This window comes from Mytilus galloprovincialis, chromosome 9 (genome assembly GCF_965363235.1).
Source record: "Mytilus galloprovincialis chromosome 9, xbMytGall1.hap1.1, whole genome shotgun sequence".
NCBI classification, from domain to species: domain Eukaryota; kingdom Metazoa; phylum Mollusca; class Bivalvia; order Mytilida; family Mytilidae; genus Mytilus; species Mytilus galloprovincialis.
In genome coordinates this window covers 57,342,856-57,487,034 of record NC_134846.1, presented here as the reverse complement: position 1 = coordinate 57,487,034, position 144,179 = coordinate 57,342,856, and the positions used below count along the sequence as shown (strand labels likewise).

General features: G+C 31.8%; 6 protein-coding genes across 12 annotated transcripts in view; 3 read left to right on the top strand and 3 right to left on the bottom strand.

Moving 5' to 3' along the window:
* Positions 1-14,267, bottom strand: part of LOC143045403 (solute carrier family 25 member 16-like) — a 14,672-nt gene extending 405 nt beyond the window's left edge. Inside the window, exons 1-9 of one of the 2 annotated variants that reach the window (XM_076217872.1) lie at positions 14,162-14,267; positions 11,048-11,182; positions 9,949-10,041; positions 9,487-9,620; positions 8,099-8,162; positions 7,539-7,724; positions 5,350-5,512; positions 4,829-4,900; positions 1-4,196 (exon numbers count right to left, since the gene is read on the bottom strand). The exon at positions 1-4,196 is cut by the window's left edge and continues 405 nt beyond it. In XM_076217872.1, the coding sequence (XP_076073987.1) occupies positions 4,025-4,196; positions 4,829-4,900; positions 5,350-5,512; positions 7,539-7,724; positions 8,099-8,162; positions 9,487-9,620; positions 9,949-10,041; positions 11,048-11,153 (990 nt within the window). In that variant the 5' untranslated portion in view covers positions 11,154-11,182; positions 14,162-14,267 and the 3' untranslated portion in view covers positions 1-4,024. Of the gene's footprint in view, positions 4,197-4,828; positions 4,901-5,349; positions 5,513-7,538; positions 7,725-8,098; positions 8,163-9,486; positions 9,621-9,948; positions 10,042-11,047; positions 11,183-14,024 lie in introns of both variants that reach the window. The other variant, XM_076217871.1, reaches the window with a different exon arrangement.
* Positions 14,268-14,532: 265 nt separating this feature from the next.
* Positions 14,533-22,751, top strand: LOC143045404 (uncharacterized). The gene is made up of 4 exons (XM_076217873.1): positions 14,533-14,692; positions 18,436-18,830; positions 20,585-20,644; positions 22,451-22,751. Exons 1-4 carry the CDS (start codon positions 14,578-14,580, stop codon positions 22,622-22,624), a joined length of 744 nt encoding a protein of 247 aa, XP_076073988.1. The 5' UTR covers positions 14,533-14,577; the 3' UTR covers positions 22,625-22,751.
* A 4,975-nt stretch (positions 22,752-27,726) lies between these two features.
* On the bottom strand, positions 27,727-49,317 carry LOC143045402 (transcription factor A, mitochondrial-like). The gene is made up of 10 exons (XM_076217870.1): positions 49,197-49,317; positions 47,002-47,150; positions 45,930-46,003; positions 45,478-45,639; positions 41,163-41,261; positions 39,386-39,442; positions 36,139-36,258; positions 32,740-32,811; positions 32,326-32,364; positions 27,727-30,749 (listed from the first exon to the last, which is right to left on the bottom strand). The coding sequence occupies exons 1-10, from the start codon at positions 49,286-49,288 to the stop codon at positions 30,597-30,599; spliced, it is 1,017 nt and encodes a 338-aa protein (XP_076073985.1). The 5' UTR covers positions 49,289-49,317; the 3' UTR covers positions 27,727-30,596.
* A 5,125-nt stretch (positions 49,318-54,442) lies between these two features.
* Positions 54,443-78,393, top strand: LOC143045401 (carboxypeptidase D-like). The gene is made up of 9 exons (XM_076217868.1): positions 54,443-54,817; positions 61,590-61,795; positions 67,143-67,301; positions 68,660-68,823; positions 69,309-69,442; positions 73,451-73,590; positions 74,140-74,272; positions 75,739-75,938; positions 77,598-78,393. The coding sequence occupies exons 1-9, from the start codon at positions 54,571-54,573 to the stop codon at positions 77,685-77,687; spliced, it is 1,473 nt and encodes a 490-aa protein (XP_076073983.1). The 5' UTR covers positions 54,443-54,570; the 3' UTR covers positions 77,688-78,393.
* Positions 78,394-82,611: 4,218 nt separating this feature from the next.
* Positions 82,612-101,740, bottom strand: LOC143045400 (mitotic spindle assembly checkpoint protein MAD1-like). Of its 3 annotated transcripts, none has more exons than XM_076217865.1 (17): positions 101,685-101,740; positions 96,964-97,134; positions 96,153-96,310; positions 94,529-94,711; positions 93,900-94,024; positions 93,341-93,422; positions 91,850-91,980; positions 91,122-91,236; positions 90,486-90,535; positions 89,596-89,682; positions 88,510-88,654; positions 87,569-87,763; positions 86,785-86,846; positions 85,287-85,377; positions 84,667-84,889; positions 84,066-84,256; positions 82,612-83,064 (listed from the first exon to the last, which is right to left on the bottom strand). In XM_076217865.1, the coding sequence occupies exons 1-17, from the start codon at positions 101,701-101,703 to the stop codon at positions 82,909-82,911; spliced, it is 2,184 nt and encodes a 727-aa protein (XP_076073980.1). In that variant the 5' UTR covers positions 101,704-101,740; the 3' UTR covers positions 82,612-82,908. The 3 variants fall into 3 exon arrangements, with proteins under 3 accessions (XP_076073980.1, XP_076073982.1, XP_076073981.1); XM_076217867.1 differs by lacking the exon at positions 101,685-101,740 and adding an exon at positions 101,534-101,552; XM_076217866.1 differs by lacking the exon at positions 101,685-101,740 and adding an exon at positions 101,421-101,549.
* A 7,077-nt stretch (positions 101,741-108,817) lies between these two features.
* On the top strand, positions 108,818-135,851 carry LOC143045399 (uncharacterized). 4 transcript variants are annotated; one of them, XM_076217862.1, is made up of 8 exons: positions 108,818-109,018; positions 109,106-109,208; positions 116,098-116,195; positions 123,936-127,751; positions 129,242-129,335; positions 130,509-130,558; positions 132,972-133,025; positions 133,434-135,851. In XM_076217862.1, the coding sequence occupies exons 1-7, from the start codon at positions 108,926-108,928 to the stop codon at positions 133,014-133,016; spliced, it is 4,299 nt and encodes a 1,432-aa protein (XP_076073977.1). In that variant the 5' UTR covers positions 108,818-108,925; the 3' UTR covers positions 133,017-133,025; positions 133,434-135,851. The 4 variants fall into 4 exon arrangements, with proteins under 4 accessions (XP_076073977.1, XP_076073976.1, XP_076073979.1 ...); XM_076217861.1 differs by having other exon boundaries at positions 132,972-133,029; positions 133,441-135,851; XM_076217864.1 differs by lacking the exons at positions 108,818-109,018; positions 109,106-109,208; positions 116,098-116,195 and adding an exon at positions 116,212-116,298 and having other exon boundaries at positions 132,972-133,029; positions 133,441-135,851.
* Positions 135,852-144,179: the final 8,328 nt, after the last annotated feature.

Here is a 144,179-nt window from a genome sequence, read left to right as displayed (position 1 = left end):
ATTCCATATTGTGCCAGTCAGGTTAACATTCTGTTTTTATAAATCATGCTGTTATCCACTATGAATTTAATTAACTCTCAGTGTATAATTAACAGAAAGTTTGAACATAATCAGTAGATATACATAATCAAAAGCATCAAAATAAATCTATTTCAATTAGTTTTCAAATAATTATTTTAATGAAGTTTTCCTATTAGTATTCTGAGAACATTTTACACACAAAATAAATTAATGCCCACTAAAACAAATACCTTGATTTATATCAATAGTCACCTCTCATTTTTTTAAGTGCAAAGCACAATTCAGAATCTTGTGATATAGTACAAAAACATTAAACATAAGATGTCAACAGATTTGAAATGTTCAAAAAGATTACAGGTAAATTAGAAATGCTTTCATGCATGGTAAATTTAAACAAATTCCATAAAGAAAGTGCCTTCACACTTTCCCTACTAACTTAAAAATGCTAAATCAATCAAAACAGCCATTCATAATTCACAAAATAATCTGTAACTACTTATAAATAAATCATAACTAAAATATCAGATATTAAAAAGAGTGACAAAAATTCAGAAAATTTATCATTTTCATAAAATTTTCTATGTCAAAGGGATGTAACTACTGGTAGGTTGGGATATCCACTATTTGTTTATATCTATCTGTCATGGTAATCACAAGTAAAAATATCCCTATTTATAAATGTTTGGCTGTTACCATGTTAGGAATTTTCATGATTTTTTGCTCCTTTTCTTTACAAGAACTCAATACGGTAAGTAAATTTCTCATTTGACCAAAGTTACACTAATACAGCCTCTCTAGCAAATTTAAAACTACCATGTTATAAACATGATCTGAAACAACAAGTCTAAATCCTTATTTACAATAGTCTCTGTGACCATGTCACAAGTCCTTTAATAAAATTACATTGTAAAGAACGGACATTCAATCATACTTATTGATTTCTCAGATCTGACCTCATAATTCTTATAGCTTATACTATAAACATTAAATTAATTAGACAGTTCAATGATAAAAACAAAAGTTAGACTAGTTTAGTCATTGTCACTCAATACTTCTCTTTGATATCACAGACACATGTTTGCACCTATCTCAACTTATTATTATCTAATAACTATCCAATAAATAAATTCATGATATATTGGCATCAATGAAATAATAAATAAAAAGAATAAATAAGAATATCAAGTCTAAAAAAAATAATACATTGTGTTGAAAAAAAACGTAGAAGAAATGGATATGTTTTATATCCTTGAGATAGTTATCCAATAAAAAAAAACATGAAATCTAGATGTCAACTAATTCTATACCTATGGTTGACCTCTTTTTCTAGAAAAATTGTTTAATAATTTATAAGTGACTACAAAAATCTGCCATCAACATAAAACATAAGGGATAAAAACATGAGATATGTGCAACATCACCCATGAGGTTTGATGCTGTAATTCTAGTTTATCATTTGTCATGAGTAAGTTTTTTGAACATTATCATTTAGAATTAGACTATTTACCAGATTTGTAATCACATAAGCAACACGACGGGTGCCACATGTGGAGCAGGATCTGCTTACCCTTCCGAGCACCTGAGATCACCCCTAGTTTTTGGTGGGGTTCGTGTTGTTTATTCTTTAGTTTTCTATGTTGTGTCATGTGTACTATTGTTTTTCTGTTTGTCTTTTTCATTTTTAGCCATGGCGTTGTCAGTTTGTTTTGGATTTATGAGTTTGACTGTCCGTTTGGTACCTTTTGTCCCTCTTTTAGTGTCATTGATGACATATCAGTATGAAGTAAAAAAAAAATGTCAATACATATAACGTCTTATCAGTAGTATCATGATCATCATCATGATCACTGCCACTAATGTTTTACAAATACTTGTATAAATACAAACATGACTAAATTACTTCCCTTGATTCACTTAGCTTATACACAAAGCTTTATTTAAAGTCTTTAAAAGCTTGTGCTTTATATTTGACTTATGTCAAATCAAATCAATTTTTTTTTTATATAAATTCAATTTTATTTTACACTAGTATTATCAAGAATTTGTATTCTTACTATACAAATCTTTGGTATTATTAATATCATATGACCACATTAGTCACATGGTTAGAATGAAATATCATTATAAAGTGTAAGGTTAAAAAGTACATCAAAAGTATTTTAAATTAATTCATGAAATTAAAGCAATTAAAATCTACAATAAAATGTATGCACACATCATGAGATATCATAGACACTAAAAAATCAAAATAAGTTTTGAGACATTTTCATTAAGATTTTATGTGACTATAAATGTTTATATCAAACATATTATTTTGAAGTTTGAAGTTCAATATTTTTTTTCATTTTTTTGACAATTTAGGGGATAAATAAAAAGGGCTCTTGTCTTATCCTGTAACATTTTAAAATATGAAATGATATAAACAAAAACATAATGAAAGTATTGTGATCAATGAATTTGAGATTCCAAATACATAATACCTTAAAATCTGTGAAAATACATGTATGCTTTAAATCAAAAGTAAAAATGGTAGGCGTATTAAAGAAACAGGCACTTTTTGCTGGAAAAATCTGGAGTAAAAAATCCCACACACAGGAAAACTGTAAAGAGCAGATTATGTATAATACATGACACAAGTGAATGATAGATAATCTTTAGCATTACACCTTATAAATATCTGATGATATGCCAATTGTTAAAGCTCAAATCAATGTGCAGTGCAGTTGCAGAAAGCTTGTCATGGAAAAATTACAATTTAGTGAAAATGGTAATCGGTGTGGAGATGGTTTAAGGGCAGTTTATTTCAACTGTTTACATACTGACTAGTGTTCAATATGCCATTTGTTACAAATGGCATTGTAATTGAAAGTACATCTTTCCTAGTTCTACTGTCACATTATAGTGTTCACTAAATCTCAGTTAAAACCATAATTTTATATACATTTTTGAAATTTTACATCGTAACAAACTAGCATTTACTTTTAAATTGATGTGACCATAATTTCAATGAAAACTACCTCAAACCAAAACTTAAAACACGAAACAGGTCACATTCAAAGAAGGACAGACTAAGGGTTGGACAACCACATGGATAAGAAAACACAATTTTCTCTTCTATTACATGCAGGGATTCAATGTAAAACTGTCACAATCACTCCCAAACCAGGTGCCAAGTAAGTTCTTTATGTAAACAAGTATAAGTTTACAGCTAATAACTCACCAATAATCATTGTGATGCATATTTGCAAAGATATATTTTACAAAATATTGTGACAGGTGGAGGAAGGAATGAGACAGATGAAAACCATTTAAGTCAGATTCTTTGAATCAAGGATGTAATAATGCTATTCCTTAAAAAAATCAAATGAATTAAAAAACATCTCCTTATATATAAACAAACCACATAACAGACTATTCATTAGACTTTTCAAGTCATAATTACTTAAGCAGGATTCAGGTAAACTTTTGACATTTTAATACAAGGAATATTACTAATCTGAAAGATTGATCAGTGAATGAATATATTTTACATCTGGATATCTTCGTTCCAAATGATATGTTTCATAAAATACAATAATGTAAAATAAAGAATTAATAAATAAAATAAATAAATGATGTTGAGAGTTAGCTACCCTGGCAATAAAACACAATTAATCAGCTGTTCTAAGTGAGATTTTCATAAAAACATTTTATACATATGCTAAATGTTTAAATCTTAAAAGCTGAACTAATTTGATGACAGTTATTACAATAATGATCAAATTTACTAAGTTATTTTCTTAAAAACAACTGTCATTTGAGAATATTTGGATACATAATCTGCATTCAATTTTTGTATGAAAAGAAGTTAGGCAATCTAAAACACATAATATTCATTAATAAAAATATAAGTTGGATTCACTTCATTTTTCAAAGCAATGTAACAAGAACAGAAACAAAACTGTAGATCCCTGATCAAAATTTATGCAAAACTTGAATCTAATAAGCTAAAGCTTAGCCATCATTATCTGGTGATACAGGTATCCATTCCCATCCATTGTTTTAACTGTTCATAAACTGTGAAAACTGTGGCTTGCATAGGTATAATCCTGATATAGTTGATAGACATTCCTCTATATAGTCCTTTACTGATTCCGTGTTCTTTGTACACAATGAAAAAGATTCTGTACCAACGACTGAAAACATAAACATTTACAAGTTTAATGTATGTTGTTTTGCATATTTTAACCAAAAATAATGTTAAATTAACAAACAAAGTGCAAAATTTCAATGATCCTCATATAAAAAAATAAATTTTCTAAAACTCCAAGGGGTCTTGGTGGCCATGTGGTCGAAAATAGTTACTACTGTTATCACTAGTCAGTCAACACTGAGGTTGTGAGTTCAAACCCCACTTGTGCTGGTGCACCCTACTCCAAACTTAATTGACTAGAATTTTCAGTTTTCCTATCGAAGGTCAGTAGTTTTCTCTGGGCACTTCGGCTTCCTCCAACAATCAAAACTGGCTGCCACAAAATAGCCCAAAAGCAGTGCTTAAAAGTGGTGTTAAAACACCAAAAATCAAATCATATAAAAAGAAGAAGTGGTGTAAATGTCAATTGTAATAATATCAAAACATTTCTTACATATCATAGTTATTGGTTAATTTTCACATTTCCATACACATCTCTATCATTTGGCTTAGCTCTTCAGAGTACCATAATATCTCAGTTTTCTGACATCACAAAGAAATGACCAGATGATACTTAGTTTGAACTTGAATTATCAACATGTTAAAAAGTTTAGTTAATTTGATAATAATGCTTACACATTATATTTATGAGATTCTGGTAACATTTCTGACAGCTGTATTTTCCTCTTTACAACATCAAATGGATAGCTGAAAACAAAACAGTAATTTTTACTGGCAACTAATTATCTGAAAGTACTTACTGAACAGCCTTTCAAAGAGAGTTGGATGATTCTTATTTCAACTTTTTTATACTTTATTCTGGGTCTTAAAAACTTTTAACAATTATGTTGTCATTTTTCACAACCTTTATGATGACAAATTCTCTAATAACTTGTCTATGCATGCATATTTCTTTTATGTAATTTTTGTGATGTGTATGAATCTGTATTTGAATCTATACATGAAACTTTCTATAAAATTATTTCATTTAAAAATAAAATGTGAAATTTAAGGCTTAATAAACTCAATATTTACAATTGATTTCTGACAAATTATTGTATTATCTAACACTCATGTTTTACCCCTGAATTATATTTATATAATGTCTACCCATTACAGTCTCTCTACTTAATTACAATATAAGCAAGTTAACTTACGATACAGTCTGACCAATCAGACCAGCTAATCCTCCACAAAGACTTTTCCCAGGAATAGTAAGTACTATCCCACCAGTATCCTGAGGACAAGGTTTACCAAATAAGTCGGGGAAATAGTCAACACACATTCCCTTTAATGTCTCAAAACTGAAAAATGTTGTACCTGAAATGTAGTTTTAAAATACTCTATATATCCAATCATTTCATTTGTGTTCATTTTGTACTGCAAAAGTCTTACAAATAAACATGATTCATGTGTATATGATGAAAAATTTAGATTAAGATATATAACTGAAGTAAAAATATTTGTCCATAGCACATCATGCCTTTACATATACTATCACATTTACATGTTCAGTAAGGCCAGACTTTTTATTTTATCTGTTTAACGAGAAAATTTGTAAAAAATAAGGGTCGAGGGGGCGAAATAAAAAAAAAAAATAAAAGTGCAAAATTGGTCCAGTCGACACTAAAAATAAAAATAAAACCATTTATAAGTGACTTTTTTTTTTTTTTTTTTCTTAGAATTTATCAAAATACAAGAACAATGAAATGAGAACAGACCAGTATATTAACCCAGAGAAATATGAATACATATAGTTTATATATGTCTCTGGTTAACCCTTCTATTAATATAAACATAAAAACTATGTTTTGATTCTGTATTTCCACTAATATAGATCCATGGCACCACTCAAATATATCAACCTCGCTGCATATACACTATATATGTATATACCAGTCACCCAGTCAGGAACCTCTTAGTGTATGCAGAGACATATATATATACACATGTGTATATATGTCTCTGGTGTAATAGTCCCAGAGTTATTAAGCAACTTTAACCTATAAATTGAAACAATGCTTATACATGGTTATATATACATTAATCAAGAAGATCTATTTAAAAGTATGTTAATGCGTGTGGAATGCGTAATTTTCCCTTTTGGGATCAATTTTTGTCTGTCAGCAGTGTCATTCATGCGTCTGTAGTCATTATCGCAAGAATCCGGATTTCGGTCATAGCGGGTCCGTTTCCGATGAAATCCCGATTCCGATCCGTAGTTCTACAAATTTAAATGTCGGACGAAGAAAAATTTACAAAAATAAACGATGTTTGATACGCTATTTGGAAAGGAATATGACGTTTCTAATGCAATACATGGATGACAAGTTTACTTTAGGCTAATTTCATCAAGTTCTGATGAAGTAATAACTGATTTTGCCGAAAGTTAGAATGATTTGATGTACGCTCTCGTGTAACAAGTATGAAAAGCATGCCACCAGCTTAAAAATCTTTTAGAAGAAAATATATCGTTTATGCCTTGAATTTCTTTACTTTTAAATGAAAATTGCTGTTTCATTGACTTGGTAAAAATTAAATATTACCGATAACGAAATTGACTGAAAGCGAGTATCGTGAACAACCAAGGACGTATAACTAACAATATACGTCCTTGTTAACAACACATTTTATTTTTTTCTGAGGATTTCGTAACAGTCGGCGGGAAAAATAATAATAAAAGTAAGAAGCACTACTTTTATTTTTATTCTACAATCGGGAAAGGTGGAGTCGGCGGATCTCGTTAAACAGATAATAAAAAAAGTCTGGCCTAAACTGCAAAAATCTTAAGTTTACATCCTTAAGAATTTTTGTACTGATATTAAGTTCATATGGCGAAATTCATGGTAAACATACTAAACCCAAAACCAATGTGTATATGGTTTAGGACTGGAACAGATGAACATTTTAAATACTAACTTAAATATTTCTTGAAATTCATAATTTGGGGGGAAAGTATATCTAAAATGACATTTGGTTTATATAACCTGAAATTAGTCTGATATAGGAATGATAGGACCTGCTAATAAGCATTTCTTTATGTTTGGTGCAAATAGTAAATATGGATGTGGCTAAAACAAGTACCTACTAGTACATTTGTATCAGAAAGTTTCAGAAAAAGTCAAGTCAAGTGATGCTATAGCTGATTTTCAATATTGGCCATGAACTCTTCAAAAGAAAGTTACATCTTTTGTCTTTTCCTTTGAATTGTTACAATTTTTTTTTTAAAGTATTTTAAATTGCTCCCTTGTAGTTATAAACAGAAGCTGCATAAAATATATTGAGGACACTGTTTCCATTAATTGATGAATACTATAAATAATAGTTAGAATGAAAAACTACAAACCTGCATAGGGTATCATTCCCAATAGAGTAGGTGTCATGCCTCTATAGAGACCCATTATACCGTCCTGTTTTATAATACAACCGGCAGTCTCAGTCAGTCCAATACACAGATGATCACCAGTTACTTGGAAAGCTATTCTGGCCCTGATTATATCTAGAGGGTAAGTTATCGACACAGCTGATATTCCTGAAAACATATTCAATGCATGTATTACTGGTAATTTAAAAATTATTGCATTCATTTATTATTGCAATACATGTATTTGAAGATTTGAAAAAATTGTGAAATTACTGCAATTTTAGAAAAAATCTGCATACAGATATATGTTCCAGATATCACAATCATGACAATGTGAGTTTGTATTATTGCTATACCCACCAAGTTGCAATATTTGCATTAAAATAATCTCGCAATCATTTCTGAATTTATATTATTAAATAAATTTGAAGTGATTTGTTACACTGTATTTAAGAAATGTTAATCCGAAAAGAAATGCTCACTTATATTCATTAATGCATTTTCTTTTGGTTGTTTATGTATCATTTTACATGTTGACATACCTGCCATAGATCCTGCTAAGAACTTCCCTATTTGTGGATAATTTTGTAAATAAGTTTTTACTATCTGCAAAAAATAAAATCTTTACTGCAAAAAAATAAGACTAAATACAACCAAAAACATATACCAGTATGCAATTCAAAATAAAGTTTACTTCAATTCTTTTTTAAAATAAAAGGTAAAATTTCAGCCATTTTTTGTCAAAAAAGGTCTTCTTTTTCTCAGGAAGCCTTCTTACATGAAATCCTGGATCTGGGAGTGCATACTGTATTTTTTCAGATAGTTTCTCATCAACATTGTTTTATTTACTAATCAAATATTTAGCTTAATGTATTAACGGTGAAATGTCTATCTTTTTTATTTTTGTAAACTTTTGGCAACTTAAAGTGGTACCTAATACTACATGGAGATAACTCTGTAAAAATCAGGTGAACGTTTTGATCACTTTCTGCTGTTAAGAGAATATTAAGCTTCTCCATGATAAAAATTAGTGTTTGTCAAACTGCTATATATATATATCCAATGATTTTTGTCTGACAAAGTGTGTGGTTCAAGTTTAAATTATTTATATTTTTGTCAAAGGGTCAAAGTAAATGTTTCAAATTTTTATGAAAATTAAATGAGCCAAATGCATTTTAGTCAAGGTGTAAGGTACCACCTTAAGACATCTGAACAGGTGCTCATTATAATGTCAATTTTATTTTGTGTATATTTTTCAAAAGACCATCTCTCCAGTATTTCATCTCTTTTTACAGAAAGACATGAACTAGTCTTCTACTTCAACAAGAGTTTCAAGATGGTGTAAACAAAAATCAAGTAAAATAAATGTTAAATGTGTTAATGGGACACAGAACAAATAACATATTTACACTTGCATTTCACAAATTAACAATGCTGTTCAGAAGTATAGACTCTATCACCATAAAGAATTAATTTTCTAAAGTGTGAGAGTTTTGTCCCTTGTCATCAAAATGTATGAATATAGTTTGTATTTCAATGGTATCTTCAAAATTCTCAAAATAAAGAATGGTTATCAAATCTGTCAAAAAAAGTCATACTTTAAAATTAGTGTAATTACTAGGCAAAGTATAAATAAAGTTGGAGGAAAACTTTTGGAGTTACAAATGAGTCATGACACAAAGTATCTCTACAGCATTCAATGACAAAACGACTAAGCTTCAAACATGGGAAATCCCAGAAAAAAATCAGTCTATTATTAGAGATACACATCTTCAATCTTAGTGCAATCATTTTGCTAAGTTAAATCATGTTGAAGGAAAACCAACGGAGTTAAGCATGACACAAACTAGATACCTTCTACTTGTTTAAAATGGATAGACACAGTTAAGAGTGGAACAGTTACTAAATGTGGTTATACAGGATATAATACCTCTTTAGATTTCTCATAAGCCATGAACTGTACACCGGCATATGGAAACACTCTGATCATATGGATACCATTTCCTTTGTATAGACCAGAAATATTTTCCTTTAATTTTACTTTCAACAATGTTGACCAAACACCTACAAAAAATCAAAAACATTGTAAAAATATCCAGCTTACTGAACTTATAGTGGAAACCCAAAACATTTATTTTGGGATTTTTTTGTCTCAACATGTTCACTGCATACAGAAAAGCTGACGGCAAATTAGAGCATGGGATGACAAGAATTCAACAGCAATACATTTCTGCAGATTTGGATAAGATAAAGTATTTTCTTTTAAAAGTGAGTCTATGTTCATGTGTTACATTAAAGTAAAACTAAGCCCTTTGAGTATATAAAAATGTTGGTGTTTCTTTTAAATATGAAATTTCACAAATCAAAAATTGCACTTGAGACCTATAATTACCTAAATCTTTATAGTGATGGTTGTGAGCTTGAAGTAAGATTTTGATTCTGTCCAAAGGAGCAACTAAAGACTTGGCACAGCAACCTGCAACACCTGAAAGATAACAGATATACAATTAATACTTCTTTGTTGTTTCTAAATAATTCTAAATTGAGATTGGAAAGAAAAAATAAAATAAGGAATTTATAAAAATAAAAAAAATAAAACTTCTTTTATCATGTGTTTATCAAAATGTATTTATTTTCAGAACAAAAATTACCATTATTTTCAGTACAGATTTGAACAAGAATGTGTCCCAGGTACACGGATGCCCCACTTGCACTATCATTTTTCATGTTCAATGGACTGTAAAATTGGGTTAAAATCTAATTTAGCATTTAAAATAGAAAGATCATACCATAGGGAACATGTGTAGTAAGTTTCAAGTTGATTGGACTTCAACTTCATCAGAAACTACCTTGACCACAAACTTTAATCTGAAACTGGCACTTTCATATTTTAAGTTCAGTGGATCGTGAAATTGGGGTCAGAGGTCTAATTTGGCTCTTAAATTAGAAAGATCATATCATAAGGAACATCTGTACTAAGTTTCAAGTTGGTTGGACTTCAGCTTCATCAAAAACTACCTTAACCAAAAACTTTAACCTGAAGCGGGACGAACGGACGAACCGATGCACAGACGAACAAATGGATGGACAGATGGACAGACCAGAAAACATAACGCCCCTCTACTATCGTAGGTGGGACAGGCATAAAAATAAATTATTACAAAAGAAATAGAACCTTTTTCCAGAATCAGTTAGTGTTTACATAGCTTTTTAAATCTAGGAAATGGAAACAGTCTCATTGAACTAATACAATAGCTGTTATCTGTGGGGTTCATTTAAGAAGAACTTTATCGTTGAATAAAAAAACGATCATTCATTGATTAATTTTATTTGTGTATTAAAAAAAAATGGTATCAAAACTACTTTTTGGTCCCAAATATTCCAAAATGACCAACTGTTATAAATCGATTTATCATAATACTTTATTTAATCACATGACTGATAAAACTGCTAAAAAAACTGCACAAATCGAAAAACTTAGACTTTCATACCTCCAGCTATGAAATTCTTTCCTTTTTCCTTCATTTCTCTCCTACTATCTGTCTTCATAGCTGTTGTTTGTAGATCGGGTAATGCTGCTTGTGCTGTTTTGGTCATCTGGATCTGTCCGCCAAATCATGTCAGATCTATAAATAGTAACACAGTTTAAACAAATTTTTTCACAAAAAGAAGCAGCATTATAGATAACTCGGATAGAGATACACATAACAAGGACACATAACAATTTAGATATATACCACAGTTATATTTAAAACAAAACTTTGTAAGCACACAATAAATCATATTTATTGACTTTTAAAAAAGTATTAAAGAAGGATTTTAAAATTGACACAATTTAGCATTGGAATATTTGTCAGAGGTTCTCATAAAATCTATCCTTATGGTTCAGTGACTGTTGAAAAAAAGATCACGCTGAAATATCTTGTGTGCTTTACATATCATGATTGAATTTATGTTTTAAGTCTGTAAAATGTTGAATTTATGTTTTAAGTCTGTAAAATGTTGAATTTATGTTTTAAGTCTGTAAAATGTTGAATTTATGTTTTAAGTCTGTTATATGAAGGTTTAACTACAAGTTTAACATAAAACATTCCAACTTTATCATTGATCCATGTAAATAAGGTCAACATCAGATGAACCCACCAAGACAGACATGCCTGATGTTCAGTAGTTGGTGTTTGCTGATGTGGTTTATAAGTGTTTCTCATTTCTTCGTTTTAACCAGATTTTTGTGACAAAAATGTCGGTTATATTGATTTGGGGATGTAGGGCGGGCTGGCGGCAACCAAATGTTGTCCGTGCATTTACTCATGAACCGTTCTACCAAAGCTTTTAAAATTTTAATATGTTGTTACTGACAACAAAATGAAGGTCAAGTCCAATAATGACGATTTTGAATCTTACCGTTCAGGAGTTATGGATCTTGAAAGATTGAAAAATGGCGTTTCCAGTTGTGTCCGTGCATTTACGCATGAACTGTTCAACCAAAGCTTCCCAAATTTTAATATGTTGTTACTGATGAAAAAATTGTGGTCAAATTCAATAATGACGATTTTGACTTTTACCGTTCAGGAGTTATGGTTCTTGAAAGATTGAAAAATGGTGTTTCCAGTTGTGTCCGTGCATTTACTCATGTACCATGCATTTAACCTAAGCTTTTCAAATTATAATATGTTGGTACTGATGGCAAAATGGAGGTCAAATTTGATATTAACGATTTTCACTTTCACCGTTCATCAGTTATGGTTTTTGTGATATTGCCAGGACACAAATAAATGTTAATAAATCCGGTTTGCTGTCGTTGTGACAGCCTCTTGTTTTTTCATAAATTAGACTGTTGGTTTTCCCGTTTGAATGATTTTACATTAGTAATTTTTGAGGGCCTTTTTATAGCATGATTGGGTGTGAGCCAAGGCTCTGTGTTAAAGATGGTACTTTGAACTATAATGGTTTACTTTGTATAACCTATGCCATTACACTGCTAAATCCTAAACTGGTCATTTATACTGTTAGTTTGTAGAACTAGCTGGTTTCTTCCTTAAGCATTTAAGAGGTCAAACTAATGTTATACAGATTCTAAGTTCTATATATACATGTTTATCATGTATATGGATTTAAAATTCAGTAACAATTACATAGGTTCATGGGAAATGCATGTAACAACCTGTCTACCCAGAGGTGGATTTAGGGGGGGGCCCCCCTTTTGAGTACATTTTTTTTTGCTTATTTAGGTAATCACTGAAGCGTGATGAGATCGGGCCCCCTCTTAGGCAGCCCATGGGCCCCACTTATGAAAATTTCTGGATCTGCCACTGCTACCATCTATTAAACAATTACTGTAACTAACTGTCCTTAACTACATGGTCAACTGATATATAATGTACATTTTGTAATTTCATTATTCAATAATTCATAGCATCTATACTCAATATCTTTACTTTACATAATAATAAATATTTATCTATTGTGTGACCTAATAATCAAAACTAATCATATACGTTGTTGTAAGTACAAAATCCCTTTGTATCTAACAAACTTAATTCTATAATTTAACCCTTAGGGGGACTATATACAAATGTAATAAATCACTTAAATTGTAATAAAATATTTTTATGAATCTGTTTAAATTTTTGTCAATCACGGATGTACAAAAACATCATTTAATCATCAGTATTGAAGCCTTGTTAACCTAAAAGAAGCAGAAGTATGCATAAATACAGTAGAGAGCTTCAAGCTTGCCCTCCAACACTATCAATAGACGTCTCTCTCTCCAGTTGAATAAAACACAGAATTGGTATCTTCAATGTACAGATACAGATCCCAATTCAGCAAATGGACAATCATACTTCGGCTAAGATGATCTCACCTTAATACTAATAGGGTGACTGTAGATCTTCAACATCCCTATCACAGTTCTGGAAATTTCCGAATTTGGTAATGTTAACGAATTTGGTAACAGTTACCAAATTCATTAACTGAACCATTAACGAATTCTGTAACATCAGTGTTTATTTGATTTTGGCATTTAAAAATAAAAAATGGCATGCTAGGAACAATTTCAGATGGAACTATAGAAAAATTTCTAGAATTCTGCCTGGTAAAATTAAAATCTATCTACAGGTTGTCAGATGTAAACCGAGTTCAAATGTTCCAAAACCCTTTATCTTTTCATTATATGTTTTTAAATATCAAACCTAAATGAATTCTGAAGTTACCCAATTCGTTAATGGTTAAGTTAATGAATTCGGTAACTGTTACCGTATTTGTTAACGTAACAGAATTCGGAGATTTCTAGAACTAATCACAAATATATCTAATGGATGCCAGGCCTTAAAACTTTTCCAACTGAACAGATTAGTCAGTCTTCAGAGTAGTTTTGAAGGTCTAAACATAGTCATGTTTTTCCATTTGTTATGAACCTTTAAACAGTTAAATAGCATGAATAGTAAAATAAAAATGCCAACATACCCAAGGCCTTAGGGTGAATGACAGATTGTTTAGGTCTTGTCGAGTTTTTGTGTATATATCTAAATGTATACAGGCATGTAAATATTCATCAACATTCTTGGTTTGGCGTTTGAGAGAAAAAAAAGTGTTGAATTTACCATTCAATAATATTTTTGTCATTCGAAATCGAAAGTAACATCTGGAAGGACAATGTTTTGTTTCGAAGAAAATAAGATAACTTAATGTTATCTTTATTTTATCTCATTTTATAATGCAAGAACTAGATAATCAAACGACTGATCTATGAATATGTCTTAAACTCGATATTAAACTTTTTTTTTTAATTCACGAGTGAATAAATCCGAAAACAATCCTTTTTTTTCTTGGGTGGAGAGAAAATAAGTACAAAATATCCGTTCAAAAACAATTTTTAAACAGAAAATATCATCTTTTATCGTAAGCTAAAATAGCGCTAATAAGTTTGAAAAAAAAAACATATTAATTTTTTAATCTAATTCCACGAAGGAAAAGAAACCAACCAATATTTAAAACTTATATTCTTTTTCATTGATCTATGTTTCTCAAAATGGCTGATTCAGAGGCAAGACGTGAAGCCCGGAGACGAAAAATCTTAGAAAATGCCGACAAACGAATGAAAAGGCTCACAAATCAATATGAATCAGAAAAGGGTCAGTACATAATTCTACATATTGATTAACCACAGAGATTTTGTATAGATTTTGATGGAAACTAGATGTTTTGGCCTCAATCTAACAGATATTTGGTCGGTTCGGGTTTGGTTGTTTCGGACAAATGATTTCTAGTCATATCGGCACCCAGTATAGTCAAATCGGCATCCAGTATAGTCAGATCGGCACCCAAATCAAATTAGCACCTAGTTAAATCGGCACCTAATGCAAACAGATTGATTGAAAACCACTGTCTAGCATATTAATCTATTGTAATAAAAATTCACAAAATAATACACGATGGTCTTGAAGTATAGATGTTGCGTACTGACGTTGTTTATCATCTTAATAACGTGTTATATTATTCTTTTATTTGTCTTTATTAATATAACTTTTACTGTTAAGTCTGTTTTTTTAGATATCCTTTTGACGTAACTCTGTGCTGATGTATCCCATCATACTTTGAACGACAAAATTATTTCATGATGTGACTCTATACCTATGTATCTTGTCATACCTTGAATGACAAAATTATTTTATTTATTAATATTTTACTGTTAACCCACTGTTTTTGTGATATACATTTGACGTGCCTTTGTACTTATGTATCCCGTCATACTTTGAACCGCACTATTATTTTATTTATTATTATTACTTTAACTGTTAAGCCAGTTTTTGTTATATCTATTTTGCGTGACTGTATTTATGCATCCCGTCATACTTTGAACGACAAAATTATTTCATGTCTACCTGTGCGAATTTCAAACGCGCAATTTTCACCAGTACTCAAAACCCTCCTTCCTTGATGGGTGCATTTTACATAGACAAATAAAATCGTATAATATAATCAAAATGAGGATGTTAATTTGATGTATGCCTTTTTGTGCTTCTTCGTTACATTTGTTGTTTTTATAGTGATTAAGATGATAACACAATGTTGACTGCTGTACCCCTATTTTTGACATTTTTACCTATTGTGTCTGTTTGTTTTGTTCACGCATCGGTTACAATATAATGGAATTTGATGCGACTGTCATACAAGTGAGAGGTTTAGCTAGCTATAAAACCAGGTTCAATCCACCATTTTCTACATTTGAAAATGCCTGTACCAAGTCAGGAATATAACAGTTCTTGTCCATTCATTTTTGATGCGTTTTGTTATTTGATTTTGCCATGTGATTATGGACTTTCCGAATTGATTTTCCTCTGAGTTCAGTATTTTTGTGATTTTACTTTTTTCATAATATCTAATAAAATTTGTAGATTTAGCTAACAAGGTCCTTATATTTGTATAAAATAACATTTGTTTATAGTGGAAAGTTGTTTTAACGTTAAATAAGCTACACTAAAAATTGCTTGCTAGTCCCTCTCTGTGATTACCGAGGGTGGTAAAGGGGGGGTGCTTGCACGAAAAAAACGTGAAATAAGACATAATTTCACGTTGAACGTGAAATAATTTCTGTAATGAACGTTGCACGAAAAATAAATACTTTTATTTGAACCTTTTGTGACTGAGTCACTGTCTTCTTGTATATATTAACTCTTTGTTTTACTTGATATTCCCGATTTAGTATACACATTTATGATATAATTGGTTTACGGTTTTTAAAAAAGTATTTTTTGACGATCCCTGCCAAGTGTTTGAATTTTATTTGAAAAATACCGAGCACGCAAAATAAGACTTTGAAAATCACGATGCACGTAAAATTAAATAAGCAGAACACGTTGAACGAGGCACCCGTCTTGCACGACTGAACGTCAAATAAAAAAGTAAAAACACGTTGAACGTGAAATAAAAAACGGCGATCACGTTGCACGAAAATAACCCTTTACCACCCTCATTACCTTTAGAGAACTTTGGTTCATTTTCCAATCAATCTATCATGAAGGGAAGATAATTAATACGGATTGCAATCATAGTCTTTTTCAAAAATGATGAACGGTTCTTTATATTGGTATGTAATCATTTTAAATGTTTCAAATTTATGAAATTATATTCGTACATCAATGTTTTTGATACACCAATAACAAAAACTGAAATATATTGAATTGATACATTTTGTAACTATTCAAATTAATATCAGAAACCTAAACTTAATTATAAAATAATGAACCTGTTAAAGGGAGACAATACTCACATAACTTTTTCGAATTGGCACATAATACAACGGAATGTCACTCTTGCATACAAATGGCACATCAATATATTAATTAACTGTGCAATTGCGCTCCACCTTCAATGATGATTCTAAATTATAAATATAACCAAAAGTTGTTAATCTATAGATAGTAAAGACTAATGAAATCTAACCCACTGTTAAAATATTTCTTTGCATTTTTTTAAAACTTAAAGCTCAGTAAAATGCTTGAGCCACTTGACTTTCATAGCTCATAATTAACGTTTTTACACAATATTTAAATAAGGTAGCTAAAGATTATTCGCTTCTCAAAGTGTAAGACGCAATAAAAATCGTATGCTTGCACCATCTTACCCAAAAACAGATTTAATTAAGTTATGAACATTTCGACATTTCTTCGTTAAAACCGGTTTTAAACAAATCACAAGTACCTGTTAAGATCCGACTAAATACCCATATCCCGATATCGTCAGGTTAATTTGCTACACTGTCACTCTAACATTGTCTTATATAATTATAATCAATTTAACTATTGTCAGTTTATTGTCGTAATTTTGTATGCCATAACCATTTAATGTAATGTGTTTGTGTGAATAAATAATTATTGTCTACTGTCTATTGTCTATAAACTGATAAATGAACTTTGAAGTGGCCAGCTGAAGGACGCCTCCGGGTGCGGGAATTTCTCGCTACATTGAAGACCTGTTGGTGACCCTCTGCTGTTGTTTTTTATTTGGTCGGGTTGTTGTCTCTTTGACACATTCCCCATTTCCATTCTCAATTTTATTTGAAGCTTTGAATCCATAAATTAAGGCAGTATGGGATCAAATACAGAACCAACTGATGGATTCTCAATTTTTTGAGTTTTTGACAACATTCAGTAGTGCTTGAGCTTACTCAGGATTTATTGAAGTTGAATCAGGTGTATCACAGTGGTCAGTCCTACATGCAGGTCCCCCTTTTTCCTCTGCTACATCAATGATATGCAAGAGGGAGTTGGATCTAATCAAGAATTGTGCAGATGACACTATCATTTACCTTACTGCATGAACTATAACAACAGATGCAGACTGGGAACATTGATGGCTCTTGAAGTTCAATGCAAACAAATGCAATTTCATGACAATAAGCAAAAAAAATAATCCCACCATGAGAGATTACCTCCTACACATCCATGTACTGAATGAGTCTCAACTGCAAAAAATACCTAGGAGTTACCCAAGTGTATATATATATATATATATATATATAACATTTGTCAAAAGCAAGAAAAAAAGAAACTTAAACATCAACAACAGACAGCGGAAAAAATATGTCAACTTGCTAGTCATTTAAAAAAGACCAGCGCTAGAATAGGTAAATGCAGTATGGGACCCAATGTTAACCAGCAACAATGTGATAACCTTGGTTATTTTAAGTACTAATATATTTTCAAATCTTATCTCAAAGTTGTGTATTTTTTTCTCAAACTTTGTATTTTTTTCTCAAACAAGAAGTATTCTAGACTATTTGAAAGTGGGACCAATTAGGTGTATACCTTTTATATGGAGTGTCAGATGATTAATGTGTTTATTTCGTAATTAATTTAGCTTTTTCTTTTCACAGAAGTTGCTGAAAATAAAACAGATGAAGACAAATTGACTAATACCAGTGGTAATGCTATAAAAGAAGAAAACCTTAAAGCCAAAACTACTGCACCAGAATTGAACCTTAAAGCTACAGAACCAGAAGTGCAGACCAGATCAGATACTTCAGTTCAACAGCAAAATATACAGCCTGAACTCAGACAGAGAGGGACTGTCAAAATACAGAGAAACATCGATAGTCAGAATAGACAAACACAAGACAGCCAGAAACCAGTTATAAAATCTGAAAAATCTGAATCAGATATTAATTTGTCCTTAAAGCAGACTGAAGGGTTGAAGATTGCTAGTTTGATTCTGTTGGCTATAGTATGCAGGCTGGTTTTAAAATGTGGTTTTGGACTGTTTTATTTCCAGGTAAAAAAAACTACAATATTAGTACATTAGAGATATAGTATGTAGAATTATAGTTTGATATATAAATGCATGTATGGCATTCATTACCACTGAACTAGTATATATATTTGTTTAGGGGCCAGCTGAAGGACGCCTCCGGGTGCGGGAATTTCTCGCTGCATTGAAGACCTGCTGTTGTCTTCTCTATGGTCGGGTTGTTGTCTCTTTGACACATTCCCCATTTCCATTCTCAATTTTATGTTAATCAGATCTTTACAGGACTGATGAAGTTGATAAGTTTTTATAAGGTTTGCCAAGTTACAAGTTCAATAGATATAGGAAGATGTGGTATGAGTGCCAATGAGACAACTCTCCATCCAAATAACAATTTATAAAAGTAAATCATTATGTCTAGGTACGGCCTTCAACATGGAGCCTTGGGTCACACCAAACAGCAAGCTATAAAGGGCCCCAAAAATTACTAATGTAAAACCATTCAAACGGGAAAACCAACATTCTAATCTATATAAAAAAATCAAGCATTACAATTGATGTTAATTATATATAAGTACTAACATCATAATGTCAAAACATGAAGTTATTTAGAGCTGTGCCTTGAGTGCATGATACACCAGTCACTTTTGCAATGAAGAAAGTTCCATACTCGGAGTATGGAACTTTCTCATGGAACTTTCTTCATTGCAAAAGTAACTCCACAATGTCATATCAGAAATTAAAAAAAAAAGATTAAGGGAAATTCTAATATGATGTACAAAATGTACTTCAATCGCTTTATGAATAGACCCATGCTCTAAATCCAATAAAAAATATTTGCACATGTGTATACATGTAATGACTACTACAGAATAATGAGTTTTATCAAATTGACATGCATTTAATATATTTGATTATTTTTAAACATTCCCAACCTCTTAACTGATGCACATATTGTTACTAATTCATTTATTATGACTGTAACGTGTTGCACTTTGAAATTGACATATTTGACCTAGGTACGACAAACATTCATGCTGGCTGTTCAAAACTCCGCCCTATGAAAAATTACATTGCCAGTCGTTTGCTTGTCTACAAACAAAAAAGGGATGTTCATGGAAGAGCCTATTCAAACGTTTTACACCTATACACATCGAACATAGAAATTACCTTAATTATCCTAATCAGAATTGAAATGATTATTTTGATTGATTTTAACCAGTCACCAAAGTTTCTTGAAATCTACTTGAGGCACTTTTCAGTTATTGCCCAAAAACTGGAAAATCCCTCTTTTCTACTTTTTCTGTTTGAATTTTACTTATTTACATTCATGGCTTTTTTATTTTCATCTTTGTGACACAAAAAAATATACATTATGTTCTCTACATGCTTATCTTGTTGTTTTTGTACAGGACAAAACAACCAGATAAGCATGTACATATTATAGGAAAATGAACAAAGAGAAAATGAAAAAAACAAGAATGCAAATAAGTCAAATTTAAACAGAAAAAGTAGAAAAGGATAAACATACATTTAACATTGACAAAGATAAACAGGAAAAACAACATGGAATTTGATAATATAAACAATCAAAGTAGGTTATAAAAGAAGACATAGATACATATTTATTTTCATTTAACAGATTTGCTGTGTGTTGCCACCAGAAAGGTTTATTCATACTATAAATTACTTTTGTTTGTTCAATAACATGTATACAAATTACCAACTGTTTGTAATTTAATGATTTGTAATTTATAATTTTGAAATTCTTTTCTTTTTAGTCTATTTTTCTACCATTTGTTGCACTTGAGGTTGGATGGATTCATTATCAATTAACAAATGTAAGTTTAATGTGTGAATGTTTTTTCATTATTCTTCCTCTGTCTGTCTACAGGGTATGTATTAGTTCATTATTAGTAGCTTTATCCATCCCATTTAAGTTTTGTGTAATGCCTATTCATGTTTCAAACACTTTTTATAAGTAAAAACTATGTAATAAAGCCTTAAAGGAATAGTATATTGCCAAGTTGCAGATTTACAAGGGGACCAGGGAACACTTGCTACCCCAGCTTCATCACATCTGATTTATTACAACTGATTGGCTGGGGTGTAAATATTGACAACTATGTCACCATGACGTAATGTGTAATGTCTATTTCCAAAGGTTTTTCATGTTTATGCAAACCACATGCATGTACATGCTGACTCGAATATGAAAAACAAATATATTTATTGGTTTTTCATCCTATATATGCCCATTTTATTGCTCCAGATTGACGTGTGTATGCAAGAAATTACCAGCATTGAAATATTAAATACTTTTAAAAATTCAGTGATGCACAATTTGTTTTAGTTGCAGTAGTTATTGTCGAGCCTGCAACTTTTGTTGCAGAAAGCTCGACATAGGGATAGTGATCCGGCGGCGGCGGCGGCTACGGCGGCGGTGTTAGCTAACTTCTTAAAAGCTTTATATTTTAGAAGGTGGAAGACCTGGATGCTTCATACTTTGTATATAGATGCCTCATGTTACGAAGTTTCCGTCAGTCACATGTCCAATGTCCTTGACCTCATTTTCATGGTTCAGTGACCACTTGAAAAAAAAGTTCAGATTTTTTGTAATGTTGAATTCTCTCTTATTATAAGTAATAGGATAACTATATTTGATATGTGCGTACCTTGCAAGGTCCTCATGTCTGTCAGACAGTTTTCACTTGACCTCGACCTCATTTCATGGATCAGTAAACAAGGTTAAGTTTTGGTGGTCAAGTCCGTATCTCAGATACTATAAGCAATAGGGCTTGTATATTCGGTGTATGGAATGATTGTAAGGTGTACATGTCTAGCGGGCAGATGTCATGTGACCTTGACCTCATTTTCATGGTTCAGTGGTTATAGTTAAATTTTTGTGTTTTGGTCTGTTTTTTTCATACTATATGCAATAGGTCTACTATATTTGTTGTATGGAATGATTGTAAGGTGTACATGTCTAGCGGGCAGATGTCATGTGACCTTGACCTCATTTTCATGGTTCAGTGGTCAAAGTTAAGTTTTTGAGTTTTGGTCTATTTATCTAATACTATATGCCATAGGTCAACTATATTTGGTGTATGGAAATATTTTATGATCTTTATGTCAGTAAGGCAGGTTTCTTTTGACCATGACCTCATTTTCACGGTTCATTGCACAGTGTTAATTTTTTGTGTTTTGGTCAATTTTTCTTAAATTATAAGTAATAGGTCAACTATATATGTTGTATAGAAGCATTGTTAGCTGTACATGTCTGCCTGGCATGGTTCATCTGACCTTGACCTCATTTTCATGGTTCATTGGTCTTTATTTAGTTATTTTGGTTAATGTTAAGTTAATGAGACAGTTGTAATAAAGCTTTATACTTAGGACTATCAACATAATATCAATGATTAATATAGAAGGCGAGACATTTCAGCGTGTGCACTCTTGTGTTTTAAAATATTCCAATTCAATCAGTTGGTTATTAGAATTATAAGAAGGCATTATGATCAGACTTCCTGTTTTAAAGGTTTTACACTTGTAATTTTTACTGCCCTTTATAGCTTGCTGTTCGGTGAGCAAAACTGTGAGTCTCATTGGCACTAGTACCACATCTTCTTATGTCTATTTTTTTTCAGTCACTGCAAATGCCAAGGAAAAAGAACAAGATGTCTACCATGTTGATGTTGTGTGGGATCAAACCAGACCTTTTAGTTGTTTATGACACCATTATGAGTTATGTTACTACATTTTCTGAAGACTTTGGACTTTTTGTTTTTTCATTTTTCATTAGTAATTTATTAGTGTCTTAAAGATATTTTCATTGTTGCATGTATGTGTTGTGTTACCATAGAAACATTTGTTAATTTATATACCGGGGTAGATCTCATATCTTTCATTGCATTTTATCAGAAATTTATTAAAGGGAAGTTAGAAAAAGGCTTTGTTTATATATTAATAGTATTTTTCAGAAATTCTTTTTAAGTCATGAATCTTGCTTGGAAAATATTTTGAAGCAAATTTTTTTCTTGTTCGGAAGGTATACAGTATAAAAATTAGAAAACGAGGTTTAATCTCAATTGTCAATCAGACAACTATCCACCAAAGACCAAATGATGTAGATGTAATCAACTATAGGTCACCATATGACCTTCAACAAGGTACAAAACCCATACAGTTGTGAGCTGTAATAGCGTCATGGTAGTGAAACAGCATTTCTCTAATTCTTTGTAAATTCATCCCTTTCTGCGCCCATTGTATAAAATAATTTAATCAACGTGTGGTTATTTGATCTCAGTTCTTCAATGGTTAAAATCCGATTATGACATCAAATTCTCTTGCTTTCGCCTGAATTTTCTATTATGACGGCATGAAAAAGGCCACCATGCCTGATGACATCACACAAAAAGAACACATCTTTTTGCAGATCATTCGAAAATAGGAATAAGTTTGCCTGCATATTGTTTGAAAATACATGTACAATATGTATCCACTCTTGACAGTTAAATTTTAACTATTTAAAATCTTATCACACTTGATGCAGCCGTAGAATCTATATTTAATTCCTGGTACTGTGACTTGACTGTTAGTGTTGCTCTCCACCAATTGCAACTTATTCAAAATTCTGACCAAATTGCAATTTGTTTTATAAAATCAAACTGTTCAACTGGTCAGAAATTTGAACTAACTGCTGTAAAAAAAAACACAGCCAAGGCATGAAAGTGCAAGGTGATAAAATAAAACATACTTACAATCCTATAAGACTTTAACTCCACTTTAATGATGTTGTGACAAAATCTGTCTATCAGTTTGTATCAGGGTTGGCAAAAACCCGGGTTTTATGAGTATTGCCCAGCCCAGTGGGAAATACTGGGAAAACCCGGGTTTTACTGGGTTTTAGTGGGTAATACTGGGCAATACTGGGTAATATAAAATACTGGTCTAAATTTTATAGAGGATTCAGTGAATAAACACATGTAATACAGTTAAGATATTTATAACTGGTTTTGTGTGTCTAGATTGGTCAAACTGTAAATATAAAGCAAAAAAATCTTTTTTTTCAAATAAATATAACTCCTATTAACATGATTAAGAATTAACAATTACATGTAAAAAAAATAAATTTAAATAATGTATATATGTACTGTCATTAATTAATAAGTAATTATTCAGATTAGAACACAGATTTGTTTATGTAACAATAATCAGCCCTTTCAATTCTTCAAAGGTTAATGGCATGACCCCTTAGGGTGTTTATTCAGCAATATCATCAATTTCAATATGAATGTTAAAATGACAATTCACTTAAAAAAAAGCAATTTTATCAAAGTTTGGATTATTGAAACAATGCTTGGTAATTAACAAGGTATCCTTCCTTAAATGTGCTAATCTTGTATTCTGCCTACATATAGAATTAATGAAAAACAAGTGAAATTGAATATTCCTTTTTCTAGAAATGACTGTCAATTATAGTTATCTGAATAAAAAGAATGTATTTAGCTGTAATACTATGAAACTACAACAAGTCTTTACTATTTTGTGTTAAAAAAAGCTTAAAAAATCATATTGCCCAGTAATGCCCACTATTACCAATTTCTGGAAGTATTGCCCAGCCCGGGAAAACCCGGACCCGGGAATTCCCGGGCGGGTAATACTTTGCCAACCCTGGTTTGTATAGATATATTATATTCATTACCATACTAAAGGTGAACTGTTGTTATTTTGATTTGTTATAAAAATGTCCAAACTAAGCTTTCATATAGTTTTTCTTTTAAAAAGTCTTCTATATTCATAAGAATCAGACATTATGTGAATTAAAACATTTCATATTCAGTAAAATATGTGTGAAATTGCAATATGTTTGTAGGAAGTTTCCATGTGGAGATTATCATTTTTTCTTTCCAAAAGTCTTTATTCAAAAGAATAATGTTTTAGCTTATCTCCCCATGGAAACTTATCAATAGCATATTGTTATTTCACACATAATTTACTGAATATATGATGTTTTATTAAAAATGATGTCTGATTACAATGAATATAGAAGACTTTTAGTGAGAAAAATTATATGAAAGCTTAGTTTTTTATAGCAATTCAAAATTACAACAGTTCACCTCTAGCATGGTAATAACTATAATATACCTATACAAACTGTTCCACTGATTGTATCACAACAACATTAAAGTGGAGTTAAAGTCTTCTAGGATTGTAAGTATGTTTTATTTTATCACCTTGCACTTTCACATTTTGACTGAACAATTTGTTCAAAATTCTGACCAGTTTAACAGTTTGGTTTAATAAAACAATTTGCAATTTGGTCAGAATTTTGAATGAGTTGCAATTGGTGGAGAGCATCACTAACAGTCAAGTCACTGGATAACAATATATAGTGGAGTATTTGGATGATAGAAATTTTGGAGCTAACTTTGATATTTTAAATCTATCTCACTTACGTCAAATCACTTTCAACCTTTCTTTTGTGGTACAAATTCATAGATATATTCACTTATTCTCAAGTTATTGTCTGGAAACCAAATGTCTTCCGATCTTGACAATGCCATAACATAAAAATTTTAGTTATATAATAATATTCAAGACATTAAAGGGGCAACATATGTAAACAAGTGAAACTGCGAGCTACTACTCACTGATGATACCCCCGCCGCAAGTGGATAATATTAATAGTGTAAAAATATGGAAGTGTTCGGTAAACAGGAAGTTGTCGAGTGATGAATCTGAAAACGCATCACACGGTATAGCTGACTTATATAAATCCTGAAACCAAATTTCAGAAATCCTTGTATTGTAGTTCCTGAGAAAAATGTGACGAAAATTTTCAACTTGGCTATCATGTGTAAAATCAGACAAGTGTTCGGTAAACAGGAAGTTGTCAAGTGATGAATCTGAAAACGCATCACACGGTATGGCTGACATATATAAATGTTGATACCAAATTACAGAAAGGGTGGATGTGTAGTTCCTGAGAAAAATGTGACGAAAGTTTCATGGGACGGACGGACTGACTGACGGACGGACGGACGGACTGACGGACGGACAGACTGACGGACGGACCGACTGACTGACGGACAGACAGAGGTAAAACAGTATACCCCCCATTTTTTAAAGCGGGGGTATAATGACACAAAGTCTGCAACCACTGACTAAGATCCTGATTTAGAACAGCTACATAAAAAGTTTTATTTTTAAGAACAAGAGTGCACACACTGAAATGTGTCGCCTTCTTTACTAATCATTGATATTATGTTGATAGTCCTAAATATAAAGCTTTATTACAACTGTCACATAAACTTAACATTTACCAAGAAAATTAAACATTGACCAATGAACCATGAAAATGAGGTCAAGGTCAGATGAACCATGCCAGGCAGACATGAACAGCTAACAATTCTTCCATAAAACAAATAAAGATGACCTATTGCTCATTGTTTAAGAAAAACAGACCAAAGCACAAAAACTTAATTTGACTGATGAACCGTGAAAATGAGGTCAAGGTCAAATAAAACTTGCGCAACTGACATTAAGATCATAAATATTTCCATGCACCAAATATAGTTGACCTATTGCACATAGTATTAGAAAAAAAAAGTTCAGAACTCAAAAACTTAAAACTTGACCACTGAACCGTGAAAATGAGATGACACCTGCCAGTTGGACGTGTACACCTTAGTCCTTCCATACACAGAATATAATAGACCTATTGCTTATAATATCTGAGATATGGACTTGACCTCCAAAACTCAACCTTGTTCACTGATCCATGAAATGAGGTCGAGGTCAAGAGAAAACTGTCTGACAGGCATGAGGACCTTGTAAGGGACGCACATACCAAATATAGTTATCCTATGACTTAAAATAAGAGAGAATTTAAGATTACAAAAAATCTTAACTTTTTTTCAAGTAGTCACTGAACCATGAAAGTGAGGTCAAGGACATTGGACATATGACGGACAGAAACTTCGTGACATGAGGCACCTATATACAAAGTATGAAGCATCTAAGTCTTCCACCTCCTAAAATATAAAGCTTTTAAGAAGTTAGCTAACGCCGCTGCCATGGGATCACTATCCCTGTCAAGCTTTCAGCAACAAAAGTCGCAGGCTCAACAAAAAGGAAAAAAGAATTGAAAGGACTGCAACAGATAACATTACGTCCTAATTTATCAAAATATTTTAATCATGACAAACTCATATAATAATAAGATTATTCAGTAGTGAAAAACAAAGGAGAAAAATCATTACAATGTATTGACAACAGCTTACCCAAGACTTCAAGAGTTTTTCCAGAAATAGTAAATACCACTATCTAATTGGCCATGGCCATAGTATTTCAAAACAAGTTCTGGTTGTATGACATGAAAATTTAAGTTTTAACATACTGTAGATTCATTTATTTTCATGATGCTGAAAACTTGCATGATCGTGGATATTTGATTTCGTGGTTTTGCTAATACTGTATACACTGAAAATATGTTATTCGTTGAATTTTTCAGTTTGCGGTTCACCTGTACCCACGAAAATTGGTATCCATCAAATAATAATGAATCCATACTCGCATAGTATGATACTTCGGTGCTGATTACCAAGAAGGTAACAACTGAGGTTGTACTTTGAACTTGGGATAAATAAATTAATCACTGCTATGCAAGTTGACAGTACCCTACTGGTTAGAACTGAGAGTTTATAGGGTGTTCTTCTGTCATCAGGTTTATAACACGTACTCGTAATTCATCTGACACTACTTATAACACACTTACATACACACAAGAAAATAAATGATGTACCAGCAACTGTCACTTGAAACTGATAAAAGTTTAAGGGACTTCCTATAGAACAAGATACAGCTTAATGTTCAAAACATGCATTGATAAAGTCAGCAGATGATTAAAAAATACAAACAATAAATCTGTAAGTGCTTTATTTGTAAAACAAGTGTACAAAATGGAACATACTTTTCAACAATAATGATAACATCTACACTTTTCTAATTGGAGTTGTTCATACAAGTTTTTGAATATCTTTTAATTGGAGCCTGTGATATACCTGCACAGTTCAAATAGTCAGTTATATATTAAGGATGTGAATATTTTTTGCATTCAAATTAAATGTATCAATCCAATTACATTAATAATACTATCCCCCTCCCAAGAACAACAGATCCATCTGTAAAAATCAGTTTGAATTTCTCAAGATTACATCATATAATAATGGTATTCTTTTCATGCATTTGAGCATAACACTTATTCAAGCAACTAAAAAGACATCTTTTCCATAGAGAAATTGTTTGTATTTCACAACAGGTAATAAAACATCTAAATGGTTAACTTAAACATCTGTAATTTCTTACTCATTTTAATCAATTCGACACTTACCACAAATCTGCCTTTTTTTTACATATTTTCCATTATAAGTTGATCGTCAAGATATTTTATGGCATAGTAACAATTCTTTTATATCTAATCTATATACCCGTATAAAAAAATGTTCTTAAAATTAAAATATTTGCCATAAAAATTATTATAAAATACTACCTGCTTATTTTCTGTAGAATTCTTAAGTAAATTACAATTTCATGTGGAATGACAGGCAGTATCATCAAAAGAATCAGAGCATTGAAGTTTTATACTGATATATTTGCAAAGTTTAAATATTTATAAACTGCATATTCATATTTCTTTTCTTTTTCACCGGTAATAACAACCTTAAATGAATGGGTCTGTAAGCATTTTTAGGACATAAATCTCTTGCTAAAATCTAGCTCTCTTATGAACACATATTTGGTTAAAGTACATACATAGGACTAGTGTAATAATAATCTTTTGGACAGCATTTCAATATCAATAAATTCTTTTTACAATTCAATATTTCACAATTTTAATATTTCTTAGTACTTATATCTTTAAACAGTCCCATCTGTAAAAGTGATGGTATGTTGGTGCCTGGATAACTTACCTACCATTATTTCTAAAACATTGTACAAATGTATAAACAAAATAAAGAAAAATTGTGGCTTTAAGAAAATCATGCAGCTTATTGTAGCAAGTCACAAAATATAATACCCTAGTTCTACCAACAGCATACATTATTTACCAATTGTTCAAACCAAGTAACTGCTTAGATTTTAACAATGTTCAGATTGAAGAAGCATTCTCAAGTCGTGAAACATGAGTATGATCCCATAGTATACGGATGCCCCAAACATGCACATTCATCTTCTGTTCAGTGGACTGTGAAATTGGGTTGAAAACTCAAATTTTTCATTAAATTTAGAAAGATCATCTTATAGGGAACATGTGCTCTAACTTTCAAGTTGATTGGACTTCAACTTCATCAAAAACTACCTTATCAAAAACTTTATCCTGAAGAGGGACAGACATACAAACTAACAGATGAGCGCGCGCACATACCGGCAGTCTACTTCAATATTCATCTTGATTACTCTACCAGATTTAACCATGTAAGGTGTTAATATACTTTACCATTGAAATTAATTTGTTATAGACTATATACCTTACATTCATTTTGCACAATTTTCAGACCAATTATGTAGTTGTAATCCTGAACTGCCACACAAATACTGTAAACCTAATAAGACCATTCACATAATCCTGTCCAGACTGTGATACTCCTCCAGTTAAAATGAAACAACAGACAAACACCATTGGAAACATGAACTTCATATCCATAACTCTAACTGAGCACTTTTGATAGTTAATTCCTCCATACAGTTAAAATACAGGTCAAAACATACAATATAACAAACACTTTGTGAAATATTATAAAACACAAATAACAGCAAATCTTTCCTGTATAAGAGGAGTTATGATACAATCAAACATATATTTCCTATATGAGAATAGGTATGATAAGATTAGTTAATTGCCTGATTAATTAGTATTAGTTAATACCCACCCTTTCAATAACAATGATGCATCCATTTCTAATTGGAAAAGAATTATAAGAACCTTCGTATTATAACATAATAATGTGAATTCAAAGATAAAGCTCTTAATTCTAGAAGAGAGCCATTTGCAAACCAGAGAATATAATCAATAATCCTAGATCCATTTAAGGGAATATATGCGAGTGCATTTTTGAAACAAACTTGACAAATCAATTTTAATTTTTATGTTCAATTTGTTTTTCTTTCAAGGGCTAAAAATATTCTATCACACCCTCTCTTATGTCAACATTCTGAGGATTAAATATATAGCATTCATTTTGTTGAGTAGAATGTTTCATGTATATAGGAACATACTATAAAATATTCTGATAGAAAAATCTTTTCACATGATATACTAAAGCACCTCAATACACACAACTGTTCAATAATAACTGCCATTGAATCAGTCAAAGCTCCCTTAAATATAAGAAGCTATGATACTACCTACCACTTTCAGTCATGTTTGTACTTGACCTTATTGGCATCATATTTCAGACTTAAATGAATGATGATTATTGTATGAACTTCCAAAGAAGGTTACTTTTACTTCCCTTAAAATAATACTGGTTGTGGCTTCAATCAGGGAAATGAAAGTCCATCTTTAATGACCACAAGTTGTTTGTTTCTACATTAACACTATAAACAGTAGCCAATTGATATCAACAACAAATTGTGGAAGCAATCAATTCTACATTCATTTTATACAGTACATGTTTCTTAAAGGTCCAGATCAACAAATACAATGATAGTTTGCACCTTTATCAACTCTCTTTTAATTCAGTCTTTGGATTCTTTGGCTTCATTTTTAGCTTTTCTGATTTTTGCTGATTATTTTTTTGTTGGTTTCTTTTTATTTGCTTTAATCAGCTCAAACACCTCCTCCACAAAGTCTGTTTTTCCTTTATCTTCAATTTTCTGGTACCATTCTTCCATTTCTTTTTCATAGCGATGTTGTTCTTTTACTGCCTTTTTATGCCATTTCTACAAGAAAAATAAATATAAAATATGTTAGTTTCTTTGAAGTTTTACATATCCTTTATACCCAGAAGGTAATAAAACATCAAAATGGCAAAAAAACAACATAGAGAACCAACTTTCCATAAATTAAGAACCATAACTCATGAAAGGTAAAAGTGAAAATTGTCACCATACCTTCATTTTGTCTTCAGTATCAGTATGAAGTGATAAATGGTGGCAAAAATTTACTCAAAAACTGTAAACCATATAGTAGTTGGAAAAAACATACAGATAACAATATATTATCAAAGATTTGGAGAATCTATAAAGTGTCTAGTATTATGCCACCAATACAGAAAATGTTCACATGTGCTCAAGTTTGTTTAGGTATCATATTGTTTCTAAAATTATATTTTTAATTAAAGAACCTTAGTGAGCACGCTCACATACCCTACGTCCCCACATTGTCATTGGAGAAATTAAATAAGTATAAGAAAAAAAAATTGTATAAGAAAAAATACTGAATAATAATTTCCTGTCAATATACACATCTACATAGTATGTCCTTATTATCTACAAAGTTTCATGAAATTCTGTTGTGTGGTTTCAGAGGAGTTGAGATGACAAACTGTTGAAGTAGTACCTTAAAGCAAATAAGTTCAAAGATGTGTAACTCCTAGAAAAAAAATTGAATCCTGATTTCCTGTCGATATGCACATCTACATAGTATGTCCTTATTATCTGAAAAGGTTTCATGAAATTCTGTTATGTAGTTTCATAGGAGTTGCGATGACAAACTGTTGCAGTAGTACATTGAAGCAAATAAGTTCAAAGGGGTGTAACTCCTAGAAATAAAATTGAATCGTAATTTCCTGTCGATATGCACAACAACATAGTATGTCCTTTTCATATAAAAAGATTTCGTGAAATTCTGTTGTGTGGTTTGAGAGGAGTTACGATTACAAACTGTTGCAGTAGTACATTAAAGTAAATAAGTTCCAAGGGGTGTAACTCCTAGAAAAAAAATTGAATCGCAATTTCCCGTCGATATGCACAACTACATAGTATGTCCTTATTATCTGAAAAGGTTTTCGTGAAATTCTGTTGTGTGGTTTCAGAGGAGTTGCGATGACAAACTGTTGCAATAGTACATTAAAGTAAATAAGTTCAAAGGGGCGTAACTCCTAGAAAAAAAATTGAATCGCAATTTCCCGTGATATGCACAACTACATAGTATGTCCTTATTATCTGAAAAGGTTTCGTGAAATTCTGTTGTGTGGTTTCAGAGGAGTTGCGATGACAAACTGTTGCAGTAGTACATTAAAGTAAATAAGTTCAAAGGGGCGTAACTCCTAGAAAAAAAATTGAATCGCAATTTCCCGTCGATATGCACAACAACATAGTATGTCCTTATTATCAGAAAAGGTTTTGTGAAATTCTGTTGTGTGGTTTGAGAGGAGTTGCGATGACAAGAAACAGGACTGACAGACGGACGGACTGACGGACTGATGGACGGACGGGTCAAAAACATTATACCCTGCGCAACTTCGTTGCGTGGGGTATAACAAGTATGGAAAGAGAAATATATCATAATTATTACCTCCTTCTCTTCATCTGATAATGTACTCCAAAGTGGTCCCTAAAAATACAAGAAACAAAACATATAATTTGATACCCCACTGGATTTACATGCAATATGGTATTTCACTAATTTCAAGTTTTAATGTTTGAAGAAGAGGAATATTGTTTCTCTAATCCTCACACGATTTATCCTTTCCTGACCTGTAGTTTGTTTGATCACAGTTCCTCGTTAGTCAAAATTCGTTCAAATTTTCTTGCTTTCTTCTGAATTTTATAATGTGATGTCATGAAAAAATTTCCATATTTATTTACTCTCAACAGTTAAATTTTAAACATTTAAAAGACTCAGCAAGCCTTGCGTTTTAAATTTGAAAATTTAACTGAGTGGACAAATAGTGTTTTAACTTGTTATTTAATTTAATAAAATATTTACCTCCTTGTGTTGGTGTCGATATATTTGATAAGCACCCATATTTTTCTTTGGAACTTCTAGTTTTTCTAATTCCTGCAATAAAAGAAGTATTCTAAATTTAAGAAACTGTTGATTTCTATGGTTTTTATAATAAACCTTAGTAATAAAATTCACACATGTCAAAAAGAGGCAATTGTTTGAGGGATCTGCTTATATATCCCTTGTCTGCTACATTGGTTGTTATACATAGATACTTGTCATGTGTCTCAGAATAAAGTTACCAAATAAACATAATGTCAAACTTAAATATAAAGGACATCGTAGGTATAATTCACATGTAAATTTTATGATCAGAGGTCTTAAGGATGTTCGCTACTCTGTTAAAAATAACAAGCTTTTTAAAAGACTATTATGAATTGATAGTATATCAATAAAGAAACTAAAAAAGTAGAAAAAATGGAGGGTCTGTGTGCTCGTTTTTGAGATATTAGCAATTGAAAATTTGGCGGGAAATAATTCTCTCTAGACTTTTCATATATTTAACATTGGTACCTTATTTGTTTCAAAAACTATGAAAAAATAACAAGGATTTCATAAGATTTTGAAATATGGCTTTATAAATAATATGTAATAAAAATATGAAAAGAAAAGTAGTGGTTAGTGGGCAAATTTTTTTAATGTTAATACATGGATAAAACCAGAGGATTCCGAAAATCTTGCAAAAATCCAAAAAGTAGAGGAGCAAACATCCTTAACCCTTTCACCGATTGCTCCCTAGACAGAAGCTACTCTGAGACGATGGCTTCCCTGGCTACTATTACTCAAGTGGGAGATCTTCATAATAAATGTCAATAAAAACTTGTTTGTAGTTATTTGTGTATTTATTTCATTCACTAACACCATGTTCACAGTTTTATTCATGTTTTAATAATTTTTTCTTCTTAAAATATTAAAATTTTCAAATTTTCGGCATTTTCTAGGTGAAATTCTCAAAATTCTGCTCTTTGACCCCAAATCGTAATTTTTTAACCCAAAACGGCAAAATTTTGAAAATTTTAGTGAGGCTGTACAAATTCCTCACACTGAACGATGTCCATTCCAAGTGTTTTGTACTTAAAACGACATTTTATGTCAAAAAAGTATACTAGTTTGGCTTCAATTCTTCCATATTCTTTCAAAAAAAATGTTCCCTCATTTCAAATTCTCGTAAATTCCGTAAATTTCCTCTGATTTTGACACGGTTTTCAACAAACGGAAGCGCCATGTTTACACTTTCATCCGGGTATCCATCAAAGAAAGATAACTCATGTTTGCACTGTTTTAAGCGGGAAACATAAAAGAGGTATTCCGATCCCGGTAAAACGGGACTCATCGCAGGGCTCACACTATTTCAGAATTATAGGGAGAAGTGACTTCTCTTTTTGAAACTGATAGGGAGAAGTGGTGAGATTTGAAAGAGAAGTGCTCATTCGCGCATTGTGCTACAATGTTTGGATATTACAATAGTATAAAGGGTCATATGTAAATAATGTTCTTTTTATATTATTCAATTCATATCTGAGTATACAATTAAACTAACATTTCAAATTAAAAGTGTTTAAGTTTTACTAAGTTTCTTGTGAGAAACTACCAACTAAATATTTAATATCTAGCACTAAAAAAAATATTTGTTTTATTTTAAAAATGTAAAGAAATTATAATATATCAATTACAATTTAATTCAAATCTATCTTGTGTATGAAATTCAGTGTTTCTCATAAAAAAATATAAAAGTTATTAAGCTGGGCCATAATATAATTAATAGTCTCAGAGTTAAGCAACTTTGAAACAATCCATAAAAAACATAGGGAATTATATACACCAATCAATTAGATGTAACCAAAAGTCTCTTAATGCGTGTGGAATACGTAATTTTCCCCTTTGGGATCAATATTCTTCTGTCAGCTGTTCCATCCGTGCGTCCGTAGTAATTATTGTAAACATACTGATTTCGGTCATAGCTGGTCCGGTTCAGATCCGTAGTTTAGAAATCGGTCAATGGCGGATGAATGCAAGAAAATTTACAAAAATAAACGATGTTTGACAAGTTATTTGGAAAGGAACATGACGTTTTTAATGCAATAAATGGATAAAACATTTACTGGAGGCAACTTTTATCACGTTTAAATGAAGTAACAAACTTATTTTGCCGCCGAAATTTAGGTTGATGTACGTTTTCAGGTAACAAGCACCAGAACTTGCGGGATGCACAAAGTGATAAAAAGTTGTATTTTTATCAAATAACTTGCTACACACTGCAAAGACAATGCTTCAACCTCTTTTCTTAAGATAATGAATCGTTTATGTCTAAATTTCTTTAATTATCAATAAAAAATTGATGTTTCATCAACTTGGTAAAAATTGAAAATGTCCGATGACAGAAGCGACTGAAAGCGAGTATCGTCAAGAACAGGGCGACTTGTTTCGCTTTTGGGGGTGGGGGAAAGCGAAGTGACGGTCGGGAAAGCGACTTCTTCGCCCAAGTCGCCTGGTAGCGTGAGCCCTGCATCGTCAGCTGTCTGAAGCGTGAATCCCGGTAAACAAGGACTCATCAGCGAAAGGGTTAAAACACTAGTTCAATGAATAAATAATATGTATTCAAGGTATGTTTTTACTGTAAACATAATGTGAAATATTTTGCTATCATTTTAAAGGCTGTGCCCAGTTAAGTTTGGCTGATCAGTTCTATGTTTTAAAACGAAACAGTGTTGCAATTTTATCTGTCCAATGGAATAAACTTCTATAAATCTGTTTTGTTTTTGTTTTTTCACATTTTAATTAATATTCTTTTAGAAATGCTGGCATGTGAATGCTCACAAAGCAATATTCCAGAAAATTTCTATTTTCTATCCATGACTTAACTCCTGCAAGAATAGTTCATTTGCAGACTATCAACCTAACACATACCCTTTTGATATAAATGTCATAGATATTGCACATAAAATGTAGACATGAGAATTCTTACTATGCCATTGTCAATATAAATTTACTTTTTAAAGGGACACAAGTCCTGCTAGTAATGATTTAGCACTGATTTTCAAAATCATTGTCTTCTCAAAACTTTATGATTCCTTATTGGACTACAAACTTAAAATTCTGATTTTCTGTTTTTAGAACCACTTTTAAGCACTGTGTTTGGCCAATTTCCTGGCACCCAGTTTTTAGTGGTAGAAGAAGCTGGAGTGCCCAGGGAAAACCATGGACAATCAATAGGAAAACTGACAATCCTAGTCAATTAAGATTAGTGTCGAGTGCACCTGCACGAGCAGGTATAAAACTCACAACCCCAAAGTGACTAGCAAGTGATTACAGTAGTTACTACTTAGACCACTTGGCCATCCAGGCTGGACTTCAATTTAAAAAAAGATTTTTGTTTTATACCTTTTGTAATAATGATACTTTAACATCTGATCCATCTCCTTGTTCCACCATGTTTTCCACCCATTCTGTCATCTTCAGGTTGTATTCTTCCTTAGCCTCAGCATATAGTACTTCAAAAGACTGAAAAAAAGAATTGAATACTGTAAATTCAGAAATTATTGCGATGTTTTTATTATTTCAAAATTGCGTCAGGGTTGTAATAGCAATGATTTAAACTTTTTTTATACAAATTAAACATGATTTTTCTCAATATCTCAAAAATTAAAATCGCATTTTTAGTCTAAAATGACAAAATCGCAATAATAAATGCACCCAATAATTTCTGAATTTACAGTAATAAGGAATTGTTGAAGTTTAAATACTTTACAAAGTGAACACTTTAAATATTGTTTGTTTCCCCTTCCCCGACCGACCCGGTATAATCGTCGCGATAAATGATAGGTAAACAAGAAAAATAAACATGGCTGGTCACAATATTTGTGTAGCAGCAAGCAGGGGTTCAAATTAGAAGTGGTCCAAGGTCCGCGATCTTCCAGTTTTGCAATCGACTTTCCACTTTGTTACTAGCTACGCCCGACGGACCTAAGGAAATAAAAAATAACTTTGCAAACCTTTTTACCAAAGTCTCCAAATAAACTATTTCAAAACTTAATTTCATCTTTATTTTTCAAGACAGCGATGTTCATTTTGTTCAACCGTTAGCTTTACACAGAAAATTGCTGACAAGTAATGTGTAAATTCGAGTAAACTTGTATCTGACTGACAAAAACAACATTGAACTAGATGCTCTGCAGGGCACAGCTTTATAGGACCGCAGAGGTTGAACCCTGAACGGTTGGGGCAAGTATGGACACAATATTCAAGCTGGATTCGGCTCTAAATTTGGATTGTGATTAAATAGTTGACGCAGCATAGGTTTCTGACACAGAATGAATGTGGTCTAATGAACTTATTTTTTTTTTGCCTTTGAGCAATTCACTATGCTGTTGAATATTAATCCTCTCAAAAAAATGTTTGAAGAAATTTTTGAAGTGCTTGTTATCACTGAATGGTAAAGATTGTTTTAATTTATCAGTTGGTAGTAAAAGTGAATATACATTGTATATTGTGTAAAACAATGATTTAAGTTGATTCAACTACTATTCTGGACAAAGAAAGATAACTCCAATTGAAGATTTCTTGCTATTGTGCAATACTGTGCAATTGAAAATTTCTTGCTATTGCACAATACTGTGCAATTGAAGATTTCTTGCTATTGCTGAATACTGTGCAATTGAAAATTTCTTGCTATTGCACAATACTTAATATAATAATTTTGGATCCTGATTTGGACCAACTTGAAAACTGGGCCCATAATCAAAAATCTAAGTACATGTTTAGATTCAGCATATCAAAGAAGCCCAAGGATTCGATTTTTGTCAAAATCAAACTAAGTTTAATTTTGGACCCTTTGGACCTTAATGTAGACTAATTTGAAAACGGGACCAAAAATTAAGAATCTACATACACAGTTAGATTCGGCATATCAAAGAACCCCAATTATTCAATTTTTGATGAAATCAAACTAAGTTCAATTTTGGACCCTTTGGGCCCCTTATTCCTAAACTGTTGGGAACAAAACTCCCAAAATCAAACCAAACCTTCCTTTAGTGGTCATAAACCTTGTGTTTAAATTTCATAGATTTCTATTTACTTAAACTAAAGTTATGGTGCGAAAACCAAGAATAATGCTTACTTGGGCCCCTTTTTGGCCCCTAATTCCTAAACTGTTATGACCTCAACTCCCAAAATCAATCCCAACCTTCCTTTGGTGGTCACAAACCTTGTGTCAAAATTTCATAGATTTCTATTTGCTTAAACTTAAGTTATTGTGCGAAAACCAAGAAAATGCTTATTTGGGCCCTTTTTGGCCCCTAATTCCTAAAATGTTGGGATCAAAACTCCCAAAATCAATCCCAACCTTCCTTTTGTGGTCATAAACCTTGTGTTAAAATTTCATAGATTTCTATTCACTATTACTAAAGTGAGAGTGCGAAAACTAAAAGTATTCGGACGATGACGACGACGCCAACGTGATAGCAATATACGACGAAAAATTAAAATTTTTGCGGTCGTATAAAAATTTAACTATAACCACTGAACCATGAAAATGAGGTCAAGGTCAGATGACACCTGCCAGTTGGACATGTACACCTTAGTTACAGTCCTTCCATACACTGAATATACTAGTATCTGAGATATGGACTTGACCACCAAAACTTAACCTTGTTCACTGATCCATGAAATGAGGTCAAGGTCAAGTGATAACTGTCTGACAGACACAAGGACCTTGCAAGGTACGCACTTATCAAATATAGTTATCCTATTACTTATAATAAGAGAGAATTCAACATTACAAAAAAGGAGTAGGTCCGGTGAGGGCCGATTTTGGCCCCAAATTTCAGTTTCATCTAACGAGATATTTAGGACACCTTTTAAACACTTAAGTGTCTATTTCAATTGATTCGATTAGTTTATGTAAAAGATTTTAACTGATTCAGTCATTAAAAACGCTCCGATTGAAGCTTAAATATGAAAAATCTATCAAATATGCCAAAAAACGTCACTTTTCAGATGGTTTTCGTCAAAAATGAAAGTGGCCGCATCCGTGTTCATCCTCAACCTTTATATATGTTATGTATTATCATTAAATACAACTTACATTTCAATATTATGAATGAACACGAATGCGGCCACTTTCATTTAAGACGGAAACCGTCTAAAATTTAACTAAAATGCTATAATTGTGAAGATTTCAGTAATTAAGCATGACTTTATGATGCTAGTACACGATATATGTACATTGTATTGTCAAAAACAGCACATATTTATGTAGCAGAAGCATTCTACTTTCCAAAAAATAGCTAAAAGATTACATTTTCACAATTTTGCAAAACTGCTTAATTTTGGGGCCAAAAAGGGGTCGTACTGAACCTACTCCTTTGAACTTTTTTTTCAAGTGGTCACTGAACCATGAAAATGAGGTCAAGGACATTGGACATGTGACTGACGGAAACTTCGTAACATGAAGCATCTATATTCAAAGTATGAAGCATCCAGGAATTCCATCTTCTAAAATATAAAGCTTTTAAGAAGTGAGCTAACGCCGCCGCCACCAGATCACTATCCCTATGTCGAGCTTTCTGCAACAAAAGTTGCAGTCTCGACAAAAAATAAATTTTGACTTCATTTTTCTTTCATATTTTACCTGCTTTTCTTGTTTAGACATTTCCCTCCACTCATGTCCCAGCATTTGCACAAATTCCTAAAAACAAAGAAGAAAAGAAGTATTGGTAATTTTTCAATGGAAAAGGGTCAAATGTCAAATATCAGACATATTTTTCAATTTCATAGAAACAACTTAAACACAACAAAAATAACCTGAAGCACAATGAGACCTGAATTACTTAAATAACTGTACAAGAAACCGTATTATATACATTGTATATATATATTTCCCTTATTAGGTCTTTCCACTTTTGTTTTTCTTCTGATTATTTTTTTGTTTTTCTTCTGTCTGAGATGCTTTTTTGTCTTACAACATATCGAATGGACTTTTGGCCAATGATGTTTTACAGTAATGGGGGTTTCAAAACTCACCCTGTGTGACCAAACACTTATTCTTATAGGAGTTATCTCCCCGCATCTCCTTTTTCTTGTTATTGTTATATCTCTAAAACCGTAAAAGATTTTAACAAATTGTTTTCACCAAATTGTTCGTCTACTCTTAAAAATGATTTAGTTACTTTTGACTGGAGTCATTGGAAGACATTTTATGGGAGTTATTTCCCTTTGAAAATTTAAGATAGGCTATATGTTGGATAAATTCATATGTTATAAGTCGTAGAGACCTACAGTCTTTTGATATAAAATCCATGGTTCATTTGAAGGAAATTGAGGTCAAGGTCAAAGTCATGTTATAAATTTTGAATTTTGCTTGTTATCGTTATTAAAAAAAACTGTTACGGTAAATGATATGATGTGTATGCCAAATAACTGTTTACAATAAGGCGCTACTTCAACCTATTTAAGACGAAGAGTTTTGGTTAACTCTTATAGGAGTTTTCTCCCCTTATGTATTTGAAATCAGTATTTCTCCACAACCATACAAGTGATTGACCTGGGGTCTTTTGATTTGAGATCACTGACCTATGACCTCAAGATTGAGGTCAAGGTCAAAGGTCAATTGGACATTCTAGATTTTGACCTTTGCTAAAAAATCTTTCTGGTTCATTAAAAAACAAATAAAGTCTTCTGCATAAACCTATTAATCCTATTTGTTTTCTTATATCAGTTTGATTTACCCCGTTTTTTAAAATTTCATTCTTATCGAGGTGGAAAGACCTTCAATTGTTCTTTGAAGAATTGGTTTTTTAATTCTAAAAGATTTATCTTTTTCCTGACTTGTTCATTTATCAACGTGTGGTTTGTTTGATCTCAGTACTTCATTGGTCAAAACTCAATTATGAAGTGGTATTTTCTGCTTTCCTTTGAATTTCCTATTGTGAAAGCATGAAAAAAATGCAACCATGCCTGATGAAGTAACATCAAAAGAACACATCTTTTTGCAGATCATTTGAAAAGGAATAAGTTTGCCTGTATATTGTTTAAATATCATTAGAGAAACAGATTCCCCAACCAAAGTTTGTGTAATATGATATTTATATACTCTTGACAGTTAAATTTTAAATATTTAAAATGCATGGCTAGCCTCACATTTTACAATTGAAAGTTCTATCTTGAGAGGATTAATATGGTATCACACTCAATGCAGTGGTAGAATTTATATATATTGAATTAGAGTCATGGTCATTTCAATTAACTATGAATGTCCCAGATAAAACATGGCTCTATGTGAATACATTATCCAAAGAATTTCTTTCAGTTAGAGTTGTTACGCCAAGTGATGAGAAAAGCTCACTTGGCCCTTCGGCCCCTTCGGGCCAGGTGAGCTAAAAATGTATCAAGATGGCATCAATACTTACTGTAGCAGACTTATCAGAATATGGATTTGGCATTTTACTATTCACAAAAATCATGTAGGATGATAAAGGTCTCTTAGGTAATCCATGCTCTGTATTCTTCTGAAATCACAAATAAATTTAAATGAAATATAAATAGCTGTACCACATGCAACTAACAGTGTTTTATAAAAAAAAAAATACAGATGACCGATAATGGAATTTTATGTAGACAACAGAAACATCAATAGATGCTGCCTTCAATTAAGAGCCTGCTTATGGCAAAAACTGTTTTGCTGTCAAGGTATACATTTTGTATAGTTTATTTAATGCAAAAATAAACAGTACACCCTATATCATCATTTAAGATTGTAATTGCAGAAATTAAGCAGGTGCTCCACATGGCACAGCTTTATACGACCACAGAGGTTGAACCCTAAACAGTTGGGCCAAGTATGGACACAACACTCAAGCTTGATACAGCTCAGAATTTGTATTGTGATCAAATTCTTGACATAATATGAGTTTCTGACACAAAACAAATGTCAAGATCTTACAAATCTATTATGTAATATTGTGCCATTAAAGATTTCTTCTTCACTTTTCAAAAATTTGGGGAGAAAATTTGAAAACTACTACCACCCCCCTTTTTTTGCAATAAGTTCAAAACCTGACATATCTTTATACATTATTTATAAGTAGTGTAAGGGAGGTAAATCAAAACATACCAAACATTGTATGTTAACTGTTTTTGAATTACCTCCCTTACACTGCTTTTAAATTGTCTTAATTGTCCATTGACCAGAAAAACCTAGTTCCCTCCTTTTTTTGCCCCTAATTCCCCTTTTTTGGTCCCTTTTTCCAAAACATATGAGCCATAACCCCCCACAGTCATTACCAAGCATCCCTTAATGGTATTGAAACTTGTGGTATAATTTCAGAGAGATTCATCCACTTAAACATTAAAACTACAAAAATGCTCATTTTGGGCCGCCTTTTTGGCCCCTAATTCCTAAACTATTGGGACCATAACCCCCAAAATCAATCCCAACCTTCCTTTAGATACATTGAACCTTTTGGTAAATTTATAGAGTTCCATTCACTAAATCTAAAGTTATTGTCTGGAAAACCTAGTTTTGCGCCACTTTTTTGCCCCCAATTTCACCTTTTTTTACACTAATTCCAAAACATTTGAGCCCTAATGCAAAAATGCTCATTTTGGGCCCCCTTTTTGGCCCCTATTTTCTTAACTATTGAGACCATAACCTCAAAAATCAATCTCAACAATCCTTTAGTGGTATTAAACCTTCTGGTGAAATTTATAGAGATCCATTCACTTAATCTAAAGTTATTATCCGGAAACTAAATGCGTCTTCGGACGACACAGACAAAACGATACCATTATATGACGCAAATTTTTGTTTGCGGGGGTATAAAAATGCTTGTTTTTGGCCCCTTTATGGCCCTTGATTCCCAAACTGTTGGCACCATAGCCCCAAAATGAATCCAAACCGTCTACTTGTGGTATTTAACATTGTGGAACAATTTCAGAGCAATTGCAATACTTATAAACAATTTATTATCTTGAAAGTAGAAAAATGCTTGTTTTGGGCCCCTAATTCCTAAACAGTTGAGACCATCATCCCCAAAATCCATCCCAACCTTCCTTTTGTGGTATTGAACCTTCTTATTTAATTTCAAAGAGATCCATTTGTGTAAACTAAAGTTATTGTCCAGAAACCAATGTGTTTTCGGATGACACAGATGACAACGACATCATACCATTATACGATCCCAAAATTTTTTGAAGGGGGTATAAAAGGCCAGATGGGAATTGAACTAAGGCAAAATGTGAATTTAGATAAAAATATTAAATAAACAAATTAAACCTCTGTGTTTTTATAGCAATTTAAACAACATGCAATTAGGGAATTGTTTCTCTTGAATTATTGTTAATTTCATTTTTAATGAAACTTAAAAATCTAAATAATATATATCCTTTACATTATGCAACACACAAAAAGTGTAATAGAACAAAACAACAAAGACTTGTTTAATTATATAATAGAATTTATAAAAAAACAAAAAACTGATCTAATAATATATTAAAGGAAAACCCCTTTTGGCCCCAAAATACAGTTAACTCTCGTTGTCTCTAACTTGGTTGACTCGAAATTTCGGATGAGACAAAGTTTGCACGTGGTCTCGAATTTTGTTCCATTTAAATGTATGTAATTCGACTCCTGATGACTCAAAATTGAATGAGTCGAAATTTCGGTTGAGTCGAACTAAATTTATGATCCCAAGGTTAACAATTGCATTAAAAATTCATTATTTATCTCGTACTAATACACATATGTCAAAACATGACCTCCTGCATTTAAATGGATCAGTCTGCACGGTTAGCCACTAGTCCGATGCCCCAGACTAGTAAAATTTCATTCAGACTAGTGAGTTTTTGCAAAACATTGTTTGGACAAATAAGAAAAATGTCTTAATATTGATCTTAGGACTAGCAGTTGAAAAAGTTTTTGGTGCAGACTGTGGATTGAAGAGTTAACCTGACAATACACGTGTAATTAAATTTCCAGTCACTGACCACTGTATTGATTTATGACATGCTATTTCCACGAGTGTTTACCTAAGATTATCTTTTATAGAATTTTTATAAATAATTAGTGATGCATTGTTAATGTTCATGAAAAAGTATTTAAATTGTTTACAAAACAATTAATTTTGATTTACACTAATGAGCTTGGGTGTGTATAAAGTAAGGATTATGACTTCCGTTGATGATCACCTAAAAACTACTCAATCGGGGTCATTAATCTTGTTGTATTTTTTTTTTAAAGAAAGAGTGAGATAAAACAAAATGAAGAGGAATCTAAATTTTCTAAAGTCTCTTGTATCCGAGAATAAACAATTTTTTCAACTATAAACGATCTGAATAATGGAACTATCGATTGGAAATTATTCTTTCGGATAAAAGCCATAGGAAAAGGTTGAAACTGAAACAATTGAATAAGTAAAAATAATGTTATTATATAATAATGAAAGACCTTGACATACAAGTACATCCGATACCAGAATATCGATCCCCTTCCCATATTCACCCGGATTTATTGTAGCTTTACCAAGCTAAGCAAGAGTTGTGTCCCTTGTTCTGTCAAACTTCCGGTTTTCGTTTGTGTCTAACTACGTGTATCTCGAAATATTTCTCTGGTACGGCTGACTTCGAGGTAACGAGAGTCGACTGTATAGCAGTTTTACAAAATTGTGAAAATGTTATCTTTTAGCTATTTATTGGAAAGTAGAATGCTTCTGCTACACAAATATGGGCTTTTTTGGCAATATAATGCACACAAATCGGGTACTACTATCATTAAGTCATGCTAAATTACTGAAATCTTCACAATTTTAGCATTTTAGTTAAATTTTCGACAGTTTCCGTCTTAAATGAAAGTGGCCACATTTGTGTTCATTCATTATATTGAAATGACAGTTGTATTTGATGATAATGCATAACATATATCAATGTTGAGGATTAACACCGATGCGGCCACTTTCATTATTGACAAAAACCATTTGAAAAGTGACGATTTTTTGCATATTTGATAGATTTTTCAGATTTAAGCTTGAATTGGAGCGTTTTTAATGACTAGAAAAAGCTTGAATTGGAGCGTTTTTAATGACTTAACCAGTTAATTTGAGGCCAAAATCAGCCATTACTGGACCTACTCCTTTGTAACGATTCTGCAGAACCTGGTGTCTCGCCTACTTTTGCTGTAAATCGCAGGCTCAACAAAAATGAGGGAAAAAAAATAATAAAAAAATTCCATCATTATAGTAATATTTATTTATTATTATGTAAATAATTCTTGCGCTTTATGTATTAGTGCTTTTCTCTCGTGCAATTCTTTATTACATGTACATTATTAGTTTGCTTATTTAAAAATACATTTCAAAAAAGATGAGCCACTCTTGAAAGACTTTTAAAAAATGATGCCCCACTCGCACTTTCATTTTCTATATTTAGTGGACAGTGAAATTGGGGTCAAAACTCTAATTTGGCATTAAAATTAGAAAGATCATATCATAGGTAACATGTGTTCTAAGTTTCAAGTTAAATGTACTTCAACTTCATCAAGTAAGATTAAATAATTATCATCAATCTGAAATAATTTTCAACTTTAGTAAGCAGTTGTAAAATATAATATATTTTATTGAACTGATAGAAATTGTAAAATAACCCTGCAGGAAATTTTTCTGCAACTTTTTTAAAATGGAGGAGAAATGAGTCTGAAGCGGTTACCCTTATCTTAATTTTAAATATGCATACCTGTTTTTCTTCTTTTTTCTCCTTCTTTTTGATTTTTTCTTCTCTTATTTGTTTCTTTGCTTCCTTGAGTAATTCCTTTTGTTCAGCAGTAAGACTATCTTTAAACTTTTTCATTTCCTCCCTATAAGCTTCTAATCTTACGTGTGCACGGTCTTGATACCCCTTCAAATATTAAAAGACAAAAGAAAATATGTTTACATAAGAAATATTTTGCTTGCCTTACAGCAAAATTGACATTTTTATCATTTAAGACTAAAATGCATTTTCATTTTTTGTAATACTGAGAAAAGGTCCTGTTTAATTCATAAAAAAATATTCAAAATGCCAATTTCCATTATTATTGTGATTATAAATTTGTTGCATTTTTCGAACAAATAAAAACATCACAATAATTTCTAACTAACAGTACTGTTTGTTCATGGGGTCAAACTTATGCATAAATTGTACTTTACCTTCCTGGTAAGATCGTCTAAAGATTCCCACATACCACTACATATCTGTACAGCTTTTGATGCTTTCTTTTTGTCTGGAAAATAGCAAAAGGTTAAAATAATAATTAATCATAGAATTAGCTGGAGTCCAACTTTGGGGGCGGGATTTTCTCACTGTGTTGAAAACCCACTGGTGGCCTTCAGCTGTGTTTTTTACTCTTTGGTCAGGTTGTTCGCTCGTTGACACATTCCCCATTTCCGTTCTCTATTTTATTTTCCAAATGCTGAATTACACAATTGCCCTTTCTAGCTGGCTTCTCAGTAATTTATTTCCAAAATCTGCTTATTTCTAGCTGGCTTCTCAGTAATTAATTTCCATAATCTGTTTATAATTCAGATGTATTTATAAAAGATAATATATAAGTTGAAAGTCTTCGACAAAATTTATATACACCATATTTTTCTAACTGTGAAAGTTGCGGAAATAAGTTTGATTAAAATACTTTAGCTCTATCAATTGTATCTTGTCTGACTGGTCCAATAGAGTTTATTTTCTGCATTTGAAACAAAATGTTATTCAATTTTTTTTTTAACTATCCATGCACACCATTAATTATAAATTGGAATAATATATCAATCATTACATATAATATGTATCTGACAATAATCATGGGCTATATATTCAACAAGTATATAATGATCTGGTTTGTTTTTCTTTCTCACTGATATAATAATGTCTGGAAACAACATACATGTAAGAAGTAACTCTGAAATTGGAGCGTCACTACCAAAATTCATAAAAATGTTTTTTGTTGTTTTTTCTAATGTAAAAATAATAATAAATGATGGTCCTATATGATATCCTAAAATGATTTGAAAATGTATTCACAATAGGATCAATATTGTTTTTGATAAAGATAATGATGGTTCCCTTCGAATTCTCATTATGGAAAATGATTATTACCAAGCTAAATCAATTGTTCTCAATTGTTTTATCCAAAAAAAAGAAAATGCTATACATGGATAAAGCTATAAATTGTGGCACTATGAGGCATAAAAATATTTTTTAACTCAAGTTACTGTAAATGCATACCTGCTTGAAGATTATTATTTTCTACTATTTCATTATAATGATTTTTATAGAATTCCAAATAAGATGTCATAGGTCTTTTAGGAGCCTTTGGCAGACTGTGAATATCAATCTTTTCTTTCTTGGTGACATAGTTTCTGTTTATATTCAACCTGTGAAAAGAAATAACATATACACATATAAATCAATATATTGCAAAGTAAAATTCACATACCTGCCAACTGTCACTATTTGTGGGGGATTTCTGTTCAGGTGAGCACTATCCGATGGAGTGCTCTGAGGTAACAGACGCAAACGCTAGAAATCAAATTGTAAAACAGAAAGTTATGCTTTAACTGTTTAGGGTCACACCGAGTGGCCACATGTAAGTCTACAACACGATGCAAAAAATGTGACAGAATGCATCATACAAGCATATGTAAAGATTAAGAGGTAATTCCTGGGACGACACCGGAGCCTACAATGCAACAGTCAGCTATAGAGATAGTTGAAACACCAAACGAGACTAGAGTAATGTATTCATCGCAACAGAGTCATAACATTCTCCTGAAAACAGCAATTTACCAGTTATATATAACAACCAAGAAGTAGAATGTAACATATTATTTGACGAGGGAGCACAGCGTTCTTTCATAACTCAGAATTTGGCTGATAAACTAAAAATTAAACCAACAGAAATAGTCAGCATTCAACTGTCTGGAGATTTATCTCAGAAAGTTTTGTAACTTAAGACACTGCAACAATACAACTACAGACCGACACAGGAGAGAAGGTGCACATTAACACACTCATTGTTCCGGAAATCGCCGTCCCAATTAAGAACAATATTTCACAGACTACAAGGAGCTTGCCACACTTAAGAGAACTGAAACTTGCACATACTGTGCAAAGTACAGAACGTTTTGAAATCGACATACTCATAGGCGCCAACCACTATTATTGGGACTTTATCGAGGACAAAGTAATATGGGGAAACAGACCCACCGCTGTTCAGTCAAAGATCGGATATCTATTATCAGGACCGATCAATAGAAACATCAACCAGCCGTCAACAGTTCTTGTAAACATCATTACAGACAAGAACACAGCTATTGAAAACGTGAAAGGCTATTCCATAGAAAGGTTGCCTTGGAAACAGGACCATCCAGATGATATTCCTTCTGGCATGACCGTTGCCAAAAGAAGACCAGGAAACCCATTGCAATGGCACGTACAAAGTAGATCGTACATCAACCAATTTCAGGAAACTCTCCAAGGAAGTAACTTGCTAGCTATCTAGACCGCCCGAACAAACATACCCTCAACTGTTGGAGTCAACAAGCCACATAGATACAGGACAGGAACTTATAACGCTTAAAAAAATTACCGCTGAGTGAAGTTACCGTGTGTGCCAGAAGAAACATCCACGAATGGACTAAGAGATAAACTTTAATTGTGTTTATTTAAGGTTAAGGAACTAGATTTATTTGAGATAGACATTAATTTTAAATTTATTTATCTATATTGTGAATCTACATTTTTAATTTTCGTTGCAGATTTCACTTTTATCGGCCCCCAGAATGTCCGAAAATAGTTGAAGTACAAACATTACGCTATGGTAATGTTGCTTTTCTCATTTTATGCATTATCCATCACGACGATTAAACGTATAGAAAACACAACGTATGATTTATTAAGATTCTACAACACAGGGATTGAACGCTCTCCCTCCTAGGGTAGCATCAGCACCGTCAGTCGAGGCCTTTAAAGCCTTGCTGACAAAGCTGAACTAAATTATAAATTGGGGGTGGTGGAGGGGGTCTGTACGCGCACCTAAGTCATGGCATAATAATCAGCTCGTTGATTGTGTCACAGGAGTTTGAAATATATGGTATATTTTTACCCCTTATTGATAGGATTTCAAACTCCTGAGATTGTGTGGACATTATCAGGCAGAAGCAGAAGAAGCAGACATTCTAAAACCAATCTAGGTGCCAAAATGAAGCTCTAATGTTCTCAAATTATCAACAAAATATCATTAGTACCACAAGAGCTACTGTTCGGCAACTGTAACCGGTATGTAAAAATATAGAGAGATATTAAAAAAAATAAAGGTGAGGGTTTCAGTTTGGCTCTCTTTAATATATTTTGCTGGAAAGGCATGTTGTGTCAGCTATTTCTATTCTACTTGCAGAAAGAACAAGCTAGGTATGTCTTACCCAATGCTATAGCTAGAGGAACATAGTTTAAATACACCACATTTTGAAAATGCAAATGTTCCAGACTTGGCACATGTTGCCAATAGCGCCATTTTTAGTAGGTCACTATGGTGTGGCTGAATACCAATATTATTTTCTGATCATTTATTAAGGTAGCTTTTTGTGTCCATCTTCTTCTATAAAATATAAAATTAGAAATCTTTTTTTGTTAAGTCGTGTATTATATTCTCTACTAAGATTTTTTTTTTTATTATAAACGTGTTGTAATTCTGGTTTCTGTGGTTTATTTACAACTTTTCGTTAAAACAAAAACAGTTTTCGGTTTTAAGATGTAGTTCAACAAAATTTACGTATTGTTGTACAAAACGAAACTTAGGGCATTTTTTGTACATAAATAAGGCCGTTAGTTTTCACGTTTGAATTGTTTTACATTGTCATTTCGGGGCCTTTTATAGCTGACTATGCGGTATGGGCTCTGCTCATTGTTGAAGGCCTTTCTTAAATGGTGGATATGTAAAAAAACTGAAAATAAAAACAACAAATGAAAAATAATCAAGCCATTCCTGTTTTGTTTGTAATTAAACATGCATGTTAAAGATGATGATATATTTTCTGAATACTTCAATTCGTCCATTGAAATATAGGAAAGATTTGGTTTAGATTATACGTTATTGATTGTACAAAATAATAATAAACCTAACGTGACGGTACCCATATTGCACCTATTTTGACACTGAGGTTTTTTATCTACTTTTTTTTATGATAAAGACAAAAATGTCCATTCTGTGTTTATTTTGTAGCCGTATCCTTCTTTATTATAAAGGTACACTAATTTGATTTTTATTCCATATGGAATCATAGGAAAATTGGTCTAAACTGACCTCCGAACCATCAATGATTCTGAAATGAGGAGTACCCAAATTGCATCCATGCTTAAATTCACATCGTCAAAAGTCTAATAACAGAGCTTTTGTTTAATTTCTTCACAGAAGGGCCAATTTCTTAAATTGCTGTAAGAAAAAAAAATTAGGTTCAAAACAAGAAATATAAATGTTGTCGTTCATTATATCGATTTTTATATATTATACTAGGGGAATATGTCTAAAAAATGAGTTTATTTTGATGTTGTTTTGTATATAACTTTTTTCAAGTTAAAAAAATAAATTTTAATAAACAAAATGGCATCACTAAATTGTATCTATAAAAGTGCTTAATAGCCACATTTCTTCTCAAGGTCGCCTTGGCTCCATCGATGGAGCGAAGAACTGTAAAAGAGAGATTATTTTAAAGAAATAAGTGTTCCAATCTCATGCAGATTTTCGCACTGACTGACTGACGGATTGACGGATTGACGGACTGATTCATTGATTGGTGAGGGGGGCAAGGGGGGTCCCAATAACAGCAAAACAGCAAATTGATTTGGCTTATAACAGATAACATGGAATTAAAATGGACAAAAACAGATAACAGTAAATGAAATATTAAAATAAGTCGGTACCTTGACAAATCCAGTATTCAGTCTTATTACGGGTATAATAAAATTAACGGTACCAATTTTCTTGCACCAGATGCGCATTTCGACAATACATGTCTCTTCAGTGATGCTCGTGGCCAAAATATTTGAAATCCAAAGCTTATATAAAAGATGAAGAGCTATAATCCAAAAGGTCCAAAAAGTATAGCCAAATCCATGAAAGGAATCAGAGCTTTGCATGAGGGAGATACATTCCTTTATTTATAATCATTTCTAATATTTTGTAACAGCAAATTTTAATAACACAAAAAATCCGTATGTTCATGCCAGTACCGAGGTATAATCCTTTGTAATGAATTCCATTTTCTATGAACATGTTTTTAAAATTATGTATCTAAAATGTGTGTACTACTCAATATATTTTTATACGCTCGTTTACAGGACGTATTATGGAATACTGTTGTCCGTCTGTCGTCAACATGTCGAATATTAACTTCAACACTCTTTAACCAATTCGCATAAAACTTTTGGAAATTGTTTATATCTATTTACGTGGGCTCCCCTTCATATTTCATAAATTTCAGATTTTAAGTTTCTGAGTAAATGGGGTTTTATTCAATAAAAATGGTGGGTTTTTTTTCAGTTTTCTGATAATATCTCAAAAATCCTTTCACAAATTTGCAAGGAATTTTGGTGAAAAGTAAAATCACAAAAATACTGAACTCAGAGGAAAATCAATTCGGAAAGTCCATAATCACATGGCAAAATCAAATAACAAAACGCATCAAAAACGAATGGACAAGAACTGTCATATTCCTGACTTGGTACAGGCATTTTCAAATGTAGAAAATGGTGGATTGAACCTGGTTTTATAGCTAGCTAAACCTCTCACTTGTATGACAGTCGCATCAAATTCCATTATATAGTCACCGATGCGTGAACAAAACAAACAGACATAATAGGTAAAAATGTCAAAAATAGGGGTACAGCAGTCAACATTGTGTTATCATCTTAATCACTATAAAAACAACAAATGTAACGAAGAAGCACAAAAAGGCATACATCAAATTAACATCCTCATTTTGATTATATTATACGATTATATTTGTCTATGTAAAATGCACCCATCAAGGAAGGAGGGTATGGGTACTGGTGTAAAATTGCGCGTTTGAAATTCGCACAGGTAGACATGAAATAATTTTGTCGTTCAAAGTATGACGGGATGCATAAATACAGTCACGCAAAATAGATATAACAAACACTGACTTAGCAGTTAAAGTAATAATAATAAATATAAAATAATAGTGTGGTTCAAAGTATGACGTGATACATAAGTACAGAGTCACGTAAAATGTATATCACAAAAAAGTTACTGTTACTATCTATTGATATGAGCTCCCTTTCAATTTTTATAAATTTTAGATTTTACGTTTCCGAGTTAAGGGGTTTTGTTAATCAAAAAGGGGGGATTTTCCAGTTTTCTGACATTAACACAAATTTTTTTTTAGCAGTTCTCATGAAACTTTGCTGAATTGTTTATAGCTATTGTTGTAAGCGCCCTTAAATTTCTATTTAGATTTTATGTTATTGGGTTTTATTCATTAAAAAAGGTGGTATTTTCCAGTTTTCGGTCAATAACTCAAAAACGTTTTCAGCAGTTCGCATGAAACTTTGGTGTATTGTTTATATATATATTGACTGAAGCTCCCTTTCAATTTTTATAAATATCTGATATAACATAAAGAAGTTATCGAATATTTCAAAAAGGGCGACGGAATACTTTTTTTCAGCATTTATTTTTATACAGTTATAGAAACTCACACATGCTTGTAATTAAAATAGTGTGTAATAACATTGAGAATGGAAATGAGGAATATGTCAAAGAGACAAAAATGATATCTAGTAAAAATTCAAGGGCTGTAATGGTATTCATCACATAGTTCTTGTGTTTCTTGCTACTAAAAAATGACCTAAAAGAGTTTGAATATATATATTCGCATTCTGACTTTTTCTAAAGGCCCATTTAATGAGGTGTGTGAATTTTTTTTAATAAGACTATGAGGCAAAGTGGTCAGTATATAGGGTAGAAAATCAAAAGCACCAATTATAAGCATGAAATTTATCAAGTACCTCGAACCAATTTTGACACTCCAAAAGTAATTTATTCCATTATTTTCAAAGGCTCAATTTGAACAATTTTTTATCAGGCTATTGATTGGACCAAGTGTACTAGTATAAAGTAGAATACATAGTTTAGTAGGTGAGCAATGGCTTGAAGACGAAATAAATCTTTGTTTGTAATGAGCTATGTGCTGCTTCGGAACCCAATACATGGTTGGAACTTTCATTGTACAATTGTTTGGTTCTGCTTTGGAAAGAATCACAGAGATGAGTCAATGTACCATATTATATAAAAGGTTAACTGGTTGTAAAGACCTAGTCCTTAATTGAGATTCTTGTCAGATATTCCTGGCCATATGTTTTCCTTTTTGTCATATTAATAATTGTTCTGATTTAATATGTTGGTACGGGAAACAAGGAACATTATCCTCATACAAAAAAATAAGATAATTCTAAATGCATGTTCCAAAAAAATGGAATTTATTACAAAGGATAATCATAAGATATACTGGAATTGTCCTGGACCTCACTTCTGTAATGGGTATATGTTAATGGAATCCTTCTCCGAATACGGGACCAAAATTACTAGTGCTAGACCCCAATGTCCAATGATCTTCAATTTCTTCCGAATATTGGCTGTCAAAAAAATGCTAACATTTCAATTTTCAATAACAGTTAACAGCAAATACATTATCACAATAACAGATAACAAAAAACTAAAAGCCCAATAACAGCTAACAATGAATAAGACAATAACAGCTAACAGCAAATATATTTTCAGAATAACAGATAACAAAGAATTAAATTGCCCCACAACAGAATAACAGTTAAACCCCTTGCCCCCCCCTTCATTGATTGGTAGATTGATTGTTTGATTGATTGATAAGCTCTGTAGAGCTTTTTGCCGACATTCATTTACAAGAACAATATCAGAACATCGGATTTTAATGAGATTGTAAGAATAACAACACAACATGTCGACATATTGGTGTCAGACCACCAATTACTTCCTCCAATTTAGAACGTATGTAAAAGTACCCCTACTCTGACACAAACTAGTGCTTTTGATGTCCTTGTTTACTTAAACTAACCAACAAATTTGCAAAAATGAAACTTTTGGTGAAAGAAAAATATATTTAAACCATTTTGAGCCAAAATTTACTGGTCTATGAGTTTGCATTAAAATTGAATATTAATGCGATCCACAGTATACTTTTTTAAGATTCCAAGAAAACCAGGGGTTATTTTTGGAGTACCTCTTTTTGAAAGTTATTGTTTTTCTTAGAAGGCTTTATAATATTAAAATGTATGTTGAAAATTGGCATGCAGAAAGCTGTACAATTCAGGATATACCTGGTTTCTATGTAGTGTACTAAATTTTATTCGTTTTGTGCGCTATAAACAAAGAAATTTGTAATTTGGTTCAAGAGGGAGTCATTATTTTACATACAAGTAAATAAGCTTTTAAATGACTATTCAAATCGTTCATACACTTTTGAGAAACTGATATAAATTAAATAATATTTATAAATGATCATATATAGTTTTTTGGATTAGATACTGTGAGTTAATTTGAAAAACGCACACAAAGTTTATCGATATGAACACAGCTCCCTTTACAAACAATTTACGTCACTACGAACGTCACTCATTCATAAACATAAGCAGGTGCGTGAGAGTAAACATAAGAATCAAGATTCACTTTGACAGATAAAAAAAAAACATCTGCTTTCAGCTTCATTTTTACATACAAGAACAGAGGAAGTTTTGTAGTCTGATATGGTAAATATTGTACATTTGTTGGTGTTTATACCAGCAATATGTTACGGCGGAACTCAAGTTTCAAAACCGTTTTCATTTTTCAAGTTTGGCAATCATGACTTTCACAGCCTTCGACGTGTACTAAAGGCAGCGCACGAAAATGCTCCAGACATAAGCAAAGAATACAGTTTAAAGAAAAAATCGGTGAACGGGCTAGACCTTGCAGTGATAGAATTTTCCAAAAACCCAGGAAAACATATACCAGGTAAGATTATATTTAATATATTAAATATAGCAATGAGGGTGGTAATGGGGATACCTTCAAGACAAATAACTGTAAAAAGAACTGCCATATGACGTTTATGTTAATTTTTGGTACATGGCAAATTATAAAATGTACACATTATTTTCTACATGTAAAAAACAATTAATATTGATGAATCATGTTAAATTGTTACCAAAAATAAAAGATAATTAATTTATTTGAGACCTCTGATGAATCACGATAAGGATATTTTGACAAATCACTGTAAAAATCTAAACCAATTTGGCGCTAATGGTTACGTAACTGAAAATGACCGTTTGACGTATGACGTTAATACTACCCTCAGTGATTTATACTAATATATGTTGTGGACATAAATTAATACTTGCTTTAACAGCAACAGTAGAAAGAACCCCATTGAGTAATTGACTGTGCACAAGAGCAGTTTTGAAGCTCTCAACGATTGGTAATTTGGTAGAAAATTTGAAACTCATTGCAAGCTGGGCACAGTATATCAATATAAATGTTCCTGTTGCAAGTAAAAATTTTAGTCACCTTGATTAAAAAGAAATGGGACAAGATTTCAGCTACAATTAATTAGTAGAACATTTCTGTGGCCAACCTTAGAACAGTACATGTATATCTAACATTAATATATACAATGTATGTTCCTGGGACAACCAAATCAATTGTTTCATCAGTATTAAGAATTTGTAAGGATTGACTCCAAAGTTTTCCAAATTTGAAATCTTTTGTTTAATTTATAGCTTCCTTATAAGCATCAACCCCCTTGTATTGAAATTAAGATGGGATTTCTAGTATCAACTCGTGTCTGGAAGGTATGTAAAGTTGATCCATATAATCATTGATAATAGAGCAGAATGTTGCTACACAGAAATGGAAAGTTGTCAATGGGAAAATTTAAATCATTTAATTGTTTTAAAGCTTAATTCTCAATTAAGCCTCATTTTCAATTTCTAGCTGTAATCTGAGACTACTGAGCTGTAAATGATAAAATCAAGATAAATTGACTTCACTGCATGGTATATCATTTATTTTAAGCTCAATTGGATAGATATCCCTGTGATCAACATACATGTAGTCTCCAAACTTTAAAGTAAAAGGATCTCATCTTAATAGGGTAACAAACATGTAGTTAAAGATAGATGCAATATATGCATTGTAGTTACGATACTGTTGTCAGGTCATTAAAGATTGCATATTTTGGCGTTAATATTGATTCACTTATAGAGTCTTTGCATCAGAACTAAACACATTTATTCATAAACCAGTTGTTGGCATAACACAGGTTATGTTCTTCTCATATATGTTATGATGGTATGATACTAAACTAACGTGAAGGATCGTACCTGATATTCATATGATGAAATCATAATCTTTCAATCAGTTTAATTGAAGTCTGGAGCTGGCATGTCAGTTAACTGCTAGTAGTCTGTTGTTATTTGTGTATTATTGTCATTTTGTTTTTCTTTGGTTACATCTTCTGACATCAGACTCAGGCTTCTCTTGAACTGAATTTTAATGTGCATATTGTTATGCGTTTACTTTTGTACATTGGCTAGAGGTATAGGGGGAGGGTTGAGATCTCATAAACATGTTAACCCCGCTGCATTTTTGCGCCTGTCCCAAGTCAGGAGCATCTGGCCTTTGTTAGTCTTGTATTATTTTTATTTTAGTTTCTTGTGTACAATTTGGAGTTTAGTATGGTGTTCATTATCACTGAACTAGTATATATTTGTTAAGGGGCCAGCTGAAGAAGGCCTCTGGGTGCGGTAATTTCTCCCTACATTGAAGACCTGTTGGTGACCTTCTGCTGTTGTCTTTTCTATGGTCAGGTTGTTGTCTCTTTGACACATTCCCCATTTCCATTTTCAATTTTGTTCTTTAAATTTTTCTTGAAATCTCCGGTATGAATTGATATAAGTAGATGACATGTTATGAGTTTCAATGAGACAACTCTCCATCCAAGTCACAATTTGTAAAAGTTAACCATTATTCATATAGATCAAAGTACGATCTTCAACAGGGAGACTTTGCTCACACTTAAGAATGAAGTCTGCTTCATAAAAATAAAGAAACAAGTTAGCAACAATAGGAATAGTTTGTTTCTGTAGGTATGTTGATTGCCTGTTGGAAATTAAAACATATCATAAAAAATATATTTTCTTTCCCTTTAGCTGAAAACCTCAATTTTCCAAAGTAAGAATCTTATATATAATTAGTTAACAAGAAAAAAAATGACCAAAAGTTACCTCTCATTTTCTACAAATTTTTGTCCCAAAATCTATATCCCTCATCAGTATTTGGTATATAAGCTGAATACAGAAAATGTAAGAGCACAGTTGAAGATGAACTACATTTTCTTTTAAAATGTCCTGTTTTAATCTTCTACAAAATATCAATGTACAATGTAGCTTGAAAAAAAATAGAAAACAATTGATAAGGTTAGTTCTATAAATTGATTAACATGATTAAGAAATGGTTAAGGTCACAGTGGCTTCCAAAATCACTTAATGTTTTGTCAATGACATTGTTTATTACAATATTACTTTGTTTAAATGTGTATACATTGTGCATGTTTTTGTTTAAATGTGTATATGTTGTGTACAAGTTATCATTTTGTACAAATTATAATTTGTACAAAAATATTGTACAAATTATAATTTGTATTTTGACTTTGTACAAATTATAATTTGTACAAATGTGCCTGTACAAATTACAATTTGTACAAAATTTGACCAAAATTCACTTATAACTTGTACAACAGTTTTAAATATGAATTTTGGTGAAAAATGCATTGATTCACACGATAGAATTGTAATTAACTGACCACACACTAAACTTAATTAACAAAATACACCGTTTTTTCACAACTACAAAAGGCAGATTGATCTTCGAAATTTTTGAGAGAAAAAAAGTAAACAAATAGGATTTTTATACAAATTTTCAGTAATACATAAACTACTTTTTCTTAAAAAAAGAAAAGAGATCATTCAATAGTACTGCTTGATTAGTTCTTATCGTTATTTTGAGGATTTTTGTTTTATTTAGAAAGTTTGCAAAAACGATTATAGTTGTAAAATTTGATATTTTGTATCGTGAAAGATCGTGTATAGCATTTTGATGATCGTGAAAAGGATCTCAAAAGATATGTTGCCACTTATTCGTTATTTCAAAAAGTCCATGAAAACAATCAAATCTTTCTTTAAACAAGTTATAGTTTATATTTGTAATTGGTACATCAAAAGATTGGATTTATATGACTTGTTCAGCTTCACTTTTGTTTGTGAAAAGATTGATGGTTCAATGCAATTGGGTTTGATGATTTTATAATACTACACCAACTTGTACACACCATATACATTGTGCATGTTTTTGTTTAAATGTGTATACATTGTACATGTTTTTGTTTAAATGTGTATACCTTGTACATGTTTTTGTTTAAATGTATATACATTGTGCATGTTTTTGTTTAAATGTGTATACATTGTACAAAAATGTGTATACCTTGTACATGTTTTTGTTTAAATGTGTATACATTGTACATGTTTTTGTTTAAATGTGTATACATTCTACATGTTTTTGTTTAAATGTGTATACATTGTACATGTTTTTGTTTAAATGTGTATACATTGTACATGTTTTTGTTTTAATGTGTATACATTGTGCATGTTTTTGATTAAATGTGTATACATTGTACATGTTTTTGTTTAAATGTGTATACATTGTACATGTTTTTGTTTTAATGTGTATACATTGTGCATGGTTTTTTTTAAATGTGTATACATTGTACATGATTTTGTTTTAATGTGTATACATTGTGCATGTTTTTGTTTAAATGTGTATACATTGTACATGTTTTTGTTTTAATGTGTATACATTGTGCATGTTTTTGTTTAAATGTGTATACATTGTACATGTTTCTGTTTAATGTACTTTAATCACTGAGATTAATCATTCTAATCATTGATTGTGCTTTATTTTGTAATTCCTTTGATTGTATAGCTCAAATTTTGGGCACCATGTCATGGTGATTGGTTAATAAAATACATGTATCTTGAATAATTTTTTATACGACCGCAAAAGGAGTAGGTCCAGTAAGACCCCTTTTTGGCCCCAAAATATAGCAGTTTTACAAAATTGTTAAAATGTAAATTTTTTTTTATTTATTGGACAGTAGAATGCTTCTGCTACATAAATATGGGCTGTTTTTGATAATACAATGCACATATATCGGGTACTAGCACCATTAAGTCATGCTAAATTACTGAAATCTTCACAATTCTAGCATTTTAGTTGAATTTTGGACGGTTTTCGTGTAAAACGAAAGTGGCCGCATTCGTGTTCATCCTTAATATTGAAATGTAAGTTGTACTTTATGATTATACATTACATATATAAAGGTTGAGGATGAACACGGATGCGGCCACTTTCATTTTTGACAAAAACCATCTGAAAAGTGACATTTTTTGGCATATTTGGTAGATTTTTCATATTTAGGCTTGAATCGGATCGTTTTTAATGACTAAATAAGTTAAAATCTTTCACATAAACTAATCGAATCAAATGAAATAGACACTTAAGTGATTAAAAAGTGGTCAAAATCTTTCGTCAGATGAACCTGAAATTTGAGGCCGAAATCGGTCCTTACCGGACCTACTCCTTTGAAAAAATTTTCGTCGTATATTGCTATCACGTTGGCGTCGTCGTCGTCGTCCGAATACTTTTAGTTTTCGCACTCTAACTTTAGTAAAAGTGAATGGAAATCTATGAAATTTTAACACAAGGTTAATGACCACAAAAGGAAGGTTGGTATTGATTTTGGGAGTTTTGGTCCTAACATTTTAGGAATTGTGGCCAAAAAGGGCCCAAATAAGCATTTTCTTGGTTTTCGCACTATAACTTTAGTTTAAGTTAATAGAAATCTATGAAATTTTGACACAAGGTTTATGACCACAAAAGAACGGTTGGGATTGATTTTGGGAGTTTTGGTTTCAACAGTTTAGGAATTAGGGGCCAAAAAAGGGCCCAAATAAGCATTATTCTTGGTTTTCGCACAATAACTTTAGTTTAAGTAAATAGAAATCAATGAAATTTAAACACAATGTTAATGACTACAAAAGGAAAGTTGGTATTGATTTTAGGAGTTTAGGTCCCAACAGTTTAGGAATTAGGGGCCAAAAAGGGACCCAAATAAGCATTTGTCTTGGTTTTCGCACCATAACGTTAGTATAAGTAAATAGAAATCTATGATATTTAAACACAAGGTTTATGACCATAAAAGGAAGGTTGATATTGATTTTGGGAGTTTTGGTCCCAACAGAATAAGGGGTCCAAAGGGTCCAAAATTAAACTTAGTTTGATTTTGACAAAAAATGAATCAGTTAGGTTCTTTGATATGCTGAATCTAAAAATGTACTTAGATTCTTGATTATTGGCCAGTTTTCAAGTTGGTCCAAATCGGGGTCCAAAATTAAACTTTGTTTGATTTCATCAAAAATTGAATAAATGGGGTTCTTTGATATACCAAATCTAACTGTGTATGTAGATTCTTCATTTTTGGGTCCTGTTTTCAAATTGGTCTACACTAAAGTCCAAAGGGTCCAAAATTAAACTTAGTCTGATTTAAGGTTCTTTGATATGCTGAATCAAAAAATGTACTTAGATTTTTTATTATGGGCCCAGTTTTCAAGTTGGTCCAAATCAGGATCTAAAATTATTATATTAAGTATTGTGCAATAGCAAGTCTTTTCAATTGCACAGTATTGCGCAATGGCAAGAAATATCTAATTGCACAATATTGTGAAATAGCAAATTTTTTTTTAATTAGAGTTATCTTTCTTTGTCCAGAATAGTAAGCAAGAAATATCTAATTGCAAAATATTGTGCAATAGCAAGATTTTTTTTTAATTGGAGTTATCTTTCTTTGTCCAGAATCAACTTAAATCTTTGTTATATACAATATACAATGTATATTCACTTTTTACTACCAACTGATAAATTAAAATAATCTTTACCATTCAGTGATAACAAGCAGTTTTTTTACATCTTAATATTTTATGATGTATTTAAATGAGTAGTTATTGTTGCAAACTCCATTAGAAATTTTAATTGAGATTAGTTTTGGAATAAGGGAAAGGGGGATGTGATTAAAAAAATTGGGTTCAATTTTTCTCATTTGAAATTTCATAAATAAAAAAGAAAATTTCTTCAAACATTTTTTTGAGAGGATTAATATTCAACAGCATAGTGAATTGCTCTAAGAGAAAACAAAAATTTTAAGTTCATTAGAACACATTCATTCTGTGTCAGAAACCTATGCTGTGTCAACTATTTAATCACAATCCAAATTTAGAGCTGAATCCAGCTTGAATTTTGTGTCCATACTTGCCCCAACCATTCAGGGTTCAACCTCTGCGGTCGTATAAAGCTACGCCCTGCGGAGCATCTGGTTGTAACATGTACATGTTTGTATGATACTGATGATATTGTAAAATTATTTTTTCATGTGCATGATGTGTATGTATTTATGTTTTTTGATAAATCAAGTAAATCAGCCAAACAAACATGAATAGGAAGGCCCCATGTACATGATGTATTTCAGGCTACTAACATGACTAATTGCACTTTTATTGACATATATATCCTACATCTCATTTTATTCATACAATTGCATTCACGAGGAGTATTACATGTACTACTCTTGGTAGAATTACTGAATACAGGGTTTAATTTTGTTGCTATTTTGCAGGGGTACCAGAGTTTAAGTATGTTGGTAATATGCATGGAAATGAAGTGGTTGGAAGAGAAGTATTACTTGCCTTGGTATCATTACTGAGTGAGAACAAAGACAATGATCCCAGAATTAGTTGGCTAATTGAACATACTCGTATACATATTATGCCTTCAATGAACCCAGATGGTTACGAGATGGCTAATGGGTTGAAAAGAGATGAGGTAAATATAAAATTATCAATATTAGAGCATATGGGAAGATTGTCAGCAAAAGGAGACTGAATTTAAGTGTTGGACATTGCAAAGCAAATTTATTTCTGACTGGCCTGCCTTTTATAGCTGACTATACACTATAGGTTATGCTCATTGTTAAAGACCATACTGTAACCAATTACCTAGGATTGCCTAAATCTATGTTATTCGAACTCTGATTATCAGATACATGGTAGTCTATGGCAATCAAACCAAATCAGTTCGAAAAGAGTTTGCTTTTCAGATTGACACTAAGCACACAATAAAATCACCTTACAAAAGACAAACAATGACATCTTTTGATACTTGTACATTGTATCAAATGTTGTGTCTGTCTCTGAACTTTTTAATGTGTTTAACAATATGCATGATACATGTACTTACTGAAATATTTGCCTATTTCTGGTGGGGCCCATAGATAGTTTGGTTTGTCTGTCTCAAGGTCAAGGTCAAATTCTCAAACTTAGATCTAATCAATATACCCTGTACTTAATTGCACAAATTTGTGTCTGGATACATATTTTAAACATGTCTGGCCTGATAGCTATTGAAAAAAGCAAATGGATAATCTTAGTCTTTATGTATGTTATACCTGGAATAAAAGATGTTATTTCATATTGATAAAACTTTAGTAGGTTTTTCTATATGAATGGGATTTTGAATAAATAAGCATATTCACCTGCGGAAAAAGGATATTCACCGCGCATAACGTCGCGTGCTTTTACCTGCACTATTTTGGTAAAAAGAAAATTGATGTACAATTGGTTTTGGTTAATAATTGCCATTACATACATTTCTCTCGGAATATGGAATAAAACAATTACTGTCTTTTGTTTCGGTAAATATGTGGTTTAATTGACTTTTGAAAAACTGATATTCACTTCGGCCGTTGGCCTCAGTGAATATCAGTTTTTCAAAAGTCAATAAAACTACACATTTACCTCATCAAAAGACAGTAATTGTATAATATTGTTTAATGTCCATGAGACAGCAACTTACCAATACAAAAGAACATTTGGGATATATTGTCTCAGTGAAATGTGTCCCATATCTTATCATTCATTATGTATAATATCATAGTATACATGTTATGTATAAAAATTCTGCTTGCCATAGTATGAACAAAAAGATGAAAATGTAGTAATAAAAATTAGGACAGTAATGAATTATATATGTCACAACACAAGTTAATAAAAATATAGTCATGTGAAATGTACAGGACATATTGTCCTCGATGCTTGACAAGGCTAAAGTCCATGATATTGCTATGTAAATGTTAAATAAGAGAAATATGATATATGTTGTCTAGCAATTCAAGAGAAAACCTTTCAGCTACATGCTATATGTTTTTGTGTAGGCATCCAGTAGCTTATTTTATTCATCACAGTCATATATAGACATTAAATTAAATGTATCTAAGACATAAGATGGTAGTAAATTTCAATTATCCTGAACCAAAAAATTACATTTTAACATTTTAATGGAGAAGAAATTTAATGGTAATTGATTTAAATCTAAAGATTATAGAGCATGTAGAGAGAGGATGTTGGTAAATCATTATGTACAGTACTGAGTAATTAATAAAATAAAATTAGTACATAATGACATGAAAGATACTCTCCTACTGTGACAGAAATGTCTTTAAATAAACATCATCAGATGAGTCTGAAACAATGGTGTTTAAACGCCTCAATCATATCTATTTGAATAGCATATTGATGTTGAAAATAAATATTTGATCAAGAGCTATTTTTGTTAAGTTGAAGCAATATTTTAAAATCAGGTTTTAATGGGAAAAACCTTTAAATTATGATACAGTTTTCATACTCCTATCCTTTTGATCTTGCCAGAAAAAAACAAGAAAACAACAACCTCAACTTAACTGTCAAGTAAATACAAATTTATTATTCATGCACTCACACACCTAAAACTAGAATAATGTCTGTCAAGTCATCTGATATTTGATATGGAAGAGAAAGCTGTGGATGGAATTTGATCATATAAAATAGAATAGAATAGAATATTTATGTTTCCCAAATTACAGGGCCGTTAAAGGGCATAAAAACAGATACAATTCAAGGATTGGCATACTTGGTAATTACAACAATTAAATCACAGTGTACATGTAAAAATATATTAAGTATATTTGCATTGGCTAGAACCAGATGTAGGCCTGAAAAGTGTTAGTTTTGACAAAAGCTAGTGAAGACTTCCTTCATGCTCTTAACATATAAACTACAGATACTCATAGAGATTAAATATTGTACTGTAAATTCAGTCATTTTTGCAAGGAAAATTTCTACAAATAGTTTTTGCAAAGTTTAAAAGCGGTTGTTTCCCATTTGGTAGCATTTTTGTATGTAACATGTCCTTTAATTGTAATGCTTTATTTAGGAGTCGTGTCCATTGTTCAACAATTGATATATACCTTATCACTATTTGTCTGCTATCACTGGATATCACAGAGGGTCCTATATAATTTTGATGTCACAAGAGAAAATGTATTGACGCCTCAAAAAAAATTGATTGTTGTATGACATCAAAATTTCAAGTGTTGCATATTCCTTAAAAGTGATAAGTAGTATACTAAGTGTACATGTACTTAGAATCATGATTTGTTGGTTTCCTTCATCTTCAGATTTCTTATGAAATACCCTTTTGGAGAATTAGTTTAGCTTTTTTTTCAGTTTCTGAAATAATAGGTGGTAAAGGGACTAAAAGAGACTGCTGACCCAAATATTTTCAGTTTGAAATCTTTCGAAGAATTTGCTCTGAACGTTTTGTGTGAACTTGATATTACCATCATATATACATGTATTAGGGACTGTTTATTATATAACTGTTTCCAGAACATTACTCTATAAATCACAAGTACAAGTGTCTTCGAGAGACATGGAAATATTTTCCACTCTTAGGTATACTATAGGACATTAACTTCCATGAATGTGTTACATTGTTTACATAGAAAATTTCCCCTTTCATTAAAGGTTACGTAAAATTAATATATCTGTATCAGACAAATATCAGCATGTTTAATTTACCAGTATGTGATCTTCTTATAATATTAAAGATTTAGGGTTATGTAGTTCTCAGAATAGTGGATTTATATTGATAATTAAAGAAACCTTTCAATTACTTGTACAATGACAGATTCTCGGATGCTAAAGTCGATGAAGTGGGTGGAAATCAATAGCCTGATCTAGTTTGTAAAGAATAATAATTATAATCATTGGGAAAATATTGAAGTCAGTCATATGTCAGAGGTCTTGTTCACACCCTACATGATCATATATGATAATGGGATAAATTCTTAATTTTTCATGTTCAAACATTTGTATTTAATTGATAAAATTAAAGGGTATTTTGAATTATACAATTTATTGTAACTTGAAAAAATATAATCAGAGAAAGAGTTTTAGTTAAAAAGTAATCCTTATGAGGTTTTTAAAAATGGGGTGACAATTGTAATACAATATATTTAATTGAAAATAAAGTTATTTTTGAAAGAGTAGTTTATATTAACTGTAATGGAGGTTTGGGGGGGGGGGGGTAACAGTTCATACAGTTAAAGATTGTCATTCTATTATTTGACATTTCCTAGACAACCTTTCATGTGAAAAGATATTTTTACATCCATTTAACTTATATTGAAACCTGTAGGTTTTATCAAGTTTCACTGTATGATTATATCCCTTTGTTTACAATATTTAAATAGATTTCAGACTTGTTAAAGGTTAAAAATAAGAATCAAAGGGTCAAATAATGGTTACACACATAAAACCATGCAGTAAGCAAATAATGAAATGTATTTTAATTTCAACCTTTGCTAAGTCTAAACATCTGAAGGGATCTTATCCCTAGTTCCAATAAATTATTTTTAATTTTGTCATATTGCATAATTTTAAGCATGCATTTATTTGAATCATTATATATTATCATGTCAACCTTAGAAGTGAGTGTAACTCCTCAAAACAATCCTTTCTTGTCTAACATCTTATAGGGATGACAATTAATTATAATTAAAAATACATTTTTTGATGCACTCAATCACAAAAGCAATGAATAGATTGTGAAAATAGGTGGGTTAGGGAAAGGGGACTATCATTTATTTTTTATCTGACTGACATTCTAACTTGTCTAAACTTTTGAAATTATTGCACAAGATTGGGTAAGAATCTCTTTTTTGTATTTACGTATACATGAACTGGAATAACTATATTGATAATTTTAAGCACTGTGATATTTATATGTAAGGAAGAAATCTCATAAAAAATCTAATTTTGGTCTGATCAAAACAATGTCTGAACTTCTGCAGACATTTAACGTTTATATTTATCAATTTATGGTTTTACATGCATTTATAACTACAATGTATAAATGAGAAGAAGAAAGATTTATGTTTTTAATGGATTTTATAAATTATCATTCTACCTAGTAAGCAGTAATTGGTCCGAGTACACAGTTATCGTCCTTTGATTTTCGTTGTCCACGAATATAGTCCTTAGTGTGGACAGTGTGTTACTTGCCAATTTTTGTTATACCCCTTCCAAATTTATTTCTCCATGTTTTATGCCTCATATAGCAAGTTGGGGGTTGAAATGACACTGTAAAAAAAATTGGATCATAAATATTAATGTAAAGTAGTGATTAGGTCTAGCTGAAAAAGGTCAAAAATTAGCACTTCGGAAGCTGTCAAAAGATTTCAAGACCCCCTTAACATAAAATTGTCCATATTTTGAGTTAGAGCTGATGAAGTTTTCTATAATTTTGATATAATTTGTCCCAAAAGTAGTACAACACACTGTAAAAATATTATTGAGAAAGCGCAGGGGGGATTTTTTTAATTTTCATTTATTGTCTAAAAGAAATGCACTACGAAATAACTGTGTACTCGGACCAATTGATCAAATGGCTGATACAATTTTTTTTACTACATGTACTTCATTTTTGCCTGAATTTTTTTTTTTAAAATCTATAAACACCTTTGATATAACTGATTGATGTTTTATGGCCTCTCCTTTGTAGAATTACTATGTATTGTTTTGAATATATATTGTATATTTCCTGAAGGGCCATGGTCCTTCTCATTTCTGTTATATTCAGGACATCCCACTAGACTAGACTAGAGGATACAGTACACAGTAACAAATTGATATGTACTCAAGAGCTGTATGCATGTTGAAGTAGTTGTAACTAGTATTTTATAGTAACTTCAATGTTTGCAACAATTTTTTGCAAAGTTTGTCCAACAATAGAAGGACAGAATATATCATTTGTTTTCTTAATATGTTATAGAATTATTTCATTTTTTTTTCAGAATGGAAATAAACATTGGTTAAAAGGTAGAGCTAATGCAAATAATGTGGATTTAAATCGTAACTTCCCAAAGCTTAATGCCATTGCTTACGAAAATGAAAGAATTGGAGGAAAGAACAATCACATGGAACCATATCAAGTAGCACTGGACACACCAGGGGTAAACATATATTTCTCTTTCATATTCGTACAACTGTAAGACAGTTAATCAAAGGTGAATGTCAAAGTTGAGTTAAAAAGATTGGCAATTTCATTGATCTATTTTAATGTATGGTAGAGACATTTACTTCTAGAACTCATGTGAATTAGTCAATTTCTTTGCCAAGTTCAGAAAATTTAGCTCTGAGTTAACCTTTTTGAAACTGCCTTATAACTTACATGTTTTAGTAATACTAGAACACACCCGTGAAATCGCGGGTCCGTGACTGAGTTAAAGAATATAACTATGCGTAAGACTTATTTCAGTGTTGGTTTTGTCATCTTATAAAGTAATGCCGATTATAAGATACACAGTGTTCTCTGCTTTCAAACTCTTTCTATGTGAACCCGTCGACCTGGAACTTGTCAATTATTGTAATATACATTATTAGGAAAACAAAAGTTCCTGGAATGAAGTATTTTTTAATTAACAGCATTGTCCTATATTAGTTATAAATAAAGTTGAATTCTTTGATTCGCTGTTTTACGTCATGCCCGCTAACAGATTGAAAACTGTTCCTTACATATACGCCTCATTTTAAGTCCAGATTGTTAGTATTCGTATTGTTATCTTAGAAAGTCTCACTGATGTTAGTATTCGTATTGTTATCTTAGAAAGTCTCACTGATGTTAGTATTCGTATTGTTATCTTAGAAAGTCTCACTGATTAAAATACTACAATACGGAACAATTTGACAATGATTGAATTAATTTAGTAGTGCCCTGTGAGTATGACCCGTGTATATAGCAAAATCCTAAATACACCGTTTGGTGGTGCACCTGTCAGATGAGGAACGTACAGATAAGATTATAGGTAACAGGTTAATATACTATTGGTATCGATATCGGAATCGACACGGAACTTGTTAATTATTGGCAATATTAACTATGTGGAAAACAAAAGGGTCTGGAGTGGTGTAATTTTAAATCTACACCATTGTCCTTTATTAGCTACATATAAAGTTGAATTCTTTGATTTGTCGTTTTTTCCCGATGACGGCTGACAAATTGGACCTCGTAATTTTAGTATTATAGATACAAAACAAATGTTTTCTTAATTTTTGTTTTAAGTAGACAATATTTTGTATATAAGAATTATAATTTTCCTTCATATTTGACATAAACTATTTAAAGGAAATAGTACAATAATGTAGGAAATTAGACCTCACTGGGTTTCAGCTTCTGTTGGTATATGTTATATGGGAAGATTTGTCAGAAATTGTATTTGCTTGACTTGCAAGGTACAGCTGTTATAAACAAATTTTAAATCATGAAGGATATATAAATATGAAAATAATGTTATACTTTACCCTTTTACAGCTGCAACCTGAAACTAAGGCTGTGATGATCTGGTTACATGAGATTCCATTTGTACTCTCATCTAACTTACATGGTGGAGATTTAGTGGCTAACTATCCTTATGATGCCACAAAAGACAAATCTGCACATCATTATACTAAAACTCCAGATGATGAAACTTTCAGGTAAAGTTCATTACTGTTGCTTTCTTCAATAATATTTAGTTCACATGTCTAGTGTGAGTTTTTAACATAAAAATTAGACCACTGTCAATATCCTACACTCAATTTTGACATATAGCCTATGACGAGTATTGGAGAATCTGACAATCGCCAATAAGGAGGATGATCATTATTTATGTATGTGCATTCCTTGTTGATAAGTATCAGATTGGTATGAATTGAGGATGCTTCAAAATTAAGACAAAATTATGTAAGTCTTTAAATTTAGCAAAAATACTACATGTACTAAAAGATGCACATGTAAAAGCAAAAGATGAAATTATATCATATAAAAAGACATATATTTCAGCACAGCAAATAACTTTTATCTATGTTGATCTTTTTACAATTTATAAAAATATTGATATTCAGATGCATATACTGTATATTTTCTTAGCCAGATTTCTTTCATTAGATTTTATCATATAACTCTGATCTGTCTCTTTCAGGTATTTAGCAGAATCCTATTCTCTATATCACACAGAGATGGCCAAGAAGAATCGTACACCATGTGATATGTCTGGTGATGATTTGTTCCCCGAGGGTATTACTAATGGAGCCAACTGGTACTCTGTTCCTGGAGGTAAAAACACTTTTTCCTTCCTTTGCAACACACTCTGGTATTTATTGGTAGAAAGTTTTCCCATGAAGAAACTGTAACATTGTAATTTTAAATGCACAAAAACAAAAACCTCAAAAAATTGTAATGCAGATAAAGCTTAAGACATACAAACTTATGTCTTATAAAAATCTGAAGGATAATCTGTATCTGTAGTGGTACGTGTAGAATCCTGTTTAGGCTTTTATACACGGTGGAGAAGAGCGCCGATGTTATGGGCGGTGTTCTTGTAGAGCGGTCTTAAATGCCTCTACAGAACCTGCATGCACAACTTTATCTGGTAGTTGGTTCCAGTAAATAGTTGTTTCCACAAAGAATGAATGTTTGTACTGTGGTTTGTTGCTAATTGGTACTTTAAGTCCTTTGGTGTTATTGATAACTTGACGTTCGATAATATTGTCAGTTTCACAGTTTGAATAAGTTTTGGCTTTTATTGTTCGTTTAGGTCTTGCTGGTATGACAAAATTGTCGGCTGGTAGAGCCGGCACCAGACCCTCAACCACCTTGTAAATCAGGATAAGACAGAGGCTGTGTCTTCTTTCCTCTAGCGTCTCCATTTCAAGTTGGCGTCTCATATTAGTTATCGACCCTGTTTCTCGACTCCTGTAGTTTTTCTTGATGAATCGTATGCCTCTGTTTTGGATACGTTCTAGTTTGTCAATATCCCCTTTCATGTATGGGTTCCAGATTGTTGCCCAATATTCCATTGTTGATCTTACTAGGGATATATATATGCTACTTTCCTACATGCTTCTGGTACGTTCCTCAAGTTCCCCCGGAGAAAGCCCAAGGTGTTGTTGGCTTTCTTGCTGATGTTATTTATGTGGAAGCTCCATTTCAGATCGTTTGAGATTTGGAGTCCTAAGTAGGGGTTCACTTGTACTTCTTGTAGGATGTGTTTATTAAGCGTGTAGAATTTGTCTGCTTTTTTGTTTATGGATAGAACATAGCACTTTTTGGCGTTGAAACGCATTCCCCATTTGTCGGCCCAGATTTCTAGTTGTTCCAAATCTGTTTGTAGCTTTTGTTGGTCTTGGCTGTTTTTAATTGTTCTGTATAATAAACAGTCGTCAGCAAATAGTCTTACTGATGATGTTACACTGTCTGGTAGGTCATCGATGTGGCACAGGAATAGGATTGGTCCTAAGACTGTGCCCTGGGGGACCCCAGAGTCAACTGTTGTTTCGCCAGATGATTCGCCTTCCACGATGGTTCTCATTGATCTTGCAGTTAGGAAGTTCTTAAGCCATTTGTGTGTATTTCCTTTAATTCCATACTGATCTAATTTATGTAGTAATTTGTTGTGTGGTACTGTGTCGAAAGCTTTTGAAAAATCTAATATGCCTACGTCGATTTGATGTCCCTTGTCATGTTCTTGTAGGAAGTCGTTGATGGTAGTTATGAGTTGGGTTTCACATGAGTATCCTGACCTGAAGCCGTGGTTTAAGTTGGTTAGGATTTTGTTTTTTTCCAGATGTTTTAGGATATGCCTGCATACGATATGTTCTAGAATTTTGCTGATGACAGATGTTAGGGATACAGGTCTGTAGTTTTCTGCCAGGTGTTTGTCTCCTTTTTTGAAGATACTAGATATGTTTGCGTCTCTCCAGTCTTTTGGTAGTTCACCTGTGTCTAGCGAGCATTGCATTATGATTTGTAGGATGGGTGCGAGTTGTTCAGCACATTCCTTGAGTATACGGTTTGGGATGTTGTCTGGTCCAGAGGCTTTATTTGGGTTGGTGTTTTTAAGTAGTTTTTCCAGTCCCTTTTGGTCGATTGTTAATGGTGTTATATTGATTTTAGCTCGTATTCTTGTTGTTGGTAGGTTAGTGTCTGATGTTATTGTGAATACGGACTTGAATTGTTCTAGTAGGAGTTCGGCTTTCCCTTTACTGTCACTGACAAGATTAGTCCCCTTTTTTAATGGTGCTATTCCTCCTGAGTCCTGGCGTTTGGATTTAATGTATTTCCAAAACGGCTTTGTGTCATTGTTGTTTAGGCCCTCAAAGATGTTTTGGTTGACATATTCATATTCTGCTTTCCTCAGTTGTTTCTTGCAATCCTTTTGAAAAGACCTATAATTTGACCATTTGTTTGTTTTTCTGGCTTGTTTGTATAGCCTCTGTTTTTTCTTTAGAATTTTCCTCTGTTTGTGTTTGATCCATGGGATGTTATTTCTTGATCTTATTTCTTTGTTCGGAATATTTGTATTCATGGTTTTTTGAAGCTGACTTTTGAAGGTGTCCCAAAGTTGATGTACCTCAGCTCCTTGATGATGTTTTTCCTTGACCTCTTCTAGGGTGTGTTTAAGGTCTGTGGTGATTTGGTCCCATTTTGCCTTCTTGTAGATGTAACATTTTCTTGGTAGGCTTTTTTGATGGTGTACTTTTGTTTCCAGGTCGGTGATTATGATGTCATGGTCTGATATACCTGGTACGTTATTGGAGGATTTAACTAGAGTTGGGTTTGTAACAAATACAAGATCTAGGAGGTTTCCTTCACGAGTTGGTATAGTGTGTATTTGTGTCAGATTATATGTTTCAGCTATTTCAACTAGTCCTTGTTGGATTTCTCTGTCTGGTCCATGGGCTGTTGCTGTGTCCCATATGATGTCGGGGCAGTTGAAATCTCCTGTTAGAATGACATTGGTGTTCCCATTAGTCCTGGCCTTCTCAAGTGACTTTTGCAGTTCGTTTAGGTGTTTTTGATCTCTGTGTGGCATGTAAAAAGATCCAACTAGCAAGTCTTTGTTGTTTTTTATTTTGATCTTTACCCATTCAATTTCTCCGTCAGTAATTAAGGATGTTTGTTCGACTGATGTAATGGATTTCTCTACAAGTACAAATACACCCCCTCCAAGGGTCCCTCTGTCATTTCTGTATACATTATAGTTAGTTGGAAATATTTCGCTTGACATTATGGCGTCTTTTGTTGGATTTGATCCTGGTTTTATTCCTTTTAACCATGATTCTGTGGTGCATATTATGTCTGGTTTCAAGTAGTGTAGTGCTGCCTCAAATTCTTGTTTTTTTATCTTTTATGCTCCTGCAGTTGATTGTCATGATGCGGAGGTTGGTTTTTTCTGGTATCTCGTAAGGATTGCTACTGAGATGTGATTTCCTTTGGTTTATGGATGATCGTGTCTTGCTGTGCGATGACATGTTTCCACTCTTTGGGCTGCTTGACTTCAGTGGGCTGAAGACTGATGATATTGAGTCCATGGTGTAATCCCATGGACTTAAAAAAAAAACTTTGTGAAATTTAGTGGTTCATAACACTGACTAAATTATACAACATAATCTCCAGTATGAAAATAAGGAGAAGTAGTTTCATAACCAATGAGACAACTATTCACCAGATTTCAAATGACTTGGAATGAAGCAATTATAGGTTATCATACAGCATTCAACAATGAGAACACCCTACTGTATGATCAGCTAAAAAGGCCTGGATATGAAAAATATGAATAAGAAAAATTAACAATCTAATTTATAACAATAGAATTTAGAGCAAACAAACCTGCTATGAATCAAAGACGACCACCATATTACCTATATGTTTGTATTGTAATGGTCTTACTCAGACAAATTTTTGTCACAATGTAAGGGGTCTCATATGCATTGGCAGGTTGATCCCATATCCCCCTAACTGTTTTTTTCAGATTCCTGTATCCCGCTTACACTATGTACGTAATCAATTCTAGTTCTTTTGTAATTTCCCGTGTCCCCCTAGACTTCATTTCCTATTTTCAAGACACAATAATTTGACTTTCATGTGTCACGCTTACAAAAAATTGGCTATCCTGCGTCACGCTTAGACCCCGTGAGACCCACTGTAAGGTCTCCATGCATATATGACAAAAACAGTTGTTGCTTTGACAGATTGAACAATTACAATTTCCTTAAGATAAACTAGCTGTTGTATAGTTCACAATTACAATCACAGTTTGACATTTTGATTTTGTTTTTTTAGGAATGCAAGATTACAATCTCCTTGAGACAAATTGTTTTGAGATAACATTAGAGTTAGGTTGTGACAAGTTCCCAGAACCTGAAAAGGAGGAAGAATACTGGCATCAGAACAAAGAAGCACTTATCAACTACATGCTTCAGGTACACATTTGTCTTTCTTTTGGTACAAGAATTTTAACATATGTTACCTGAATATTTTTTATAAACTACAATTTAATTTCAATGAGTATTTTAACAATTGAAATTTAGAGTAATAAATATAAAAACAAGGAGATATGGTATGATTGCCAATGAGACAACTATTCTCCAGATTTTAAATGATGTGGATTTAATCAATTATATTCAAACAACAAAAGCCTTTAACAATGAGAAAACCCCACGCTGTACAGTTGGATCTAAAAGGCACTGGCATGAAAAATGTGAAACAATTCAAATACAAAACCAATGGTCTAATTCATAAGAAATTAGTTTACAAAAAACAAATACTAGTATGACAAATATCCACTAAACTACATGCTCCTCTCTTGGGACAGGCACATAAAGAAATGGCAGTGTTAAACATGTTTGTGAAGCTATTTTGAAGGAGCTTTTCTATGTACAAATGTACTAATTCAGCCTTGGCAAAGTCTTTCATACTTTTTACAGTTTCTGAGTGTGTTGACCAATTTTAAATTCTTCTTTAAATTGTAGGTGCATGATGGAGTGAAAGGTATTGTTACAGATGCAGAGACAGGAGAACCAATCAGAAATGCATCAGTGAAGGTCTACAAAGTAACCAGTGGAGGTGATGATGTCAAATACATCAACCATGATATTACTACTAGTAAGTGGGATTTGAAAATAGTTCAAGTTAGTAAAAAGTACAGGTTTAGATAAAGAGAAGAAAACTAACAGCTGTGTTATTGGTACATTGGTACTGCATGCATATTTTAAATTATGATGACAATGGAAAAAAAAATATACCATAAAATTGAGAATGGAAATGGGGAATGTGTCAAAGAGACAACAACCCGACCAAATAAAAAACAACAGCAGAGGGTCACCAACAGGTCTTCAATGTAGCGAGAAATTCCCGCACCCGGAGGCGTCCTTCAGCTGGCCCCTAAACAAATATATACTAGTCCAGTGATAATGAACGCCATACTAATTTCCAAATTGTACACAAGAAACTAAAATTAAAATAATACAAGACTAACAAAGGCCAGAGGCTCCTGACTTGGGACAGGCGCAAAACTGCGGCGGGGTTAAACATGTTTGTGAGATCTCAACCCTCCCCCTATACCTCTAACCAATGTAGAAAAGTAAACGCATAACAATACGCACATTAAAATTCAGTTCAAGAGAAATCCGAGTCTGATGTCAGAAGATGTAACCAAAGAAAATAAACAAAATGACAATAATACATAAATAACAACAGACTACTAGCAGTTAACTGACATGCCAGCTCCAGACTTCAATTAAACTGACTGAAAGATTATGATTTCATCATATGAACATCAGGCACAATCCTTCCCGTTAGGGGTTTAGTATCATACCATCATAACATATATGAGAAGAACATTACCCGTGTCATGCCAACATTTGTTAGGTGAACATTTATTTCAACATCCTTAAGAAGGGCTGTCATAGTACTGTTTTAGGGTGAGTTGTTTGTCTCTTACCAACATTTTTGTCTGAGAATAAAACAACTTAAGTTAGTCTGACCTCAGATTTTCCTCATATCTCTGAGCTTAAAATCACCTTAATTTGGATTATACATATGTCAAGTTTGACAAATATAAAAATAAGGAGCAGTGGTATGATTGCAAATGAAGTGAATGTAAGCAATTATAGGCAGCTGTACAGCCTACAACAATGAAAAACACCTAAACAGTATACTGTAAATTCAGAAATTATTGTGAGGTTTTTATTATTGCGAATAATGCGACTGAGTTGTAAACGCAATAATTAAAACTCGCATTTTGTAATATTTGAACTGACTTAAGCATGACTTTTCTCAAAATCGTAAAAATTAAAATCGCATTCAAGTGTAAAATGACAAAATCGCAATAATAAATGCACGCAATAATTTCTGAATTTACAGTAGTTGGCTTTAAACAACCCAAAATGAAAAATACAAAATAATTTAATTGAGAAGCCTAACAACCTAATTTATAACAGAAGAGTTTATGAAACATACATACAGACATAAACCATTTTGCTTTGGTTGTTAAGTCTATTATGTGTTGATATGTTTTAACTTAAACCCTTTACCCTGATCTAATGATATGTTTTGATTATCTTTAACAGACAAGGATGGTGACTACTACAGACTATTGATTGATGGAAAGTATAAACTGGAGGTGGTAAAGGAGGGTTATCTCCCCATGGAAGAATTTGTTGAAGTTCAGAATAAGCCAATGACTGAAGCTGTAGTTCGGGACTTTCAACTGACACCTATTAACGGGAACATGGAACCAGAAGATGGTGCTGCTGTGTTTGATAACAGAGTAAGTTTGTACCGTTGAAATAGGTGGTTACAGCTTGTACATTAATGCTAGCAAAACAAATCTTTGTTTGGCTCGCTTGCTTTGTTTGTATCAATGTTTGCTCAAGCATAGCAATTAAGATAGGCGGGGCTTCAGCTTGTATACATCATACTTAAATCTTATTGGACGTTATCAAGTTATGTTTGAGGATGTACACTAAATTTTAAAACATCACATGACAAATATTATTCTCACATGAATCTGGGGAAGGGCGAGGTTCTACCGAGCCCTTTCACAGTTTTGCGCCGAGTTCAAAAAAGTTTATATTTTTTATGACATTGACCTAATATTGTTTTTTTACTGCAACTTAAACAAACACATTGATAGCTTTTCAAATAGTAAGTAAGTAACACAATTGTCAAACAATTTTTTCCTTAATGAACCCCTGATTGTAGAGAAAGTGTTCCATGATGAAATTGACGTTATACAAAATATAGCTATGTTACTTTATTTAGGAAATAAACACAACTAGTTGCAGTAAAAAAAATATGATGTGTGTGGTTACATTAAGTGAGGTAATTCGATGAAATGAAAAGGCCAAAGGCTGAACGTTTTTACCAATATTGAAAAATACAAATTGAAATAAGACGTGCAATTATATAGTCAAGAATTTTGATTATAACTTGTGCTTCATTTTAATAATTTTATGCACTTAAACTGTTGAAGATATCCTTTGGTGTCCAGTCCGTTCTTTCATCAATTATTACATCAATTAGTTGTACCATGAATTCACTTTAATTTCTTGTTAATTTTATTTTCAAAAATATTTTTAGTATTTAGTGCTTTCAAAAATGTGTATTTATTTATAATCAGACAAATATTCTTCACATAATCATTTTACCTAATTTGTTCTAATATGCTTAAAGTAAATATGTGAATGGACTTTCCCTCCCATTCATTACAGAGTGTGTATTGTTTATTGTTTTGGTAGTAATTTTCAATGTCATTCAGTGCCCAATCACATCCAGTGTATACTATACACAAGCTGAAACTCCGCCCCTCTGTTGGTTGCAAATGTCAATCTTAATTACAATGGTTGAGCAAACATTTACACAAACAAAGCAAGCAAGCCAAACTAATTATTGTCTTGCTAGCATTAATGTAAAAACTGTAATGAGTGCTTAGAATTAGTAATTAATGATGATGGTAGTGAATGTAAGGTGACAGCTACTCAAAATAGCAGTGGAAATTCACACTAACTTAGGTTAGTGAACGATAAAGTTTAGTTCTTTGATACATTTGGTTATTATTTACATATTTTGACATAGTTGTTCTTCCCATCAATGAATGTTTGTAGGAGTCATGCTTAATAATGTCTAAAAATATAAGCAATGACTTTGTAAGGTATCTAGCAAATAAGTATCACCCCTGGACTAGACTTCTATATATTTAAGATCCTACTCAATGATAGTTCAAGCAGGTTTGAAGATAATTTTTGTTGATGAATTAGTTTAGGGTTAATGCCCTTACTAACATAGAAATGTCCAAACTATTCATATTATAAAAAATAGATGTGGTATGAGTGCCAATGAGATGACTCTCCATCAGGGACCAAAATATGTTGAAGTTTTTAAGTTAGCATTTATAAGGAGGTATTAAAGATGAGTTTATATCTTGCAGGCCTACTATGGAGAGTATCCAACTGAGGAGTATGATGTAGACAGGTTAAGAGAACTTATCCTCAGGTACTTCGGAAGACGATACCAATAAATCTGCAGTCGGCAATCCATCTGGAAACGATATATTCTTTGGGATAATGGTGTATTCTATTAGTTCTGAAAAGTTAATACCAACTTTCTTGTATTGATTGTTCTAAAAGTCTGTTATTTAACAGCATAGAAAATGGAAGAAACTTTTAAAAGAAATAATTTTAATCATGAATATTTCTAAATATGAAGTAGTCATACACCAGGAAAATTTCTCAACTTTTTGAATTAATATTAGAAAATCAAGAATGAATAATTGAGTATCTAAACATTAAAGTATCAAAAGAAAGTATAAGAAAAGATTACATGCTATCTTTATAATTTTTTTATTTTAAATTCACCAAAAATGGCCAAAATAAGTTGAATGATTTAATTTGACATTGTTTTAATCATATCATAATAAAAAAAATATATATGTTTAATTTAATCCAAGCATAAATTTTATTGAAAAAAAACCATGTTTCATTTAATACAGAAACAAAATAAAAGTTGTACTCTGGGTATCTTACTGAAATTTGAATCTCTTTTCATGTGACTTAATCCTCAGGGTAAATGACAGACACAGAATATCTTTCACTTAAAAAATATATGCTATTCTTACGTAAAGAAAACTTATCTAAAAATAATTTATTTTTGTGTTTTAAAAATGCCCAAATATTCCAATGTGTATTTTCTCCTTACAATCCATAAAAAAGGTTAAATAACTCTTATTAAACTCTTGATAGTCATAGTTATAACAATTTTTAGGTAAAATGAACTGGGGTTTAATCGTGCACTTTTTAGGATTCGTTAATTTTTTTCAGTTATAGTATACTGAATTATATGGTGAAATGTAAACTGTGTTATGACAGTAAGATATTTTCTCACAAATTCTTTGATATTCATACACAATTAAATATCCACTATGTTCACTAAATCACTTATGGTTGTTTTGAAACTTCTATTATGACTTGTATATTAACTAGAAATCCATATGACAACCTAAAAGAATAGGTTGTGATATCTTTTTAAATTGTATTTTATTACTATTTTTTGCTCTTTTCTTTATAAACATTTTTATTTGTTTTTGTCTCATCTAGCCCTGTGAGTAATATACTTGTAGGCTTTGGAGCCTTTAGTTTATCGAAGAATTCCATTGTTAGTGCAATATGAGGTTGTTTTATTTTTTTATATACTTATTCTTTTTTTTAGTTGTAAAGTACTACGCAATTAATTATACATTTATATTTATACACAAATGATTGATAGATAAACATTACAGGTAGTGTTCAAATTGTTAAGATTTGTCATATTTTATGCAGGTAGTATAAATTTGGTAAATTTGTAAATTGGCCAATCTTCAATAAAATATCTAAATTTCTGCTTTTGTCAATTGTTTGTGGTACTTAATGTAAGCAGTAAAATCAAAGGCATTAAGAGAAGTTTCTTAATTTGAACATTAATCCTCAATTTGAGTTGTTTTATGAAGATTGAAGCCAGAATCAAAGTTGACATTCCATTATTAGTGACAAGTTTGGTATCAACTAAGTTGAACAGATTGATATATGCTTTCAAAGTAAGTTATTCATGCCAAAATATCAGAAAAAATGGGATGAATATCTCAAATACACTAATTTATGTACTCCTCGCATTATAAGATGTCTTATGTAATATGTTCATACATAAAAAAAATAGATGACAGGAGTGAATAATGTGTGTGTGAAATGTCTTATCTGTTCAACTAGCCAAGTTCTGATGAAATCAAATTTCTTAACAGTTTTTTATTGGAATTTTAACTGATTTTATTTTAAAAAGGTAGGTGTTTTATAAATTAAGTAAAGCATAGTGGGAAAATTATGATTTATAGTTAGATTATTCTTAAGTTTAATAATATTCAAAGATTTCTAGATGCTCATCAGAACTTGGCAAATCATCTTGGCAGCATGAATTATGAAAATGTTTGAACTAAAACAACTCTTGTTAAAAAAAGAATTTAACCTGGTAGGAATTCTCTGCACATGCCATCTGGCCTTGCAGTGATAATGAAGTTTAAGATTTATGTACCAGGGTAAAAGACTCAAAACATGATATATTTTTATAATCCATGCTTTGTATGTTAAATGTTAGGTAGTAACATCTTGATTCCTTTAATGCAAATATCCCCAAAATATTTTATCTTAATGCCCACTTTAATTCATTGTATGAATCTTCCAAGTTTTTCCATTAATCTTAAATAGATTTTTCTGTGATATGGGCGTACTGAACAATATTTTCAACATTCCCAGTTTGGAGGTGAATAAAATGTAGCATGTGATCAAAATATTCCTAACGTGCTTAAAACTAAAGATTAATGATGAGAAAATCATAATTTGAAAGACTTCATTCTTTTATGATATTTCTGAATACAATTTTTTAAGAAGCTAAAATAGGTTTGCTAAATAAAAATTTGTGAACTATAGCCAGACAAGAGGCATGTTATAGGATCTATATTGCCTCAAATTCTTACATCTTTTACACCTATGCATGTTCTTATGATTCATTTCTATTTAAATAGTGATCTGTTACTGCATTCGTTTCTGAACTTAATCAAGTCATTCAGTTCTGATTTGCAGTTGAATCTCATTTATATGTATTGTATTTACATTCAAAGCAAAGCTACTAAACAATTTGCTTAGTTAAGTTTTTTGTTTTACAAATTTTAAATATGTTGAACAACATACACAAAAATAATGTTAGAAAAACTGGTGCAATAAACATTTTTATTCAGTTATTTAAAAGGAGAAATTAGAATATTTTTTTTGCTGTCAGATAGTAGGTGTATCTATTTTTTTCTGAATTCTGAACTGGACAACATTACCCACCTTTTTTATCTTTTGAAACAAATATACTTTAGTTTAAAACAATTATGACTTTTTACTTATATTTGTACTTTTTCATTATAATTCCTGCAGTGTCAAGTGAACTTTAATAGAAATCTTAAGAGTAAAGTTATTTTTTTTTAAATTCTATTTAATCTCTCAAAAATGATGTTAAAATTTACAACAAATCCACAAAATGCAGGTGATAAAAAACTATTCAAATCCAATGTATACAATAGTGTTTTTCTTAAAAAGTTAGGCATACACATTTAAATTTTGTGAAATGTCAAAAGTTTTTAACATTAGAACGAAAATAGAGATTTTGTTTTTTGGAAACTGCAGGAATTATTGTTTAATTCTGTATACTTCTGCAAACTGTTAAATCCCACCTGTTGTTGTGTTTGTCAATAAAATATTTCTTGCAGTTTAGTTTTCATTTACTGTAAAATATCTGCTTCAGAGTGTTTGAATTGTTATAGTTATTCTGTCTCTATTGCTGGTGCCCCAAGTCAGTAAGAAGTACACAGGTATACAGCTATGAAATGACTCTCAGTTGTTGATTCAGAGGTCATGGTAACAGTTTTATTGCTGGTTCCCCCAGTCAGTAAGAAGTACACAGGTATACAGCTAGTTAATGACTCTCTCAGTTGTTGATCCAGGTCATGGTAACAGTTTTTGAAAACAAGAGTGCACATTCTGAAATATCTAACTTATTTTACTGATCATTGATATTATACTGAAAGTCTTAAAAAAGGTTTTACTACAAGTATCACATAAACTTCAACAGTTTTAAAGATCAATGACAATAAGGTCAAGGTTAGATAAATTCTGTCAAGACAGACATGTACACCTCACATTTATCCCATACACAAAATATTGTTGTCATATTGATTATGGTATAAAAAAAATAGACGGAAACACACAAAATTATATTTGACTAATTTAACCTTGAAAATGAGGTCAAGGTTGGATGATGCTGGCCAGAAAGACATGTTGACCTTACAGTTATTCATATACGAAGTAATGCTGCCCTATTCAATTAGTATTTGAAAAACAGACCAATACACAAAATCTTATCATTAACCGATTAACTATAACAATGGGTCAAGGTCATATGAAACCTGCCAGACTGACAAACCCCTACAATCATACCATACACCACATATAGTTGATCTACTGCTTATAGAATCTGAAAAACAGACCTTATCACATAACTTAAACACTGACCATTGAAATTGAGGTTGAGGTTAGGTGAATCCTGTAAACATGGAAGTCATTTTTAGGTCGGTATCTGCATAAAGCCAAAGTTTATATGGTCAATGCATTTTCTATTCATAAAAAGCTCAGTTGTAGCCTAATTTGTTTATACATTTAAAATTTGTTTTATCACCTTTTCACTGTAACTTCGCCTTTCCATATAGTGAAAACTGCTGACATAAATCATAAAATAATAAGAGTGCACAAACTGAAATAAAACATGACTGACATGTACATCATAAAATTTTTTCATACACCAAATAAAGTTGATATGTTGCATACAGTATTAAAACAGACCAAACCATAAAAAAATATTTAACCATTGAACTATGAAAAATGCCCAAGGTCAGACAAAACCTGCCAGTTGGACATGCAAACCTAACAATCATTCCACTCCCCAAATAAAGTAGACCTATTGCCTGCAGTATCTGAGATATGGAATTACCTTTGTACTATGATCCATGAAATGAAATGGAGGTCAAGTAAAAACTGTCAGAAAAGCATGACCTTGCTAGGTATACACAAACCAAATATAGTTATCATATTACTGTACTCTTAAAAAGAGAGAATTAGCATTATTAGCTAGATAAGTCCAACTACCTGTCATTCTCAGAATATTTGTAAAAAATCAAAATCGTGTGACCATGCACATCTTCATTATGTGTAAGAAACATCCTACAAAATATTAAAGTTGTACCTCCAAAACTGTAGGATGAGATAGTTAACACCACTAATTTTCACTATCCCTATGTATCCCTTTAAACTTTTAAAAATCCAATATATACTATAGAAATCCAAGAAAGTATTAAATCTAACAAAGCAAAAAATACACACTTATCATGAAAATTCATTTATTTCCACTAAAGATTTCATTTTATGATAGTAATCAACTTTTACAATATAAATATATCAATGCAATTTATTTCATGATTAAAACTAGAATCCGCAATTTCCTGAGAGAAATTTCTTGAATTTGCCATCATATAACGATGACAAAGTACTTCTCAAAATGTTTCTTATTGTTTCTGTCTGTAGTTAATACCATTTGTAGTTACTCTGTCTGTAAACTTTTATTGTAAGAGCAACTATCAGTCTGAACACATTTGGTATATCACATGTAGGAACTTTATGTTAAACTTTGAAAGTCTGAGTTTTAAATAAGTCTAAGGTAACACTACTTAAGAATGCTGGTATTGATTTGTGTTTAGACAGATATAAGTCAATAGTTTCTTCTAAATTCTCTGTAAAATCTGTAGATAGTAGCTGCATATCATTTTTCTCACCTTGCTGAAAATGAAAAAAATATTATGATAGAAATTTGAGTTTATAGCTAGTTATAAAATCTAATAAAATAAATTGTTATCACAGACAATCTGTTATCTTCCTTTTTGTTATTTGATGATGCAAATGTTGAAATCAAAATAGCAATACTTTAACATGTTTCATAACATAGACAAACATTCAAAGTCAATGAACCATGACTGAGGTACATGGCTAAACAATCTCCATGTAAAAGAAATGTGCCAATGCTAATACAACTGCATACCAAATATCATTGACTTATTATAAGTCATTCCCTTTAAAAAACCAAAACACAAATATTAACTTGTAAACTTTGTAAAAGTTTCAAAGTCAATGAACCATGAAGAGGAGGTGGGGCTTTATAATCTTCATGGAAACAATACTTGCAAATGCCAATTAATTTGAATACCAAATCATTGACTTAACATTAGCAGTTCATCTTAAACTGATCTAATCACAAACTAATACATGTAAACTAAGCAAATGTTTCAAAGTCGATAGACCATGACTGAGGGGGCGGGCCAAATATTCGCCATGGAAATGAGATGTGTTCATGCTTATAGAACTGAATAACAATTAATATTGGCCTACCACTAATGGTTCCAATTCTACTGACCTAATCACAAACTAATACATGTTAACTTAGCAAAATTTTCAAAGTCAATAGACCATGACTAAGGGGAAGGAGCCAAATAGTCCCCAATGAAATGAGATATGCCAATGCTTATACAACTGCATACATAATATCATTGACCTTCCGCTAGTGGTTCACCATAAACTAGAACTAATCACACACTAATGCATTGTTGACAATTTCATACAAAAAAGATGCAGATTTTTCTGACAAAATACATATATTGTGCATTTATATATGAGTTCATATCACTGTCAGACCAATATAAGTTGGACTCTGCAGAATATCCCACAAAGATAAAAGCTGCAGAGGCCAATGATATAAATCTTTATCTATCTTACTTAAATCTTACCTGAAAAACAAAGAAATCGTCCCTTGATTCAGCATACATACTAGTTACTTTGTATTGATTTGTATAATGGAAATCTATTTTATATCCTGTTAACTGATAACACACTTCACGAAACTCCTGACTTTTCTTGGAAAATGCTTCCATTAACCTTTTGTTCTTTAATTCTTCTTTTGTTAGTTGAGCTTTCATTTCTACAAAAATATAAATAAACGCTATCATATCTAAAGGAGAAAGAAACCTTAATTATATATGATGCACACATCTCACAAGGAAAACAAAATTTTCAATTTTGAATATCTTGTTATTTTGTGGAACTCTTTGATGTTGAAGAGCACAAACAGAGTTCTCTTCTATCTCAGTGAGAAGTTAAGCTATAAAACTATTTTAATCCACCATTTTCTACATAAGAAAATGCCTGTACCAAGTCAGGAATATGACAATTGTTATCCATTTTTTAATGTGTTTTGCCATTTTCTTAGGGACTTTCCGTCTAGAATTTCCCTCCGGGTTTGTTATGTTTGTTATTTTACTTTTCTCAGCTTTCATTTTGGTATTTATGATTCCTTAACATGTAGATTTAAAACACAAACAAGGACCATACCATCAACCTCTTTGCTACTAGAAGGTTCTTGTAATCTTTTTTGAACTTGTTCTGTTACGTCCATAGCTTGACCTCCTGACTCCTCAAGGACTCTTATTCTTTCTTTCAATGTTTCATTTTCTTCTCTTAATCTCTGTAATTCTGCAGCTCTTTGTTTTGCTGCCATAGCAACTGGATTCATTTCAAAATGGATAACTTTCGTTTTGGTTGGATCATAGTCTCCCTATGATTAAAGTAAAAATTTCTGTAATGAAACTGTATGGAAAGTATGGTTTAAAAGCATATGTTATATCTATATCTAAATACAAATTTATGAACAAAAAGGTTAACTTGACTCAGTTACTACAGGAATAGTGACATTTCAGTAAAATCACATCTTACTGTATTTGTAATATTTTCATGTGTACTTATTTTCGTAAATTAGGTATTGCTCATGAATTTGCATGCATAAAGTTTTGATATATTTCAAAAATATCAACCCATAAAAAATAGAAAGTTTTAGTGCAAAGTGAATTTCAGATTATATTTTAATATTGTAGTATAGTCCAACTTCCTAAAAACTTATCTAGTTCTCAGATACTATTTGCTTGACTAAAGTAATCACAGCGTTTTTTATTTACCTGTAAATGTCGTTGTTCAATTCTGGTTTCTAATATATATCTCTGTTCTTCACTTTTTTCAATTTCTTTTTCTAAAACTGATATTCTTTCTCTAAATATAGAATGCAACATACAAATGGGTTAACAGTAATCATAACTAATCAAAGTAAACAGTAACTCTTCAATCATTATTTTGAATTTTTGATGTTCCAAATAAATTGCGATTCATACAAATGATTATGAATTAATCTATGGGAAGCCTATAAAATTTCTATTTAAGTGGGGTACAAAGTTTATATCCAATATACCTTAGTGGACTAAAAAGGTGTTTATATCCAATTAATCTTTGTGAACTAAAAAGGTGAAAATAATACATCAGATACTTATTTGTCATTATGCTCTTGTTTCAACTAAACTAAGGCAATTCTGGTGCCACTGGAATTTTCATTCATACTAGAACGGACCCGTGATATTGCGGGTCCATGACTGAATTAGAGTATATAACTATGCGTAAGCCTTATTTTAGTATTGCGATTGTCATCTGATAAAGTCATGCCGATTATAAGATGCACAGTTTTCTCTGCTTTTAAAACCTTTTTTGTTTGAACCCATGGACCTGGAACTTACCAATTATTGGTAATATTAATTATTTGGAAAACAAAAGGTTCTGGAATGGAGTATTTTTTAATCAACAGCTTTGTCCTCTATTAGTTATAAATAAAGTTGAATTCTTTGATTCGCTGTTTTACGTCATGCCTGTTAACAAATTGAAAACTGCATATACGCCTTATTTTAAGTCCAGATTTTTAGTATTCGTTTTGTCATCTTAGAAAATCTTACTGATTAAAATACTACAATAGGGAACAATTTGACAATGATTGAATTTAGTGGTGTCAACCCTGTGATTATGACCCGTGTATATAGCAAAATCCGAAATACACCATTTGGTGGTGCGCCTGTCAGATGCGGAACGTCCAGATAAGGTAATAGGTAACAGGTGAATATACTATTGGCTTCAGTATCGGATTCGACCCGGAACTTGCTAATTATTGGCAATATTAATTATGTGGAAAACAAACGGGTCTGGAGTGGTGTAATTTTTAATCAACACCATTGTCCTATATTGGCTATATATAAAATTGAATTCTTTGATTTGTTGTTTTTACCCCATGACGGCTGACAAATTGGACCTCGTTATTTTAGTATTATAGATTGCTGACTTTTTAATGAAATACAGTCAAACCTGCTCAAGAGACCACCTGTCTTAAGCAAAAACCTGTGTTATAACAATTAATTTTAGATAGCTCTGTATTACATTTCATATAAATTGAACCTGTATTAAAAGACCACCTAACTTTATAGACCACTTTTTCTCTCTCCCTTAAGAGTTCTTTAAAAACAGGTTTCACTGTACTTCAGAAAAAAGAATCATTAATCTGTCTCTATTTTGTATTTCATGATAAAACCCTATTCTTTTCAAACAAAAAACTACAACCACATGATATCAATAAAAGCATACCTAAGCTTTAGGATAGTTTTCTTATCAACTTCTGACTGGGCTGGAACAACTGGAACATATGTCTGAAATAAAAAGAAAAGATTAGAATATTATATTCATATACGGTGATTTCTATTATTTATGGGGTACCAACAATATAGATTTTATGAGTATAAGTTAGCCATGAATTTAAAGGTATATACAAGAATGTGTCCATACTCCATAGTTCAAGGATGCCCCACTCGCACTATCATTTTCTATGTTCAGTGGACCCTGAAATTGGGATTAAAACTTTGGCATTGAAATTAGAAAGATCATATCATAGGGAACATGTGTACTAAGTTTCAAATTGATTGGAATTAAACTTCTTCAAAAACCTACCTTGACCAAAAACTTTAACCTGAAGCAGGACAGGCTGATGAACAAATGAACGGTCGGACGAACAGACCCACAGACAAGAAAATGTATGTATATGAAGTGGTTTTCCAATTTGTGACAAATATAAACTTACTGTATAGTAGGCAAACTATACTAAATTGGGACACCAATAAGATGTAAGATTGGTTGTTCTTCACTGAAACAAATCAATGCATGTGTGATTTACAGTTGTTAATTTCTGTATCATTTGGTCTCTTGTGAAGAGGTGTTTCATTGACAAAACCACATCTTCTTTTTTATATGGCCAAATTATTCATAATCATTATTGACACATGAATGGTACTAAAAACTTATAATGTATTCCATATCAAATCTTTGTGAGAAATAATTAGTTGAACAACTGTTTAATCTACAATCTTTAACATACTTGTGGATTATCCATCCTTTGAGCTCCATTTTGTGAGTAGGCTTTCTGAAGATCCCCTTCTAATTGATCAACCTGTTTCCTATAATTGTCTATTGTATCCTCTAAATGTTGTATCCTAGATGTAGCATGTTTGGCTACATTCACTGTCATTTCACTTTCATAAGAATCTAGAATATTTTTAAAACCATCTCTTTCCTACAATTAAAAATGAAACAAATTACAATATCTCCTAATAAACAGCAATATGCTGACTGTACAAGTATGGGTTTTGCTCATTGTTGAAGGCTGACCAGTATTCTAGGCTTTATTCACTGTTATGTTGTTGTTTGTCTTCTTTGTACATGTATTTCTATTTTCTTAATGAAGTCTGTCAATTGTAGTTGGTGTGGTACGATAAAAGTTCCAATATTATTTGGAAATTTCTTTTTAAATACTGATTTTGTTTTGATGTTTTTATTTAAGATCAACCATAAATTCATCTTTTTAATCCAAAAAGATTTTTTCTAAGATCTACCCAATCCAATCCTTTATACCACTAATTTACAAAATGATTTCATCCTAAATCTAAAACTGTTCTTTTCATTTCATAGAAAGCACACATTTTTCTTGTAAGAAGTTCTAAAAAGTCTGATTTATATCTAATGTCTATAATGGTTCAGGGACATCAACTGAAAGTCAAGGGCAACACAAACTTTGCCTGGAAACTTCTACAGAGACAAGTTGGGAATCCGAGGGCAATAATCACACTCAATTCAGCTTGTGTAGTGAGCCCTGATAGCTTACCAATATGAACCTTGGACCAAATATCAAGGCCACTAATTCAAAGTTGCTAGAAAACTGAATAGAAATGTGTTACGGACAGTTTGGCGGAAAGACAGACAGACTAATAAAACCAGTATACACTTATTTTGGACCTGGGTTTTATAAGTTGACTTAATTACCTTAGTAACAAATAAAAGTTTTCTCTGTAATCGTTTTATTAAATCAGCATTCTGCTCATGTTTAGACTTTTCTTTCTGTAATTCAGTTATAGTTGTTTCTAACTTCTGTTGACTACTATTCAGATGTTCTTCTAAACTGTGAATTCTGTAAACATTTATTTGATATGAAAAAAATAGTTTTCTAATGTTTGTTCATTCTAATGATTTGTGCTTTGTATTTTTGTTAAAGAGATGAACATAAAATTATTTTTAAAATCTTGCAGCAAAAAAAACCCCAATATTTTTGGTTATATTGCTAATTACCTGTATTCATCTGAATGTTTTAACAATTGGTTGGAAATTAAATATCCAGTATTAAACTAATTTCTTGTTTTTGGTCCAAATTACAGGCTCACATGTAATTCTTTATTCAAAATATGTCTCATTTCATTTTTTATATCTAATAATAATTATTCAAACTGTTATAAAAGTGATAATTTAATTTCTAACAAATAAGGCCTGAAATTTTCCTTAATGCATTTTTATTTAGGGGCCAGCTGAGGCCTACCTCCGGATGCAGGATTTTCTCGCTGCATTGAAGACCCTTTGGTGGCCTTCGGCTGTTATCTGCTCTTTGGTCAGGTTGTTGTCTCTTTGACATATTCCCAATTTTCATTCTCAATGTTATCATCAAACCATGCAATATGATTTAGGTCCATTAGTATACAAGAAATGAACGTATACAAATAAGTTTATTTTATAATTTAAAACATTTTGAAAAATTTCAAGCATGTTTATTGAAAATCATAAAGAAAACTTAATTTGAAATCTCAGTCCTTTTAAGGGGTAGACCTTGGTTCAGGGAGATAACTCTTTAAGTCAGTTAAGCGTTTGTAAAAATCAAGTTCATCAATGTTTTTTTAAGCATTTACCTGAAACAGATTAAAAGTAATCTATGTAACCTAGAAGCTTAGAATATGTTTTTGAAAATGGTTGACACAAACGTACTGATGATTTTAAGAGTTATTTCCCTTAACCTAGGTCTACCTCCTTAAACATGTTTGTGGAAAAAGGATAAGAATCTTGTATGGATTAATATGATCACACCTGCTCTGCAACTGTCCTTGTCTTTCTAACATAACAGCCTCAGATTCCTGTAGACATGTCAGTCTCTTTGCTAACTGTGATGGAGATCTAAAAATAAGTCATATCTTTAAAGAATGTATCTTTATGCAGTGTTAGGTGTTAAATAATGTTGCAATAATGATTATGCATCTAGAAAAAATATAAGAACTTGCTTTAAAATTTTTCTTTTTCAGTCAAAATACTTATTGTGTAATCATTTGTGATTTTTTTGTGGATTAACTGGAAGTATTGAATTTGATTCACTTATTTAAGTTTGAAAGCATGCAGTCTGCAATGTAAGCCACTAATTCGATACCCCAGACTAGTAAAATTTTATGTGGACTAATAAGTTTCTGGAAAACTTTGTTTAAAAATAAGAAAATGATGGTCTTCGCAGTAGTTATCTTTTTGATATTTTAGTGATCTGTAAATAAATCTACTAACATAATTTTTCAATTGATACACCTCTTATAACTAATTGATCAGGTTTTAAAGCCACTTTCAGCACTATAGTGCTATTTCATCCCAGTCATTTTTTATTGGCACAAGAGGTCAATAGTAATGACAACTCTAAAGAATAAAGCAATGAGTACAGCAGTTCAATACTAAGCACATTAAACATTGGATAAGTTCAATAACTTCTTCACTAGCTTTTGCTGCATGTGTATGGTAATTATCACTAAATATATCTATGATAGTCTACTAGCATGGTGAAAATGTAGCACTGAAATTTATTTATGCTGGTTCTGTTTTGCAACTTTCAAAATTAAAATATTTTTATGCCTCACAAATTGTCATATAAATCTTTAAGAAGAATCCACATAAAGTTTTTTGTGTACATTAATGAAATTAATGAAATTAATGTAACTTACTTGCCATCTTTTTCCACCTGTTCCCATTTCTGAAGTTTTGATTTCAGTGCCTTAAATAGAAAATTTGCTGGAGATAACAAACACTATTTAGTAATTTAGTATACAGTATTAAAAGCAAACTGATCATAAGGTAAAAATGTATCCTGTCCTTTATTTTAAGGAAGATAACACTGCTTAATTGTTACATATTAAATAAAATAATAAATATAGTTTAAGTTCAAAACAAGCGGACACAATCAATGAAAAAATCATATATAATTACATTTTAAGGGGACATAACTCTGGAATGGTAATGTGACTTTCTTTTCATGGTAGGTAGTAATTATGGAAAGTTATAAGGTCCTCCTTAATGGCAATTCAATTTCCATCCGGAATGATAGCTAAACTTTTAGAGACAATTCAGTAATGATAATCAGTCTAATTATTCTAGAGTTTTATGGATATCATTTTTTGTGGATTGAGAACAAGTTGTATTTTCAGGATATTTGATTTTGCAGCTTTGCCAGTGTCTCCATACAGATCCTTAGAAAATGTTCTTCTAAGGACATTAAAATTCCTATTTTACCTATACCTAGAAAATCTAGGAAAATTGGTGTCCAACAAATAATATCAAATTCATAGTCTTTGAAAACAAACCAGATTCTCTGTATCTAGATGAGCTGCATCAGTGTATATCTTTTCAGCTCTTTCCAACTTTCTTTCCAAACTTTCAGCTTTCTCTTTTAACAACATATTGTTCTCTTGAATCTCTCTAAAAAATAAAAACAAAATATATATCAAATCTATTTATCTCAGGATTCTAAAACATAAAGGTGTATGCAATTTGAGCTCATTATACTTCTACTTGTTCAAAGAATCAGAAAGTGGATGTAGTTCACATATATCCAAAATAGTATTATAAATGGTCTAAAAGAGGGACGAAAGATATCAAAGGGACAGTCAAACTCATAAATCTAAAACAAACTGACAACGCCTTGGCAACTCAGGTTCATTATGAAAAGAAATATTTTGGTTAAATAGCATTGAGAAAGAAAAAAAACACCAAAAGACATCTTGAGGTCCACATAGCATAATCAACTATTTACGTTGTCTAATCTTAATTATCTTAAAAGAATTGTAGACTTTTAATAAACATTTACAAGTCTCATTTAGTGTGCTTGTATACAAATATAAGATCTGTTACTAAAATACAAAATGCAATAAAACTTCCTCAACTAGTTTCTACTAATTTCAAATCATTTCCAGATATGTACATTCGATTAACGCCAGAAAAAGCCTTGCTAAAATGAAGTTCAAGCAATAACTTTTGACCCAAAATTTAAGAGAAGGTCTGACATGGCATCTGTGATCAAATCAAAATTTACCTTAATTGAGCATTTTGTTCTCTCAATTTCTTCACTTCTTTTTCTATATCTGGAAATAATGTCAGCTGACTTTTCATTGCCTTGGTAACAATGGTATCCTCTTCCATGCGGGTACATTTTGTGTCTAATTCCTGAAATATTGAAAATAAAACAGGCACAAGTTCTTTTACTAAAATATGTTGAAACAAGAATATGTCCATAGTGCATGGATGCCCCACTCGTACTATCATTTTCCATGTTCAGTAGACCAGGAAATTGTTGTAAAAACAAGTGAAACTGCGAGCTACTGCTCACTGATGATACCCCCGCCGCAAGTGGATAATATTAATAGTGTAAAAATATGCAAGTGTTCGGTAAACAGGAAGTTGTCGAGTGATGAATCTGAAAACGCATCACACGGTATAGCTGACTTATAAAAATCCTGAAACCAAATTTCAGAAATCCTTGTATTGTAGTTCCTGAGAAAAATGTGACGAAAATTTTTAACTTGGTTATCATGTGTAAAATCATACAAGTGTTCGGTAAACAGGAAGTAGTCGAGTGATGAATCTGAAAACGCATCACACGGTATAGCTGACTTATATAAATCCTGAAACCAAATTTCAGAAATCCTTGTATTGTAGTTCCTGAGAAAAATGTGACGAAAATTTTCAACTTGGCTATCATGTGTAAAATCATACAAGTGTTCGGTAAACAGGAAGTTGTCGAGTGATGAATCTGAAAACGCATCAAACGGTATAGCTGACTTATATAAATCCTGAAACCAAATTTCAGAAATCCTTGTATTGTAGTTCCTGAGAAAAATGTGACGAAAATTTTCAACTTGGCTATCATGTGTAAAATCAGACAAGTGTTCGGTAAACAGGAAGTTGTCAAGTGATGAATCTGAAAACGCATCACACGGTGTGGCTGACATATATAAATGTTGATACCAAATTACAGAAAGGGTGGATGTGTAGTTCCTGAGAAAAATGTGACGAAAGTTTCATGGGACGGACTGACTGACGGACTGATGGACGGACTGACGGACGGACTGACAGACAGTGGTAAAACAGTATACCCCCCTTTTTTAAAGCGGGGGTATAATTAGAAAGATCATATCATATGGAGCATGTGTACTAAGTATCAAGTTGATTGGACTTCAATTTCATCAAAAACTTTAACCTGAAGTGGGACCAACATACAAACAGATGTTTGAAGGAATGGACAAATGCACAAACCGAAAAACATAATGACCCTAGGTGTAGCATAAAAAACATAATGACCCTAGGTGTAGCATAAAAAACATAATGACCCTAGGTGTAGCATAAAAAAAACATAATGACCCTAGGTGTAGCATAAAAAACATAATGACCCTAGGTTTAGCATAAAAAACATAATGACCCTAGGTTTAGCATAAAAAAGTTTGGTTAGATTGCTTGCCAAGGAAAGGAATCCAACTTGTATTCTATTGTATTTTAAAGCTAATTGAATGTAGTAAATTATTTATACCTTTAATTGCTGTTCTAAAAGGTTAGCTCTGGTTCTGTGCTCTTCTAACTCAGATATTTCAGTGATTAATTCTGAAACTCTCCTGTAAAATTACCCAATACTGTTATATTCTTACAACTCATTATTCATTGATAACATTTCTTCATAAGGCTTCATGATAAAGATTACATAGTGATTCCAAAAAAGAGGCATTACAACAAGTAAAATTTTGCTAATAGACTTATCTATTAAATTGAGATTATTTATTCTTCAAATTGATTTTCATTTGATTGAAACATAAATATGATAATTTAATCTAATTTCTATACAAAACTATGCATATGCCTTATGAAATAGAATGATTTATGTTAAATATATATATATGGAAGTTTTTAACTACCTTGACTCGCCATTCAGCCTCTGCATGGTCAGTGTTAAATATAGCAAATGATGAGCTTTATAAAGAATTTGAACATACCCAAGTGTCTATCTAAACATATTTTTCATGCAATATCTAAAAAACTTTTTTGTTGTCATTTTTGAAGATAAATTGTGTTGCTTTGTCCAACTTAAAGATTACCTTTGTTGAAGTTTTAGCTGGGTCTGACTTTCCTCTAGGTCATTAATATTTCTTTGTAAACTTGACTGGGATTTCAACAGCTCACTTCTAAATTCAGTAGTCTTTTCTGATAATGTCTGTCTTGTCTGAAAAAAATATAAAATATTTATATACTGCTGGTCTTGTTTACATAAAATAAAAGAAGATGCTGTATGATTGCCAATGAGACAATTCTTCACAAGAGACAAAATGGCACAAAAATAAGTTTTCAATACATACCCATATATAGAATTCAGGTGAAAAATGATTATTGTGTATAATTCTTGTTTTTTTTTATTCCAATAATATTAGAAGCAGCTGAAATATTGCAGTATTCTCAAAATACTAAAAACATTCCGTAGCATCTGTTGAATTTCACTCTAGAATTTGTATTTTAATAACAACTACGATTAATCTCATTATACACGTTATGATTCTCTTCACCAGAAGAATAATTTTGGTTGACTGGTATACATGTATAACTTAATTTATCGCCATATTGATTTACATATAAACAAGAACTGCATTCATAATTATGTTGTTGCTACCAGACACCTATATCCACATTACTCTTGCTGTAAATTTTTCAAAGAAAACATAAATTTATATACCTTTTGAACTTCATCTTGTAGTTTCATATTTCCCTTTTTTAATTCCATGATTTTGGTTTCAAAATCAGATCTTGAATTGTCTTTAATTTTCTTATATTCCTCTAGTTCTTCTCTGGCATATTTTTCACGACTAGACAGAAATTGGATCTGTGATTTTAACTCTTTTATTTTGTCACTCTCCCTCTGAAAATTAAAAGACACTTATTTTCAATTAACTGAGAGCTTTTGATCTTAATTCAAGGCTTTACTGGGAATTCAAGATGAAAAACAGGCTGTTCTTTGACTTAGGGTTTTCTAAGTGTATTTTGGAATTTTGCATTAGGAATAAACACTTTTTAATTATGCAGTATAATCAATGTTGTTCATTTATCATACATGTAAAAGAATTTCATCATAATAAGTGCAAATAATTTGAGATGAAATTTGACAAACATACTAAGAAGCTGTTTATGATGTTGCTGCAAACAATTTTATAAGCAGTCCAGTGACAATTTTTTTTGTGCATTTTTTGTTAGTCCACTGGTGAGAGATTAAAAAGTTAGGGTTTGAGATATCAAATAAAGAGCTGTGCTATAAGTGCATGATACGCCCGTTGCCCTTTTAACTTGTCTTTATGCTTTAAATAATTTTTTTTTGTACATTAATTAGGCTCTTAGTTTTCTCATTTGAATTGTTTTACATTTGTCATTTCAGGGTCTATTATAGCTGACTGTGTGGTATGGGCTTGGCTCATTGTTGAAGGCCATACGGTTACCTATAATTGTTAATTTTCTTTTAATTTTTTAATAGTATCTTAAGTCAACAGATATAAACAATTCACCAAAGTTTCATACAATTTTGTGAAAGTGTTTATGAGTGATTGTCCGAAAACTGGAAAATCCCCCCCCTTTTTTAAGCATTAAAATTCATAACACGGAAACGTAAAATCTGAAATTTATAAAAATCGAAAGGGAGCATACGTTAATAGATATAAACAATTCACCAAAGTTTCATTAAAGTTTATGGAAGCATTTTTGAGTTATTGTCCAAAAACTGGAAAATCCCCCTTTTTTTAAGGATAAAACTTCATAACATGGAAACGAAAAATTTGAAATTTATAAAAATGAAAAGGAGCTTACGTCAATAAGTATAAACAATTCAACAAAGTTTCATAAAAGTTGGTGGAAGCGTTTTTTAGCAATTGTCCGAAGTGTGGACGACGGACAGATAGACGGAACGACAGACAAACAGCGGTTTACCATAATACGACACGTCTTAGACTGGGGTATAAAAACTAGTTCAATACAAAGCATTTACATGAGCTTCCAGTCAGGAACCTAATAAGTGGTTGTCTTATGTCATATTTTTGTGTTTTTTTGTTGAGAATTTTTGGTGTTTTCTTTCGAGTTTATTTGTGTCAATGGGTTGCTGTTTCATCATGTTTATTGATGTATACTTTGATTTTTAATCTTCATCAAAGTATCTGAAGATTACTTTTAGCCACATGAAAGCTTCATGTATTATACCTGTATGATGTCATCTTTCATCAAATATTGTTGTAACTGTGACACTGGTAACAGGTTATAAATTATTTTAATAAAAACATTCAACAAAATGTATAAAAAAATTAAAAATAAAAACATACATCTTTTCCATCTTTGAAGCAACCCAAATCTTTCTCAAATTCTATTCTCGCTCTCTTGTTTGATGTTTTAAGTGTAGATATTTCAGCCTCAAGTTTGGCTATAGTTCCTCTTGCTGCAGATAATTCAGCATCCTTTAACATACTGTCTTTTTCTTTTTCTGAAATGGTAAAAAATTAAATGAGATACAAGATCTTTTACATATAACAATATTCAAACTTGTCAATAAACCATGACTGAGAGTGAAGGGGCACTATTATCTCCATGAAATGAAAAATGTAAATCATGAAATGCTAATACAACTGCATACTAAATATCTTTGACTCAACATTAATGATTCATCATGACCTAATCAGTAAATTTAACACTTGACTCACCAAAAGTTTTAAAAACAATAGACCCTGACTGAGTGGAAGCTTAGGGCTCAAATAATCTTCATAGATCGTACATGTGCTAATTCAAATAAATCTGCATATCAAATAACATTAATTTACTGTAAGTGACTAGTTAACTGACTTCTGAATCTGACCTCATGAGCAACTTCTACAAGGTGAGAAAAAAATTGCAAATATGAAAATTCTTTGGTCATTTGTCCACCTGTCATGCCTGTATGTTACCACAATTAAATTTACAGACCTTTAAAATTTTACCATCTCATGAGAAAAGTGTTACCAGGTACTGACATGAAACTTAACCAGCATAGATTTAACTGATGTTGCTCTGCCAGATGTAGTGATAAAAAAGCTGCTGTCATCTGACCCAACACACAGACTTAGAACAAGTTATAATTACTACATGTAAAATGAAACTTACCCAGCATAGATTTGACTGATAAAGCGGTGCCAGATGTAATGTTCATAAAGCTGCTATCATCTGACCCCACACTCTGACTTAAATCAAGTCTACCAGATTGTCCACTTATAAACTTATCGAAATCTCTCTTCATCCTGATCACTGCTGTGTTGTCGTTCATCTTTATTTCTTCTGTTAAAACAAAAGAAAAAAAGAATTACATCAACATTTTATTATTGTTATTAAAACATTAAATAATATTTTTTATATATATTTCAAAGGTTTATGCATTCAAAATAAAAGGAAAGAATACAGACAAAGGGTCTTTTTGAATGCTACTTGTTTCGAAAAACCCTGGTATAAACATGAAACAAAGTCTAGTTGGCCTGAGCAGCAGCAGCAGCAGTTGGTCTGTAAACAAAAGCACACCTCCTTAACAATGTACTTATGACATCTGGTTTTGAGTATATTTATCCTGAATGAGAATATGCATCCTTCAATGTAGTGGGTTCTTACACATCATGCATATTGCAAAAAGCTAAATACTTTGATAAAGATGAGGAACATCAAAAAGATGATTGTTATGTTAATTTTCCTGTTCTATTCCTATGTATGCAAATTTGTACTTGAAAAATGAAAAATTATGTGAAATCAATTTAATATTAGTCTTTTTATTATTTTTTAATCGAAACATTCTTTAACTCATATAATAATATTATATTGTTATAAGGTTATGAAACAACCTATTTATTTACGAATCAACTTAGTTATTTACGAATCAACTTAGTTATTTACCAATCAACTTAGTTATTTACCAATCAACTTAGTTATTTACCAATCAACTTAGTTATTTACGAATCAACTTAGTTATTTACGAATCAACTAGGTATGAAGTGACCTGCACCTGTCTTTTTTAGGATAAGCACTAGGCCTTTGAAATCCTATCTGGAACACTTATATTTAATGAATTGTAATGAGGACTGATATTGTCAAAATACTTTGATTTTGCAATTCTATTAATTAAGGACTTTCCGTTTGAATTTTCCTCAGAGTTCGGTATTTTCTTTCTTTCTTTTCTTTACTTCGTATCAACTTCCTATTATAAGGGACATCCCTTAACGGGTAATATTAAAAATTCAATAGGGGGAGGAAACAGGGATAAAATATATTACATCAAGGTAAAATCCAATGGTGATGTGCTATACATTGACAGTGAAATGTAAAAAAATCATAGTAGATAAAATATACACTTCCTAGAACAGGACACGTTGTTAGGACATGAAGAGAAAAGAGGGACGAAAGATACCAAAGGGACAGTCAAACTCATAAATCCAAAACAAACTGACAACGCCATGGCTAAAAATGAAAAGGACAAACAAACAACAGCACACACGACACAACACAGAACACTAAAGAATAAACAACACAAACCCCACCAAAAAACTAGGGGTGACCTCAGGTGCTCCGGAAGGGTAAGCAGATCCTGCTCCACATGTGGCACCCATCGTGTTGCTTATGTGATAACACATCCGGTAAATAGTCTAATTGGTATGTCACATTCATGAAAGGGAAGGGGATTGTAGTTACAACGTAAGGAACATATCTGTTATCATTTGTGAAACGGTTATTCCATAACGGTACCAACTCGTGATGGCGTCCGTAAAATTAACGAAGGGATGATTTCAACTTCACCATTTGGAACTCTTGGTTTAATAGCTTCCTTGTGAGCAGCAACCCTCTATCAAGAAAATCATGAAAGGAAATGCAAGCACGGGAATATCGTATCAGTTGGGAGATATATACCCCGTATGCAGGTGCTGCTGGAATGTTGCTACTTAGAAATGGAAAGTTCACAATTGGAAAGCTGAAATCATCTCTTTTGTTGTAAAGTTTTGTTCAACCGACCCTCATTGTCAATTTCTAGATGTAAGTCAAGATATGAGGCTGACTTAACTGTATCTGTAGTATCCTTTATCTCTAGTTCGATTGGATAGATGCGTTCCACATAGTCACCAAATTTTGAATTATTTAGTGAAAGAACATCATCTATGTAGCGAAAAGTAGAGTTAAAGGATATTGCTAACTTCTTATCTTTCTTCCTAAGAAGTTCCTGCATGAAGTCAGCCTCATAATAATAAAGAAACAAGTCAGCAAGTAGAGGGGCACAGTTTGTTCCCATTGGAATGCCGACAGTCTGTTGAAAAACACGTCCTCCGAACGTAACAAATATGTTGTCAATCAAGAAATCAAGCATCTTGATAATATCAGTTTCAGAAAATTTTTTTGTTCGAATCAGAGTGATCCTTTACAAAGTAGGATTTATCCCTCCCTAAGACGAGATACTTGTATCTACATGTACGTTGGCCATTCTTTTTTACGAAGCAAAGCAATACCAACTCTTTCAATTTGTCTTTTAGTTTGGAATGTGGAATACTAGTGTAAAGAGTAGAAAAGTCAAATGTTTTAATACTGTTACACGATGAAAGAGAGTTAGATTGTATGTACTCTAAAAGATCTTTGGATTCACGACCCCTCTAGAATAGGCAGTTTCACAATAACTTTGAAGCCCGTCTTTAATAGATGTTAATAATTTCGAAAGAGGTTTGGTGGAGCACTTTGAAGACCCAGCAATATACCATTGTTTGTAAGGACACTTATGTAGTTTAGGTATAGATATCCTCTATTTCCCTGTGGCATAGCAGGATTTTTATTATTTAAAGTTTTCATTTCAATGATTTAATTCATCATCACGCTGTATTAACTTTACATAGGAAGCTTCAGCATAACGTTATGTAAATCTCTAATATATGACAGCTGAGGCTTTCCATAAATACAGTGGAGTCCCCGGTGTCCGCGCAGCCGGTGATACAGCTGATTAGCTGATTTCGTTATATCAACACTGTAACGCAAATAAAATTGTTCTTGTTATTGTGTTAGCATTTCAAAGGGATAAAAAAGAATAAAATTGATAAGTTCCAGATTGAAATAATAACTGCAATCCCTAGATTTACAATATTTGGCCAATGTCCATTAAAAAAATACAGCATCAGATAAAATTTGTTTTTACTTAAGTCAAATTTTTATCAGATAGAAATAATTTTTGCTCTGCATCCTTGGCAGGGAAGCAAGTTAACTCGTACCAACGGAAACTCGTACCATGTTAACTCATCCTAAAAAAGTTAACTCGTACCAACGTAAAGTCGTACCATTAAAAATATATCAAAAAATATGAATGTTTTGTGGTGTTTTTTCTTTCTAAAATTAATAAAAAAAAGTTGAATTACTGTAATTTTATACTGGATTTTAATGAAAACTTGGACAAAAATACGTTTTTTTTTAATTAAGATACTAATATAAATGGTCTTAATTACCTTAATACCCTGCTAATTAATATATGATATTCCTTTGATTGTGTGATCAAATTAATACATTCCTTTGATTGTGTGATTATTGGTTGATTATTAACTAATCAACTTCGTTTAATCATATTAATACATTTTGATTGTTGTTATATACTTTGTTATTCTGCCAGTACTACCATTAAGCCTACTGGCCATTCACAATACCATTATTCACAATACAGATGGACAGTCAAACTCATAACTCATAAATAGAAATAAACTTAAAATATTATGCTGCCAACACTACCATTACGTCTACTGGCTATTCACAATACCATTAGAACCATGGATGGACAGTCAAACTCATAAAAAGAAATAAACGCCATGGCTAATAAATAATAGCACACAAGACCGTGACAACATAGCAAACGAAAGACTAATCTGAGGATGATTTCAGGTATCATTTACTTTCCTCTGAAGGTGTCACTACTCTTTATCAAAGCAACAGACTTAAGAGGTATTGAGAAAAATAACAGTATATATTCATAATTAAACACCAATCAAATGCATTTAAATAAGTTGGTACGAGTTAGCAGTGGTACGAGTTTACATTGGTTCGAGTTTTTTTTTAGTGGTACGAGTTGACGTTGGTACGAGTTTACATTGGTACGGGTTAACTATAATTCCTTGGCAGTGTGCTTGGTTTGAATTTAGCTACCTTTCGTAGCAGCAAATCTTCCTCTATTCAATGAAGCTATTTTTGGAAGGCATGCGCGAAATCACCGGACATTGGAGGAACTCTCAGAACTGGGGTTTCCCCACTTTTAGACACACATTACACAAAATTTTGAGGGTTAAACCCTACAAACTGATAATTTTATGAAATAAAAGTATTTTATGAATGTATACACACAATATTATCCAATTATTGGTTTTATCGAAGTCATAAGTCTTAGGTGCGCGGATACACCGGACTGTACCGTATTGCTTTCATCTTTTGTAATAACTAAATCTAGAGTTCTACACATCTGATTTTCCCTAAATCATGTAAATCTTATAGGTTTATCTATATGTTGATATAGAAAATTGTTTACTACATATGCTACAGTTCATAACTGCAATTTCTCAATCGCTTACCCTGTTATAGTGCTTTTCTTTTATCTGTTGTGTTTTTAAAAAACGGACAGTATCAATAGTGTCCCTTGAGAACATTAATTTATAAAAAAGTTTGTAAAAAAAATGCGCCTTACATAAGGGAGATAACCGCATTACTTTCTACTATTTTTCGAATCGTAAGCTGACTACCAGCGAAATTATTCCGGAATTAAAAACAAATGTGAAAATAATCAGCACAAATCGATAATAATATAGTAGACATGATGGTGACCGTGTTATAATTACCATGGAACACGCAATCCATCAGACTAAGGAGGTTGTGAACATATAGGTCAAACAACCTCTTTGGTTAGACAGAGACATAAGACATGTTATAAAGAAATAAAAATAAAAATATAAAAATGTGACTCAAAATTATTTTTTTTATTTATGTATTGTTTTTGTTTTGTTTTTAATCGGGGGCGGGGGAAGGGGCCATTGAAATGGAAAAGTGTTCATAGCAACGATATTTGATCTATTTGTCATAGTCATAAGCTACAAAAATGAAAAATTGGGAAAAATTTGAAAGGAGGCCCAGCACCTGTCTGCTATAATTTATGTTTACCTGTTCATGTTTGTGAATATTAAAACTAATATATGACTGATTGGTTGAAGATCAAATATGAGTTTAACATTGATTGATTGATTGATTGATTGATTGATTGGTTGATTGATTGATTGATTGATTGATTGATTGATTGATGCGGATTGAATAATGTGGATTGATCAATTGATTGTTTGATTGGTAAATGATGATGATGATGATGATGATGATGATGATGATGATGATGATGATGATGATGATGATGATGATGATGATGATGATGATGATGATGATGATGATGATGATGATGATGATGATGATGATGATGATGATGATGATGATGATGATGATGATGATGATGATGATGATGATGATGATGATGATGATGATGATGATGATGATGATGATGATGATGATGATGATGATGATGATGATGATGATGATGATGATGATGATGATGATGATGATGATGATGATGATGATGATGATGATGATGATGATGATGATGATGATGATGATGATGATGATGATGATAAAAAAATCAATTTGTAATAGATCGTGAAAATTCCTAGACTTATGAATTCCCATGAATTCCCGTTTCTATCTAGGTTCAATTACTAATTTTATTTTCAATTTAAGAACACAGTTCCAATGTTTCCCACCATGCACATTACATGTCATATTTTATCTATCAAAGGGCAAGGAACAAGATTATAACTAAAAAAGCACTTTTTTTTCTTTTTTATTTTCAATGTCTTAAGAAAAATAAAAGCTTCACAGCAAATGAAGTGGGATTTCCATTACAATTTATATTTCAAAGGTTCATAACTGGTTAAAAATATTTGATTACGACTTATTTTCAAAAGTGTCAAAGACATTGCTGATAATATAAGTTTCACTAAATTTAGCAATAATTGTACACATTAGAGTGCTAACAAGACCGGACGGTCGGACACCCGGTATTTTTATGACTCCTGCAACGCGTTTAGCTAAGTAATAAAAAATCAAAACCCAAGGTTGTAGACTCAAACTCCTGGAAAGGGGAGTCACTTCAGTTCCTATATTCCGAAGTTCCTTAGTTATACAGAAGTGGCGCTGTAATGGGGTCTGTTTTTGATATGTCAAATATAAGTTTGGGTGGTAAACTTTGACATCAAATATTTATGAATTAAATGATGGTAGTTTCGAGGAAACAATAAAATTCGGTTGAAAATATAAATATATGAATTGGTGGGTATTTTGAATTTAATCAAAAATCTAACTAGTGTCGGATTCTGGGGGAGTGTATGTGCTTAAATAAAAAATAGTTTTTTGCATAAAAATGTCCTAAAAAATGTTCGCCTCGCTCCTCTCGGCGAAACATCCACATCATTTCAACCCTGGCTACGCCACTGACTGCTAATCTTATTCAGCAAGATTGGAGTTGACGGAACACACATTCTAATCATTGAGAGGTTCCAAATCATATCATCAGAGTCAACCGAAAATAATTTATTTCACTTGATTTAAGATCTTTTACTTTGGTCATGTTTTAAGGTTTCTCAAGTTTTGGCATATGGTGTACATACGATAGAAGGTCATAAAATTGTTAAAAAAAACTGTCATGGTGTTAGATCTATAACTCCTGGGACTATTATACAAATCTAAGGTCATTCCTATCAATGGTCGATTGACGATTTTTAGCTTTTTGACTTCACGGTAGATTCATCTTTTTGCTGATCATTGGTTTCTCTGTCTACTTTAATTTTTGCTCAAATGCGTGAATATTGTCATAGAAGGGCAATAACTCTTATACTGAAAAAAAAACAACTTATCTTCATGATTATTGTCGTATATTTGATAGAAACTATAAAAGACAGAAAGAAATGTGAACTGCACACAAGTTTAAGCCAAATATGCTAACAATGTAGTAAAATAAACGCATTTTAAAGGGAACATGAAGATTTTGGCAATGCAAACAGTTTACTTATCTGTAGATTTTACCAATCTAGATGATATTTGATCAAATAAATCTACCACCTATATATCTTTTATAAGGAATCAAAAACGCCAGGGCCGTAACTAGCCTCTTTTAATATTGAGGCAAAATATATAAAAAAAATTATGGCGAGGGTCGCTCTGAGAAAAAAATAACGCAGGATCGTGCATTCTGAGCGTTTCCCGGACTCTTTCTTACATTGAAACGCAATTAATTGTAAGCTATTTCTTTCGACAATATTCTTGTGTCAAAGCAAAAACATAGATTCATTGTAATTTAAGACTTTTAGGGTTTACGGGGAAAACATTAAAAGTAGACCGATATGTAGGATAAAGCAAAAACCGAAATTCTCACAATCATTATGTCTGTTTGTCTGTTCTTGTCTTGTATTGTGCTTAATTCAGACTTTGGTGATTTTTTTTATGACTTGATTAAAATATAGTGACAGTGCAGTAATATACTTTAAGTACTAGTACTGCCTAAGTCGACACTAAGAACCATCTTGACCTTGTTTTACGGTATTAATGGTTCTGTTATTGTTGAAGACCCTCCATCAACTATCAAGATGAAGAATAGAAAGAAAAAAAAACTTTGGCCATTGATCATTTGTATTTTTTCTATGCATTGACTTTGTGTGAGATAAGGTCCTGGTCACGTTTACTCCATATTCTTTTATTTTCTGTTTAAGAGTCTTAACACGACTTCATGCAAGTTTAATCCTTCAATGTAAAAGGTCATATGCAATTCATTGACTTTTTTAAAGATGATTTGATACCGGGAAATTGGTGGTCTTACTTTAACTTAAACCATGTCAGCTATCTAGTTTTATCTACAAAAAAAAGAGTCAGTTTTGTATTCTTTGATATCAAGCTCAATTCTCCATGCAGAAACGACATTTTTTTTAATGTCCAGTAGCATCGTATATTCTTAAAATAGTTTCTCGTACAATGTCTGGACATCGGTGGACATGCAACATAGCAAAACCAGTTTACAAATGAAAATCAACACTCTGTAGACTATAGTAATGAAGTGGAACAAAATAAATGAACAAAAGACCAAACCGGGACACAGAAGTACAAACAATAGACCATCTTGAACTCTGAAAATTAAAAGTAAAATAGAAACATGGATCACAAAAAAAAAGGGGGCGACATCAGAGAGACTTGCAAGACATTTTCCGTAAAAACAATTCAGGTTGATATGAAGACCATCTTGTTTCATTTTTTTTTTTTTTTGAAATTTCCAACATGAGGCATTTGCCTCATTTGCCTCAATGTAGTTACGGCCCTGAACGCAAAAACTCTAAATAAGTCATATCAGAAGGATAAAAGACTTAAGTTAAGGCGGTGAATGGGGTGTCCATCTTGAATTCTGAAGTAGCACTGAGATAACAGTTGGTCTAGATCTTCAATGAAATATGCATATGTAAGTCTTTTCTTGTTAATAAAAAAGAATGCGTTTTATGATATTTTCAATATGTATTTTCTAAACTTTGTTTTATTCATTTTTTTCAACTTTGCAAGGGAGATAACCAAGATAGTAGATGTAGAAAATTCAGATAAAGTAATTTTTATAAAACATATTGTTGTGAATTTACCGCCTACAAGTTCAGTGACCACATTTTTCTTTTTCTCACCTAAAATCTTGTATGATCTTGTATAAGAGCATCTTCTCATATTTTATCTTAAAATTTTATGATATAATTTCTTAGTATAAGACACACAAAATCTGATGATTTTCCATGCATAATCTATATGAATGGTCTTTATTCTCATCAGAGACATAATAATACAATTGTATTATATGTCTCAGGCCCCGGCGCCATAAAACTATTTGAGTACAGTTTTTTTACTCAGCCTGAGAATTTTCTCAATTTTTTTATTCTCAGCAAAATACACCGCCATAAAAAAATTCTCAGATTTTTTTTACTCAAAGTTAAGAATATTCTTAAATATTTGAGCATGGCCAAGAGCATACTTAAGTATAAAAAAAATCTTAAATGTTGCTATTTAGGGTATTTGATATAAAATTACAATTGTTAATAATATTTTTTTTAATTTTGAAGAACGTCACTATTCTACACAAACCAAGTTGTATCCAAAAAGAGCATACACATATTTATTCAGTCCAAAATTTTTGTTTGGTTAACGTCGTCTTTTTTATATGTTTTGTAGAATAATTACTCAATTTTGTCAAAAACTGTAAAAATTGAGGGTTTTTTTCCAGAGTTCATAATTTGTTGATTGATTTAAATTATTCAATCAAACTGTTGCTAAAACAAACAAAAAAAGTACATACGGTTCTATGATACTATGAATTTAAGAAAAGATTGAAAGACTTTTTTTTATTCTAGTGTGAAACAGCTTCACTGCTCCTTTGTTTTAAGAAATTACCCACATTTTAGAGGGCATCGGATATTTGAGCGAACATTTTTTTTTTTGGTTAGGGCTATTTGACTGATATTCTAGAACGGAAACCATTGCATTTGAATTTTTTTGAGGTACATATAACTTTTTTCTTCACTACCACACGCAATAAATGTTAAATATATTTTAATATTCTCCAAAGTAATTGAGATATAGACAATAATTGATATTATGTTAGACAGTTGGGCCTATCAAGGATAAAATATAGTTTATGTGGTCGGTTTTTTTTCTTTCTTTTTATATTAATCTCTCTTATATCTACTTTTTACAGTTAACTACTGCATCAGGTACCTTAATAATATTGCAATATTGATACCTCATATCTACAAACCAAATATATGTATAATCAAATATACCTAATGTCACCATTTCTACTGTTATTATCTTAGATATCCAAATTATTACAAAGATGTTAAATAATTTCCCCCCTGTTTGGTTTTAAACAGGTATGAAATTGATAAATGTCTAATTGTGCAGTACAGTAACAGATTCAGGGGAGATACAGACGAAAAATCAATCATGTGAAAATCATGATACAGAAGGAAATTCCCATATGCACGATCAGAACAGAAGAATTTTACAGAATAAATATTTCTTACAAAATACGAACCCCCCCCCCCCCCCCACTCCTTATAAAGACCCTCATATATCATTGTGGCGGATAGTTTTGCAGTTGGTTCTATTTATCTGTTTTTATTTTTGAAAAAAGAATGTTTGAACACTTGGTGTTTTTAATAAATGAAATGGGCAATATATATGTCATGCCTTCTCACACGACGTCGTACGTTCAATTTCTCTTCCTGTGCAATATGATATTCACCTCATTATGCTGCTTGCTGAGCAATTCTTATGACTACTTGATTAGTTATTAAATCGCTTTAAATACTGTATCAAATTTATATTAAAAGTTACATACATGTATCTTGAATATTGATTACAATTATTTTCTTGCTTTCATATTATAAAAATATCCGGTTTGTTGGTTTTTTGTTGTGTTTTGTTTTTTTGTTTGTTTATAGATCTGAGAAAAAAAAGTTATAAACAGTTAACTAAAAAATGTCACATAGTGTCTTCTAATGTGTCGTCTGAATTCATAATGTATGTTATTGATCCGTCTTAATGTTTATTTGGCATGCCATACTCGATAGAAGTGCGGACGTGAAAGAAAGCACCCTTCACATAAACGTCAACGCATATTACATTCCAAGGAGATAAAATTTCGAAGATTTCGCCATTATTAATAAAACATCATCATTAAAACGTGCATCTTAGACAGAAGTTGTATGCAAATAAATGTTGGCACCGATATAAATCTGTTGGATCTTCAAACTAGGTGTTTATTTAGAATAGACCATTCCACGCATATTACATGCTTAACAAATCTATGCAGTTTTCAACTTTGTCTAGTTTCTCAGACTGAAATAATTTGGAATAAATTATGGTATAATCAGAGACATAAATAATTAAGGAATACCATTATTATGTCTTAATGTGTAATGTTTTAACAGAGACATAATCTTTATAAAAAAAATTAAAAAAACTGAAACTCATTAAAAAGTAATATATATTTATAACAAACTACGGGTAAATAACTTAAATATATTGAGATCTTTGTCTTTTATTTCAAAAAATTGTCCACAAATTATTTATGACTTTATATCCTGTGACTTTCTCAGTTTCTGCCCATTTACGGATGCCTACAAAGCGTGCGGTGTCCATTTACCAATGCTTACAAAATGCTTCTTGTCACTTCATCCATCATTGATTTTTTTTTTTATGTTTTACATTGTTAATAAAGAGATAAAACCTGCGTTTTTGCGAAGTTTGGTACACTTTTTAGTTTTCAAACATCTATTTTACCCCTTACATCACTGAGAAAAAAATTCTCAACTGAGAAAAAAAAATACTCAGCTGAGAATATTCTCAACGTTGAGAATATTTTTTTATGGCGGATAAAAAAGTTCTCATTCTTAGCTGAGTAAAATAATTAATTCTGAGAATATTTTTTTACTCAGCAAAAAAAAGTTTTATGGCGCCGGGGCCGGTTCTCATACACCAAATACATAGTTACAGAGAAGATATTACAATAATACATATATCATATATTAAGATATCTGACCTTTTTGCACAACCTGAAGCGTAATTTTTTTTTCGATGACCTCTACTTCTTGTTATATTTATCTAAAAAACTTGATTGAAACTATATTTTGTCAAATTATTTTAAAAAAAGTTATGGCTTCTATATCCCCTTCCACCTTAAAGATTGACAATGTTGGATTTTTTAGGTCATTGTATTATTTTAGTTAACGGACGACAGACAACGAACGCCAAGTGAAGAGAATGTATAGTGAAGAAAAGAACGTTGTTCTCTATCATATGACTGATTGGTTTTTGGTTTGATCGTAACAACAGGTGTTTTTTTCAAATTCTTATGCGGCCCATCGACCTAATACACAGTCACGTGATTATCTTCCATTATGATAAGTCGAAGGCAATTTTTTGCGAAATTTGATAAAATTTAGGGCCCAAGGGTAATAAAATGCCCGGGCCAGTCGAAAGATGGTTAGAGACATTTATGTGTAAACAATATGCTGATACATTTGAAGCCTATGGATTCAAAACTCTTCAGTCTGTAAGTAACACCACAAATAATTTGCAAAATGGCTTCCTCAGGCAAATCTTTTGAAATGTGGTTCTTATACTATTGTTATGTTTACAGGTATGCCAGCTTCAACAGCCACAGTTGCAGGCTATGGGAGTTGCACAAGAACATGTTGACAAAATACTGGAGAGTGTCCACATCCTCAGACAGAGTATGTTTGGTAAGTTTGACACACATGTAGGCTATTAGTTGCATTATAAAATAACACAATAGTGATCTAGATGACAATCTAACTCAAGAAAAATGGTGTGACAGTGTAATAAGTGTTTTTCTTATGCATCATTATTGTTTTCCTTGGGAATTAAATTTGCAATATTGCAAACTTGTCATCTAAGAGTCATTTTGCTTTTGTTTTGCTTTTGTCATGTTTTAAGACTGATAGTGACATGTTATCTTGCCAATCATTTCTATAAACCCATTGTTTTAGATTAATTGAATGAAGGGTTAATGGCATGTGATACATGTTGAGCTGTTGATCATCAATTGATTGTATAATGATTACATAGATAATGATTACATAATAAAAGTGACAGGTAATTCCTTACTGGGTCAGTGACCTCAGTTATTGTATGAAAGATGACCATGCTGTCGTCCAAATTAATATTATTTTGGAAATAAGTTTAAGCTAAAAAGATATTCACTATATAACATTATTGACTAGTAAAGAGGATGAAGAAAACTTAATTCACATGTGTCATGTCTATTATGAAAAAAGATATGTGGTCTGGAGTTATTTCCCTTTACAATCAGTGTTATCTGTCAAATATACATGTATATCCATGACATCTATTTGAGATGAACATTATGATTGTAAAAAATTCTAATCTTGTACATGTAAGTACATGTATATTTAGCATGAGTTCAAATCCTGGCGAGGGAAGCATACAAAATTTGCGAAAGCAAATTTACAGATCTAACATTGTTTGGTTGATGTTTAGACAAGTTGTATATATATTTATCATATATTTAGTAGTAAATACAGTAGTTTTGAACATTTGATAAATAGCTTGCTGTTTAATCCATGTCGCGCAACTTTGATGCGCACCCTTTATCATACCCATTATTGCACCCTTTATCACACCCTACTATTTTTTATACGACTGCAAATTTTTTTTGAATATTATAATGCAATCATGTCGTCGTCAACCGAAGTTTCCGGAAAATAACTTTAGTTTAAAGAATGGATCTCTATAAAGTTTTCCCAGTAGGTTCAACACCACTAAAGGAAGGTTGGGATTGATTTTGGGGGTTATGGTCACAATAGTTTAGTAATTAGGGGACAAAAAGGGGTCCCAAAATGAGCATTTTTTCAGTTTTCAAACAATAACGTGTGTTTAAGTGTATGAATCTCTCTGAAATGATGCTACAAGTTTCCATACCATGAAGGGAGGGTTAGCAGTGACTTTCGGGGTTATGGCTCAAAATGTTTTAGATTTAGGGGCAAAAAAAGGGGGAAAAACTAGGTTTTTCTGGTCAATGGACGATTAAGATAATTTCAAAGCAGTGTAAGGGAGTTAATTCAAAAACATTTAACATACAATGTTGGATGTGTTCGGATATACCTCCCATACATTACTTGTAAATTATGTATAAAGGAATGTCAGGTTTTGGACTTATTGCGAAAAAAGGGGGGTGGTAGTAGTTTTCAATTTTTATTTTCCAAATTTCTCAAATTCCAAATTTTTTAAAAGATTGAAGTAGAATTCTTTAATTGCACAGTATTGCACAATAGATTTGTAAGATCTTGACATTTGTTTTGTGTCAGTAACTCATATTATGTTAAAAATTTGATCACAATCCCAATTTAGAGCTAAATCAAGCTTGAATGTTGTGTCCATACTTGCCCCAATTGTTCAGGGTACAACAATCTTTTCCGCAAAATGTGTCCTAAATGAACGGTCATTCGGGCGTGACGCAATTTATTGAGATTCATTGTTAGGCATGTGACTTCACATATATAGAATTCGTATTTTCTGACACAGAATATGCAACTATTAAAAAGAACTTAATTAAATACCATACAAAACACACAAAAAAATACAATAAACAAAATATTTTTTTAATTAACAGCTCTCAAATTGTTAGGTAACCCAGGTGCTACAGATGAGTAATTGAGCAGTTCTTTTGAAACAAGATAAAAGTAGAACTGACGGTTACCCAGGTGCTAGGGATCAGAAAGCAACTCTCCTGTTGAAATATATGATAAAGCGTATAAAACATGGCAAAATCTGAATCACATGCCATATCACCTTCGACCAGTATCATCCCTCAGGTCTAAAGGCCCTCGGGCTGATATTGGTATCTCGGGATGATATGTCATATGATACCGATTTTGCCATGTATTATTCTCTATCCATATATCAATTCCTTTTGTAATACCTGTTATTCAAATGTAGCCTTCTCAAATTTATTTTTTATTGATAAGATATAGATTTGCAGCTGGCTCCTTGTTTCTTCATTTACAACTAAAAAATATAATTATATCCCACGTCAGTCCTCTTCTTGTCATCACAACACTAACAGATAAAGACATACTATGTAGATGTGCATATCAACAGAAAATTTTCCTTGAGTTATGCCCCTTTAACTTTGGTCAAAACTTACTACTGCAACAGTTTGTCATTGCAACTCCTCTGAAACCACACAACAGGATTTCATGAAACTTTGTTATATTTTCTTTTACAAAAACATTTATTTAATATAAATTGAATGCTTTTTTTTGTAACTTTGGGGTGTAAAAGCGTTGAACGAAGTACATTTTGTATGAAGCACGTCAGTGCTTCATTCTAAAAATGTGTGCATGGTCAAAGCTTTTACAACCTTATGAAGTTACAAAAAGAAGCATTCTATACTTATAATTTTATTTTTTAGCTAGGATCATGAAAACACGATTTTTATCAAGTTAATTTATATTTAATATACCTGTGCACTTTATTGTGGGACCTCATGTGATCATGAATGATAAATTTTATTGTGTTATGCAATTGCTTAAGGAATAACGCGAGACTGCAGTGTAGCCAATCAGAATAAGGTATTATAATGAAACATAATGAAACATACATCTAATGTAATTATATAGAGATATTGAACCCTATGGACCAATTAACCCCTTAAAATGTTGTTTATGTACATGTTTTATAAGGGATATCTTACAATTGTTTGAGGATACAATGTACATGTAGATGTTGAGTTGGTGATACACATTCCTTTTTAAGCCTCTAGCTGGTAGTTAATGTACATAATGTTAATAAGGCTGCTTTTGATCTTATTAACCAGCTGTGTATTCAGACAGACAATGTTAGTGTTACATAACTAAAACAATAAGAAATTGTATTTAAAGTACAAAAGTATGAACAGTAAATGATATTAAAGTAGCACCTATAGTCAGCTACATTATTAGTAAAATATAGATATATCAGTATATCAGCCTGCATATGTAATCATCAAAGAATTAAAGAAAGTTTTTCTGTCTAGTAGACTTGTTGGTTCTGGTATATATATAAGACATCAGTCAAAAATTGTCCCCCTTGATGTCCCATTAATTTTTAGTAACGATATATACTGCTAAGGAAAAAGGTTTACATATGTGAACATGCTGTATATGATTGTTTTGCTGATTCAAATTGTAAAAGTACATAGATTTGTGTATACATGTATGGAGGTATAAATTGGGGAAATAGAATTGTTTTAATACTAATTACATGTGTTCTTTAATAGATGAAAACATATGCTTTAATCAGATACACAATAACTTTGATATTTATAGCTTGATAAAAAAAAAAAAAGTAAAGGGCAACTTGAGTTTTTATTTTGCTTGATCTTGAATTTATGTGTAAGTTTAATTATTTCACTGTGGGAAACACATTTTAAAAGCCATCTCATGGTAAGCAACACTGAAATCAGGTGATATTTAAAACATTTTTGTCTATTTATAGATAGTCTGAGAAAGTGTATTATTTATTATTGTTCGAGCTAATTACAGTACTAAGTTTTCGATTTAGGAAAAATGTATGATATTTCCATGTATTTATTGTACTGGTGTATATTAATATACAAGTGTGATACCAATTAAAATTGTTATGATATTAATTAATCAATGCTTTGAGTAAAAAAGTTAAAGACATCAAACATAGATGTTTTACAGTCATGACTGTTCGGAAGAAATTATTCATTATTTAAAATAGTTTCCTTCTAAAAGTTCTGTTTCAGTTGCCAAGTAACTTGTATATACATAATATATGTATGTATGTAGTATTATCAGAAGTTGCTAATATCTTTTTTGATAGAACCCAATTGCAACATCACAATTAAATGTAAAACATTAAAGAGGACATTCATTGTTAATATATTGTCAGAGTTTACAAAATTTTCCTAGTAAAATAACACTGGTTGTATTGGCATTTTGCCAATTCCCAACTCTGATTGATTTTAGATTTAACTTTACTAAATTGCATTCTTTCTCAGGAAAATATAGTTTTAACATCAACCTAATAATGATTAAAGCCTCCATTGGTTTTTATATCACTAGGGCCAGCTATTGCTGTCTGCATCACTGTCATGTTTGTATTTGTTATCATCATAAACATTTTAAAAAAATCTTTCATAAATCTACTGGACCAGTAATAGTAAATTAACTCATAAATGAGTTTTTGCCCTTGAAAAATAATGTTTTTATACCCCACCTACGATAGTAGAGGAGTATTATGTTTTCTGGTCTGTGGGTCCCTTCATTCATTGGTCCGTCTTGTCCCTCTTCAGGTTAAATTTTTTGTTATGCCCCATCTACGATAGTAGAGGGGCATTATGTTTTTGGGATACGATTGCTTTCAAGCAATCTGTAGACTTATACCAGTGGCTCAAGACAATGCCCTCACGTCAACTGTTTTATTCTAAACATTAAGGACCATCTCAGATTCTTGGATTGTCTTGGTTTAAAAGGTATAAACAAACAAAGGGATTGAACTTAAACAACTTTCCTATAATGTTCTTTTCATAATCTTCATGTTTGATATTTCCCTTGACTTATATGCGTGTTTTTAACAACACGGAAAATCAGAATCAAGCAGTATTTATATTTAGTGCTTTTATAAATTTAGAAACGCGTCAGAGGAAATTCCCCAGTTGTGTTAAAAATGCGAGAGTTCTCTGAATTCCGATAAATCTATTTCTGTCATATAAGAAGTGAAGTGGAGTTTTACTTATATGAAACCATTATTAAACTGATATTTGATATTGTACTTCCATAGAAAATAGAGAACCATTTAGGTTTAATATACATTCTTACTACAGGGTTTGTTTAGGTAATTATGCGCATGCGTATAGTTTTCTTGACTTCAAGGGGTACTAGGTTAAATGGTTGCTCCGGATTCCCCACTCGATTGATTAACTTATAACTCATGGGATCCTTTCTATGTATGTCTGCTATTGAGGGTTATTGTTGTTGCATAATTTTAAATCATATGCGTCATTTAAATTAAAATAAATTTAGTCCACATCGTAAAGTTGTAGAACACCCCTTCAGGCGAAATGGAGTCTTCCATATTATCGTTCCGAGTTGTCTCCCTTCCGGAAGTAAATTCTGTGAATTCTGAATCAAAACAACACGTTTTATTTAGCTCGTTCTGTCGATAAACGTCGTATAATATTAAAAACGATCGTAATTTAAACCGAGGAATGTGCACGGAAAGGAGTCATGATCACTGACCCAAAGGAAATTAAATATTTAAAGAGTTAGGAATGGGGTTCCTCCAAGAATTAACGTAGGAAAATAGATGATAAGATACGAAGTGAAATACTTCTCTCACTTTGAGTCTCAGTGACTGCTATGGAAAGTAAACTTGGAATTGATAGTACAAAAATAAAACGCAATAGGCCTAAGTACATTGTTCATACTCTTTTAACCGGGATTGACTATATTGTAACTATTCAGATTACGTAAATTACATTTTACATGTGCAGTTGAATTAGTTTTGAAAATAATATTATCCAGCTACATGTATACATGTGGCATTGAAAACAATGGCAATCGTATCCCTCAGAGCAATCTGCTCTTTGATTTGGTCTGTGGGGTCTGTCGGTTCGTCTGTCTGTCTGTCCATCTTTCAGGTTAAATTTTTGGGTCAAGGAAGTTTTGATGAAGTTGAAGTCCAATCAACTTCAAACTTAGTACACATGTTTCCTATGGTATGATCTTTCTAATTTAATAGCCTAATTAAATTTTTACCCCAATTTCACGGTCCACTAATTATATTATAAACATAGAAAATTATAGTGCGAGTGGAGCATCTGTGTACTATAGACACATTCTTGTTTCTTAATTTCTTGGCATTTATTATAGATATTTTCCATATAAAACGTTTCCTGTAAAAAAGTTGTCACCTAGCCTCTTTTAAAAAAAATCCTGGATCTGCAACCAAAGCTATGCATAGTTTGATACTTTTTGGTCATGGATACTGTATCTTAGAATTGATATATGAATCAAGAACCCAAAGTTTGTCTAGTCGTACCATTGTAAAAATTGTTCAAATAAAAATTTGGCCAATGGTTCACAGGGTCAAGTCCACGACTCAATGAGATATCTGAAGTATTATTCATAAATCTCATTGAATTATAGTAGTTGTATTAAAAACTGGGATCAGCTGAATACCAGTGAAATCATTTGAAAAGATGCAGATATTAAATAATAAATTGATTGTGCCTGCCCCTTCACATTGGACTATTTTGTGAATATCATTTGGTCAGTGCTGGCCATTTTATGTCTTGATAGCTAGTACATCATGTACATTGTAGAAAGAACTTCAAAGTACAACTTTTCTTTCTTGTTGAAAGATCCAAACATTGCACAATATTTTTGCTTTGTATTTTGCATGTCAGATCTGTAATGATTCATAAAACAGATCTTACTAAGTATTATGAATTGATTTACTCATGACGTTTGAGATGTAAGACCATATTCATAAAGTATTTTATGAAATGTTCAAAAAGAAAGTACTTTTATATTATTAAGAGACAATTTTGCATTGACTCATCATTGATTGATTCTATTACAGGTGGAATGAATCACTATAAAGATGAAGGGTATGGTAGTCAATCTAATGTAAGAATGCAACATACAGGGTATATCCAAGCTCCACAAGCCCACAATGTGGTGAGTAAACATGAATCATTATAAAGATGAAGGGTATGGTGGTCAATTTAATGTAAGAATGCAACATACTGGGTATATCCAAGCTACACAAGCCCACAATGTGGTGAGTAAACATACTACTGTGTCATCTAATGTAAGAATGCAACATACAGGGTATATCCAAGCTCCACAAGCCAACAATGTGGTGAGTAAACATACTACTGTGTCATCTAATGTAAGAATGCAACATACAGGGTATATCCAAGCTCCACAAGCCCATAATGTGGTAAGTAAACATACTACTGTTTAAATGATACAATCATAGCGTACTATAGGTTCATGTGTACCAACAGACATGTCTGAAATTACTCTGTCCTTAGACAGCCTTTCAAGTAATTGTTGAGATCATAGGACCCCAAGGCCCGAGCGCTGTCTAAAGAGAGAACATGGAAATTGGTGACCCATAACTGTGGCGACAAATTTTACACTCTGTTTCATAAAAGGGGGGTGATTGATTATTGCTTGCACAATGTTCAAAATTAGAAAACCTATAGAAAACAAAAAGACTTTTAAAGTTGGAAAAGATTCAAATATTTGAATGAGAGGAGTAGCTGCCATTTTGATAATTGAGGTCAACATGGTCAAGGTCAGAGTGTCTATGGAGTAAACCATAAGTAGGGCATTTGGCTATTGTGATTACTGCACTTTAGATATTTACTAAAAAGATTATTATCATCTGGTAATTTGAGCTACTTGTTATTTGCTACTTGAATTTATGACAGAGACAAGCATACAATTACCTGATTACTTCACATTCTGAAAATCTTAACTATTCTTTCTTTTAAGGCTCAAGATACTAAAACATGAACATTTGTTTGTATAAGAATTTATTTCTTATGCAGCAAAAATACTGCAATCTGATTGGTTAATTACCCCGGTGTAAATAACACCCCACCCTGGTTCACCTGGGGATAAATAAAATTTTGCTAAAAATTTCAGAATTTTTTTTTTTGCCAAGATATTGAAAAAAAAAATAATCAAAATAAAATGTTAAAAAATTTCAAAAAAAAAAAAAAAATTAAAAAATTTTTTAAAAATATTTTAAATTTTTTTTCCCCCGAAAAACTCAAAGAACACAAAAAAAATTCTGATTTTTTCCAAAAATTAAGTAAAAAGTATTTTACAATGCGCAGCAACATGGACATTGAAAAAATGTTACACTGTAAATTTTTCATTACCAATTTTTCAATTTAACATCCTGGTTTCAAAATGAGTAAAGGAATTGTTCATAAGAAATAAATTCGTTATCTTGGTGTAATCAGGGGTGTACGGAATTTTACACCGTTGTTGAAAATTCATACACCCATTCGGCTGCGCCTCAGGGTGTATGAATTTTCAACAACGGTGTAAAATTCTGTACACCCCTGATTACACCAAGATAACTAATAGTATCTCCTTTTCAAATGCTTTTACGGCCTACTCACTCAGTGTGTATAACCGGGAATATTGATTTTGCAAATTAAAGTAAAAGATAATCTTTGGAATTCTACAATCTTTGCCTCTGAAGGGCTTTATAATAACACATGAATGGTACAAAAATAGTGCATTGATTTTTTTACTGCTGAAGTTATGATAACTGAATGTGTAAGGAAGTCAGGCATTCAATAATGGTGGTTTTCATATTTTGTACTGTATTGTCATTTAAGGCTGACAGAAATTAGATATGATACGACACATCTTTTTATTGGGAGCATATAATTGCTTCTATACATATGACGTCCATGATAAACGAATGAATGGACATCACAAACATGTTTTTAAATGATCATTTAAACCTCATGATCAGTATTAAAACTATAACATGTGCATTTCTGTATAATAATTTTTTTTCCCTTCAATTTTTTTTTACCAATCAAGTACAATTTCTATTTATAGAATTCTTGTCTCTATCTGTATTTCTAGTTTTGGCACAAGGGATATATAAAAAAGATGTTGTATGATTCAAAATAAGACAACTCTTTACCTGAGACCAAAATGACACAGAAATTAACAACTATAGGTCACCTTACTGCCTTTAACGATGATGTTTATTAATCTACAGATAAAATTTGATTCAGTCTCAGCAATTTGTCTCTGTATGACATTTCAGGAGTAAAATGTCTTCAACTACAACAGATAAACATTTTGATATGCATACTACTTAATGAAATGAAAAGGATATTGGTTTGAATTTTTTTTTTTAAAATAATAAGCGGGCCTGCACTCTGTTTAGAGTTTTATGCAATAAAACCTTGACATATGACCTTAGTAGAGATGTAACCTTACAATTCAAGTTAATCAAGGTTCCACTGTCATTTAAGGTTGACAGTTACATCATGATTTCCCATGTTTAAATGGTTTATCCTGAAGAATTAACATGTGGTTTACATTTGCTTGTGTACCGTGTATTGTCAATCTGGTTTGTTCAATGTTTAAAACCGGTTTTATTTTAAAATTTAAATCATTCTACTTTGCTCAATTTACTTAAAAACATATTTTTTAAAAGTTGTCTGCATAAACAATTTACAAATATTAGCAATTTACAATTACCATGATTACCGGTAGTTAGTCGATGCATATTACTGAAGTACAGATCCTGAGACATTTCTGCCTATTATTCTGATTTCTTTGAAGCTGCTTTCCAAGTTTTGTTGACTTTGAATTATAATTAATCAACCTTTTCAAATTCAAATTTTGATTCCAATGATTTTTGTCTCACTTTGACTGAGTCATATAATTAAGAAAGACTACATGTAGTTTGTGATTAGGTCAAGTTATTGGAACCACTAGTTATAGGTCAATGATATTTGGTATGCAGTTATATAAGAATTGGCACATCTCATTTCCAAGGGGATTATTTGAACATGCTCCCTCAGTTGTGATCTTTTAACCTTCAGAGCTTTAGTTAGTTTACATGTATAAGTTGAATATGAATATTTTGCACACTTCTGCATGTGGAAGTATGACTATTTTAATTCCTAAATTTGCATTTTACTATCCAAATAACTTAAAGGCAAGACATATATCTCTGTTTTACCAAGTTATATTATGTAAAAATAAAGGTCAGTTTATCAGCTCCTATGAAGTTTTTATACGACTGCAAAAAAAAATTGCGTTCGTATAATGGTATGATGTCATTGTCTTGTGTCGTTGTCCAAAGACACATTTGGTGTCCGGATAATAACTTTAGTGTAAGTGAATGGACCTCTATGAAATTTTATAAAAAGGTTTATTACCTCAAAAGGAATGTTGGGATTGATTTTTGGGATGATGGTCCCTACCGTTTTGGAATAAGGGGCCCAACAGAAGCATTTTTCTACTTTCAGGAAATAAACTTGTGTATATCATTTCAATTGATTGTACCATCAATGTTTAATACCACAGGTAGAAGGTTTGGATTGATTTTGGGGGTTATGGAGGAACTGTGTAGGAATTTGGAGCTAAAAAAGGGGCCAAAATAAGCATTTTTTTTTAGTTTCAGTCAATAACGTGTGTTTAAGTGTATAAATCTCTCTGAAAAGTTTCCATACTACAAAGGGATGATTATGGTGGAAAAGGGGGGGGGGGAGGTATAGTTAAAATCATCAAGCAACTAGGGACAAAAAAAGGTGGAAACAAGGGTTTTTTCTGGTTAAAGGACAATTTAGAAAATTTAAAAGCAGTGAAGGGGAGGTATTCCAATTAAAAATTTGAAGAACACTGTTCTATATATATATGTTTGATTACTTGATTACCTCCCTAACACTGCTTGATAATGATGATTGGCGTGAGATGTGTAGCTGCAAATTATTTTTATACGACCTCAAAAATTAAAAAATTTTTGGTCGTATATTGGTATCACGTTGGCGTCGTCGTTGGCGTCCGAAGACTTTTGGTTTTCGCACTATAACTTTAGTATAAGTGAATAGAAATCTATGAAATTTAAACACAAGGTTTATGACCATAAAAGGAAGGTTGGGATTGATTTTGGAAGTTTTGGTTCCAACAGTTTGGGAATTAGAGGCCAAAAAGGGCCCATGTAAGCATTTTCTTGGTTTTCGCACTATAACTTTAGTTTAAGTAAATAGAAATCTATGAAATTTTGACACAAGGTTTATGACCACTAAAGGAAGGTTGGGATTGATTTTGAGAGTTTTGGTCCAAACAGTTTAGGAATTCGGGGCCAAACAAGGGTCCAAATAAGCATTATTCTTCGTTTTCGCACAATAACTTGAGTATAAGTAAATAGAAATCAATGAAATTTAACTCACATTAGGTTTATGAACACAAAAGGAAGGTGGGGAATGATTTTGGGAGTTGAGGTCCCAACAATTTAGGAATTAGGGACCAAAAAGGGGCCCAAATAATCATTTTTCTTGGTTTTCACACCATAACTTATGTGTAAGAAAATAGAAATCTATGAAATTTAAACACAAGGTTCATGACCATAAAAGGAAGGTTAGGATTGATTTTGGGAGTTTTGGTCCCAACAGTTTAGGAATAAGGGGTCCAAAGGGTCCAAAATTAAACTTTGTTTGAATTCATCAAAAATTGAATAATTGGGGTTCTTTGATATGCCGAATCTAACTGTGTATGTAGATTCTTTATTTTTAGTCCCATTTTCAAATTGGTCTACATTAAGGTCCAAGGGATCCAAAATTAAACTAAGTTTGATTTTAACAAAAATTGAATTCTTGGGGTTCTTTGATATGCTGAATCTAAATATGTACTTAGATTTTTTATTATTGGCCTAGTTTTCAAGTTGGTCCAAATTGGTGTCCAAAATTAAACTTTGTTTGATTTCAACAAAAATTGAATTCTTGGAGTTTTTTGATATATATATATGCTGAATCTAAACATGTACTTAGATTTTATACGACCGCAAAAATTGAAAATTTTTAGGTCGTATATTGGTATCACGTTGGCGTCGTCATTGTCGTTGTCCGAATACTTTTAGTTTTCGCACTCTAGCTTTAGTAAAAGGGAATAGAACTCTATGAAATTTTAACGCAAGGTTTATGACCACAAAAGGAAGGTATGGATTGACTTTGGGAGTTTTGGTCCCAACATTTTAGGAATTCGGGGCCAAAAAGGGCCCAAATAAGCATTTTCTTGGTTTTCGAACTATAAGTTTAGTTTAAGTAAATAGAAATCTATGAAATTTTGACACAAAGTTTATGACCACAAAAGGAAGGTTGGGATTGATTTTGGGAGTAGTTGTTCCAACAGTTTAGGAATTAGGGGCCAAAAAAGGGCCCAAATAAGCATTATTCTTGGTTTTCACACAATAACTTTAGTATAAGTAAATAGAAATCAATGAAATTTAAACACAAGGTTTATGACCACAAAAGGAAGGTTGGGATTGATTTTGGGAGTTGAGGTCCCAACAGTTTAGGAATTAGGGGCCAAAAAGGGGCCCAAATAAGCATTATTCTTGGTTTTCGCACCATAACTTTAGTATAAGTAAATAGAAATCTATGATATTTAAACACAAGGTTTATGACCATAAAGGAAGGTTGGGTTTGATTTTGGGAGTTTTGGTCCCAACAGTTTAGGAATAAGGGGCCCAAAGGGTCCAAAATTGAACTTGGTTTGATTTCATCAAAAATTGAATAATTGGGGTTCTTTGATATGCCGAATCTAACTGTGTATGTAGATTCTTAATTTTTGGTCCCGTTTTTAAATTGGTCTACATTAAGGTCCAAAAGGTCCAAAATTAAACTTAGTTTGATTTTAACAAAAAATGAATCCTTGGGGTTCTTTGATATGCTGAATCTAAAAATGTACTTAAGTTTTTGATTATTGGCCCAGTTTTCAAGTTGGTCCAAATCGGGGTCCAAAATTAAACTTAGTTTGATTTCATCAAAAATTGAATAATTGGGGTTCTTTGATATGCCAAATCTAACTGTATGTAGATTCTTAATTTTTGGTCCTGTTTTCAAATTGGTCTCCATTAAAGTCCAAAGGGTCCAAAATTAAACTAAGTTTGATTTTAACAAAAATTGAATTCTTGGGCTTTTTTGATATGCTGAATCTAAACATAGATTTTTGATTATGGGTCCAGTTTTCAAGTTGGTTCAAATCAGGATCCAAAATTATTATATTAAGTATTGTGCAATAGCAAGAAATTTTCAAGTGCACAGTATTCAGCAATAGCAAGAAATCTTCAATTGCACAGTATTGTGCAATAGCAAGAAATTTTCAATTGTTGCAACTTCCATTCGAAATTTTGATTGAGATTATTTTTTTGATAAGGAAACAAGGGAGGTGAAAAAAAATGTGGGAGGGGAGTGGGGGTAGGTAGGGGTGTAAAATTTTTCTCATTTCAAATTTCAGAAATTAAAAAGAATTTTTCAACAAATATTTTTTTTTGAGGGGATTAATATTCAACAGCTTAGTGTATTGCTCAATAGCAAAAACAATTTTTAAGTTCATTAGATCACATTCATTCTGTGTCTGAAACCTATGATGTGTCAACTACTTAATCACAATCCAAATTTAGAGCTGTATCAAGCTTGAATGTTGTGTCCATACTTGCCCCAACTGTTCAGGGTTCGACCACTGCGGTCGTATAAAGCTGCGCCCTGTGGAGTATTTGGTTATTGTATGTTCTATATATAGCTACTAGCCTGAGCTAAATTTTACTAGTCACTGGGATCAGACAAGTGTTTTTTGTGACCGACTGGTCTTTAGAATTTTTGTAAGGTGTGCATTTATCTTTTTCCAAACAATTCTAGAAGCCTTTCCATGTTTGAAATTAAGTTAAAAATTTCGAAAAATTGTACATCAAACTTGGCATTCATTGAAAAGAAGATTAAGTAGATGTCTTAGTATTTGATGCTCATTCACACAGTATCAAAGGTAGAACAATATAAAATGTGAAGTAGGGAAGCATTTAAATTGATTATGCAGGAAAGTATTCAGGAAATTATAAAATTATACAAGGTTGAAAAATAGATTGAATATAAAATTACATCATCTAAATTCATTCTTATAATTATTAGATCACACCCTCTCATGAAGGATGATCAGTTGTGGACAAAATGTTCTTTTATTAATATTTCACAAATAGTTTGTTTCCTATTATTTAACTGACTGAAATGTCTTACATTTGTCTTATGACGTTGTCTTTTTATTGCACCAACTGAGAGTAACCTATATTATATTTAGAATGCTATGAATTATGCCTTTAAACATTGTAAAAATATCTGCATTTCTTTTAACCTGAGTGACACTAATTTTTGTGCTGACTCAATTCGTTTTTGCTATATTTAGATGCGTTGAATGTATTTATTAAATGGTTTAAATTTTAACTACTTGTTAGAGGAAATACAAAATTATTTTCCCTTTTTTTTTTAAATTGGACTAAAGGGAAAATTACACTACAGTAGTCTACTGCATAAAATCTTGTATAAAAATCTTCTATTAAACTGATATAATTATAATCAGCATCAGATCAGTTAACTTGCATTCATTATTGTGATTTCTCAAGAATGGACAAAAATGAGAATATAATTATTGGGACTCACCCAGCCGCATTATTTGCATTAATGAAAACCTCGCAATACTTTCTGAATTTACAGTAGCATTTCTCAAATAACTCTTTTTATGGCAGTTACGACAGCCTTATTCTAAGGTGTTACATATTACCTCTAAACTATCTACCTGTATTCAATATGTGTATTTTAATAATGAAAAGAACCTGCAATAACATTTGGATGAATGTTTATTTTTTTGTTTCAGAGCGGAATGAATCCTAATTATAACATGGCCCAAGTTGGATACAATAGCAACAACAACAACAACCAGGGAAACATAATGGCATCACACCGTGGACACATGATGGACAGCATTTACCAACAACAGCAACAACAACAACCTCAACCTCAATCTCAGCAGTATCCATCGTCACTGTACCAAAACCAGGGACCTTATCATATGGGACAGTACAACCAACAAAATAGTACATATGGTCCTATGATGAATTATAATAACCAAAACAGAACTCAAGTTCGCCAACCTACTACTGCTACTTCACATGTACATTCTCGTCACCAGAATCCACAGGAAGTAGCTAACAATATCCTCCAGATGGCAGCATCATATCAACCAAGTCAAACTGTTCAGGTGCCTTTGTCAAAAAATCGACAAGCACCTTATCATGTGCCTGTCTCTGCTCATTATAACATGCCTAATCATGTGAATAATACAGAACAAATGAATCGGCAGTTTAATTATCCAAATCCATCTCAGCATAACACCCATGCAGCAAGGACTTCTCCTGTAAGTCCAGGGTCAATGTACATGCATAGTCCAGCCTCACAGCACAGCAGTCACAGTATGCCAAATTCCAGTCCACGATCTATTCATAGTCCATCTGGTTGTGGGAATATAAGATCTCCTGTTCCATCGCCTGCTGGTAGTATGAGATCTCCTTGTCACATGCAGTCACCAGTTAATACACCAATCAACCAACAGCTGCATGTGACCACAGGTCAACAGATGGTTCAATCTCCACCTCAACATCAAATGGGCTTCTCACCGAAAAATAATCCATTAAGTCCTCAAGGGATACAGTCACCTCATTATAAACAACAAATTCAGAAAAGTTATCTGAATGAGAATGTGGCTGCAGCTAATTTTACTGCTAATAACCCTTTACAGTCTTTGCAAAAGCTGTGTATGTTACCTGACAGGCAGGTAGTTGATCCTAAAAGTATTGTTAATGATTCTTCCCCCTCACCTAATCAGACCCAAAAAAACGTGAGTAGCGATGTCGACTGGAATTCAACCATCAGTGAGACGGCATCGGTAAATAATTGCACTGATGGAAAAAATTGTGATGAAATGGACAATAATTCAGGTATACAAACTAATCTGTGTACAAATTCTGAAAATAGCTGTTCTGTCCAAAATACAGCATTAAATACAGTTGTGGATAGCTATGCTGATGATGCAGTGAAAAAGTCATCTGAAAATACTATCAAAACTGATGTTGATTTTGAACATCAAAAACTGAAATATTTAGGGCAACCATGTAATACAGAAACAGAAAAACAACCACCTTTTGAATGTGTTCAAGGAACAAATTGTGAACTTTCAGAAAGAGTAACAAATTTTGAATCTTCTAAAAATGTTCTAGAAACACACAAGAAATCTGAAACAACAGAAAATTCTTTCAATAGTTTGCAAGCCAGTATTGAAACAAAAGAGGTATCAGACTCAATTTTTCATGCAACTGTCGTTAGTGAACAAATAAATGGTATACCAAAGTCTACTGATCACATAGATTGTATACCAAAGTCTTCGAATACGTTACACAATTCGGAACTAACAGACAATTCACTTAAAGCTCAGAAAATACCAGAAAACTCTGTATGTGAAAGTGAATCGACTAGATTAGAACAGACTGTAGAAAAGTCACATGATAGAGAACAAAAGTCATGTGACATTACAGACAGTATAGAAAGGTCACAAGATGACCAGGTATCAGAATCTGTTGAAAATATCTGTGATAAGTCTATAGTCAATGGTTGTGACAATACACTCTGTGATGACCAGTCAAAACCTGATATCAGTTCAGATTGTCGGAAAGATGAAGTTAAAAGTATGGTTAATGGAATTGACGATTCAGAAGATAATAGTAGCGATATTGAACTGAACAAAAAAGATTTGTTTATCAAAAGTGAACCAAATATAGAAATTCTAGAAATGGATTCTGATTCTCTTCTTAATCATAAAACAGATCAGAGACAAAAAAATGATGAAAAATCTGATAATAAGAGGCATTTGAGAGAGATTCCACCCAGAGTGGCAAGTGCCTCACCATTTTATGTTGATGATTCAGATAGTGGTGATGAGGGAATTCTCATGGTTCGTAAGGATGTGAAGTACACGTATAGTAGGTACAGTAAAATTCATCGTGACATCAACTCACATGTATCTGTATCAGATAATGATACTTTTGATATCTCTGATGAAGAAAGTCTTGATCGGAATAGTTTAGATAGTGACATGAGTAAAGGATTTGACTGTGATATTATACAGTCTCTTCCTAAAACTGTAAATGGCCCTGGTTCAAACCCAGGACATAGGAAGAAAAATTCAGGATCTAAGCCATTTAAGAACAGATGCAGTAGAAATGTCATTTCTGATACTCTTGGACAAGGATCAAAAGATAAGTCTGAAAACCAAAAAGGAAATGGTCGTTCTAAAAGAAGAAGAACTGCCACTTCTAAGTATGGAGATGAAATGTATTTAGGGGATGATTTTGCACTAGATTCTGAAGAAGAAACTAAGATTGAAAGGAAAAGCAAAAGGAAACGTAAACCTAGTGGTGATACATCATGTGTAAAGGCAAACACAAAAGTCAAATCCGAAGATGTTAATCTTGATTCAGATGATGTAGAAGAAAATGACAAAAAATGTAAGAAAAATGAAAAAACTGAGACAAAATTTAAATGCATTATTAAATCAGAAGAAATTATTTTAGATTCAGATGAAGAAGAAGAAACTGGCAAAATAGATCAAGGTAAACAAAAAATAAGTGTTGATCAAAAGTTGCCAAACAAAACTTATATAGAACCTGATATTTTAGTGTCAGTTGAAGAACCTGAAGTTGGAAAGACTATAGCTACTAGAAGAAAAAGTAAACTAAGTGGTGATATCAAATCGAAGGTGCAAATCAAAGAAGAAAATGAAGACTCACAAATGGATTCCTTAGATTCAAAGGACATCTGTATCGATATAATAGACAGTTCTGATAACCTAGGTGATGGTTCTGATATTATAACATTTAAGCCTATAACTAAACAATCCTCCTCGTTTCTTCCAGTGGCTTCAACCTCAAAATCTCAGTGTGAAAACAAACCTTTAGTGCAAAAAGCTAAACCTCGAACTAAATCGAAACTAAAAGTTTCAAAAGCTGGTAAATCAAAGTCTCGTGGAAAATTGCTAGATGACTCAATTAAAAATATGAAATTAAAAAAAACAATGAACTTGATGAAACAGAATGGAAAAAAGAAGCCTGAGGTGCCAGTTAAAGAAAAAGGTCCTATTCTTAGGATCAAAGATTCTGGTACACCAAAAGAAAAGTGTTCAGTTGTCAATCAGCTCATAGAAGAGAATAGTGATAAAACTGCCAAAAATAAGAGGTCCACAGTGCGGGTTTCGACGGTACAAGTGTCTAAATTACCTTCTGAAAAGTCTGTTCATGTGCCTGCTTCACTTGCAGGAGAGAACACTTCATGGGTTTGTGCTTTATGTAAGAAACATAGTAGTTACAAATTTTTAGGAGATTTATTTGGACCATATTATACGGAAGGTAACTTACCGGAGGACGAGGGCAGTGGTTCTATGGACAAAAAAGGTAAACAAAAAAGACAAAGTGTTAGTGTTGATTCAAAGTCTAATTCCAAAGGCAGGCGAAAAAGTAAGGACTCCATGAAACCTAACGAGATTTGGGTTCATGAAGACTGTGCTGCCTGGGCTGATGGAGTCCTGTTGATTGGTGCCAAAATGTATGGTCTACAAGAAGCCACAGATATAGCTTCTTCTACAGTGAGTATATTTGTTCAGGTATCTAGGACTTGTGTTTAAGCTACCAGTGATTACAAAATTGATTTACTTTGGTTTTCAGTCATGCAGTATGATAAATTTTAAAAGAAATAGTGATAAAAGTCATTATATCAAAGATGAAGATATGTTTCATCTATCATGATCAGTACAATTGAGGAGAAGTAGGCTTAAAAATTAAAGAAAAATTAATTTTAAGATAGGAATCCAACAACAAAAATATATGAAGGTCAGTATGTCAGGGTGTATTAAAATGTGAATGGCATGCCTATAACATGTATAATACTGCATTAAAACTCCCTTTCAGGATTTTGTTTTTGTTTACTATGTATGAGATTTAATGTCTGGGTTTAATCAAAGATCAAAAGTATATTTAATTAGATGTAATAGATGTAAATTGACTACTTTAAACATCTCTCCTAGGCTTAAATACAATGAAAATACTGTCTCATACACAAACAATTTGGAGACTATAATTAATGTTCTAGTTTTGAATCATATCTTTTTGACATACATGTGACTTTTCTGTAACAAATACATGTTGTTTTGACATGTTGTATGACCTGAACATTATTATCACTCCAGTTGTAATGTTAATGTACAAGATAAGATTTGTTCCTCAGTAACTAACAATAATTGATAGTCAACAATATATGTATAGATTTATGTAAGGAGACATGCATTCAAATATTTATAAAACATATGGCCTTAACCTTTATTTCAGAGTTCATTCACTTTTAAGAAAATATTGAATACTAAAGTGTTTAGTGTGGCAGCTCTTGTTTTTATTAACAGTTCAAGGTTTTTACTAGCAGTAAATAAAACTGCTTTTCATTTATATGAGGATAGATACAAGGAAGATTTGACACAAAACTTGAAAAGGGTTCAGCTTCCCTCTGTCAGTTTTCAACATAATCACCTTTTGGTATATTCAGATAAACTTATTCCTTGTGTAGTTACATCACGATCAGACTGTTCATGAAAAATAATACTTTTTATAACAGAAAGAAAATTCTGGTTTTATGAAAAAATGCAATTATGGATTTTATTCCTATAAAACATGATAAAAAACAAACAAACCAACCAAGTTGATTGACAAATTGCAGTTCAGAGGAGTGGGAAAAGTTCAACAACCCATGCATGATAAAAAGTACATTTTAATATTAAAAAGATTTAAAAAGCTTTGGTATTCATGAGTGCAAATGAGACAACTCTCTATCCAAGTCACCATTTGTAAAAGTTAACCATTATTAGTACAGCCTTTAACACAGAGCCTTGCAATTGGTTGACATCAAACCTCAAGCTATAATATAATTATAAAAGGCCCCAAAAATGATAAGTGTTAGACCATTCCAACAGGAAAACCAAGGGTCTAATCTATAAAAAAAAACAAGAAAACACTTAAATGCATATTTGTAAGATATTTTAGATATTAATAAATATGCATATATACATGTAACATAATTTATTTGCAGGTTTGTACATATTGTAAAGAAACTGGTGCTATGGTAGGCTGTCTACATAAAGGTTGTTCCCAAAAATTCCATTATTACTGTGGCATTGAATCAGGTAAAGTTCATTCTTCAGTATTGCAAATAAGTTTCAAAATTGTCTAATGAAATATAATATCAAAGGATTTTTATTATGCCAGAAAAAATCTTTAGTATAGACTAGTTTTACAACTAAAAAGTAGGATAGGTAGGGTAACTGGAACCACACATATATATATATTTTTTATTTTTATTTGGCCTGATAGTGATGAAACCAACTGCCATTTGTCATAGACTGCAATAAAAAATATATAAACAAGTCTTATATATGGGTAATAGAGGTTTTAGTGTAAATAAATACACGTCTATGTTATTAAAAAAAACTTTAAGGAATTCTAATTTGGTTGTTTTATCAATTAATAATAATTGTCTCACCTTGACAGAGTCAAAAACGAGACCTAGGTATGCTGTTTCCAGTATCGGTGGCGGTGATGGCGACGGCGTCAACACTGTATTAGTTTGTGATTAGGTCTAGTTGGTAGGTCAATCATATTTGATAAGTGGTAGGTCAATCATATTTGGTATGCATTGGCACATCTCATTTCCATAGATTATTTGGCCATGCCCCCTCAGTCATGGTCTATTGACTTCAAAACTTTTGCTTATTTTACATGTATTAGTTTGTGATTAGGTCAGTTCAAGGGGAACCATTAGTGGTAGGCCAATGTTAATTGGTATTCAGTTGTATAAGCTTTGGCACATCTCATTTCCATGGAGAATATTTGGCCTTGCCCCTCAGTCACAGTCTAATGACTTTGAAACTTATCTTAGTTTACATGTATTAGTAGGTGAATATATCAGTTTAAGATGAACTGCTTATGTTAAGTCAATGATATTTGGTATGCAAATTTATTGGCATTTGCAAGTATTATTTCCATGGAGATTATATAGCCCCACCCCCTCTTCATGGTTCATTGACTGAAACTTTTACATAGTTTACAAGTTAATGTTTGTATTTAGATTTGGGAACGACTTATAATAAGTCAATGGTATTAGGTATGCAGTTGTATTAGCATTGGCACATTCTTACATGGAGATTGTTTAGCCATATTTGCATAACTTCTGTATTAGATGTTAGAGTATTGCTATTTGGATTTCAACATTTGCATAATCAAAATTACTAATTACAAAATTACAAAAAGGCAAGACATATCTGTGATAACAATTTTATTGTACATATTTATATTTTTAGGTTGTTTCTTAGATGAAGAAAACTATTCCCTTCTATGTCCAAAACATAGAGTAAGTAAAGTTGTACAGTTAGTTATCCAATTTAGATTTGAATTAACAGATAATTCAATGAAGCATTTTATAACCATAAGTACACACTACCAACTGACAACTGTCATAAAAAAAGGTTATGGAGGAAATAAGAATCAGCCTGTCTTATGTAGTGGCGGATCCAGGGGGAGGGTTCTGGGGGTTGGAAACACACCCCCCCACACTGTTGTCCTGGGTTGGGAACCCCCCTTTTTAAAATGGCTGGATCCGCCCCTGTTATGTCTGTTTGTCTGTCCTAAGGTACACAAATTTGAATCCTGTATCTAATTTGAACAAAATTTTCAGCATTAAGGGGGCTCGTGGGTCTAAATCAAATTTTTTATTTAATATAGGATTTCTCTATATTTTTCTATAAGTGAACTTTATCTTATACTTAATAGAAAAATGAAATAAAAAAATTGGGTCACCGTTCATTTACGCTCACAATCTGCCTTGAAAAGAAGCATACATTTTTGTTAATGTCCTTTTTTTCTGTTGAACTAATAGGAGAAATAGCGGTAATATCGAAATAAAAAAAGAACTAGATTACAGAAATCACTTAAATTTTACAATTATTTAGTTTATGTACAGCGTATTTGAAAACAACAATAAAAAAATATAGGTCACTGATGAGTTAAAAAAGATATTTCAATTGTAATGCAAAAAATGCCATTTTTGCACCAAAAGGAGATAATTTGGAGCTTTTTCAATGATATGTACATTTTAAAAGTCACCTGGGGCCAACAGGAATTGATTGTTTGGAATGATTTTTGTACCATATAATAAAGTAACAACTACTGAAGGTAATAAATAAAATTTGTAATGAAAAATTAATGTTTTTTAATTTTTTTTCTGAAATCTTATACCCGCGAGCCTCCTTAAAGACTTTTCTAGAATTGTTCCCTGATTTTACAGAATTTGATACTATTGAATCTGCACTTAGTATTCAAAACTACTCATACATTCCTGATCAGATGACTTGAAACTTTGTACATTGTAATATCAAATTAATATTTAAGTAGGACATGATCACATCCTAGTAATGCCCCTTTGAACTTTGAAATTTTTTTTTCTAGTCACTCGATTTCAGTATGCACCTTGTGGGAGCCACTTTTAATATATGCTTCTTCAAATGATATGTACATTGTAACCAGAAGATTAGTAAACAAGTAGTGCATCTAAGGCCTTTGACAAGTCCTAGAGTTATTCCCCTTTCCATGTTGAAATTTTAAAAAAAATTCGGAATGCTTTTTGTGGAGGTGCATGAAACTTTACACATGAAAAATCTTTAATTTTTAAAATGGAAAGTCCTCTGTTGAACTGCAAATTTTAAGAGTATGCAATTCAGAACTTAATAATAATTGTTGATCTATATTTTTGACATTTGAATGATACATTGATGAACCATCTATTACACATCATTGATATTAATATATTAATAAAAAGAATATGAATAGCTTACCTAAGAGGGGAGCCAGGGAGTTACCATGTATTTGTCCTGCTTTGCCACAATCTTTTTAGTCTACTGATGAAGTTGAATGGGACTTTTAAATTAGCTCTAGGTCTATCTTTCAGTCCAGAAAATTAGTTTTCAACATTTTTTTTGTCATTCTAAAGATATTGACTTGATATTTGTTATAAAGTTTATATATAGGACAATGTATTGCAGGGCAATATTCACAGAAAATGAATTTCACTGAAATTTCCTTTTGGGTAGGGCTGTGGTTCATAACCAAATATAAAAAGGAAGATTTCAAACTGATATAATTTTGTAGTTATTCACTAGTTGTATTAAAGTTAAAGGACTGGAGAAATTATTTTAAATGAAGTCTACATATTTTAAAATATGTTTTTCTCTAGGCTAAAACATATGCCATATGGTGTCATTATATATTGATGAATATGAGTTATCATTTTGATATATGTTTTATCTAACTTAAACAAATGAGTAATAAATAATAGGTTAATTCATTGAAATTTAATCCCTTCTGTTTGTTATTTATCTTTCAAATTTTTCGTTTTGAGATGCAAGCAATTTACATCTTAATTTTTCATTCAATATATATATATATGTGTACCTTATATTAAAGGGGTAATCCATATGGGTGGTGTTGTAAATAAATTAAAATTTATGAAAAGCATATTTAAGATGATTTTCTATAGATAAAATCAAGATATATAAAATATGAGATGATGGGTGGGGAAAATTGTGTTGTAAATACACAACATGATGGAAGCTTCTTAAAAGTGTCAAGTGTGAATTATGTGTAATTTATAAGGTTATATTTTTCTCTGATTAAATATCGAATAATTTACAATTACTTTATGTTTAAAGGAAGATGATTAAAATAGAGGTCAATTCAGATTTTTTTGATTTTTTTTTTTTTTTTTGCAGGATAAAAGATTGAAATCAGCAGAAGCAAAGTCCTTCAAGACTTGAACCAGGCCTGTAAGTGTTTAGATTGAGCTGACATCTATTAGCACTGCTCAGAAAGTAATGACCACATGGTTAAATAAGACTTTTAAAGTTGGATATCATATTTTAAGCAAATATATGTCCCTTCACATGTTATAAATCTGAAGGCAAGTGGCATTTAAGAAAGCAGCGATTTTAAATTGTTTGCTAGTGCTTTTACAAACTAGTCAAGCTGATAATGAATCAATGCTACCACACACAACCAAGTTTTAACAATACACTCAGTTTAATATTTAGGTGGTATTTAGTTTAAATGTTATACATGGAAGTAGTAACAACGAACATAAATATGTATTCATTAGCAAGATGTAAAAACATTGAATGAACACATTGCAATTTTACTGTTAATGTTCCATCAGGTTTCATTGGAATATTTTTCAGGTAACCTCCTCAGCTGGTAAAATTATAGAACTGATGGTCACTATACCATTTGATCTGTCATTGAGACAACTAAAGACAACAGATGAGAACAGAGAACAGAATAACACAGAATTATGGCGTCTCTGCAGAAGACAGAAGAAGACCAAATTTTATGTTTTGTTTTACATTGTGTCTTTCAAACTGTTTGTCATTTAAACTGGTTGTTTTAAAATAGATTATTTTTTTTGGAGTATGTGACACCAGCATGCTTTGTGAATAGAGCTTCCACATACTGTTAAGACACTGTTTTGCCTTTGTAATGCATTCAGTGATTGACATTTTATTAGCTTTTCTGATCTTAGGAGAGTAGGGCTTATGAGGTATCGTCCTCACTCAGTAAACATCAGTACAAGTTTCAATCAAATTTAGATCAACCTTTTTTTCAAGGTGTGTTAATTAATATGCTTCAAATTAAAAACTTTATATCTTTGTTAGAAAACATTTACTGAATTTTATTGGAATTAAGGTTAAGTAATATACATATACTAGAATACTATTAAAACAAATAGCTTTACCATTCTTCAAAATGTTTGAATGCATTCATTTACAAATATAGCAGTGAGTAGTCTGTATAAGAAACTTGAATATCTTTTCTTTGATTTAAGAAAAATTGCACTTAAGGGAACTTATATGATACATTTTACATTTTCTTCTTCGATCACAAACATCCAGTTCATAAATTATTTTTATAATTCATGGTTATTTCTATCTACTTAAACTCTTAAAAATGATTAGTTTATTATGGCTATATGAATATAAGGATATTTCTAACTTGAACTCTGTAATATGTAAATGGTTCATATTTAGTGTAAATGTATGTCAGAGAAACATATTGAGTATTTTTTAAGTCATGAAGGTTGAGTTTTTTTACTAAACTAATAGTAAATTGAATTAAATTGAGGTTACATGACATTTTTTTTTTTACATTTAAAAGCTATGATAGATTTTGGAATGTCTTTTTTGAGGGTATGTTTAAAATATGATTTGAATAGATGAATACATTGTATACTGTTGTAAAAATTTTACCTTGAAGATATTTTTTTTAAATACAAAGATTGGGCCAATTAAATTATCCAGTGAAAATATAGAAAAATGTTTGGGATGAAACCTGCTGTGTATACAATATAAGGTCAATGTATGCAAATTATCAACTTTTTGGTGTGAATGGGGAACAGGGGGTTTTACTGAACTATTCAACGATCCCCATGCTTAATACAAGATAGTTATATTATCTGACATTGACCTGATAGTGTTTTCACTCTGCAATTAAAATGACAACAATTTTAGTTATGAAGTTGTTAATACAGAAACAAAACTTTTTTTCTATCCCTAAACAAGCCCCAAATTATGAAGAAAAGTCATGAGATATGAAATCAATGTTGCACAAAATATCACTAATACTATATTTAGTTGTTTAAGAAAACAGGAAGTGTTCTAGCTATAGTATAAATATTTCTTTAATGATATGTGCAAACATTTGTGATACACATTTATTGATTGTATTATTTATGTAGGATTTCATACATCTACAATTTTAACAGTATTCAAAATAGGTAACCAGTTAAAGTTTAGGTTACCAGTATTAAATGAAGGTTTATTTGGTCTTTCATTTATTTAACATACATTCCCTTCTTTTTCAATCAATATTCTGAGATACACTTGATATTCAATTCAACTTACACAAAGAAGTTCAGTTATATGAAAAAGTCATGTAGTATATTTTGTAAAATATATTTGGCACATACATATAGTATCGTTAAACATAAAATATGCATACTGTTAAAGATAATATTATCATTATATTCATTTATTAGCATTGTTAAGGCACAGTTTATTACACCAAATAAAACTCCTTGAGAATTTATTGAAACTCAAGTTTTAGATCTGTTCTTGTTATTAAAATGGGTACAATGACTTAAAATATATTCTCCCTGACTTTAAACCTTGTTAGTACTTCTAAAATTATCTAGAATGGTCATCATACATTTTTTACACACTATGTAACAATGCCTTGATTATTATATAATGTTTAACGAATATGGAAATGCTTTGACATGATTATAAGGCATTATGAGTTTGGTTTTTAGAGTTTTTGTAGTTTCATATACCTGCCATAAAGCTTAATACTAGTACAGTTTTGTTTCATTTTCACTTTATCTTAATAAGTTCTGCCAATTGTGTATTCTTTGCTGTATGAGTATGACCTGGTGTCTTATGACTGATAAACTGTTTGAAACAGAGATTAACAGTGCTTTCATATAGAAATGTCACAAAACGTTTAAGCTTTATCTTCTCATTTTACAGAGACATATTATTTTGTCTTGTATGTTTAAGTCTATTTATGTACAAACTTCTTAATAAAATAAGAAAATTCATTTACATTAGTGTCATTTATAATTTACATTATTAAACCTGAAGGATTCACAAAGTTGGAAATAGGAAAGTCTGATAAAAGAAGTAAGAAATTCCCTTTTTTGCTGATTTTGGTAACATTCAGGTTATGAAGATAGGAAGACGTGGTAGGATTACCAATAAGAACTGTCCATTAGATACCAAATGACATTGAAGTAGGAAGACGTGGTAGGATTACCAATAAGAACTGTCCATTAGAGACCACATGACATTGAAGTAGGAAGACGTGGTAGGATTACCAATAAGAACTGTCCATTAGAGACCACATGACATTGAAGTAGGAAGACGTGGTAGGATTACCAATAAGAACTGTCCATTAGAGACCACATGACATTGAAGTAGGAAGACGTGGTAGGATTACCAATAAGAACTGTCCATTAGAGACCACATGACATTGAAGTAGGAAGACGTGGTAGGATTACCAATAAGAACTGTCCATTAGAGACCACATGACATTGAAGTAGGAAGACGTGGTAGGATTACCAATAAGAACTGTCCATTAGAGACCACATGACATTGAAGAAGGAAGACGTGGTAGGATTACCAATAAGAACTGTCCATTAGAGACCACATGACATTGAAGTAGGAAGACGTGGTAGGATTACCAATAAGAACTGTCCATTAGAGACCACATGACATTGAAGTTAACAACTATAGATCACTGTACAACCTTCAACAGTGATCTCTTAAAAAAACCTTACTTAAATATAAGGTTATACACCACAGGTTAGTTTACATTGGGAAATAAAAAAGGCAAGTTACTGTAGATGAAACTATAACACCTCTTGGAACTGTATATTGATCCAGTTTTGCAGTTCTTGGCATAATTAATTTGAAGCGGTTATTACTTTCAACTTTCTGAAACATATGCCAGAAACTTTGAACTGTTTTGAAAGTGATTTTCAGGTTTATGCAGTTAATTGCCATTCATCACAAAGAGATCTGTCCTTACAGCAAGTTGAAAACATGTCAACCTTCACATGTTTTCTACCCTTTTCCTCAAACTTGATGAAAGTCTTATGACCAAAAATTTGGGAAGCAACCTAAAAAGTGCCTGAATAGTATAGGTGAAATAGTATACACTTGTTTAAGTTTCCCTGATATGGATAGGATCTAGGATGACCATTATTTCATATCGAAATAAATTATACATTTTTTATCAAATTAGCAGGTGAGATATTTTAAGATGTGCACCTGCATGTAAAATTTTGTACCTTTGCTGGTGTGACCATCTTCATGAGTTGAACTTTATTGGTTACATTTATCCTTCCATCTTTTGAGTCATTAGATACTAGATTTTAAAGCTACACTTAAACAAAGTGCACCCACTGAAATGTATTGCCTTCTCTACTGACCATTGATTTTATGATGATAGTCCTAAATATATAGCTTTACTACAAGTATCGCACAAGTTAAACGTGATCCAAGAAAATGAGGTCAAGGTCAGATAAAATAAACAGGAAATACATGTATTCCTTTCAATCAGTCAATACCCCAAATATAGTTGACCGATTGCATACAGTATTTAGAAACACTCAACCTGAACCAGGAAAACTTAACATTCACCAATGAACCATTAAAATGAGGTCAATATAAAAAAGAAGATGTGGTATGATTGCCAATGAGACAACTATCCACAAAAGACCAAAATGACACAGATAGTCAGATTAAACTTGCAGACAGTTATATACACCTTACAATCCTTTTATAACAACAAATGTAGTAGACCTATTGCTTAAAATTTAAGAAAAACAGACCAGGATACAAAAATTAACACTGAGCAATGAACGATGAAAACGATGTCAAGGTCAAATAAAACAAGAGACAGACATGTAGAACATAAAATATTGCCATACACCAAATGTAGTTTAAAAAGTCAAAAAAAAAACTAAACTTGGACCACTGAACCATGAAAATGAGGTCAAGGTTGGATGACACCTTCCGGATGGACATATACACCTTACTATCATTTCATACACCAAATATAGAGGTCAGATGAAAATTGTCTGACTGGTATGAGGACCTTGAAAAAGTACGCATATATACTAAATATAGTTATCCTATTTATTGCTCATAGTAAAAAAGAAATTAACATTACAAAAATCTTAATTTTTTGAAGTTATCACTGAACCATGCAAAATGAGGTCATGGGCAATAGACATATGGCAAACGCCACGAAAACTTCTTAAAATAATGCATCTATATTCAAAGTATGAGATACCTTCTTAAAATATAAAGCTTTTTTAAAATAAGTTAGTTAACGCGGGCCGCCGCCGACGGATCATTATCCCTATGTCGAGCTTTATGCCACAATAGTAGTCTCGATAAAAAACCGGTCTTTCAAGTTCTTGACGAGTTCAAGATTTTACTCTATGATGGTCCATATGTTGTTTTGCTAATTAATCTCTCTTTAGTTATCCCATTCTCATCTAGGAAATGCATCTAACAAAACCATTACTATTATATGAAAATGATTTATGGTGAGATCTTAAGCTACCTTTGCAGACCTAACTGATCTCCAGTATCCCGGTTTTGTCAGAAAGTACATTATAGGTCAACTATTAAATGTGGACTTCTTGTGATGCCATGTATGTCTGAAATATCTCATGCGACCTTGGCCTTGACTATTTGATAAATAGTGTAAAGTAGCATTGCTATGACATCAATTTCAATGTCCAACAGTCAAGTTAAGTTTTCAGTGTGAGTTATTGAAAAAAGCTTTTGTCTTGCCCTTAATGGCGCCTACAACACGGGCTGCTACAAACCCTGCTATCTATCACAGCAACATTTTGATGACATCTTTTTAATGAAATTTCAGTTCTAATTGATGTACGAATAAGTATGTCACAAGACCCGAAATGTGAGTTACAACTTTCTCTTTGCCAAACGTTTTGTGGAAAAGCTGGGATCTGTTTACTCGACGATGAGTAGTCGGGAACGTATAACTGAAAGATGATAATTTTAAGACATTACTTTTGGTGACGCTTTACTCTGAAGAAACTGTTCATGAGACGCTAGCTTGAAGCAGGATGGTAATGAAAAACAATACTGGTACATATGCTGTACTATATTAATACTTGACACGGAACAATTTGATTTGAAAGGTCCTTGTACATACGGGGCGCCGAATTGGACTCTTGTGGTTTTGTACTCGAAATTCAATTGTGTACAGACAAAAGTGAGTTCTTTAACAAAAATGAGTTTCGTTTAACAAATTAGTAGCATACTACAAATTTTAAATTTTGTCATACAACATTATCTTTCAGTAGACAGAAGTTACCTTTGTCATGACAAAATTCGTTTTTGTACACAGACTTTACTTTTGTTACCTTATTTGAAAATTGGGCGACAAAAGTCAATTTTGTATGCAAATTAGTTCAGTTTGGATTCTGTGAACTAATTTGCATACAAAACTGAGATTTTGTCACAAAATTCAATATTGTGTTTATTTTTGTGTAGACAAAATTGAGTTTTGTTAAACAGAAGTGAAAATTTAACACAAAAGTCAATTTTGTGCCACAAAAGTCAATTTTGTGTTACAAAAGTCAATTTTGTCTACACAAAAATAAGCACAAAATTTATTTTTGTCATGACAAAATTCAATTTTGTGTTTATTTTTGTGTAGACAAAATTGACTTTTGTGACACAAATGAATTTTGTAATGACAAAAATTAATTTTGTGTTTATTTCTGTGTAGACAAAATTGACTTTTGTGATAAAAATTACCTTTGTGACAAAAAATGACTTTTGTGATAAAAATTACTTTTGTGACACAAAATTGACTTTTGTGACAAAAATGACTTTTGTGACAAAAATGACTTTTGTGACACAAAATTGACTTTTGTGACACAAAATTGACTTTTGTGACACAAAATTGACTTTTGTGTAAAATTTTCACTCTTGTTTAACAAAATTCATTTTTGTGTCACTAAAGTCAATTGTGTATGCAAATAAGTTTATATTTGCATACCTATTTGACAAAATTGAATTTTGTCATGAAAAAAATTTTTTTTTCTACAAAAATGAATTTCGTCTTGACAAAAAATGAATATGAATTTTGTCTACAAAAATGAATTTTGTCATCACAAAATTGAAGTTCTCATAAAACAAGTCTGTATCACATAGTTTTGTAAGACAAACAATGATTTTGTTATGACAGAATTGAATTTTGTACAAAACCACAAGAGTCCCATTCGGCGCCCCGTAGTACATACACTGGATTGATTAAGAAAAAGAAAAAAAAAACACTTTATTTATTTCTATTTTTCCTGACAGACTGCTTTGCACACAAGATTGCCATTCTTATGTATTATATGAGATATCCTGAAATTAAAATTAATAGAAAAACGGCTTGCCATAATGGTACATACTTAATATTCTGATGACCTTCTGAAATATTTATTTTGTATGCCCCATTTATATGGGCTTTATGTATTCTGTCTGTGCGTCCGTTCGTTCGTTCGTTCGTCCGTTCGTCCGTTCGTCTCTTTAGGTTAAAGTTTTTGGTCAAGGTAGTTTTTGATGAATCTGAAGTCCAATCAACTTGAAACTTAGAACTTAGAATACATGCGAAACGATGGAAGTTTTTAACGACCTTGACTGGCTATACAGCCCTTGCACGGTCGGTAGAACACATGTTCCCTATCGTATGTGCTTTTTTAATTTTGATGACAAATTACAGTATTGATCCAAATTTCACGGTTTACTGAACATCGAAAATGATAGTGCAAGTGGGGCATCCGTGTACTATGGACACATTCTCCTTGTGCTTAATTGAATTCGTTTTTGACTGTATTTTCAGATTATTATCATCGAAAATCGTGTGATCAGTTTAGGAGTTGATATTTCTTCATCTTCATCAGGTATATACCAGCTATTTTTATCTGTCAATGGATATATATCTTTATTCTCAATAAACCATATACAAAGGTATGGATAAGACAAATATACCCTTAATGTTATTACTACCACTGGGTCGATGCCTCTGCTGGTGGACTGTTAGTCCCCGAGGGTATCACCAGCCCATGGCAGTAGCCAGTACTTCGGTACTGGCATGAAAATACGGATTTTTTTGTGTTATTAAAATTTGCTGTTACAAAATGTTAGAAATTATTATAAATTAAGGAATGTATCTTCCTCATGCAAAGCTCTGATTCCTTTTACGGATTTGGCTATACTTTTTGGACCTTTTGAATTATAGCTATTCATCTTTTATATAAGCTTCGGATTTCAAATATTTTGGCCACGAGCATCACTGAAGAGACATGTATTGTCGAAATGCGCATCTGGTGCAGGAAAATTGGTACCGTTAATGTTGTTATGTACAATATTCTATGGTCTAGTCGGTGTTCTTCTATTTTTGCCAGACGTCTGACGTCTGACGGTCCGTGTTTTTTTTTTGTCTGGCTGGAGTGATATAATTCATTTCTTTCTAGATCTTAAACATCTCGATCACTCGCTTTATGGTTAAAGTTTTTAAATTTTTAATAACTTTCTTAAACTATCCTGGATGTTTATCAAACTTGAATAGAAGCTTGTTTATGATCTAAAGATAGTTTCCAGATGAAAATTTTAGTGTAAAATATTTATTTCAGTTTTTCCGTATTTTACTTACAAATGGACTTAGTTTTTCTTCCAGTTAACATAACATTCACTAGATATGGTAATAGTTTTCAAATTAAGATAACTTTCTTCCACCATCCTGGATTTTACCAAACTTCCATAGATCTTGTTAATGGCCAAAACAAGTATCTACAGGAAAGTTTAAGATTTTTTTCTCTTAACTTTTCTGTATTTCTCTAGTAATCTTTTACACATTTGCATTCACGCTTTGGTTTTTCAGATTTAAAAAATCTATAAACCATCCTAGGTTGATGAGTCTTTTGTAAACGAAACGCGCGTCTGGCGGGCGCAAATACAAAATTTCAATCCTGGTTTCTATGATGAGTTTAATTTATCAAATCTAATAAAACTGTAAATATAACAAGAAGTAATTGTAACAGGATGCTGTTACGAAGTCTCCCAAACAAAGCTCCAATAACTCTCCATTCATATGGTCCCATGTTCATTTGATTTGAATTTTTGTCCCATACAAGATAATAGCACATTCGCAAATTGAACAAGGTAGGGACGGCCCCAGGCACTTCCCTTAAATTTCATTTGATTAGCTTTATTGTCCCATACAATAATATATATGGTTTAGGGGTGGGGATGTTGATGGTTTACAAGTTTTCAAACAAGAGGGGGTGGGGTGACCCCCTAGGGACTTCCCTTTTATTTCATTTCATTTGTTTAATTGTCTCCTACAAGAATATATATGGTTTAGGGGTGGGGATCTGGACCGTTTACAAGATAATAGTACATTCTCAAATTGAACGGGGTGGGGGTGACCCCCAGGAACTTACATTTAATTTCATGTGATTTGTTTTATTGTCCCATACAAGAATATATACGGTTTAGGGGTGGGGATGTTGACCGTTTACAAGTTTTCAATCAAGAGGGGGTGGGGTGACCCCCTAGGGACTTCCCTTTTATTTTATTTCATTTGTTTTATTGTCCCCTACAAGAATATATATGGTTTAGGGGTGGGGATCTGGACCGTTTACAAGATAATAGTACATTCTCAAATTGAACGGGTTGGGGGTGACCCCCAGGAACTTAAATTTAATTTCATGTGATTTGTTTTAGTGTCCCATACAAGAAAATATATGGTTTAGGGGTGGGAATGTTGACCGTTTACAAGTTTTCAAACAAGAGGGGTTGGGGTGAACCCCTAGGGACTTCCCTTTTATTTTATTTCTTTTGTTTTATTGTCCCTTACAAGAATATATATGGTTTAGGGGTGGGGATCTGCACCGTTTACAAGATAATAGCACATTCTCAAATTGAATGGGGTGGGGCTGACCCCCAGGAACCTCCCTTTAATTTCATTTGATTTGTTTTATGGTCCCATTCAAGAATATATATGGTTTAGGGGTGGGGATCTGGACCGTTTACAAGATAATAGTACATTCTCAAATTGAACGGGGTGGGGGTGACCCCCAGGAACTTACATTTAATTTCATGTGATTTGTTTTATTGTCCCATACAAGAATATATACGGTTTAGGGGTGGGGATGTTGACCGTTTACAAGTTTTCAATCAAGAGGGGGTGGGGTGACCCCCTAGGGACTTCCCTTTTATTTTATTTCATTTGTTTTATTGTCCCCTACAAGAATATATATGGTTTAGGGGTGGGGATCTGGACCGTTTACAAGATAATAGTACATTCTCAAATTGAACGGGTTGGGGGGTGACCCCCAGGAACTTAAATTTAATTTCATGTGATTTGTTTTAGTGTCCCATACAAGAAAATATATGGTTTAGGGGTGGGAATGTTGACCGTTTACAAGTTTTCAAACAAGAGGGGTTGGGGTGAACCCCTAGGGACTTCCCTTTTATTTTATTTCTTTTGTTTTATTGTCCCTTACAAGAATATATATGGTTTAGGGGTGGGGATCTGCACCGTTTACAAGATAATAGCACATTCTCAAATTGAATGGGGTGGGGCTGACCCCCAGGAACCTCCCTTTAATTTCATTTGATTTGTTTTATGGTCCCATTCAAGAATATATATGGTTTAGGGGTGGGGATCTGGACCGTTTACAAGATAAAAGCATATTCTCAAATTGAAGGGGGTGGGGATGACCCCCCATGGACTCCCCCTATATTACATGTGATTTGTTTTATGGTCCTTTAATCATTTCTGAAGACTGCATGTATCTATCCCTTACAGTTTTTAAGTTATATTCATTTGAAAATTTTTGAAAATAAAATCCCATAGGGTTCTATAGTAAACCCCTCCCTCCTTTCTACCCCCCAAAATACCCCGTAAAAGACCCCAATGCACAAACGAAAGATTGATGGCTCACCTAGACATATTAGTCTACCCTTTTATGAAATCCTAAGTTAATCTGACAAGCGGTTTTGGAGAAACGCTGCGGACAAGTTCATTTTTTAAAGTGGCGGAAGAAGAAGAATAAAAAAACCTGAGCAAAAACAATAAGTCTCCAAACTTTGTTTGGGAGACTTAAAAAAACAAAAATGGAGAAAAAATATATTTTTTCCCTCTAGAAACCATTTTTTGAATGTAAGAAGCTTTTGTCAAAGTTTGGTAAAAATTCAGGAGGTTTAGATAAATCTAAGAAAATTGAAAATGGAAATGGAGAAATGTGTCAAAAAGACAAAGAGCAGAAAACAGCCGGGCGAAGGCCACCAATGGGTCTTCGATACAGCGATAAAATCCCACATTCGGAA

Excerpts from the sequence above, each read along its gene's own strand:
- LOC143045401 (XM_076217868.1), top strand. The coding sequence starts at position 54,571 with ATGGTAAATATTGTACATTTGTTGGTGTTTATACCAGCAATATGTTAC. Across the intron at positions 54,818-61,589 it reads CCCAGGAAAACATATACCAG|GGGTACCAGAGTTTAAGTAT; the intron begins GTAAGATTATAT and ends GCTATTTTGCAG. Across the intron at positions 67,302-68,659 it reads TAGCACTGGACACACCAGGG|CTGCAACCTGAAACTAAGGC; the intron begins GTAAACATATAT and ends ACCCTTTTACAG.
- LOC143045400 (XM_076217865.1), bottom strand. Across the intron at positions 87,764-88,509 it reads AACTTTTATTTGTTACTAAG|GAAAGAGATGGTTTTAAAAA; the intron begins GTAATTAAGTCA and ends TTTTAATTGTAG. Across the intron at positions 85,378-86,784 it reads AAAACTATCCTAAAGCTTAG|AGAAAGAATATCAGTTTTAG; the intron begins GTATGCTTTTAT and ends TTCTATATTTAG.
- LOC143045402 (XM_076217870.1), bottom strand. The coding sequence starts at position 49,288 with ATGGCGCTATTGGCAACATGTGCCAAGTCTGGAACATTTGCATTTTCA. Across the intron at positions 46,004-47,001 it reads AAATAATAATCTTCAAGCAG|ACAAAAAGAAAGCATCAAAA; the intron begins GTATGCATTTAC and ends GCTATTTTCCAG. Across the intron at positions 36,259-39,385 it reads TGTCTAAACAAGAAAAGCAG|TCTTTTGAAGTACTATATGC; the intron begins GTAAAATATGAA and ends TCTTTTTTTCAG.
- LOC143045399 (XM_076217862.1), top strand. The coding sequence starts at position 108,926 with ATGCCCGGGCCAGTCGAAAGATGGTTAGAGACATTTATGTGTAAACAA. Across the intron at positions 109,209-116,097 it reads CCTCAGACAGAGTATGTTTG|GTGGAATGAATCACTATAAA; the intron begins GTAAGTTTGACA and ends ATTCTATTACAG. Across the intron at positions 130,559-132,971 it reads TTCTATGTCCAAAACATAGA|GATAAAAGATTGAAATCAGC; the intron begins GTAAGTAAAGTT and ends TTTTTTTTGCAG.
- LOC143045404 (XM_076217873.1), top strand. The coding sequence starts at position 14,578 with ATGTTTCTCAAAATGGCTGATTCAGAGGCAAGACGTGAAGCCCGGAGA. Across the intron at positions 14,693-18,435 it reads TCAATATGAATCAGAAAAGG|AAGTTGCTGAAAATAAAACA; the intron begins GTCAGTACATAA and ends TTCTTTTCACAG. Across the intron at positions 20,645-22,450 it reads TTCATTATCAATTAACAAAT|TCACTGCAAATGCCAAGGAA; the intron begins GTAAGTTTAATG and ends ATTTTTTTTCAG.